The 143855-nt window shown below is 44.3% G+C and overlaps 5 protein-coding genes across 11 annotated transcripts; 2 read left to right on the forward strand and 3 right to left on the reverse strand.

Moving 5' to 3' along the window:
* Positions 1-17753: 17753 nt before the first annotated feature.
* On the reverse strand, positions 17754-18637 carry mrm2 (mitochondrial rRNA methyltransferase 2). Its single transcript, XM_048990302.1, has 2 exons — positions 18337-18637; positions 17754-18254 (listed from the first exon to the last, which is right to left on the reverse strand). Exons 1-2 carry the CDS (start codon positions 18635-18637, stop codon positions 17830-17832), a joined length of 726 nt encoding a protein of 241 aa, XP_048846259.1. The 3' UTR covers positions 17754-17829.
* nudt1 (nudix (nucleoside diphosphate linked moiety X)-type motif 1) lies at positions 18137-21606 on the forward strand. Of its 4 annotated transcripts, none has more exons than XM_048990304.1 (4): positions 18137-18266; positions 19215-19373; positions 19458-19603; positions 20307-21606. In XM_048990304.1, exons 2-4 carry the CDS (start codon positions 19222-19224, stop codon positions 20477-20479), a joined length of 471 nt encoding a protein of 156 aa, XP_048846261.1. In that variant the 5' UTR covers positions 18137-18266; positions 19215-19221; the 3' UTR covers positions 20480-21606. The 4 variants fall into 4 exon arrangements, with proteins under 4 accessions (XP_048846261.1, XP_048846262.1, XP_048846260.1 ...); XM_048990305.1 differs by lacking the exon at positions 18137-18266 and adding an exon at positions 18563-18696; XM_048990303.1 differs by lacking the exon at positions 18137-18266 and adding an exon at positions 18739-18900.
* Positions 21607-22126: 520 nt separating this feature from the next.
* Positions 22127-36735, reverse strand: snx8a (sorting nexin 8a). 3 transcript variants are annotated; one of them, XR_007384525.1, is made up of 15 exons: positions 36481-36735; positions 36230-36296; positions 34314-34441; positions 32624-32753; positions 30602-30792; positions 30180-30300; positions 29773-29909; positions 28733-28813; positions 28471-28631; positions 27683-27812; positions 27523-27591; positions 25924-26073; positions 24725-24874; positions 23086-24422; positions 22127-22938 (listed from the first exon to the last, which is right to left on the reverse strand). XR_007384525.1 is itself a non-coding variant. In XM_048990277.1 (14 exons), exons 2-14 carry the CDS (start codon positions 36264-36266, stop codon positions 24300-24302), a joined length of 1608 nt encoding a protein of 535 aa, XP_048846234.1. In that variant the 5' UTR covers positions 36267-36296; positions 36481-36735; the 3' UTR covers positions 22127-24299. The 3 variants fall into 3 exon arrangements, 1 of the variants encoding a protein (XP_048846234.1); XR_007384524.1 differs by having other exon boundaries at positions 22127-22987; XM_048990277.1 differs by having other exon boundaries at positions 22127-24422.
* A 5841-nt stretch (positions 36736-42576) lies between these two features.
* ttyh3a (tweety family member 3a) lies at positions 42577-95416 on the forward strand. Of its 2 annotated transcripts, XM_048990278.1 has the most exons (14): positions 42577-43867; positions 60703-60872; positions 74204-74315; positions 74954-75174; positions 76080-76175; positions 77967-78039; positions 80598-80673; positions 84466-84521; positions 85327-85419; positions 86330-86422; positions 87893-88029; positions 90648-90821; positions 91477-91552; positions 94351-95416. In XM_048990278.1, exons 1-14 carry the CDS (start codon positions 43742-43744, stop codon positions 94423-94425), a joined length of 1578 nt encoding a protein of 525 aa, XP_048846235.1. In that variant the 5' UTR covers positions 42577-43741; the 3' UTR covers positions 94426-95416. The 2 variants fall into 2 exon arrangements, with proteins under 2 accessions (XP_048846235.1, XP_048846236.1); XM_048990279.1 differs by lacking the exons at positions 42577-43867; positions 60703-60872 and adding an exon at positions 63775-63793.
* A 13309-nt stretch (positions 95417-108725) lies between these two features.
* On the reverse strand, positions 108726-118782 carry lfng (LFNG O-fucosylpeptide 3-beta-N-acetylglucosaminyltransferase). The gene is made up of 8 exons (XM_048990291.1): positions 118211-118782; positions 113057-113105; positions 112516-112618; positions 112162-112315; positions 111978-112063; positions 110845-111010; positions 110673-110758; positions 108726-110453 (listed from the first exon to the last, which is right to left on the reverse strand). The coding sequence occupies exons 1-8, from the start codon at positions 118625-118627 to the stop codon at positions 110387-110389; spliced, it is 1128 nt and encodes a 375-aa protein (XP_048846248.1). The 5' UTR covers positions 118628-118782; the 3' UTR covers positions 108726-110386.
* Between the last annotated feature and the right edge of the window lie 25073 nt (positions 118783-143855).

Raw genomic sequence — 143855 nt, forward strand, 5'->3', positions numbered from 1 at the left:
GCACGAATCACTCTAATTAGCAAACATAGCCAAGACAAAATCTTCCAAACAAAGCAAGAAACTGTTCAAATCAGCAAAAAGTGCAACATTAACATCATTCAGGGAACGTGGAGTGGCGTAGGGTACTGTGAGGGGGGGGGGGGGGGGGGGGGGTTCCTAGTCAGATGGATCTGGAGTTGTTTCTTAAAGGTCGAGAGAAGTGGTTTGTCACTCCACCATCGAAGAACTACCGATGAGAAATGTCTACAGTGACACTTCCCCGGGTTTCTTTGCATATAACAAGAGTTAGAATGTACAACAAAACATTTTGCTTTGGGTTATTTTTAAATATGCCATATGCTTAATTCAAAGTGAAAAAGCAAGTTTCTCACATCTTGCCGTTTCTTTCTCGAATTAAGTGTTAGGTGACTTGCTAACGCAGAGTACTGACTTACATCCCCCACTGACAGCACAAGACCCAGCACGGATGATAAGACCACACACCTAGCAAGGATGAAAGTGCATGTTTCAGAGTAAAAGACCAAAGCTTCTCTGTCATCTACAACCAGCTGCTTAAGCTAGCTTTAAAAACAGCCCTAATGAAGGGCACTGACTCTGCAAATGATTGGCAATCAGTCTGAAATGGCTTAGCAAGACCCATATCTAACAAACTGATGAAGACTCAATGCAACAGCTAGAATGCTACCAAGCTACCTGTTTCCATACATTACAATTACACACACTCCTCACTTAAGGCCCCACCTGTTTACCGACTGCCCGGACTTACGACCAGCCCTCCAACCAGCCAGTATTGTATGCTATACGAGATCTTTCACCGCAGCACAGCGTCTCGGTGTCATCATCTCATCTCCCATCACCTTTTCTCAGTCTCAGTTTTGTTCTCAGTCTTGTTCATGACACTCGCATTCGCAATCTCCAATTACAGTAAAACCTCGGATTGCGAGCATAATTTGTTCCGGAAACGTGCTTGTAATCCAAAGCACTCATATATGAAAGCGAATTTTCCCATTAGAAATAATGGAAACTCAGAAGATTCGTTCCACAACCCAAAAATATTCATATAAAAATGATTAATACAAAATATAAAGTAAAAATACATAAAACAAATTAACCTGCACTTTATCTTTGAAAAGAATCATGGATGGTGTGAGGGAGACAAGAGAGTGGAGAAGAGGAGGTTTATTTTTTTATTATTATTATTACTTTTACTATAACTAACGGAATCACTGTTATCTGTTGGCTCACTGGAATCTTTTTCTTTTTGTGACCTTTCCACATCTGATTTCACTGCGGCACAAGGAGCCTATCCAATGACAGCTGCTTTTACCTCCTTTTCGATTTTGCGGAAATGTGGAAATTGCATTGTCGTCAAACAGATTCATTGCTTGCACTGCTACGCCCTTATTCGGGTGGTGCTTTTCTACTAAATTTTGACTATACGAGTGAGGCATGATGACTGAGACTGGGCATGGGAAACAATTACCCACAATCCCACAGCGCGAGAGAGAAGAACCATCGACTGAGTTGTGATTACTGCACGTGACGCTAGAGACAAGCAAAGAGTATACATAATATGTACTGTATTGCTCATTTATCAAGTTAAAATTTATTTAGAAATTTTGCTCGTCTTGGAAAACAGTCGCAATCCGAGGTTTTACTGTACCTGTATTTACAGTATACAAACCTAATGTATATTAGTATATTACTAGTATTAGTATATTAATCTGTTTATTACAGCATACAGTATAGTACTGTTTAAACATTTATAAATATGCAAAATGTTATAAATGGTGCAAAGGTGACATTAAAACAATATCTAAAGATGGTTGACACAAACTCACTACCAGTACAGTATGCTTGAAAGCAATTGAATCGCTTATCGACCAGTTCAACCAATTCACTCAGTTTGAGTGAAATAAAATATTGTGTACTGCACAGTGAATACGATATCAGGTCCTATACAAATACTTTTCTCAAGGTTATTTTAACGTGATGGTGGTCTGGCTGATAGTACCCAGCCATACGCTGAAAAGAAAAGTCTATGAACAGTAAGCGTGCTCAAACGCACATACATTGCCAATTGAATGAGTTGCAATGGAAGGGTCTGCAACGCATGTTATGGTGAGTCATTGTACTTTTCCAGTTTCTAGGCTGTATTTCCGATTGGCTGAAGACTTGAGATTGGAAAGGCAGGATACTGACATATGCCAGGTGCAGTTGGTCTGCAAAAGGGGCCTCTGCTATTTTTGAACCCATTGGTAATGGTCTTGTGAAGATTGGCCAATGATATTGCAGCAAAAGGGATCAGATCTATACAGCGGGCATGTTGTTAGGCAGGGAAGGTTCTGTATCTGTCACAAAACCAATGAAAGGTATTTATTCAGCAAACTATAATGCAAATACAAACATTTGACTGATGTAAGAATTATTTAATAAATACCACCCAGTGACAGGAATAGAATTTGATCTCCCTATTCATGTACAGCAGCTCTAGACGCAGAACTTGCTGAAAAGTGTTCTTGGGGTCACTTGACTAGTTTCTACGTTTGTACCAGATGCTCATCCTTCACAAAGTGCCTGACGACTGCATGAATAGCTGGTTGCTGCACTAACCCTGGCCGCAGAATCGCCCCAGGCCCCCAGGATGAGAGCACAGGAGCACATGCCAGGTTCTGGAGTGTTTTTGGAGTGTTTTCGTGCCTGTACAAGTCACCAAGACCCTCAAGGAAATGGAGCTTGATAGCCAGCTTCCTATCTTCCTTTAACCATGCTTGGAAAGTGTGCTACAGCAATGTCAGTCAACAAAGAAGGACAAATACTCCAGGCATCTTCCTTCTCAAACCATACTCTTTATTTTCCCACTGTTTCCCTTGCTTTACATAGGTCCATCAATTTTTGACTGTCTCTTTGTTTCTGCATAATTTAAACAGTATTTCTGATCTGCTGCATTCCTATTTCATGCTATGATCTGCTCCTCTATGCAAAACGTTTGTCTTTCTCTTAAAGCAACAGAAACACTACTGTAGATAAATCTTAATATTACTAACAATAATAATAACAATATCGTTTTTGGTAAAATTAACTGAAATATTTGATTTATTAGTGCCTAGTTTGCAGTGTGTCCTTGATATATTTAAAAATAATACATATCTCCCATCACATTCACTGGTTGTATGAAGGCCTGATCCTACATTTTCAATATACTCACATAACCAAGAACTATACACATCCAAGAGTTAACAGCAATGTTGGGTTGCCATACCCATAGCAACTCCACTCTCTACAGCCCGCATGCCGTGAAACATCTTCCCCTTTTGAGGGACACCGCATCTGAGAACTGTTCGTTTTTTTCATTAGCACTTCAGATAAACACAACATTCTCTAATTTCAAAAAATGTGTGTTAGTGTTTATTGTTGTTTTTCAATAAATCAGATTTTATGCTTTATTCAAGCCTGACTGTGAAAAGGTTCGCTTTTAATGTTTATGTCTTAATGAGTACCACCATTTATTAAATCAATTTGGGATTAAAAAAAGCGAAAGAGTATTTTTCTTTTCATACGGTACCATTAATTATTGAAATGCTTTATCTGAGACAGAGGTTCCTGTTGTACATATTTGGCTTTAATGGATGTCAGGGCTACTGTCTACTTTATTTTACCTCCCTCCTTCATTCACGTGTTGCAAATCATCCTAACTATATGACAGGTAATGAATCTTATCAAATTAAAGCAGGTCTATTATGCTCATTTTCACTCTTCATAATTTTTTATATCAGTGAAGTAGAATTAATTTACATGCTTCATTGTTCCAAAAACACATTATTTTTCTCATACTGTACATCTCTATTCACTCTGTCCATAACTCAGTCTGAAACACTCTGTTGGAACCTTAAGCTTCATCCCAAAGATCCCATTGTGCTCTGGCTGGTCAGCTTGTCCATTCCACCCCTGTCTTGCAATCTGCATGCAGGTGGGCAGCCAGTAAGGAATGTGCTACGAGGTGATCTCACAATGTCACAGAAATAAGGGCTGGAATTCCAAATAGGTGATGCAGGCAGATTGGAAACAATGTTTTTTGTGGTGAAAGTTACTCCCTTTGGCATGTACTTTGGCCTTAAGATTTTGCAGACCATTTACATGCACATAAAGCTTTATATCACACTAAAGGAAAAATTATAAAGAAAAATAAGTCCCATTTAAATTATACTGTTTGTATATAAAGGCAGTAACAACGCACATAGATATAGCTCTGATTTTCTATATTTAGTTTTCTTTCATTTTCTCTCATAATCAGCCCTGCCTGTTAACTGGCAAAATACCACCAATACTACTACTACTACTACTACTAATAATGATAATAATAATAATAACAATAAATTCCTCTCTTCTAATAAGCAAATAAAATGGAAAAAGATCTATAAATCCAGTATCGGCCATCTTTTATTTGATTTTATTTGTTAGTCTTGCAAATTAATTACAGAATATTTGCACACGCCAGTGGAAAATGTTATTAAGCCACACAGTGAAATGGGAAATTATTGATTTTAAAATGATTTCGACTTTTACTTAAGGGCCACTAAGACAACCTTTTGGACTGATGTGGTTAAAGCTGATAGGAGCATCTACAGGAAAATGAGTTTCACATCCACAGAGCCCTTATACCAGATCTTCCAAGATACCCCTGCTTAATTGAATTGTGTCTAGACATTTAGGAAAGGTCAAATCAATGCAATAATACCATTTTTGTCTAATGAGAAAGTGTTACGTGTGTATTTCATCAGTTTTATTATGCATATAGACATGTTTCTGTTCCAAGAACATTATTATGAAACATTTATATCGAACTTTGCATGTCCAGACTTCTAACACCATTAGTTTATTGATTTGGAATTGTCGGCGGTACATTCGTCTGTCGGAAACACTGTTTCAGAGGAGTTAGTCCTGGGGAAGTGGGTGGGTAACTCTTTCTGTAATCTCTAGGTTAGAGAAAACACAGCAGTTACCAATTAGCTACACATCTTATTATCAAAAGTCATCAAATTACACTACCAGTCAAAAGTGTTTGCACACCACAGGTTGTTAACGTATCTTTTATTTCATAAACTGCAGATTTTTTATTCTTCTTAAGCACTGGCAAGTTAAGTAAACAACTATAAATGAAAATATAAGCCAAATAAAACAGTTTCCTTTATAACATGGAGAGCTTATGTAACAGTGCATGTCCGTTGTAGAAAGAATAACACACATTTTCTCTGCTGTTATAACTCTGATGAACCAAAAATATAACATTTTCTGGCTAATAAAGGTACTCATATGGTGAACATACTGTAAATGTATTTGTTAGCAAAGAATTCAGTGTATTTTTAGTAAAGGCTAAGTGAGTAACATGTAAATTGTAGAAAATCTTGTGTCAGTGCAAAAACCTTTGACTGGTAGTTTATGCATAAAATAATTGAAGGATCTATTCTGCCTTGTCTGCCTGTCCATAAGCTGTAAACATACAAAGTACCAACTGCAGCGTAAAAGTCATTAAAAGTTATATTCCAGACTGCAAATGCTAGTTTTAATTTCAGCCCAAACACAAACATCCACTTATACATCTTCCCACAGCTTATCCAGTAGATTGGCAGGGGACCACCAACGTCATAAACATTGTCCCCTTTACACATGCCCCTGGCCCAGATCTGTTTGTAGGGTAAATGCTGTTTTCATCCAACTCTCTGATGCTTCACACAGAGCTCAGGAATTGAATGTCATGTACTGGGTGCGTTTGGGAAACATGCAGGACATTTGCACACATTCGCACCTTGTAAAAAAAAAACAAAACACAGAAAGCTTTCAAAGGCAATATGTGCTGGTTATTTGGTTCCACTGGCAGTTCAGGTCAAGAAAGTAAAAATCCGGTTCAAGATTTTGTTTCAGCCAACCAGTTAAGTACTCCGTGACTGTGACTCTTTATACTCAACTGATTGGTTGAAACAAAACCTTGGTCTGGATTTTAACTTTCTGGACCCGAACTATCGTTCTGGTGAAAAACGAGTCTGAACAGCTTGATTTGCCATATATAGTGTGGAATGAGGACAGGGGGGAAGATAATTGCTACTGCTAATGATGTTTATTGTTCATAGTCCTTCACGGGAGAAAGCCAAGCCTTCAGCCTGGTACACTTCCCTCTCTACGGAGAAGCGGAATTAACATATTCACATACTGTTGAACAAATCTTCCCCTCCCAGTCGCCGACAGGAAAGTCGGCAGGTGAGAACTGAACTGAGGGATTTGCCGGGATTTATGTATCTGAACAAGTCCTTTCTGTATCTGAAATGTGTTTAAGGCGTTTAAACAACAGAAAAGCCTATAAAAATGCAAACGGGCGCCGACTCGCACGTTCTTCTTGGGAAAAGCCAGCGGTCGACATGGCTGCGGGAATCCGATTCTCACTGCATTCTGGGGTGATTTTATGCTAATAGCTTCCATCAAAAATCAGGTTTGATGTATGATTTGCAGAATACTTCATATTTTTTGGTCCATTGTAGCAGATGATGAGGAGACTTTTTCTAATAACATTTTTTGATGACCTACGATAAACTGATAAAATGTATGAGTGTGAGGTATATATTTTCTCAGACCATGGAATTTGAACACTTTGTTAAGCTAGGTAGTCCCTTTAAGTCCTGGATAGAGATTAATTAGGTGAAATATATGCAGGCTTATGGAAAAGATAGCGTTCGGTTAAATAATCTAACTAATGAATGTAACAAAAATGCAATTAGTGGAAAATTGCCTCTGGCAGGAAGAAGCACTTCATGTGAGAACGTTTTTGACATGGTTCTGCGGGCCATCATCGACGAATTCGCATGGAAAGTCCTCCACGTATTTGACAGACGGGGCTTCGCTCTGATAGCTGCGTGAACCAAGCTGTAGATAATGCAGCTAAATTTGCAACCAACTTTAAATGCATTCATAAGGAGCCCAGCCCTGACACCAGTGAAATTACATGCCCAGAGTTATATTTTAGTTTGTCGAACATTCTGCCATAAACAGACTTTCTTTCTGCTCCGTCACAGTTTACAGAAGCCCTAGCAAACTGAAATACTCCCGAAAGTTCTTCTGTGTGTATGAACTCTTAAATATCTCAGATCTATTTTAATCAAATTGCCTTAGGACAGTCAAGGATTGCTTCACTGCATCAATATCCACTTACACACACCTTAAGGCAGTCTAGCAACATGAACCCGTATAATACACAAATTTCTTCGTCCAATTTTCTGTCTCCCACCGTTTTTAGCGTGTTCAATAAAAAAATGGAGATATGGGAGCATTTGTTTAGGTGTGAAACCATAAGAGAGGAAAACTGGGTTCTTAAATGTATCACAAATATAACCTTTTCAAGCTAGAAGGGAAATAATCATATTAATAACAACCTCTGCAAAAGCACATACAGGCTGCCACAGATAGACGGGCCTTTGCTATCTTCATAAGATGCCCATAAAATCAGGAACAAGAGTGAGTACAATGCACACCTCTGGGTGAACCTGTCTCCCAGCTTAAGCGGCTTTCACTCGACACCCAAGTACATAGACACAGATCAGCCTGTGGGGACGCAGAAGCAGCTTCTCTGCCTCACACCTTCACAAAACCTCCCACAGAGCATATTGTTAATGCAGTTCTGTGACAGATATCTCTTCCATATCACATTCAATCAGTTTCTAATCACGTAGAATGAGTTATTCTGCCATAAAACCTCAAACACCTCTGAAGAGATGCTGCATCTCTCTGAGGCATTATATCCAGCTTTTTAAAACTCTGAGATCTCATACATGTCTGCTACCGTTCATTAAATGGCCTTTTAACAAAAACCAGCTAGTTCATTTGCAACAATAAATCCTGTCTATTTTCCAGCATGGCTTCTCTGACGAGACGACAAGAGGAGTTCCTCAAGAAACATTCAATATTTATCCACTTTCTCTACATCTTAAGAGATGTTCCTCCAGTCTCAGTTAGGGTACGGAATAGGTCACTGGAACACCTCTGAGGTCCTCCTTTCCCTCTCCATTAGTATCTCAGCTCCTTAGACCTTTGATGGCAATATCCAGATTTCTAGACCCAATTCACCACCAAGTGGTGACCAACTGACAGTTCAATGTTCAATATATAAAGATTTCAATTATCTAGTTGGCAAACATTCGTCTTCCTAAAATCCAGATACTAGTGCAATTCACTTTGTACTAAAATATCATGTTTTTAAAAATGCATTTAATGGATATAACCAAATTGCAGTTACAATTCACATCCCATAATGAACACACAGCAGCCCAACAATGCGCATGGTCATACTTATCATATATTATACTTCAGTGGGTAGAACTGTAACGTGTATACATTTCCGTATTTGTAAAAAAAAATATTTTTTTTTTAATTAAAAAGTTTGTTGTTTGATTTTCTGATTTTCACTTACATACTTGGTACTGTAAGCAAACTACAAACGTGACTCAACTCTCAAAGAAGTTTTGAGATTGCAGTAGTCATGAGATTGAAGGAGCGATTTAACATAGCTAGAATCAAATTAAAGCCACATTACAAATTGCTTGTCTTAACTGACTGGCATTTACATACGTTCTTCCAGCTAGCCCCGAAGACATGGAAAAGCTCACCCCAAAGTGTAAAATCCCAATACATAGCTGATACCATGTGTTTATTTTTGAGTTGGTCATTCTCAACATTACATAAACAGCAACTCTGTCAGTCAACGCTGCTTGGGAAATTCTTTACAGTAACTTCCAATTGACGTACTGCCAATAGGCTTCATGGCCAACAAATACAATGCATAAAAATAGGTCAATGTGTCCTGCAATTTCACACTTAAATCAATAAACTGCCTTCAAATGCAAATCTCTCTGCTGAACAGTGCATTAGCCCTTACTTTTTGAGTCCTTTGTTTCATTGTAGGAGAACACAATATACAATGATTGCAAGAAAGTATCGGTTATAAAGTAGCCCACTACCCCAAGGAAACAAAAAAGGGCTCATTAACAAATGTAAGTAAACCTTTCTTTTTTCAATGGCATCATAAATGTATGCAAATCCTGCAATAATTAGGTTTTAAAATTCCATTTCATGGAATAATCTGACTTCAAAAAGCTCAATTTTGGCTTTAAATCTGATTTAACAAGAATATTAACTATGTAGCCAATAATGTGAAGGGCATTTATTCACATAAACTGCATTCACCATAGGGCAGGGTATATTATTAATTAAATGAAATAGTAATTGTATTGGGAATTCTTTCATTGTAAATCTTGTTTTAAACATTGGGTTTAAACAGGTAAGAGCGGTACAATGGTACAAAAATATGGTAACACTTTACTTAAGGGCATCCATCCATCCATCCATTTTCCAAACCGCTTATCCTCCTGGGTTGCGGGGAGTCTGGAGCCTATTACTTAAGGACATGTTTTTAGTCATTTATAAACTCACTCATCATGCATCATAATGCATTCATAAAGCATTATGAATATGGCTATAAATATTTAGAAAAAGGCATAACACATTACAGGCATGTATATTGTGCATTATGACTGCCTTATAAAGCTCTCATCTATAATGTCCTATAGATACCTTTATAATACAGTACAAAGCATCCATAATTCTTGTGCTGATTATTATAATGCATTATGAAGGTATGTATAGTGCATTATACATGATGAATTATAGTGCATATAAGGTGCATTACAGCATTTCATAAGGCATTGGTGTTGATTATAATAATAATTAACTTCATAAGGTCCAATGAAGGTCTCATCTATAATTGTGGTTATAACCAGGTTCCCAGATTCAGAACGAGGTTTTTTCTTTTTTAGTCGTTCATAGTCCAAGTAACAAGAGTACTGAGCGAATAAATTCTGGACATTTCAGTTTTCATGGGTAATGAAGTCTGTAGCAGCCAATCATTACAAGTGGAGAATGAACGTCAGGGTATATATGTCATTAACTGCCCCATTATGGGTGTATTGGACAACTAACCTGAACTTACATACATGCTCAGTCTTTCACCTCACACTAAATCCAAAGCAGCTCTCAGCTTTCGACCTGTTAAACTACTGTGTACTGTACTGCTGCAGGTTGGGTCGACACCTTGTTCAGTGGCTATACAGCGAAGCCAGCAGTCCTTAGGTTAGCTGTCTTTATGTGTGGATACTTTTTTAGTATCGTTGGTCATTTTCAGCGTATCCTGTTTATGCTCACTAGCACAATGTCGTTTTTTCTTAAATTGTGTGTTAAACAATTATTTATTTAGCCACATAGACATCAAACACTGGCAAAAATAGACGATATTCTGCCGCATGCACAATGTTAGCAAGCGAAGTGCAGATAGTCCCATAACTGACCGCTACGCACTGCTTCGGAAATACTGTTTCAGACTTCAATTTCAAAAACAACACCGCTGACAGTTTAAATCATCTCAGCTATTAAAAGACAATATTTCACTTTCTTTATAACATTGCGCTGTACCACCACCAGCTTGCTCATTAATCATGGAGTCAGCGGTTAAATTATCAAGCCAGTTTTCCTTCCATAAATCCTTAATGAGAGAATAATTGCATATTTTCACATGACCTACAATGTGGATTATCGGCCTAAAATATGCCTCCCCCTTTTATTGTTTTGTTAAGGAAAACAAAACACGTGAGGAAGCAGAATTGTTTTTAACGGGCTTTCGTCTTACACACTCACAGGTCACGAGAAAACAAACGGGAAAAACTGGCTTCCAGCTACTGCTTACTAACACATACTTGGCACAACAGAGAAAACAGCATTTACAGATGTTGGTCCAGAAATTTAGCTGAACACATTAAAAAAAAATAAAAAACTATGGCAGAAATCGAAGAATGTAAAGTCACAGCTCAAGAGCTCCATCTAGTGTAACTCACGGTCATTAAAAATTCCCTCCATTTGAGGATATTCATCTGAATAAAATTACACTCTCTTGAATCTGAATTTCCCCGTGACTCCTGCAACGGACTGGCATCCCTTGCAGGGTGTCCCTGCCGTGCCTCTTCCAACTGCTTATCCAAACTTGGGCCAGAGACTAAACCCAAAGCTCACATATCTTACTAAGGCGAGTTAGCCAGACTGCATAGCTGTGGACAGCAGGATGACATCAAACCACCTGGTAGAATGCAACACAACACAGAAGGAGGTGGGACTAAAGCGTATAACCCTGGATGTGTGGGGGAGCAGTACAACCCCTGAGCCAGTGTGTCTCTCATAAATAACTCAACATACCATGAATGTGCTCAGTGTGTTGATGATTCAATTTAGTTAATTATGGCTTGATTTCCTTTGTTACCTGTATGAAATGGAAATGTTAAAAATAAGACTGGAGAGGTAATTATAGGTATTACCTTTCAAGTCTGCTTGTAGTCCATTAATCTAATACTCGTTACCAAAATTAAGTCCTGGAGCCTGACCCTTTAAATACATTAGCAACCATTTAGGTCAGGTAATGAAATATGTGTTGCTGTTTTGAAGTTACTTGTGACACCTGGTTATTTTCTATAGACGCAAGAATGAGACAAGTTTATTATTTGTATGTTAGTGCCTGCGACTGATCACACTTGATGTGCCATTGATGTATCTTACAGGACTATAGAGCACAGAGATCCTGCTGGGCCTTCTGTCCAGACCAAACCGCTTGCTTCAAGTTGCATGAATAATGAAACATTTTGCTATTATCTAACTGTGCAGATGTGATTTTCACTGAAACTTAAGCCTATTCATTCATGGGCCATATTCCGCAGTCTCAGTCGGCTGAAGTGGGTTAAGTCCTCCCAGGATAAAACTGACTAAAAATCCATCCATCCACTTTCCAAATGTTTCTCCAGTGCAGAGTCATGATGTGCCAGTCCATTATCGGGCACAAGGTAGGAGGACACCCTGGATGGGACGCTAGTCTAACACAGGACACAAGACAAGGGACCGTCTTTGACAGGATGCCGGTCCATTACAGGGCATTAGGCAGGGGACACCCTGAACAGGATGCCAGTCCAGGCAGGGGACATCCTCAACGGAATGCCAGACCATCATAGGAAACAGGGCTGGGGAAACCCTGGACAGGATACCTGAAATGAACCCTTAATTTCTGAAATCTATAAGGTTTTATCAAGGTCCTTATCCATCCATCCATTTTCCAAACCGCTTATCCTACTGGGTCGCGGGGGGTCCGGAGCCTATCCCAGAAGCAATGGGCACGAGGCAGGGAACAACCCAGAATGGGGGGCCAGCCCATCGCAGGGCACACTCACACAGAATTCACACACACATGCACACCTACGGGCAATTTAGCAACTCCAATTAGCCTCAGCATGTTTTTGGACTGTGGGGGGAAACCGGAGAACCGGGAGGAAACCCCTCGACAACATGGGGAGAACATGCAAACCCCACACACATGTAACCCAGGAGGAGACTCGAACCTGGGTCCCAGAGGTGTGAGGCAGAAGTGCTAACCACTGCACCACCATGCCACCCCTTCAAGGTCCTTATAATCCTGATTATTCTTTGTTTCTATTTGGTTTTGAGGAGTAAGAATTTATTTACTAGAAACAATAAATTTTATTTACTATGGTAAAATTCCAATGTATTGTGGCTTTTGTTTTGAATTTAGCTCATTCAAGGAGTTGATAAAAATACATTTGGCTTCAAAGCTGGTGATCATGTGATAAGTTCAAAGTATGACCCATTAGCTGACAATAAGTACAATTCTGAGAATTTGCTGCTCACCATGGCCTTTTGAAACACCACATCTTACAGGATGAGCTTTTTTACACCTGCCTGAAATAATTCGGGCCCCGAAGACAATATGAAAACTTATATCTCTTTCCATACCTGAGAACTAGATTAATGAAGTTTAATTCTGCCATCATTCCTTGAAAGCTGCAGGGAGGCGTCGATTTCATCCCAGCTGGGACTCGGAGCTGAGAAGTTAGAATGAGGAGGAACAAGACGGCCTCCTTGCCTCACAGGTACCAGACAATCAACCTCTTGGTTGTTCGATGGTTTCCCAGTGAGGGAAAGGCAAGCATTTGGTACAGCGTCTGTGGCCGCCTTGGCTTAGCGGGCTAATGGGATTCGTCATTAAGACACGTCTCTCGCTATGTCCCAGAATGTGTGAAAGACACCATATTTTCACAGCAGTGCTTCGGACGGCTGAAGACATCAGCGGATGGAGCAATCCCACTCATTACAAGAAAGGAGCGAGAAACTGCAGCCTAATGCCACTGTTTCCCAGTCACTCATTAATTTTCTCTCATCACCCTTTTCCATTACCGAGGCGGGATCAGTGATTGCGATACAAATTGAGAAAAATTACTATTATCATCACAGTGCCATCAGAATTTATTAAAACAGTTCCTCAAGCATCTCAAGTTTCTTCTATACACAAGAAGTTTTGTACCCTGTGGCAAACCTTAAATACATCCCTCTTGGACTAGGAACGGGGCATGAGGACAGAATAAGGCATGAAGACTCTTGATAAGTTGCTTAGCAGAAGTTTGTTCTTCCCAGACTGACATACAGAAGTTAATGGCACCCGCTGTACATATAAATCAGCAACTGAGAGGGATAATTACTGCTTCCTCTCCACTCAGCACTTACTTCCCTTCCACTAAAAAGGCAGAATCCCCACTTTCTTCACAGGGTGAGAGACATCAAACGTCAGTTAGGTACCTCATGCTCCCCCTGGCTGTTTTGAGATGGAAAGCTGAACATGCTGAGTTGACCAGGCTCTCTCCTCAAAAACAAAATGTGCCATAATGCCGAATTTGCAGATGTTTCATTGTTGTTGTTTTTTGCTTTTAATGAAGAAGAAGCTTCTGGAACAGATGGAGCTTCAGAGGGATGTTTTGTCACAGAAAATTTAATTAAAGAAACGACAAACAGATTTTGTATCTCCTGCCTTTTTTTTTTATCCAGAGGCCACTTTTTTGACTCTGTAGCGTTTTCATTTGCACGTTTTCTTAAGTACTTTTCTTGTAAACTTCTTTAAAACAGCAAGTTAGGAGAGGTTGGCGGGGTCCTCATAAGGCTTGACTTTCCAAACATACTTGGTCCTGATCTCTCCTAAAATTCCCTGCTGAATTAAAAATTCATTCAGTAAATAACAAAGGCCATTCAGCGCAGTGCCAGAGTTCTTCTTAAAACTCATAAGATGATAGTTGAAAGGGCACAGAAATCTGCTCACAGAACAGAGTGTAACATTAGGCACAGTATTACAGCATTATAACAACATTATAACAACTTTTCTTCTGAAAATAATTATATCCTTCGTCCAACCAAATAAAATACTGGAAATGGCTTAAATTATGTAATAACGGAGGTGTAGAAATACTGCATGATGAGCCGCTACCCTGCTGTGTGCAATGCCAGTCAACCAAAATAAATATATATTTTTACCTGATCTTATTTTGGAGCGGTTTAGCTCGCCGTCCCTTTAAGACAGGTGTCATCTTGAGTGAAGGTAGCCCACATGCTCCTCAGGCATCCACGCTGAAGTCGCCCTGCTGTCTTCCTGTGTGCTCGCTCTTTGCATCCTGCCCATCCACGAGCCTGTTGGTATGGACCCCCCATCACCCCCACGTCCACCCACCCTGGCTGTAGCCCCTCTGGAGCTGGAGTGAGCATGAATCCCAGGGAAGTGCAACTAATGAAGCATTAACACTCATTTCCAAGCTGTTCACCCCTCCGCCCAACCCCAGTTAAGATCATCTAGCTGCATAGCAAATCTTATCAAAGGGACAAGGACAGCATTTGATGAAACAGACCTTCAGCTGTCTATTAAGGGAGCCCTGGAGACCCTAAATTTAGTATAAAAGGTACTCTGTTATTGTTTAGCTGGCAGGGGCTCCAGATGCATGTAAGACACCAGAATAAGGTACAACAGACACTGACAGAAAATACAGCACATACCAAAGCAAGACAATGGAAGCAGACACTTGTGTACGGTACAGCAGACAGCAACAGACACCGGAGTAAAGTACAGCAGACACCAGCAGACACTGGAGTAAGGTACAGCAGACACCAGCAGACACCGGAGTAAAGTACAGCAGACACAAGCAGACACTGGAGTAAGGTACAGCAGACACCTGAGTAAAGTACAGCAGACACCAGCAGACACTGGAGTTAGGTACAGCAGACACCTGAGTAAAGTACAGCAGACACCAGCAGACACTGGAGTAAGGTACAGAAGACACCAGCAGACACTGGAGTAAGGTACAGCAGACACCTGAGTAAAGTACAGCAGACACCAGCAGACACTGGAGTAAAGTACAGCAGACACCAGCAGACACCGGAGTAAGGTACAGCAGACACCTGAGTAAAGTACAGCAGACACCAGCAGACACCGGAGTAAGGTACAGCAGACACCTGAGTAAAGTAAAGCAGACACCAGCTGACACTGGAGTTTGCAAAAATGCAAACAAAGCTGTTATCCATAACGTCACACTTCACATTAGCCAACAAAGGAGATTTGCCTGGATTTTCCTCTAACTGCTGCGACAAATCTGCTCTACACAGCAACAACTTCATTACGAGACGAGTAGAACATATGCGTTGTCCAAACTTGGGCACGGTCTGCCACCTGGCTGACGCAATTAGCCGCTAATTGCAATTTAAGGAGAAAATTAAGACGTGATTGGAAAGATAGTAGCAGGATGGATATAGGAAGCCTGAATTGCCTCACGTCAATGTAGATGTCTGGTCAGAAGCAGCAACGCTGTCCTGTAAGGAACTTTTTCAGTTGCACTGCTGACTTATTGGATGTGTATTTAAAATGCTTACTCTTTTGATTTTATTATTTCAGTGTGTATATCAGGTCAAGCTGTTTACTTCAGAGTGACAATGGGTGACAGGGTGGCTTATTGTGTAGTATGATCACATGAGATGCAGGTCTGGCCCAGGAGATGCAAGCCCAGGGTCTGCATCACGTCTCCATAGCTACCTGGACGTCTTCCCACAGTTCAGGGAAGTGCCATTCAGTTAAACTGACTCGTCTAAAAATGCCCTTTGTGTGTGTGTCCTGTGATGGACTAATTCTTCCTGCGGTAAGCTCTGGATCGCTGGACGAATACTGAAAATGGACTGATAAATTTTAAATTATCCGTTGGGCTGCATTTGAAAGGGAAAGAATTTCTGGAGACAGCATTATTTAAAAAGTAAAATACAGTTATGAACTGAACCGAAGGGCACAGTATAAGTGGCAGAGAAAAACCTTCACTGTCAACAGAACCGCATTTAAAGCTCAGGTTCAAATGAGTTAAAGTTTCAAAATGTTTACACTATCTTGAGTTCCCAGTACATCAGGCTTTTTGGGCACCAATACAATTCACTGTAGGCCGCCTGATTGAAATAGGTATGGGCTGTTGTTTTCGTGGACTGGCCAACACAACACAGCGGGTAACACCTCCTGCCTGGAACAGGCAATGAACAAATGACAATAAAACTAACTCAAGGCCCCAGTAAACCTTAGACATGGGAGATAGAGCATAATTTTACCCTTGTTCTCAGAAACTTGAACGTTTTGTCCTTCCGCTAGTCTTAATTTAAGCCTCTAAACATCCTCCCCGAAAACGGTTTGGTATCATGTACAAATTTCAGCAGTTTCTGAAGACAGACTTGTAAAGGCAGAGTTGATCTATCATGAGTGTAAACACATTTAGAACTAAACCGGTGGGAATATATTTTACTGCTAATTTAACTGTCAGCTCCAAAGCACTTTGAGATGTAATTTGGCGTGTCACAAGTAATGTATTCCACAGTATTGTCTCTAATTGCTCCATTCTGGCATTTTTCAAAATTTCAATAATATGGGTAATGAGGTATAGAAAGTAAACCGCATTAAATTACACTTTAAGGAGTAGCTCTGCTATCAAACTGCAAATGCATCTGTCCTTTTAAGATTATTTATGACTTGCCTCCATCTTCATTTTTTTCTGTTGTTGATCTGTAGCCTCTAATTACAGAAAACAGCTGGTGACTGTATAAGAATGAAGTGCTTAAAATGTGCTCCAAAAGACTTGGATATTAAACTGACCATTTAGTATAACGTTTATGACTGGGGCAGATGCAGGGTGGAATTTTAATAATAAAAAAAACAAACAAACAACATATTAATACACGTGTCTGAATATGAAGTCGAATGTACTTTTGTTGTAACATCCATCTACCTGTCTGTATACATACACACACACACACACACAAAGATTTCATAACGCACAAATACAGAATCAGTCAAAAGTTTGTACAAACTAGAAGATATAAATGGAATTATGGAGTGGCCAAAAATTGTATTAAACAAAATAATTTGTTAGGGGGTGTCTGTGGGTTGGGACTCAGAAGGTTGCCAGTTCAAATCCCGTGGTCGGCAGAGTGATCCCACCATTGGGCCCTTGAGCAAGGCCCTTAATTAACCCCAACTGCTCCAGGGACTGACGGACTCTGCTGTCTCCTCTCCATCAGAGGTGCCCCCCCTGGGATGCTTTTCCAGCTGTCCTGAAGGAGCTCCCACATATGCTAAGTACTTATTGCAGGATTTTCCTTCTGCATCTAAACTATTTCTACTGTGATTAGATCAGGTGGCCAGGTCATGTGTTCCTACAGCATCACCCTCCTTCAAAGGGTTAGAGTTAGGGTTAGGGTTTTGACAGATACTGTAAACACACACACACACACACACACTGAAATATCACATTTGGACAGCATCATCATAAATAATGAAATTTTAATACCTTTTGCGGCTTCATTTATTACATAGTTTGTGACTCAGCAGATTTTCGTTTTTCACCGTTTCTTGAAAAACCTCGCAACAAAAAACAGTTCTGATGACTCTTTCCTGCTGGATTTTGGCTTTACAATCTTTACTTCTTGGAAAATACTGGCAAGTCTGTTCTGAAGCTGCCCAGCTTTACTCCCGTCCCAGTACTTGCATACCAGGGCACCCTCTGATCGCAAAACCTTCTCGGCAAAGTCCACCACGCACAGACACATTGCGATCAGCTTTTCGTGGTCCATCTCCCTGAAGCCGCTGGCGTTGGGGGCCATGTCGCTTAGGATGACATCTGCCACCCCACCAGGAAGCAGGGATCGCAATTCTGTCTGCGTGGCTGAATCGGTGACATCGCAATTAGAGAGAAAGTGGGCTCCATCCAAAGGAGGGATGCGGAGAAGATCCACGCCCACCAAGAAGCCAACCGGTGATCCGGGATCTAAACAGAATGGTGAATGATAAGTTACGTATAAATGAATGCCACTCATCCAGATCCAAGTTAATATTTAAATCTTATTTACCTGTCCCTGCTGAATTGATTCTTTGAGCTGCGATCTGGCTCCACGCCCCTGGTGCGGCACCGCAGTCGATGACGCCGAAACCTGGTTTGAGGAGCCCGTACCGATCGTCGATTTCCAGCAACTTAAAGGCGCTCCTGCACCGATAGTTGTGTACATGAGCGGCCTTGACGAAAGGGTCGCTGAGCTGCCGAGCGATCCAGCGCTGCTCCGTGCTGCTCTTCCCTTTAAGATTCCGCGGCGTCTTTTTAAAAGTTCGCGCTGAAAGGTGCAGGTGCCTCTGCAGTAAAAGCAAGCTGTTCATCGCAACAGAGACTCAGTCCGACTAGTTTGTCACGTTTCTGTTTGACTTTGTTTTGTAAGGTTAGTACATATGAAACATGTTTCTTGTTTCCAGTCGAACATTTTTCACTGCAGGACAGCGAGACGCGGAGCACGTGATTCTGCTGAAAGTCGCGGGAAAAACTGTCACATTAAACCAGGGGATCGGCTGCATATCGCTTTGTTCTTTATCATCAGCTGTTGCATTTATCTGCTTTCTGCATTCATTCATCGCTACTCTTTTGGGTATTTCAATATAGTTTCAGAAGTGCTAGCTTGCAGCATATGCTAGTAGGATGCGATATTAATCATGCTCTTTATGGTACTTTGAGTACAGGTTTCTATATACTTGTTTATAAGTATATGCTTTACCATTACTGTACTTACCTACGTGTTTTTGTTGGGGGGTAATATGTTGAACAGCGTAACCTTAGCTTATAAAATAAGGTTTAATGATAAAATAATAATTGCCGGTACATGGCGTGCTATGCAGTTCATATTAACAATCCATTCAATTAGATGCACGATTAACGTACATAGGGTGTCTCTACCTCTTCCAGTGGAGCAATGCTGACGAACAAGCTTTTCACTTTGGTGCTGGTGCGTCGGCCCGGAATGGTTTTGCTTGGGATGAAGAAGAGGGGCTTCGGCGCAGGAAGGTGGAATGGCTTCGGAGGCAAAGTACAGCCCGGGGAAACCATTGAACATGCAGCTAAGCGGTATAAGAAAGATAATTAAGTGATGACAATGAGAACTTTTTTGTAGATCTGACACACAGTGACTTGAATTTCTTGCTTTTGCAGCGAGCTTTTGGAAGAAAGCGGCCTTACCGTGGACACGCTGGTAAAGATCGGAAACATAAAATTTGAGTTTGTGGGCGAAACGGAGATCATGGACGTTCACGTATTCAGGGCGGATTCTTTCAAGGGAATCCCTACCGAGACAGATGGTACCTGATTTCCGTTACCTTACATTTCCTACACGTGTTGATGGAAGTTACAAGAAAACTGTAAAATAGATATGCGAGAGAAACATGTGAAAGGCATGACTGCAGTCATGTACAGACTCTTCTGTGGAAGAACTTAAAAAGGAATAAGGGTAGTCTGTACTGCTGGTTTCCCAGAAGGAAAGTATTTGCATACTGTGTCACTGAAGTCTTTTTTTTCCAGAATACCAAGCATTTTTATATGCATATGTGCATATATTGTTTGGGCGAGTGAGTAAAGAAGGAGTGGTTCCTTTTCGGGTCGCCAGCATCATATTCCTGGCGCATCCATTAATTTACACGCAGTTTTATCTTTAGAGTGTATATTGAGGTGCTGTATTTGTAATAAATAAATGTATGTGTAGAACAATAAAGGATGTTTACCTCCAGAAAAAAATGGTCTCAATGAGGAGAAATAATCTACTGACTCGTTTAACTGTTGTTTTGTTAGTTTTGCACAATTTAGTTTAATATTACGCATAATTGACAAGTTTGTGTCTATGAAATGTATTTACATCTTGTATATGTATTTGTGACATTAAGACCCTTGTTACATTTTGGGGCCATATATGCATGCCAGCATAGCCGTTTGTGGTATTCTACCCCCGCCTTAAGTACAATCTCTCTCTCTCTCTCTCTCTCCCCCCCCCCTCCCTCCCTCTTGCAGAAATGAGGCCCAAATGGTTTGACTGCAGCAAAATCCCCTACGACCAGATGTGGCCCGACGACATCCTGTGGTACCCCCTCATGCTGCAGGGCAAGAAGTTCCTGGGCTACTTCAGGTTTCAGGGACACGACCTGATGCTCGAGCAGAAGCTGGAGGTGGTGCAGGAGCTCTGAGCGGGAGGGAGAGTACGGCCATTTAGCTGCCACCCGCCAGGAGGTGCGAGTGGGCGTGGCCACCCTGACCACTGTCTGCTGCTTTTCATACTCCGTCTAAAAGCGAGGAAGCGGGAGCATAAAAAGGAAGCAAAAAAATGTATCTGCCTGCTGTAAAGACTCAGTGGGAGTCAAAGCCACCCACAACATTCTTTCCTTGTAATCCATTTCAAATTTCAAATCCAGAGTAAACATTAGGGATTTCCCCCCTTTTACTTACTTATTTGTGATGCGTAGAGACTGCCACAGCTCTCTAAACCTATGTGGTATCTTGGTGCTTTCTTTTGCTTTAGAAGAGAGTCACAGTAGGGTGTAATATAGCTAAAAATATCGAAATCTGGAAGTATTTAGAAAGGACGTGGATATTTTACGGGTGGCACTGAGTTGTCTGCTGAAACCCACTGATCTGCAGCCCAGTCGCCTGTGAAATACTCTTCTGCCAAAGAGGGTGATTGATGTTTAAACATTAGCTTTGGATTAAGAATAGACCGTCAGTCAGTCTCAGTGATGATACACATACTTGCCATCTGATATTTTCAGAATGGTGCCTCATGATGGATGTGACCATAGCTGGGTATCTCCCTGTAATGTTTCTCATGTTTAAAAATATATATATATATTGGCATGTTGGACCTTATTTAAAAAAAAAAAAAAAAAAAACTTGGTGTAATGTTCTGAAATTTCCAACTTATGCTGGCAAATGGATGTCAGTATTCTCAGAATGGTTAAAGTTAATAGGAAGTGGAAACCAAGCTGTCAATTTAAACAGATGATTTTTTGTTTTCTAATTCATTTTAAACCTAGCTTGGGTTGTTTCCATTTCAGGACAAATACACAAGTGTGTTTCAAAAACATTTCAGGCACTGAAATTGACTGTCAGCCATCTGGAAATAATGTCCACACTTTGCATTTCTGTAGGACAAATGATTTATGTGCATTTCATTTCATGTCATAATTTAAACTGATTTGCTGTGATTATATCAAAGACAACTGAAAATACATAGTAACGATGTACGATGTTTTGCATTTGCCCAAATATGGGAATTATCTGTGATCAGTTATGAATAAATTTGGATCTTTGTTAAAAATGTCATTTTTATAGTTTTGTCTTTTTAACATGGAGTTTAATCTCGCAGCACAGTGTTGTCTAGCAAACAGCACAGATTAAGCGCATGGAAACGCATCAGGATGCTTCACAAGCGCAGGTAGAAGCGACGATGCTAATCGGTCATCTGGCCAGAGGCGGACATTTCAGATCCAGAAAGTAAAAATGCAATAAATCTCTTCCTTCATGGGGGCCTGCTGAAGCCATTACGAAAAGCAGGTTTAATAAGAGAAGACAGGTCACATGTAGGACAACATCAACATTTATGAGTAATAGCTGGATTAAGTCATGTAAATATGTGCTCCATTCACACTTAGTGTTTTCGCTTAGGACTAATTTCCTTCAGCCCATACAGCCTGCAGTGTGAAGGGCTGTAATCTGTACCAACCACTGTGTACACTGACATCTCCTGCCCAGCAGGTGGCAGTAAGCATTTAACTACTTTCTAAGAGGTTGTCGATTGCACACACATACATGTATATAAAATACAATAACGGATGAGAAAGACTGAAGTGAAAATTTTATTTTTTCGTTTCTAATTACAAATGAGAAGGTTAAGTGTCATGAAACAGTAGACACTTGTTAATACTGGCAAACAAAATCAGAAAATCTGTAGTTTGCTTTTCTTGCTAAGTTTCTCCATTTTATTAACAGTCATGATTACAAAGATATTTTTGAGCGACAAATACTAGAAGAATGTAATTATGAAGCTGCCTCCAGTTTCCTGTATAGCTCTGTAACTGCATGTAGCTCATGTATAAATGATTGGCAGGTGCTGTGAGCGTCATGGTTACCTTTAAATGGAGAGCAGAAACTTATCCTGAGACTAGTATTTTTTTTCTTGCCTACAACCAGTAGGAACTGAGAACAGCACACGCTTGTAGACGCATTCGTATTTCCGAGGTGACGACAATATGCTACCAGGACAGCAAACCTTGAACTTGCAAATGCAGGTCTATGGTTCAGACACTTGCTGATTTGGCTATTTATTGGCTACTATGGTGTGTGTGTGTGTGTTCGTGTGTATATAATATATATATATATCAGTGACATCACTAGGCAAGAATATAGAAATCCCTAAAATTAGAATGTCTTACAATGATGTCACCGACAATTATTGCCAGACCTTGTCTACAAGGTCACTTATTGTCCAAAGTGCATTTACTTAAAAAAAAAAAAGCAAGTATGACGAATTCAGCAAGCTGAGGGCTAGAAACCTTTAGCTTGAAATCAGGATAGAAATTCAGCAAGCTGAAGGCTAGAAACCTTTAGCTTGAAATCAGGATAGAAATTCAGCAAGCTGAGGGCTAGAAACCTTTAGCTTGAAATCAGGATAGAAATTCAGCAAGCTGAGGGCTAGAAACCTTTAGCTTGAAATCAGGATAGAAATTCAGCAAGCTGAGGGCTAGAAAATTTTAGCTTGAAATCAGGATAGAAATTCAGCAAGCTGAGGGCTAGAAACCTTCATCTTGAAATCAGGATAGAAATTCAGCAAGCTGAGGGCTAGAAACCTTCATCTTGAAGTCAGGATAGAAATTCAGCAGGCTGAGGGCTAGAGCACTTCACAATGCACACAAGCTATTTGCATGTTATCAAAAAAAAACTTCCAAAATCAAAAAACTGTGCAAACAGCCACATTTCGCAGATCTTAAGCTAAACCAGATACGTACTTCAACAGTCACAGAAGAAAACTTCCCTGGCTTTCATGCAGCGTCAGTGATACTCTGTCCCATTACGCTGGAGTCTAAGCATCTGCGGTCACGTTAGCTCACCTAAAACCACGCCGTTATACTCAAGGCTGACCTCCCCCGCCTGGTGAATGCGCAAATCAAAACATACAATAATCTGTGCCGACAACAGCAGCATCACTCTGTCTGTGGAGAAGAACCTGTATTTTGTGCCTGAACTGAAAACGATTTGGCCCAGGCTACACACAGAAAAGCAGATTTTCGGTCTGCAAGAGGAAACTGCTACGCGAATCAAATTGCAAAGAAAATGTTTAAGTAGTGTTTCAAAACAACGTAAAGCAGATGCTGACAGGCTTTAACGCTGACCAACAAAGTCAGACAATAAAGGTTTCAAATGAACTTACAAAACAATGTTACCAAAACAATCGGTCCATTTTATAGTGTGTGTTAAATTGAGTGTTTCTAGGGTAAGAATACATCTAACATTACTTTAACTATCAGAAAAATCTGGCCTAGAATCTTCCAAAATCCCTTTCTCAATCCAGGAACATTCCCCCTGTCCTGTGAGTAGAGGTTCATTGGCCAACAGTCATGTGACCATGCCCCTTTGACGCATCTACAATATAATGTAAAAAAAATTAAAAAAAAATAATCATATGACAAGTTCATCCCCCATCTACCAGAAGTACACCTCCAGTTTGGCACCAGTCCCTGATACATTCAGTAATCAAAATAACTCTTTTCAAAAATAAGCACTTCTATAAACAATACATTTTGCTCTTAAATTCTACTGTTGAATTATTTGTATAGATTTGCATAATTGTTCTCCTTCAGAGGTGACAGTCAGCAGTGCATAGTGCCTGTTTTCCTCTCAACTCTGACACTATGCATGTAACACTCAGAATGTCCGTCACCCTCCCCTTCCTGTACTGTGTAAATATGATTACGTCGTGTTTCTGCATGAGGCTGCATTTCCCAGTTGCTGTCACTAGGTGGCCAGGGGCATCTTCAGCGTCCCCTGTTGGGGGCTGAGGGGGGAAGAAGGAATGCTGTTGTTGTTCCCGAAGAGACAACTCAGCTTTGGGCGAAGATCGTTCCAGACCTCACCCATCTGGAAAGCAAGACATCAGGTCAGTCTGGGCCTGCACACCTTCTCAAAAGTGATTCACTAATTAAATATGTAAAGGGAAACGCATACAAATTTGTAACTACATTTTGTGACTTTATATATAAGGCTTAACAATAGGTGTTTTTTATAGCTCTCAGCAAAGTGAAATGGTTAAACTATGACTTTAACTGTCGCAATTTTGACCAAAATTAGCCGGTAATTCGGCAAAGTCGTCTGCAAGAATTTAAATGGGAGGCAATGAGTGGTCAAGGAGGCTGGGGGCAGGACCAGTGTCATCCAATCACCTCGTGGTGGCCCTGAATCTGGGAGGTGACGAAGGAGCCCAGGATGTGAGATGTCATGGGCAGGTACGTGAAGACCAGCTGTGTCTCCTGGTGCAGGCAGAACAGGGAGAAGTAGTTGCGGAGCTCCATGGTCTGGATGGCGTTCTCCTGCTGCAGGGGGTGCAGAGAAAAATGGGTGTTAGGGCGAGGCATGCACAAAGCCTGGCATCCATCCATGCATTTAACCCCATAATCCAGGATTTACAGACTGTACTCAAGCTCACTAAAATACTATTAATTGGGAGCTATGAACCTTACAAGAGTTACTGCCGGTGGTAAAACTCAGTGATTTAAAAAGACCTTACCCTTACCACCTGCCCAATAACCCCCCCCCCCCCCCCCAAAAAAAAATTATAAAATAACACGCCTCGGACTTGAGGAGGTCCCATTAGGCTCCAGTCGTTTTAATGGGATCTTCATCAGACAGCGTATGGTGGAGAGCAGACCCCAGCACATTTAATGAAGCCACTTGATGAGGAGTTTCTAATTTTAGTCAGAATCTCAAACCTTCGGCCCCTCCTGCACATTTGGGGTGGGGAAGGGGCTCTGATCAGCCCTGATACAAGTGTTACTGAGGCTGTTAGGGGTCCAGGTCATGTATCAGCATAACCCCTCCCATACCACCTTCTGAATTGTGATTGGCCAAATGTCGCGCAGGGGAAAAATTACGAAAAACAACTATTAAAAACAAAATTGCATTTTAAATGAGTGAAACCTGTATTGCCTGTTCACAGAAATCAGCCTGAGGCTATGACCTTGCCATAAGCTGCAATGCTCCCAGGAAGCGAAACCACAAAAACAGTGACGACCTTGGGCGCGTGGAAAGGCTGATCAACTCAAATGAATCATCAGGTGAATCACAGCGGTGGTCAGTGTAATGTCATCTGCATCCTGCTGCAGTAAGGGTTTTTGACCTCTCTGGCACTCTGAGGTATCCTGATATTTTCCAGTTTTGTGGAGTATAAACAGTGGAGTAGAGTGGAGTATAGTGCAGTGGAGTATAAACAGTGGAGTATAGTGGAGAGGAGTATAAACATAAGGAGTATAAACAGTGGAGTATAAACAACATCCCATTATAATGTGAATGAACAATCAATCAGGTTCTGTTGTTTCAGGGCACCCTTGAGATGCCGCCCCCCCCCCCCCCCCCCCAGAGGCACCTGCACGATGCGAGACTCCAGCTGCTCGACGGACACCTGCTCCTTGGGCTGGGCGGCGGCAGTCATGGCCTGCCTCTTCATCACGCTATACTTCTGCAGGGCACGCTGGTGCTCGTGGAGAACCCCCCTCTCATGCCGCTCACACAGGTCCTGCTCGCATACAGACACATCCACTCTGTGAGCATAGCCATTTAACGGGAGTGTTTGAGGAATCTGGGTACGTAGATAATAGATGGTCATGTGACATCTCTCGCTCCTCTGCCTCGTGGCAGTTACATACAACTGCCTTCCGTTTTCCTTTTCGACCCTAGGAAGCGAGCCCAAATATCTGAACCCAAACTCTGCTACAGTTCTTCCAAAGATTTTTCCTCCACAAGCTTTCGCTACTTGTACCCAAAGTCATTTTTCTTTCTGACCATCTCTGGGTCACTTGATCATGCCTACAGAAATTTAACTTAACAAAAAAACCATGCACTAAGACCGTGATCATTTGCCTGCATGACTAGATGAGACTGTTCAGTTATAATTAAGTCTAGTATATTTATCAAAATGCACTGAGCTGTGATATACAGCTCCAACCTGCAATTTAGGACCCTCAGGCATTCTCACGGGCAGCCTCTACATGCCCTGTTGAGAGTGCCAGTTATTTTGCATACAAGCATATCAAACGTCCTAAGAGAGTATACTGTCATCATTAGAGAGCTACAGTACTGTGCAAAAGTCTTAGGCAGCCAAAAAATAATTATGTTTAAATAACTGTCACGTTAGTGTAAAACTATGCTGTTACGCCTAACAAAGTGTGTCAGCTCAGCCATTTCAAAACCTCTGCTAAAATAACCCTGTTATTTCCAGCAACCATACAACACACTCGTGTGTTTTGTGACCTGACCACTAGCCCACCTCATATATCTATTCAATATCTCGTTCACTTTTTTAACTAATTAAGATAATTAATCAAGCGAGCTGGTGGTGAAATTTAATAAATACATAGAATGGTTCGGATGCCACTGAGGAGTTTGGGAGTTTGGGAACTGAAGTGGTGTTCATCTAGCTATCCAAGTAGATATCAGTAACTTTCTGGAGAACTGAAGACATTTTTACTAGTTTTTATTGTGTTACTCGTAATTTTCATATGTTCTTATGTTAAATTATAATTTTTGTTCTAAGAAAATGTGCACTTACTACCCAGATAAATAGCGTTAAACATCTCTTTTGAGTGCCTAAGACTTTTGCACAATACTGTATGTAACCTAAATATTCAAAATGGTAACGTTACACAACAGCTACCTGTATTTACGCTCTGTGCTACTCCTGTGTTCCTCAATCTCATTGCCCTCTCTTTCCTCTTTTGCAGGACCTACAGGCACATGCCTGGCCAGCCTTCAGCAGGCTCTCAGCCAGTTTCCTGTTATTGAGTCTCTGTAGGCACACAGAAGGACACACTGCTTCACTGCTCTCCTACACATCCCTCATTTATTCCTGCTCAGCAGAATTCCTTCCAAGCAGGCCTGCTCATGTTTTTCGCTTTGTTTGCATTATTCCCGGCAGTACATACAGTATCAGAAGGTGTACCCCCCCCTCCAAACTATAGTCACTCACTTTGTATGACTGCAACAAGTCCAAGAAAAGATTAAGTTTTTCCACGACATCGTCCTCTTCTCTTCTTCCCTTCAAAAATATATAAACAAAAAAAAAAACAAGACTATGTTGGTAAGCAGGCGGATTATCCTGAATCGCGGGTGTTGGCATGTGTTCTTACCTGCTGAGCCGCTTTGTCTGACAACAAGGCAAATTCCACAGACAGGACCTTCAGGGACTGCCGGACGGGGGCCCAGGTGGAGCTGGGAGAGGCCAGGGCGGGGAGGGCCGACGTATCCGAGCCCAGCGCGCTGCGTCGGAACAAGAGCCAGCCTCCTTTAACGTGCCACATTTCGAGCCACACAAAGGGAACTGAAAATAAAACTGTACATGGCTGTACGCTGCCTGTGCCGAATGTCTACATCCATCCCTCAGATGTGTGTGCCTCGTGTATATATTACAACGTGATAAGAACCTGCTATTTTGACATTGTGGGGACCACTTTTATAAAAATCTCTGATTTAAAAAAATAACTAAAAACTAAAAATGCCAGAAGTTAAAGTTAGGGTTGGTTCAGGGGCTACAGTTGTCATTGTTGGTATTTCAGAATTTCAGAAGTTAAAGGAGAGTCCCTGTTTTTCAGGTCCCCACAAAGATCTGTGAATACAATCAGAAAACTAAAAATGCATAAAGTCTCATATTTTGTTTGGTTACTTATGGTTAAGGTTAGGGCTGCGTAGGGGTTAAGGTCATCATGTTGGGATTGGAGTTTTCCCCATAGAAATGAATGGAGAGTCCCCACGAAGATGCAGTTACAACCCTGTGTGTGTATATGCATGTGTGTGTGTGCTTTTTGATAACTGGACCCACATGGCTATTTTACAGACAGGGAGGAACTCGTGATCAAAAACGGCAGCAGGACGGCCAAGACGCCATACTGAAACACTGCAGCTAGGTGGCGCACCGCACCTGAGCTCCCTGCCGAAAGCTAGCAGATCCACCGCGTTCTCCTTGGAGCGTTCCGCCATCTTCTCCGCCTTGTCCCGGATCTTGTGGAAGCTGTTGGAGATGTTCCTGATCAGCTCCTTGCTGGCTGCAAATTGGGCCTGGATGTCCACAGGCAGGTGCTCCTGTAGCCCAAAAAGATGGAGCGTGGCATTAGCTTCTCACAGGCCTCACCACCAGCGTCTCTCTATGCAGAAAAATAAGGGACAGACCTCCGGTGACTGACCTTGGCCTGTGTGGCAGAGCTGCACGACATAAACTCATCTCCGGTCCTCCGGAAGATCTCTCTCAGTTTGTTCTGCACGTCCTGAATAAGGACAAACAAGCATATTTCAAGTCACTTTGACAAGTCAACTTGCTGCTCTCTCTCATTTTCCCAGAATCCCAGTCATTCATTCTGGGACACACCCAGTATTTTGGGACACTTCCATTATGTGTATGCGGGGAAGGCGAGCCACTGTGTAACACAACAAAGAAAGAGAGTGGCGTATGGCTCACAAACAAGAGTGCGACTGCACGGCTCTCAGAGGATGGGCAACGTCAACCTTAACTGCATTTTCAGGACCTTCAGAGGCCAATGAGCCACCTGGAAGTTAGTGCAGCTGGGCTGTGCATAACCCAAACCCATTACACCCGCCCCCCCCCCCCCCCACTAAAGCGAATGGGCAACCCAACATTCATCGTCTACTTCCCATTCAGGGCTACCATCCCTTCACTAGCCACTCCTGGCCTACAAGGGACATTCTTAGACACACCACATGCACAACTCAATCTAGCTAGTCAATACATATTAAATGTAAAATTACAGCATAATTAGTTAGGCAGTTCAATCTGGATTTATAAGAATTGCTTATCCAGTACTACAGAATCTAGGCCGAGTCCCAAAACAAAATAAATTGAAACAAGGCTACCGGGACAGCAGAACATCTCAAACGATAATCAATTATGCATTATAACATCTGGTGAGCAACTACATTCTTCCGTGCAAAGAATCCATGCGACTAATACAGTAACTAATACAGAGTTAAAGGGAAAAGGGAGAGAAATCTGATTATATCCATATACATTATGATTATATACATAAGCAAAATATATCACTGTTCTGATCACGCCACCATAATCTTGGCCATGTGTAAACTGTAATTATTGCAGGGATTTTGGTATAAAAGATCTAAACAAATGACTACATTCTGATTGGCTGGAATGTCCACCACCAATCACATGGCCTGACCTGACCTGCCCCATTCCCCGCCCCCAGTCACATACCGAGCCACTGAAGGTCAGGAAAGTTTTCAACAGCTCATCCTCAGAAAAGAGGGGGTGTCGGGCCACCAGGTTGATGAAACGCCCCAGGGCCCGTCTCCGGCCCTCGATGAATTCCCTCTCTGATGTTGACGTCAGGACTGGGGGGGCATGGGCCAGAAATGGCAAGAGGGTGGGGTTAAAAGAGTAAATGGTGCCAGTGGAGTGTAACTGCCCAAAACAGTAGGGCCAACGTCTGACTGTGAATATCTGCTCAAGGAGACACTGAGATGGCTGAGGGGGAATTCCCTCCAGCGGTACCCACAGCAAAGGGGGAAATCCGAACTGCCAACGTATGCCTAGCATCCACCGCTCCATCCTTGCAGTGTTACTGTTCAACCCTCCACCCAAAATAAGCCCCTGGTCCATACCTCCCTTCAGCATCCGTTTGGGGGGGAGGGCCGGCACCATTCTGTACGCGAACCTCTGCAGCAGAAGCTCATGGAAAACATCAAAATCACTGTATCTGCGGTAGACCGACATCTTGAATCTCTGCGAGGGTACAAAGAGAGTGACCACGTGACCTAGGGGCCGGGGAGGGAATGACGCCCTTTTCATTAGTATTCCACAGCCAGAATATCTCACTCCAGGAGTGACGTAGCATAAATCCATCCATAAATCATCACAATCCAATACGTATCCCCCCCCCCGCCTATGGTGCCACTACAACACTAATTAAAACATACCGTCTGTAGTCTTCTGTCCAGGGTTGGGCTTGGCCGTCACATAAACACTCAACCACAGCTCTATTTCATTCCCTAATTAGCGTGGCTTAGCTTAGCGGCCACCTCACCTCGCTGGTCATCTGGTACTCCACGTGCTTGAGGAAGAGGCCCTTCTTCTCAGGAATGAGCTCCACCGTTACGGCGTCTCGTTTCAGCAGCTGCTCCAGTGTTTGCCGCACTGTCAGGGGGTCCTCCAGAGCCCGCTGCATCTTCAGGGCCTGCAGGTCACTCGGCTCACCCAGCTGAGGCTTGGGAAACCCTGGCGAAGTAGAGCGCCGAGCTCAGGGAGGGGCTGAACGCAGCTCACCAGCACGGTGCTTAGAAAAACGCGCAAGGGCCAAAACGGATCCAGCCCGAGTCCTGCTGTTGTACCTTTGAGCCTGATCCTGTCCACTTTGTTTGAAACTGGTCACTCTCTTATGTCACAACAACAACAACAACAACAACAATAATAATAATATGAAAATAACAATGATAAGTAAATGAAAAGATTATTCCAATTCAGGGTCACCTGTCGCCTGTGATTCTGCCTGAATATTGGCTGGATGGAAGAAGACTGAGAAGAGTGTGGCCCTTGTCAGGTTCCCGGCGGCTACGGAATCCCATATCACACAACCCCAGGCTACAAAAGGCGAGAGATCCTTCCGGCTAACGAGCATCACCGCACCCACAGTCAGTGAAAGTCTGATGATGTTACCTTTGCCGATTAAAGCAGCCTCACGATGTGGAAGAAGGTTAATCTCACCCAACAGGTCTTTAAAAGACGAAAGAACAGTGGATCCTATGAGAAAGACTTTGCAGCCGCGAGGAAACCCGACACCTTGACAGGTCTGGGGAGGGACCCAAGTACAGGTCTGACAGATTGGGAGCACCTCCCCCCTCTACCCAACACCAAAGAATGAGAACATACGAGCACCCTGGCAATATCTTCTGCGCAGTCATATAATTGATGAAGAAAAAGAAGAGAGTTCCTACATTGAACTGCTCGCCACGAAGTCTGTGGATTATCTTGACTAACCGGGTCATGATTTCCGGTAAGAGACATTGCTGTAGAGTTTGGCGCTTTAATCACCACAGAAAGAACGTCATACAGTCCCATTATTTTCGAGAGAAGACCAGCATTTCTACAGGCGGTATCTCCAAAAGCAGGCAACTCCAAGCAGAACAATAGCACTAAACAGATAGACGGCTCTAAAGCATCTAACTGCCCCTTCAACTCCATAACTCAGAGAGCTGACACTTCCCAGAATGAGTAGCAATGTCAAACTGTGTGTGACAAGGGGGGGGGGGGGGGGCAGTGATACCCAGATACCGCAAACAGTAGGCTGAGAATTCCAGGTTATCAGCCTGCTTTGGCTCTACCTGACCCGTGGCACGGTGGGTGAGCAGCCAGTAACACGGACGACTTAGCGATTGTCACTATAGTCACTGTACTTAAAGCTGCAGGAAATGGGCTTCATTCGCCAACCATTCTTAAAAAAATTCTTCTTAAAACCCACCTACGCAGTTTTCATGACACCCTGACATTCATCATTGTTTTCTTAATTGTGATTTGCTCTTAGGTAAGAACAGAATCTACGCATATTCGAATGCTGATAATGTTGTGAAGAATAATAGCTTACTGTGTTTTTTCCCCAATTCTAGTTATTATAGGAATTAAATTGCAATAATGCTTTTATTTCTAAATATTATAAAATATAATTACCGTGGTGACCCGAATATAACAGGTTTTTTCCCCTCAAAACAAAAAAAACTGAAAAAATGTTTTTAAACCCTAACAAGTGTCAGAATCTATATAAAAACAGCATAAGTGGGTTTTAAGATGAAATGTATTCTTAATAACAGTAGGTGAATGAGACCCAATGTTCTTAAAAACCTGCTATTTAAATTAAGATGACAGATGATTTTATCCAAAGCACAATACAATATTCATGAGTTTCTGCAGTTTTACTGGAACAGTTCAGGTTCAGCCAACTACAAGCCCACTGACCTACTAAAATGCAGAAACAGACGCTGGCTGGCCGAGGAATCGCCCATCGCCCAATGTTGCAAAGTAAAGACGAGGCTGGTGGGAAAGCTGGGCCGCTTACCTTGGATGCAGTTCTCCAGCAGTTTGGGAGTGGGCTGCTTTCCCTGCTGGGCGAAGGCGATCAGTGCCAGACCTCTGTACAGCGACAGTTTGGACAGGGATCCGTCTCCACAATCCACCTGCTCGCTGATCTGCAATGCGAGGGGTTCAGTCCACGGCTTTCCGGCTTGATCATTGTACTCAAAGTTGGCACGCTCACCAGAATCACACAGCCCACCTCTGCCCCCTCAGGACAACACGGATTTCTGTAGCCTGTTAGCAGTGTACAGGGACACCACTGGCTACTGCAAACCACAGACCAGAGTGGCACCGAGCGACCCCCAAGCAGTCGAGACGACACAAACGAAAACAATGTGCCTTCTTCAAAACCAATGCGGTTGGGATGAGTTTTTGAGAGTCCAGCATGCAAGGGAGTGCAGAATTCAGACCACGACATACCAGATATGAGCCCATCCATGCCAGAAAAAACAGCCAATCATTTGCTGATACGCCAACAAAGATTCACTCAACTCGGATACCTACTAAACCAAAGCTGATCCCACATCCAGCACTGCACCGTAGTTCCTAAAAGCTTCCCGGAAACATCTGCATGAGGACCAGGAGAGAAACCGTAGGGCCTGGGGATGAGCTGAGCAAAAAGCAGGAGGCCGCAGCGGCCTTGCTCTCGTTGGGACTTCGAAGACCAGCATCTCTTCCTCTTAGCATACCAGACCTTCTTATCTGCGGTTTTCGATGCATTACGTTTCCTGCCTCTGTCCCTCTGCAGCCCGGCAACCACGAGGTTGCCAACACACACGCATCTGGCGTGACACTCACGCTTTCTGACTGTCACGCTCACGCAAGAGATCTTACAGCGAATCTATGTTATTCCGTTACAAACCTAAAACTGGCTACATCAGAAGCATTGGGATAGTTCGCAAACTCTACAAACTATTTACAAGGTAATATACCTGTTACATACATGTGAATGGGTGTGCAGACTTGTCTCAAAATGAAAATCTCATGCTGGCAACCCTGCAACCAGTGGGGGACTTTTAAGCTGGTTGATGTGGGACTGATCTATCTGAAGCTATATGGGTAGCATTAGCAGGTATTTGTCTTGGAGAGGTTCACCCCCAGCCCCCCTCTGCTCACATTATAAATGCATCAGCGCCGTCAGCTCATGCACACTGACCACGGCCACTCAACGATTCTCCCTCTTCTGACTGAATTCTCATTCGCCCCGGAGTTACATCTTCATATTCTTTTGGTTCCTGTTCTTTTACCGGCCAATTTATTCATTTCCTCCTTCCTATTTTAACCTGGGAGGACATCCTGCCTTGTCATTCACTATAAATCAGTCCTATCTGAGAAGAATCTGAGCAAATAGGAAGTCAACCACGGAATGCATCTCTGATTCGGACAGTATGACAACTGGCAATTACACTGGCAAGAATTCAATGTTTAAAAGTCAATTTCACTAGTAAAAAAAATCATTATAATCCTTCCAGTTAGTTATCCAAAACAGACAGTTATAATTACCTTATAATAAGCTCAATGTTTATTCAAAATGAAAAAATTTCCTGTAATTATATAGACACAACTTATAACTAAACACTGAAAACAAATTAAAGTAAGGGGAGTGCAATAGTCATTAAAAACCATTTTAATACAACAGGTTATGAAAGCCATAACGCTGAGGTGTCTCTCACCTGGTTCTGCACAGCAACCGGAAGCTCTGCCTTTCTGAGTAACCTCTGGAAGACCTGGGCCTGGATCTTCTCATCCTTCTTGCTGCACAAAGCCTCATATACCTCTCTGTAATAGGGCGGCACAGACCCTGCGATTGCAGGAAAGCAGGAGACCTTAATTATTATTAGCTATATTTACAGATACAAAGACGACCTCAAAGTAGAGAGAGAATATCAATGCTGTGCATGATATAACAACTGCTGACAAAACCATGAACATCTGACCAAATTAGCTTAAACTGGCTGTCTGCATCCTTGTGCAGTACCACTGCGCATGCAGTGGCCAGTGGAGCAATTAAAGTGAAATTATAACATAATGTACCTGATTATAGGCCACGCTTCTGCGAAACAAAGAAACAAATCCACTTTGGATCCATGTCAACTAAACAACCAAATGCTTCAGTAATACAAGTTACTGCACTCTTCAGTCAAATCTAATCCATGTTATACAGCTGGAATATTTTGTCACTGACTCTCCCCCCCCCACTTCAGACGAAGTGCTTTGCTTACAGTATGTAGAGCAAGTGCCCGTGTGGGTCTTTAACCAGTAACCATGGCATTCTCAGCCCACAGACTTTGCCCGTTTACACCAGTAAAAGAGGAAAGAAGCAAGCAGAGTGGTCAAACGAGACAAAGTCTGCATGTAGATCATTACAAGCAATATAACCTGGAAAACAGCTCTGTAAAGTACTGTCACGGGGGGATTCTGCACACTGCCTAACTTCCACAAAAGCCACAAAGACTAACTTGTTTAATGCGCTCTCGGGTTTCCTTGTGGTTAATTGTGTTCCTCTTAAAAGGAGAACTCCAAATTTTTCAACCTTTCGGTGGAATCCAGCCTTTGTACTGTCTTCTCCGCAAACTGATATTCAGTTAATTTACACCTAAGACGTCTGTTTCGGTTATATAAACATATAAGGATGATTCCAATGGCCCGTCAGTGACAGGGGGACTAGAAAATCTGGAAAATAACTGGATTGGTCTGTACGGGGGGGGAGCAATATGACATGCTTTCATGGGGCCCAAAATCTCTAGCAATGCTCCTGAGCATACTTATAACCGGTTTGACCACGCTTAAAAACGTAAGACAGGAAGACTGCAACTATGTTTTTCCACTTGTACGCGTCTGTACATTTTATTGCCAACTGGAACATAAAGATCGTATGTTTTGCGAACTGTCGGAGATCCGATGGATTTACTTCGCTAATTTAAACGAGCTATTCTACTCGATTGCCTTTCTGCTTTTAAAACTGCAATGATTGCGGGGGTCGATGTAATGCATCCAGCCCATGCAAACTGTGTCCCAGCAGCCAGAAGGCCACGGTACGAGGAATTAAGGGGCCGGCGTACATATCACAGTGTGGACCATGATGGGGTATCAGTTACGCGTCAGTAATACAGAAACTCATTCGAGCACATTACACGACACAACACAGCCAGCGAAAACAGCAGAAAACTGAAGAAAAAAAATGACTCTTTAATTTTTTATTATTAATTTAAAGACACTATGTGACATATATGGTACACAAAACCGAGGTTTATGGACAATTTAATATACCAATTTGATATACAATATGTCAAATATGAACTGAATAAGAATGTATAACAAAATTCCAATAAATAATTCTCATTCTGGTTTTCATTATTGTGGTGCTGGATATTTCTGACTAGCTCGTTTTACAAAGCCAGCATGCTTTGCAACTGTTTTGGAGCTCATAAGTCAGAGTAAGGAGAAGTAAACAGAGCAGCGTTTTTATCCGAAACTAATCAAAATAAACACTGTAACACATCTGCTGGCCTTCGCTTACATCGCGTTTGAAATAAGCAAAGCGACATCCCGCACCCGCAGTACGTAAATGGGCTTAAAGGAGACTTACCTTCATTGATCTCACCGTCCATAGTGCTGCTTGTCATGTGAGAAGCACTGAGCCTCCATGTGATTTCCTGAAGGAGAAAAAAAATGTTTCCTTAGTCTTAAAGCCGTAGTGCGGTTCTAGGACCAAATTACGTAGAATTTCATTTACACTTCATTATAAAGATATATTAGTGCATTTTTCTTCCCCATCCAATAATAATGATAATGATTAATGATATTAATAATAATAACAAAGGAAACAATGATACATACAACTATAGCGATGACTATAATAATGATGATTACATCGTCATTTATTGCCTTTGTTCTTGTGGTTTTTAAAACGTAACATAATGTTCACAATTCTTTCCATATTTTAAGATATTTTTCCCTAACTGTAATACACTGAGTCGTTTCGACATGCGTCTTGTTACTGTCACTATTTGATTTCCAAATTAATTTTCTAGGGCCCGACGTCAATTCATTCATGATTCTCCTGTTCATAATCCCCACATGTTCTAAAAAGAAGCTGATCGAGCGCTCTTCGTTCTGTGCGCTGTAAGGCGTGTCCCATTTTAAACTGCAACTGTGATTTTTCAGTGAGTAATGGGTGATTACGACAACAGTGTCCTTTTATCCTTATTGTCCTTCTCGGTTTATATGTATGGATATTATTGTTAGATTTTTTTTAATCGGTGCTTTGTAATTTGCTTCTTTTCTTATAGGTCACGTACGTTGCTAAATATCGTGACAACATCGATTTTTTTTTTGTTCCAGAAACCTCAGTAGGTGAGGCTATTGTTTGCTTTTTGTTAGGTCACCTTAACTGCAAATAAACATATATAAGTTGGCAACATACCGTCCCACTTGATGTGTACGTAGATTTAATTTAAATATGGTGTTAAACTATAAGAACATTTAGGAGAAGTGAAAGCATAGACATTAACAGAATATGCTCGGACTGAATACCTTCACTCACGTTTTTTGGGCCAGTGATTTGTTAATACTGACGCTGAAGGATATGAATCAATAAATTCCATTTCTTTTCCGTTTAGTCCTTTCCAGCGCTACATTTCAGTTTATTTTGGGCTGATATATATCCATTGGTGTAAGAGCCCAGAATTCATTTTTATTCTTTGTGTGTATGTGTTTGTTTCCATTTTGGGAGTTTTTTTGGAATAGCCCTTGAAGTTTCAGTTCTTACTGGGAAAGACAAAATGCAAGTTTGGAGAATTGTAGTACCCACATTTCTCCACAAGATGGAGATAAATATGTACTGCAGTTGGTGAAGTGCTGTGGGAAAGGTGGGAACGTGTATCACCCAGAACCGGGGGTGTCGGAGGGGCAGGGAAACCATGACAAATGAAAGGAGACCAGCACTTTGGGGGCGGGGGGGGGGCTAAAAATCCTCCCTGCTTGGCAAAATCAACAGTGCGACTGAACACACCAACCGAAGCAGGGGGCTCAGGGTGACATTTTCTCAGGGGGGGGCTGCAATGTTTAGTCAGTTCCCTGCTCAGAACACACCTATAATAATAATAATAATAATAATAATAATAATAATAATAATAATTGCATGCACCTCAGGGACCAGGGTTCGAATTACATCCTCAGTTCTACATATGCGGAGTTTGAATGCTCTCCTTGGGGTTTCCACTGGGTATTCCAGTCCCCCCCCCCCCCCCCCCCCCACAGTCCAAAAAAATACTAAGGTGAATTACAATTTGAGAGAAGAATTGTACATATGTCACGCCCGGCTCGTCCAGTCCTCCTGTGTGCCTCGCCCTCCTGATCATCCACGTGTGCTTCCCTGATCGTACCCAGATGTTCCTTGTTATTTCGCCCCTGTCTTTTCTTTATCAGTCCATGTCTTGCCCTGCCTGGTCGTCCGTCATTGATGTCCGATGGTCCCGATCCCGTAATAAATCCCCAGTTTTCCCTGATTTTTGCCCCCTTGCCTGCTTCCTGCCAGCTTGCCTGCCCATTCGCTTACCCGATAACCCGCGATCCTGACAACATAGGTGTGACTGGTGTGTGAGTGTGCCCTGTGTTGGGTTGGTGCCCCATCTTGAGTTGTACCCTGCCTTGCACCTGTAGCCTCCAGGATAGGCTGCAGACCCCCAGCGACCCTGCATAGGACAAGTGGGTATAGAAGTTGAATGATAATAATGACAATAGTGTTTTTGCCTCTAGGGCTTAATGGCACGACAGGGCTGCTCCCATCCCTAACATTTCAGGCCTGTTCCTTTAGAAAGACTCTCCAGCTATTCCCCAAATTAGTCTTTTGAGCCCCTGAGCTCCTCACTGTGCAGCTGCCTTGGTTTCCCTAGTTACCAGATGTCTGTCTCTCGGAGCTCTGGATTCGCTACGCCTCTGGGGCACATGGCCAATCTGTCTGTTTGCCCTGGTACTCGTATCCTATTGGTCCATTCGAAACGAGGATTAGGCCAAGCTTACATCACAGACTGCTCCTGAAGGACCTGTATCTCATCTTCTGTCAGCATCACGCAAAACTGCACTCTGAGAAGTAAAAAGCAGCACTTCCCTTGAAGGTTTGAACGAAGTTGTTCTGAGATGCTTCAACACCTGGACATGTGATCTGGATGCTCTGGCCCTCAGCTTTGTAGATGAATGAAGGATGCAGCTGCAAGTTGCTTCTAATAAAACCTAAGCCACTCCTTAATGGGGTGGGGTATTAGGTTATGATTATGATTAATGTTGATGCCTGAATGTACTTCAGCAGTAAGAGAAAGCTTCCTCGTCATAGAATATTCTATAAGTAATATAGGCGATGGTGGTCTAACATTAAAATTCAATCAGTAACTTGATCTTAAATGGAGACACAGTTTGAAGTGGTCCCCTGGGGGGCATTAAAGGAAAGGTGGCTTATTTTATGAATATAAATTCTATACCTAAGAAGTGGTTATAGACGGGCGATATTATTATTTGATTATTTGTAACCAGTGTATTGTAATTTGCTTCTTTTCTTATAGTCCAAACCTGAATTTGGTGGCTTTTCTCAGAAACTTCACAGTGGGTGAGGGTATCGTGTGCTTTCTGCTATCCCGTATTCCCTTTCTAACCAGTTTCAGTTATCCTGTGCTTTCTGCTATCCTGTATTTCCTTTCTAACCAGCTTCAGTTATCATGTGCTTTCTGCTATCCTGTATTCCCTTTCTAACTAGCTCCAGTTATCCTGTGCTTTCTGCTATCCTGTATTCCCTTTCTAACCAGCTTCAGTTGTCCTGTGCTTTCTGCTATCCTGTATTCCCTTTCTAACCAGCTTCAGTTGTCCTGTGCTTTCTGCTATCCTGTATTCCCTAACTAGCTTCAGTTATCCTGTGCTTTCTGCTATCCTGTATCCCCTGTATAACTAGCTGCACTTTTTGGATATAAGGGCCAAACAGTGATGCGATTATTCAGCCACATGCATAGACCCACAACCAACCCTTAGTGCTGTGATGAAGGTGAGTTGCAATATCAAGCAAGGTTCCGTGCACCAGCAGGGGGCGATCAACATCAGACAGGCCAACAGTAACCATGGTTTCCTTGCCAGCAGCCAAAAGGAGTGTAAAGAGGGCCTGGTTGGTGGCTGATAATTGCAAGACTAAGCCGGGAATAATGTGCCAAGAAGCAGAAAAGGTAAGCATGTGTATTGGAGGTTGGCTGCCTGCAGGGCCTAGTGTCTCCTGCATGACTCTTTTTCTAGTAGCGTCTTAATTTCCCTCCTATAGAAACCTTCCTCCCTTTGGGGGTATTTCCTTGCATTCTTGTCTCTTCTGCCTCTTGTGACTTTTTGCATGTGGAGTGAGCAGTATGCCATTTGAGCTAATTCCCCCTCCTCACATTGGAGCTCCTCTTCAGGTGCTTACCCCAGGACCCGCAAATGAAGAAGATGAGGGAGTGGAAGGGGAAGATCATGCTGCTCGCCAGGGAACCAGCCGCATGGGCCCAGCGATGGGCCAGTACCTGACCTGCCCAATTCTGCCAATTCTTCCCAGGAAATTGAGTCCCCATCCCACATACCTCTCGGTAGGAACCAGTCATCATGGTAAAGGTGGGTGCTGTAAACTCGTAGGTCTAACATGTCAACCATCTCAGACCATACTTTGCCTGCCACAAGCTGCTTCATTTCATGGACTGACCAGCGGGGCCAAGATAATGCATAACAGTACAGTATTTATCAGTTAAAGTTATACTCGACATATTTAATGGTTTGCTTGTCTAGAAAGCAAGGTAGTTGAATTTCATTGAAATTCATTAACCTTTTGAACCAAAGCTGTATAACTATATGAGTATTATGTACTCTGAGTATTAGTGTGCTTTATTTGCCAGTTAGGGGTTTAATTAATTTAATTGATTAAGAAGTAGCTAGCACTGTTCCCTGATGAATCCTCCGTGTTCAGTATGGGGAGTAGGCTTGTTGCCCCTGCATTGTGGGGGTGCTCCCACCTATAACCCAGAAAAGGGTGACTGGCTGAAATGGTCACTTTAATCTGACCATGGTGGTAAACTATAACAGGTAAAAATGTATGGATTATTTGTTATTTTTAATTATTTGTGTAGTAATGTTTTGAGTAACTGGATACTACTTAATTCTACTTATAACTTAGAAAAAAAAACTTTGAGGATGTCAAAAAGTGATATTAATTATCTTTAATGCGGCATCTTAAACATTATAAATCATTTGCCAGGAAACTGAACATCATGGGGAGAATTTGAATTTAAGATTACCTCAGACAACAAGGCTGCTTTAATGATGCTGATTTGTGAGTATAATTGGAAAGACAGAGTTTTTTTCCCCCATCCGTCTTGCACAGTGCCTTTCCAGAACTGGATCATTATAAGCCTTCGAAACTACGAAGAAAACACAATAGCATAACGCACAGTACGATTTCCCTTTCAAAACTGTTACATTCCTTATGTGGTCTGTGAGAATGTGCGTTATACACTAATGTGTGGTAAAACTCATTGTTACATGACTATGTGCCTCTGGGCTGAGTCCAGCATGATTTAAATAACATCCATCCATCCATCCATTTTCCAAACCGCTTATCCTATTCGGTCGCGGGGGGTCCGGAGCCTATCCCGGAAGCAATGGGCACGAGGCAGGGAACAACCCAGGACGGGGGTCCAGCCCATCGCAGGGCACACTCACACACCATTCACTCACACATGCACACCTATGGGCAATTTAGCCTCAGCATGTTTTTGGACTGTGGGGGGAAACCGGAGTACCCGTAGGAAACCCCACGACGACATGGGGAGAACATGCAAACTCCACACACATGTGACCCAGGCGGAGACTCGAATCCGGGTCCCAGAGGTGTGAGGCAACAGTGCTAACCACTGCACCACCATGCCGACCCATAACATCTGTAACGTATTTAAATTGCAGAACAAAACTTACTAAGTTTTTATGACATTCATTTATATTTAATTACTTTGTTAATGCTTGAGTTTAAGTCATTCATATACTGTAGCAATTACAATTGATTTTAAACATACGGTTCAATGGTTCAGTAGGTGTCGCTGTCAGGGACGGATTATGGGTTGTGTGGGCCCCTGGGAAAAACATTCGCGAGGGCCCCCCCACCAGCACCACCACCACCACAATTCAAGGGCCCTTGGCAGCCAAACGCCCTCCCTATAGGGTTAGGGGCCCTTGTAGGCAGAGGATCAAAGAATGTAGGCCCTCTAATATAGACAAACGAAAATACATTGTTGATAAGCCTTGCAAATTGTTTTGGGCTAGGGGCCCCACGGGCCCCCTGCACCCCAAGGGCCCCTGGGCAGCGTCCCTGGTCGCTGTTGCAACACACCTCCAGGGGTTGGGGTTTTCATTATGGAGGCTGAATGTGCTCGCTGTTCACATGTTGTACCTCTAGGTACCCTGCTTTCCTTCCAAAGTTCAAAGAAATGCAGTCAATTAAATTATTGTCTTAAAGTTTCCCATATCTTGTACTTATGCTTAGTGTGCGGTTTAAGTTTTTCCTCACAGTCACACAATCCATCCATGCATTTTTCGTTAACACTTACTTGTGGTACTGGGGGGAAATAAATGCAACGTAATCTTAAAGCAACACTAAAGCAAACGCGACCAGAAGCTCAAACCTGTATATGCCGCAATACCAGCCTATAGTCCCGCACATTTCGTTAGGGAAAATTTCGTCTTTAAATTTCAATTCATGACTGTAGAATATACAGTAGGCCCAAGCAACAGCCCAAAGGGGGATTTTGACTAACACAGAAGGGGCATGTATAATTCCTTCACCCACACATCTTTTTCTCGCTCGAAGCCCACGTTTGCCCACCAGAGGTCAGTGCCCACACATTATTTGCTTCAGACATTATCAGCTTCCTCCTCAGTGGCTGTCTCTGTGTAGGTGGGGAACTAGTGCAGCACCAAGCTGTGGCTGCCCCATAATGTTCCCGTCGTCCTTTCCATTGTTCTTCTGGATTATGGCTGATCTGCACTAAGAGGCTCCGCTTTGAGAAATGAGGGCGCTTTCGGGCCGGGTGTGAATTTTCGAAGGTCCTAGTTTGCTGACCACCGGTGAAATCTTGGACGAGAAAGAGGCGATGTTGACAACAAAGAGGCACCGTGCAGCCCTCTATGCCCGAGTGGAGTCCGAGGCATAGGGGATGGCTGGATAAAGATCAAAACGCCTCCACGCTTCGGAAATCTTCATAAATTCAAGCGTGGATGAAGTCTAACACGTAAAGGTTTCCCGGTACGGCTCTGGATTTTATTGCCCGCCAATGCAAATCGTATATTGATGAAACATTTGAAAGGACGCGCAGTTAATTGAGCTGGACTCCAAATGCCTCGCTAGATTATTTAATTGACTAGAGGGTGGATCGCATTGCACATCAGCCGAGGCGACAGGATTCCGGTTTTTTGTTTTATTTCTACTGATTGTGTTTTTAATCGCATCTGCAGTGTGTTTATGTTAAACTAACAGGCTCTGAACATTATCGCTGGAAATTTGTGTGGTGGAAAAAAGGCGAATCGACGCAATATTTGCTGGGAGGAAATGAAAATATGCGTTGAAGGAGGCGTACGATGATTTTGGGGGTTAAACCCAAAGGGAAAGACGACGCAGTGAATTACAGCTGTATAAGGATCCCCTTGGAAAGAAAAAGGAACCGTTGTAATTTTTTTTGTTTTCTTTGGTTCTGTTAGATCAGTTAGACGTCTTAAGGGAACCATCAAATACCAAAGGCTATCTAAGGCTGGTTTTTAAATCGTTGCAAGGTGGTTAGCTTACAGTAGGATAAACACGGTGTTTTATATTGACATCGAATGTGTGTCGTTAAATAACAATACCAGTATAAACTGGTTGTCTTGAAGCTGGAGTTTCACAAAGCAGCTGATGCGATTCTATTGCACTGACCGACTAGTAAGACACCTTGGTTGAGTTACATAACTGGAGTAATTGCGTTTGAACTTTTTGAACTTCTTGGATCCGGATTAACGCCCTCGGTTCCGATCCCGATCCCGATCCACCGAGCCGGAGCTCAGCACCCAGACCATGGCAGCGGTGGTGAGCTACTCCCCGCCGTGGTGGGTCAACCTCCTCCACCGGCTCCCGCACTTCAACTTCCAGTTCGAGCGGACCAGCAATGAATTTCGTCCGCAGGATGCGGATTACCAGCAGGTAATTTCAATAGTCCTTTAACTGCAACCTTGTTGCAATATCAAGGTATAAGTAAATATCAACAATACTCAACATAAACAAGATCCCTTAAATGAATATCCGTCATTTTCAAACTGTAGAAATCGATACTTAGATATATTCCAGTTTTGAGAAGGTTGCCCGTTTCGATTGAGTGACCCATATAAGATACAGGTCAGGTGGATGTTCCGTGACTGAGACTTGTCGTCATTTTGATGTGATATTTCAAGTCTCCCATCCTTATTAATGTACATGCGTGATGAGAATTGGATTTTAAATTAAATTTCCCTTCTGTGGGTCCCAATATGTGTCGTGTGTGCTGAGAATGAAATTTAGTCTCCTTGACACTCTATCTGTAGAACCCCCATCCCCTTAAAAAGGGTGTAACTTTGGATTGGATAAACATTGGGCTGGTTGAGGTCTCCACCCATTCATCATGACAACGTGATTATTATTTATTTATTTTTATTTTATTTTATTTTTTTGGGGGGGAAGGGGGCTTGTATTGGCCGGTTCTGTTCCTTATGGGAGTTACAACCCCTCCATCCCCCCATAATTTATGCCCATGCTCCCGTTTGTTGCTTAGTTGTACTTAAGATATTGACGTGAACAGGAGCTAGGTAACGTTTTATAAAGCCCACCCCAACCTGACTGCGTTAGCTCCAGCAGAGGGGGGGGCCCCCTGTTCGACATAGTGAAGGAAGCAGATGGCTCGCAGTCGAGCGAATGCGTGAGCGGTGACCGCGTGAGTCAGCCGGACATCCCATTTGCATACATCCGCGCTGCTGCTGCCGTTTCCGTGTTTCCCTTTATGAAAACCGGCGAGGGGATGTCGCTCGAGTTCACAGGAGAGCTTCGCAGAGCTGTAAGGACGAGTGGGTGCCAAAGGCATCATCCACGCCATCTCCAGTCACAGACGGTGACCCTTCCTGGCCCCTTATGTACCCTGCAGGGAATGGGAGATTCCCTTTTGGTCGCTGTTTATTTGCACCTCCTGACCCTGTTCTCCTGACTAACCCATAGTGCTCCTTCGAGGAGGCCATCCTCGCTGCATTGCCCCGGCCAGCGTGAGCTGTTACTTCTCCATGGTTTCTGTCTGCTTTGTTGTATCCTTTGGTTCATGAAATATTGGACTTAAAAAAAGATGGAGGTCCTTCAGAGATTATCGAAGTATTTTTAGGTCTGAGAAGTCATCCAGTAGCTCATGTAAGGTGTTGGTGTGACTGGGATGAAATGTATTGGCTTTGAGATTCAACCATCCACCCTAAATAGCAGCTCATCTCATTAGGGTGATTGTGATCTCAGCAGGACCATCAGGAGCGAGGCAGGGTATGGCCTACAGACACACAGACACACACACAGACACCCCTCTATCATTGTGTGGACTCTCCATGCATTTCAATGGTTAAAACTCTGATCCCAACAATGACGATCCCTACCCAGCCAAAACCTTAACCATAAGTATCAAAACACAAGATTTTTTGGCTATTTTACCGTTTTGATTGCAGTCACATTTTTATGTAAGACTGAGATTTCCCTTGTGTGGACTGGAAAAATGTGCTCACAAGGTCAAAATAATATGTCTTTATAACCTTATGGGGACATTTGGTTCACCTGAGCTGCAGGTCTGTGGAAAGTGTGTGAAAACCGGTGCCTAGATGTTAAACATCCCAATCTCTCACACCTCTACCTGTGACACTTTCAAACTGCATTCGCTGTGCTGCTTGGCCACCTTCAGCCCTTGGTATCAAACTGCACCAATGCTGACACACACTGGTGAAGCAGTTAATCTCCAACTAATATCTTTCCCCCCCATATTGATATTTAGATTAAAAGTTTGTGCAAAGCGCTTGAAAAGCGATTCTTTATTGATTGGGTCTTTTGAAGAACGTTTTACAAGCGCTCAGGCTGTGTCTACAGGCTGTGTTATTTTAATGTAATTTGACATCACACTTTGGATAGAAATTAAGAGAAACTGTTGCTTATGTAATTGGGTCGTGTTTTGATTGTGTTTTGCGTCTGATAGACTTTTCCCTGCAGTTTTGACGCAGAAGCCCCTTTCAGTTTGTGTACGTCCCTTAGACTGTGTGGTCCTTTTATCTTTGAATGGATTTCTACTAAACGGGAAAACCTGTTAAATATCTAGAAATTGATTTAATCTTCTGCTCCTTTACTTGCTTCTACTTAACTACATTATTAACCCGAAACAGATGTTAATAGCAAAGTTGTATAGGCAGCCAGTGGCATTAATATGGATTTTAGTGTCTAATTCATAAGCACTGCTATAAAACTGTCATTACGTGATCTCATATTTTTCCATGATTCTAGTCTTATCCATGTTATTTCCATGGCAGATACTCAGTAACCTTTTTTTAGTACCTCATTTAAATGTGCAACTCAAAATTCCACTGAACTGACAGTATGCTTTGCACTGATTTGGTCTGTATGTGTCTGTGTAATATCAGAATTGTTTATTGCCTGGTACTTTTACATCTAAAGGTGTCGTGCAAATCAAGACAATATAATAGAGCACATGTATTTTAGGGTTGGTCTATCACATGGTCCTTTCCGTCTTTTCCGTCTTGCCTTGTCGTTATTTTAAATAAGTTGGTCATGTTTGCTCATTTCAAGTTCATCTTGAGTTTGAGGCGGTTCGCTCTTTTTACTGAGAGGCTCTGGTAGGGATGTCAGAAGCAGTCTTAGCAATGTGTCGTCCTCCTCTGCAAGATCTTTCCAAATCTGATAATCGGATCAGCTTATGACGTCTTGTTTTTGCATGTAGTGTCCTCAAGCAGCCATGCTTTGGGTGCAATCTTCAGTGATGGTCTTCTCGCTTATTGTGACAGTCCCCAAATGATTATCATTTCTGTTCTCAGTTCCTCTGTCAAATTTTATTTAAGTAGTATAAAGCCCATATGAGCAAATTCACTGTAAATGTTGCTCTAATTTTGGTTGTAATATCACTTGGCTAGGTTCCGCTATACACGATGGCCCTTATTCTTCATTTGTTGGTTTCTCCAACTGTGCTTGACCCCGAGAGGAAATCATTCAGGACTGTGTTGCTCCTCTGCTAGGGGCAAACTCCAAAGTCCACATTAATGAACTTGGGAATCCCAGTTCACACAAACAGTAATTGTAGCGGAGTGCTAACCTTGCCTGGTGTGTTGACCCTCTAGCTACCCACCTAAATATTGGATCTTCTGTTGCAGAGATATTTTGAGGGGATGGCTTTTTGTGTTGTGTTTTTCAATGTTTCTTTTAATGTCATCATCACACACTGAACACGTCAACTCTTTGTTCTTTAATGCTAGAAATTTTGTAGCTGAAGATTTAAGATTGTCAAAGTATTGCTTAACTTTCGCTCAACATCTCAAGCAATTCTGGGTGGGGTCCTTCAGTCACTAACCTGTCCAGGTGGGGCTTGCTCTTATCTTGTGTGAGAAACGCTAACCTTTTGCCACAGAGTGACACCCGTCGCTAACTTGTTCTTTATAGGCAGGTTTGATGAAGATGGCTGGTTTGTCAAGAAACCTGCATTACATAACGTGTGTGAAATAATTATCCGCTTTGCTGGTGCTTGTCAGGCGCCGACTCTTCGCATATGAGCTCAGAGATGTTTGAAGTCATGCGGTTGCGCATCCAGCTGTGAATTTGCTACTGTTCCGGTGTCACTAATTAAATCTGTATTCATTTTAGCATTTGTTGTTCCGATGCCGATGCTACCAGTCGGCTTGTGGCAAGATGATCAAGTCGGAGCTACTTTCAGAGCAACTTCGGAATCACTGGTGCACCATTTGACTTCTTGAATACTGGAGACCATTTGTTGGGGCTGGTGCCAAGTTCAATGGAGGGCTGCCCTTACAGGTGTGCTAGGGAGCACAAAGGCTGTCTTCTGCAGTTGCCCTTGATGCTGATCAGTCAATGAACAAACGGAGAAACCCCCCTTATGGTACACTGCTAATATGCCCCCACCCCCCAAGCCGCCTCGGCAGCCTGTCCACTGTCAGCCTGTCAGTGTCTCTGGTATATGTCAGGTGTGTCAGCTGAGCTCACTGTCCAGGAAATGCTGTCATTCGACACTTGGTCATTTCAGGGAATGCGTGATTTCTGAAATGTGTAAGGTGATTGTGGTGGGGGCCTAGGATATGGATTACATTGATTGTGCCCATCATTTGAGACACTAGATAAACTGTTAGTGTCACATCACACCTAAATAAATGCATGCAGAAATGTTGGCTTTGTTTTAGGTCACGCCCCTGTCTTCCATTTTATGATGATCAGTAATCTTCTGCTCAGCATGCAAGAGCTAAAGGTAACTTCACACAGGTTTATGCATTTGACCTATATTTCACAACTTATATTTTATAGCACAGTACCTGTAGGGTATGTGCATTGGAGATTGTCAGGAAACATATTTGTAAAAAAAAAATCTTATTTTGCACTCAAACACTGGCCAGAAATTGTATAAATGAGGCAAAACATATGATGCATTTCGTATTTGCTCAAAACAATCACTCTTGAATAGTGATTGAATCACTATTGAAAATTATTTGAAGAAGAGTTTTGCAACTGTTAGTGAATTATGCCACTTTGGAAGCTTTTACTTTTGTTGTCCGTCTGTGTTTTCTGACGATTTCTGACCCGAATTCAAGTAACTTGGGATAAGTAACACGGGCAAAAGGTGCGGGAAATAGCCTGCAGTGCTCCTCATTTCTGACAGTTATGTGCGTCAGGTTAGATTTTGAAGTCTGCTGAAGTGATCCACTCGCATCTCTGATGGATGGATTTTTCTGATCTTTTTATTTTCACTTGTACTGAATAAAGTTTGCCAGTGTAGAGCTTTTGTTTTTCAAAGTAGTGTGTGACTCATTAAAGTTGGACTAGGTTATAAATATGACTGGGGTAGCTGGGCAAAGCCCCTTCTTCCTTTTAACCAAGCGCCTCCACCCCCACTAGCCCCATTGACCGTCTGTCCTTCAAACCACTGTCATTGAAATTTTGGCCATGGTCCCTATTTCCACACTGACTTGTGCTACTTTGCATCCCCCTCCTCCCCCCCCCCTGTCTTTTTTTTTTTATTTATTTTTTAAACCAGTCCGGTTCACAGGAGCCAGGACAGAACACAAGGTTCTGCATGGCATGGGATGATAGACCCATGGTTCTGATGATGAATTATTGACCCTCCTAGCTGCACCCTTCTTCCGTATAATACAGCTGGGCATTTTTTTAAGGGTTGCATTGAGCACGGTATCAGAGCCACCTCTTTGGATCAGTCCCTGCAGCGAGTTTCTGTGGGAAACTTGACCGCTATGCAAGCTGCCAAAGGGTGTTGGGGATTAGCGAGGCGCTCAGTTGGACCAAAGTCAGCAGTGACTAGACTTGTTGACCTGAATGCATTTGCTGTGCGCAGCCAGTTTCTGGTGGTGTGGGGCGTGAACCACTGACAATCTTCACACAGCTGACAAGCAACTCCCAAAGTGATTAGGATAAGTCACCCCTCACTAGGGACACGCAAACGGCGATCTAAATATTTCGGAAAACTTTTAATTAATGAGCTCCTTAGCGCTTCCAAATAAACGGTCCGCAGTTCTGAACCTGCGTGGGTGGATGCTTTGTTGTCATGTGTTTCACGTGGTCTAACCACTGGCATCCTTACAGATATGAGAAAACGGAAAGATCTTGCACCATCTGTGATTTCAGGTAGGAACTAAAGTCATTCCTACCAATTAGAAAGCTTCGACAGATTCGTGAATCCCATGGCACTCATGAGAAGGTAAGTGTCCACTGCTTATTGACTGAAAGGAGGACAAATACTCGCTTCCAGTTAGCAAGGCAATTCCGTAAGTGGGAAATCAGTGAGTGCCGTGAAGAGGAGATTGCTGTGCCGAGGCTCCTTACTGCAGTAGACAGAGACAAAGTGACACACCAACACACTAAATCCAGTAGTTCATGGCTACTGATCTCACCTAGGTTATGAGTCATTTTCACATCTCCACAAGATCAGTGGCTCTCCTGTGATAATGGACTACATTTTTTCCTATTTTTTGATTTCTGTTGTTCCTTTTCCATCACTGTTGCTCCTTGAAACTCACAATATAAGATCTGTCTATGTCACCCCTGTAGTAAGAAGGTATGTCTCGTTCTATTTAGGATGATGAACAGAATCACGTGACGTGAGGTGGTTTGACGAAATGGAGACTGAATTCCCAGCCTGGGTTTAATGAAATGGCAGTGAGTGACGGGAAGATAAACATGGCTGGGGGGGGGCTTCAGCAGGGTATGGGGTGGTGCATTATGGTCTAATGCAGCGTTTCTCAACCTGGTCCTCGGGGGACCCCAAGACGGCTCGTGTGTTTGCTTCATCCCAGCTCCCTGCAGGACACATTTTTGCTACCTGGGAGGGAGTAGAAATATGGACCCTCTGGTGGTCGTTGAGGACCTTGTTAGGAAACGATGGTCTGATGTTTGTAACCTGGGGCTGAGAGAGGAAACGGAAAAGCCTTGGATTTAAAAAGCCTCTTATATTTTTAGTAACTAGTCACATGACTGGCTGGGCTCTTCACCCGTCTTCACCTCACCGTTGGTTGTCCACCCTATTTATTCCAGCCCCAAAGCATTTCTTGCTGAACTGCAGTTAGTGCTCATATTGCGGGGTAACATTATAATGACACAGCATTAATCTCAAAGGCAGGTTGTAGCTTATGGAATAAATTGTGGGTGAGCAAATAATTTAAAGATGGAGGCGGGACAGCTGATGGAGCCCCTCTCGGTCTTATTAGCTGGCTGTAGGCTTTAAATCGGGGGCTTGCTGAAAAGGGAATCTGTTCAGCATTATGTAACATGTTCGTTAAGCTGCTGTCGAGTTGCGAGCCGGCCCTGTCCTACGCTCGTTCTTGCTGAAGGTGTACGGCAAGCTTATGTCTGCCAGTGATTTCCATCCGCCGCCTCCCTGGTGACATGCTGAGCTCCTTGGAGGTGTAGGACATGTCCTGTGGTAACTGGCAATGATAGATGATGCCACTCAAAGTCAGCGAGATCGTGAGAATCCAATGGACATCTTTGAGTCGTTTTTGGGCACGTTTTTGTAACGGGCGGATAATCATCTCAGCACATAAGTCCCTGGGTGAAAACTTGTCAGATTTGCAAGTTAGTGCAATGGTGAGAGCTCCCCCTTGGGACTGAATTTAGCGACGCAGTTTGCCGTAAGGCCCGGTAGCTGGTCTGTGTTGCTCACTGGGGTCTCTCCCTCTGGCCTACTGGAATTTTAGGGTTTCCATACTCGTTTAATTTGATCCCTTAGCCCACGCGATTAGCTGGAGCGTCTTTCCCATTTGCTCCCAGGTTTAGCCAGATCTACTGAAATGTAGCATAGCAGTGCTGAGGTAATGGCTCCCTAACCAGCCTCTCTTGAATGTGGAAATGTCCTAAGCAGACTCGGAGACCCCCACGCATTCGCCCGCGCCTCCCCCAGAGCTCTCCGTAATAGACGCTCGGAGGTGGTATTTAATCATCACATCCTGTGTCCCACGGCATTTGACTCGCCCCCCCCCTCCCCTGCTGATCAAGCTATCAAGTCGTAGAGCTGCTCAGACATGTGTGAGCGAGTGTCGGTGCGTAATGCGTGGGAGACGCTGGCATCCACCCCCTTCGCGTTACTCACGGCTACGACGGACTCTGCGGTCTCCTTCCTGTCAGGCTGTTCTCCGCGTGGTTCATGCCTCCTCTCTCTCACTGCCGCGGTTCTGGGAGGGGTGGAGCATGCGTGTGGACACTGCTGTGCCGGATCCTCAAGGCCGTGCGTGGTGTTGGCTGCCCTGGGGGGCATCTTGGCCACACGGGGCCTGCTGTGTCGCTTTCGCTGGTGTATTTTTGTCCAAGCCGGCCGTGTGGCCGACGCCTTCCCTGCACTAGCAAGCCAGCCAGCGGCGGTCGTGTCGTCGTCCTTGTGGGATACTTTTATGTCCCAAAAAACAAAAGAAAATTGTTTTATTAGGATCTCCCTACTTCCCAAACATTAGTTTCACAAGCCAGGTTTAGCACTTAAAATAGCAAATAAGCCATGCTAGTGTTACATAATGTTAAGTATCACAGCATCCTATTTTTAATTTGTGTGTGTGTGTGTGTGTGTGTGTGTGTGTGTGTGTGTGTGTGTGTGTGTGTGTGTGTGTGTGTGTGTGTGTGTGTGTGTGTGTGTGTGTGTGTGTGATTAAAAACCTGTTAATTTTGGTCTTCGCAAGGGCAAACTCAATTTTATAAAAATGTGTGACTGTGATCGAAAAAGTAAAAGTGCCAAAAGTCTTGTACTTTTTCTTGGTTACTTATGGATAAGGTTAGGGCTGGGTGGGGGTTAATGATGTCATAGCTGGGATTAGGGTTTTCCCCCATACAAACAAATGATATGGGTACCTCATGTTTGTATTAGTGTGTCTTTCTGACTCTCAGCTGCTCAGAGCCCTTTCTTGTCGACTTGTGAGTGACATAACCGTGCATATGGATATTCCTACTAGAAACATTCACACTAAACAGTAATTTCGGCTGGCAGAGGGGTAGGTCACTCATCAGATATACACCCCAGATCAGAGAGAGCTCCTCCCAGCTCCTGGGGTCGAATGCCCTGCAGCCTTTAGTCTTAACCTTTCTACATTATTTGCATTGAGTAACATCCCTTATGTATCCAAAGAATGTGCTTTAGTCTCCATTACCCTGCTTTTCTGATCGCCTCTGAGAAGCAGGATTGTCCCTCTGGAGGCTGTTTCTTCCACATTTCTGCTCCTCCTCCCCATACATATTTGTTGCATTAGGAAAAGGGGGCTCAAATGCAACTGTAAGCCCATGCGGGAGCCTCACTTTAAGGTTTTAATTGAAAATGGCACCCCGAGGGCATTGACAGAGCAAGAGGGGGTCACAAAATGCCACCCAGGGACCTACTTTGTGTGACGGGGGCGGACGCTACTTCTGGAGTGGCCGAGATTAGGCTAATTCGGACGCTCTGGGCGGTGTGTGAGTATGGGGGAGCTGGGGGGGGCGGCAGCTTTTGCAAGCGCTTGGTCCTTCTGCAGAACAAAGCAGCTGGATGTGGTTAAAAATTCGGCCTGGAAGCTCTCCAGCGAGGGGCTTGACGGTTTGACAGCGCTGCTCTATTCTCATACTATCTCAACTCGTACGCCATCTGCCCCCCCCCCAGAGGGGTGCGTTAATCGGCCGGTGCCGTGGTGTCTGTCCTCGCCCACTGCCGTTAGGCTACACGTCCATCAGGAGAACGACCCTCTTCATTTATAGTGTAGAGCCCTCGTGTCTCTTCGTGCAGAACTTTCACCGAAAAAAGAAAGAAACAGAAAGAAATGCAGAATCTTTCATTACTGCTTAAGTGCCTAGGATGATAAATGCCATTTGACTGCATTTTCTTTATTCTCATTTTCAGGTTGGAAGTAACTTTTTGCATATTGGTTTGTTTTTAGGATAAGTGTAATTAAAGTTGAATTTATCGATGGACGGTTTGTTGAACCTCCTTGTGCTCCAAGGACAAAAGAACCTCGTTTTGCGTGCCCCCCTCCCCCCCCCCAGCCCCACCCCGTTGCCTCTTGTGTCATATTAGTTAATATTAGTTTATAGGTGTGTTCTTCGTGTGCTATAACTAAACCTGTCTTTATGTGTCCTGTGTATCACAAGTCCATCCTGGCCGAAGCTAACTCTTCATGTTACACACAAACTGATTCTGACTCCTGATAGCTATTTATCAGATGTTTGTTTTGCTAAAATTAGTTGTTTTTAGCTTTAAGGCACCTCTGTCATTAACCTTTAATTTGTGACCTGTGTCTGTTTCTAAAAGTGTCTCCGCTCAATGCATTATGGGAAATGACATGATGTCATTTACCAATGTTTTTAATGGTCAGGAATTGTGCCTTGCAGAAGCCTAATGTACAGAAGCATAATCTTTATCTATTTACGAGCTGTTGTTTTTGGATATCATTATACTGTGTCGGTCTGTCTGGAGGCTTCAGGGGCCAAGAAGGATTTGACTTATCTTTGATTTTTCCATTGAATTGCAGATAAGGACATAAGAACATAAATTTACAAACGAAAGGAGGCCATTCAACTCATCAAGCTCGTTTGAGCTGTTTGGTTAAGTTCTTCTCAGAGTTGTTAAAGTCTTATCTAGCTTTGATTTAAAGGAACCCAGGGTTTTAGCTTGTGCTACACTAACAGGAAGACTATTCCATACTCTGACTACACCCTGTGTAAAGAAGTGCTTTCTCAAATCCTGTTTAAAATGTTCTCCTGCTAATTTCCACCTATTTCCACAAGATCTTGTATTTGAACTAATATTGAAGAAACTATTTGGTTGAACAGCATCCATACCTGTTAGAATCTTATATACATGGATCATGTCCCCCCTTAGTCTCCTTTGCTCGAGGCTGAACAGATTCAGCTCAGCTAACTTCTCCTCATAAGACGTTCCTCTAAGACCAGGAATCATTCTCGTAGCCCTACGTTGAACCTCTTCCAAGGCAGCAATGTTCTTTTTAAAGTATGGTGAGCAAACCTGCACACAATATTTTAGGTGGGGTCTTACTAATGACTTATAATCTCAGCATCACCTCCCTTGACTTTTTATAACCTCATTTCCAAAAGCAACTCCGCACACCTAGAGATGTAACCCAACATCCTATTGGCCTTTTTAGTTGCTTCCTCACACTGACAGAAGTTGGACATGGAAGCATCAACATGCAACAAAGGTTTTCCCTCATAATCAGCTACCTTCATCTCAGTGGAACCTGTAAAATATCTGTACTTTACATTTCTGCTCCCTGCATGGATTACCGTACATTTGTCTACCTTAAATTTCATCTGCCAGGTATCAGCTCAATCACTAATTAAATCAAGATCAGGTTGTAGCCTCTGCGCTGCTAGTTCAGTATCTGCTACACCACCCACCTTGGTGTCGTCTGAAAATTTAACCTGTTTAACGATATTGACACCAATATATACAGTAATGTAGATTAGGAATTACAGTGGCCCTAAAATTGAACCCTGCGGTACCCCACTGTGAACGCAGGCCCACTGTGACATTGTGCCTCTAATAACTACCCGCTGCTTCCTGTCTCTTAACCAGTTTTTGATCCAAGCTGGTACAGTTCCAGCTTCCTCAAAGAACTCAAGTATATTAGTTAAACAGGACCTACCTCTCCTAAATCCATGTTGGCTATCCCTCAGAATGTTATTTGAATCCAGGTAATCTACCATTTTTCTTGGGTTATAGCTTCCATTATTTTCTTGTTATGCAAATTAAACTAATTGGCCTGTAATTTGCTGAATTACTTCCATCTCCTTTTTTGAATATGGGTGTTATGTTGGTATGGCTCCCATCAAGAGGTACCACACCAGCAGGTAAGGATTTTTGAAATAGTTGAAGGTCAGCAAATAATGTCCCTTTTAATCTTAGCTAGACTTTGTAGCACATCTGTTTTCAGTTATATAAATCATAGACGACGCAGGATTAGTAATGAGTGGGTATGTTACTCGTGTCCTCTACACTGTGCAAAACATCATTAAACTCCATTAGCTATATCAATTTCATTTTCAATTATAAGACACTGACTATCCTGCAGATTAGTGATTAGCTTTTAGATCTCTTTTGGAGTTAACATTAAAATTTCTTCCAATATTGTATCTTTAGCCTTTAATGCAACCTTCCTTTCGACATTCCTCTTAGAGAGTCTAACATTATTTTTTTTTTACTCGGTCTGTAGACTTAAATACTCCTGTTTTATTACAACATCCTTAGTTATTTTCCATTTGTGGAACAGAGACCTTTTCCTCCTGACTTTCTTCTTAATTTCTGTAGTAGTTGGTTGCAGTTTCCTAGGTTTAGTTTTGCTGGAATGATAAGGCTTTGCTTCATGAGAGCCCATAAAATTCTTCCAGGATAAGAAGTGTTTGGTTCACTACAAACTGCGATAAGGTTCTTGAGATGAGGTTAAGTCATCCTTTTTCTAAGGCAGTGTTTCCCGATCCAGTCCTCGGAGACCTGCAGACAGTTCACATTTTTGCTTCCTCCCATACAGTGCCAGCAGGGAGATGGGAGGGAGCAAAAACCCGGACTGTGCGGATTCTCACGAACAAGATTGGGAAACACTGCTATAGGGGCTACAGTATCTCATGCCAACATAGGTCCCGCTCTGCACTCAACGGAGGGATAAAGTTCATTAAGATAATACCCAGCCATTATGCTAAATTTTAACATCTGGGCCTATCCCTTTCCTGTTTAACAATGGAACTCTCGAACAGCCCCATCCTCCAACTGTGGGATGAGTGAGGGTACAGCCACAAAAAAAGAAAGAAATCGGCATCTTTGCATATGGATTAAGATCTGTATGTATGTAAACAGCCAACCCCCCCCCCCCCCCCCCCCACACACACACACACACACACACACACACACACACACACACACACACACTCTCTCACACTCCCACACTCCCTAAAGCTGATGTTACCTCCATTTCCTTCAGGGAATCTTTCGCTCAGTCACACAAAATATCTGAAGTTCTACCGCTCTGGGCTCCCGGTGTCTTCTAAAACAAGAAGGCTGGTCAGGAGGTCAGGTCGTGGACAGGATCAGCCTTCAGGGTGTGGCTGCTTGCTCTCAAGCACGCATAGGTCTGCAGGCTAACCGCTTGGTAGACATGATGCAAATAGAAGTAAAATCTCTGCAGAGACACAGGTGAGAGATTGATTTGCCTGTGGATAATTTCTCGATGGGTGACGCAAACTGGAACCATCTGTTTTCTCTGCCCCAGTGTCGTCCATCCTGGGCCAAAGCACTTCCTCAGCAGCCGACCAGAACAAGGGTTTTAAGGCGTCAAAATGTCTCTCGCCTATAATCGGTGTCGGAGCAGAATCGGAAACCTAATTTGTTTTCAGAACTGCTATTTTTGCCTCGGTGTGTTGAGGTGGTAGCGGTCCCTTTGGAGTTTGGTAGAAGGGCTCCCATGGGGCCATGCTGAAGTAGTGGCAGCTTAGTGGGCTTATTTTTCAGCGATTTTCAGCTGCATGTAAAGGAAGGAGTCGCCGGAAGGGTACATCAGGTGGGGGCGGTGTTGCTTTTGGAAATGAGGTTATTAAAACAAGAGTAGTGAATCATTTTTCTTGTACTTGAGACCTTCCTGTATTATCATAAGCTCAGTACAGGTGCATTGTTGAACAAATCTCTTTCCTGTATTATGATAATTTATAAATTCAAACGATGCCACTTTGGAGGTAGAATCCTTTGCCAAGCACTCTGAAACTTTTCTGTTACCTCTTCCCTGGTTCGTGGGTTATTGGGATTAATTCCCATTCCTCCTCACCTCCACGGCCTCGTCACTTTCCAGTCCGGGACGGTTTGGCTCTGGTGCAGGAAATGCCACTGGCTTCAGCGGCCCGATCCCTCTCTGTCGCTAGATGCTGGGGCTAGAAGTCACCTTCACCAGATAAGCCCTTTGTAAGTCTTTATTTTCTGGTTTCTGCTCTGTCTACAGAGATACGTCACCTCCTTGGTTACCGTAAAAGCCAGGCGGAGACTCTAATTCATTTCTAATTCATTTCCAAATGTACTCAAAGACAAGGTAGATCTCCTACAGCTGAATACTCAAGCTGGCCCTTCTAACTCTGGTAACGCTTGTTTATTAGCTACTGTCAAGTGGGCTTGCAGTGGTCTACAACAACGGGGAAACAAAGATGAGGACAGGCATCAGTACCGGCCCTAGTTGTTGTTGCACTTTAGGTGAGACTCCCTGCCTAAGCCCCTCCCCCCCCAGCTGTTCGAGGCAAAGTGAAATTGGCTGGCAAGTCAACGCCCCTCAGAAGCTGGTGCCCTGTGTCGCCTATCGGACTGACCAGCCCTAACGGGCACGTTAATCAAGAACCATTGTAGGAATTTGAGATTCAGCAGTTTTAAGTTGTCCTTTGATATGTAGTGCTGGAATTGCACCTTAGTTCTGATGAAAGACTTATTTAGCCACCTCTTCAAAATTGAAAACAATGTAAGCTACAATGTCGTCTTTTCCCTGTAGTCAAACAGTATGGCAGCGTGTGGGGTTCGTGATTAGATTCAGTAAGTAGGATTGTGAGTGATTTCTTCTGTAGTCTTTGCTATGGTATATTAGCTCATCCCCAGAGCTTATAAATTAAGTCGAGTGTGGTTTGTTAAAGGTTATCATGCAGTTCCCCAAGCGGCTTCCCGTCCGCCTCAGTTTTACATCGTTGGTTGGAGGAGATTTTGTTGTTCATTAGTTTTTAACACAGACTGCAGTCTGCCTTCTAAAATTAGCTGGAGGCTGAGCAGCATCAGCAAGCGGGAATTGTGCCATCCTGCGTTTCATTTTTATTCCATGTATCCTAGCAATTTTTCTGCACGTCTGGTACAAAGGGAGAGGGTTGGGGGAAGATCGGGTACAGAATTCATCAGTACTGGGTTGTTCCCTTAATGAATAGTAAACAAAGTAGTATATTTTGTCTGGCTTATTGGCAAAAAGCAAAGGCTCTAATTGTAACTGTTAATGTACAGTATCATCCAGAAAGCATAGTTGTGTGGTTCAAAATGCTGTGTTGCTGTTGATCATCGCTAGGGCTGGATTAATGCTTAGGCTAGCCCAGGCCATTTGCCCGGGGCCTTGGCAAATGTCGGTTAAATCGATGACACCTGAGTGTCCATGCCAATGCTAGCCTAGGGAACTTAATCCGGCCTTGACCATTACATTGTGTCAGTTGAAAGGAGGTGGTTTCAGAGGTGACTAAATGTGCCCGAGAAAGGTCAAAGGAACAAACAGTGGAACGGGCCGCTTGGGCGTCGCAGGTTGGGGCAGGGTCAGGTGACCTGCTTGTTCTCTCAGCTGGACCTTATTACACATTCCTTATTGGGTATCATTGTGTCTCTCGGCCCAGGAGCATGCGTCCGACCCCCTTGTCTGAACCTGCACCCCGCGGCAATCCTTTCTGCGACTCGTTTGTTTTCTTTGCCTGCATGTTTGCCTTGGGCTCAAGTTAAATCATCTGTTTTGTATGTTTGTTCCTCTCCAGCACATAAAGCCCCTGATCCAGCTGTGCCGTCCCTCTGACGCATGGCTCTGCTGTCCATCTTACCCAGAGCAGTCGTCCATAGACGTGTTGTGCATTTTAATCTTTATGTGTAGAACCATGTATTGCCCCAGGCTGGCAATAGGGCAGAGGCGTCCTGGCTGTCAGTGTCATGAGACTCTGGACTGTCGTCGTGAATGTAGATGGATAGTCCTTACCCAAAACCGCTGTCTTAATAGTTCCATGTAGTCGACTTTTCGAAAAATGTCGAAGTTAATTAATAAATAATTAATATGCTGCTCAATAAAAGCTTGTGACATCAAAATTTGCTAAATGAATCTGTTAATTACTTTTTTTCCCAAAAAAGGACGTTGAAAATGTTTTGCAGAGAGAAATCAGACTGATTCATAGTACCTTTTGCTTCCCAACTAAAAGGTCTGTTAAGGGAAATGAAACGGTGGGTCATTTTTAAGACATGGACTGTGAGAAACATCAAAAAGGTCGTACAGGGAAGCAAATGTAGGGGGGGGTCTCCACCTCCAGCACATCAAAGAATCTTGAGTTCAGAATCACTGTTCTCTCTTATGTTCTGTGTACAAATTTAATAGGTGTAATGGTAGTCTGCAGACTCTCATCATTCAGTTGGAACTGCTCAGTCTGTGGGTTCTTGCTCAGTGTAGAGACTCTCATTAGGACAGGAAGATGCTCCAGTATGCTCGTCTTCCTGAGAGCCCTCTGTAGATTGACATGGCCAACACAATGAAAGGCTTTGTTGCAATCCTTATATCCTTATAACACATGTTGACTTCCTGGTGTCCAATTATCCACTGTGTGCTGGCATTCCAAGGTTGGTCTTGGATTCTGCTTGTACAGCAGGTAGTTCCCTTTCTCTGTGGGTCTAGTCTGGGTTTATTGTTTGTAAGTTCCCTGGCATATGATGTTTGTAATGTGCTATGTGCCTCATTTTAGATCTTGATGGACAAAAAAATCTGCTGAATAAAGTGCACGTATAGAATATGATGGAAACACGCACCCTGATGAAAATCACCTCGTTTGCCGAATTAATTGGTTATTCTGAAGGTTTAGTCATCGGTCCTTGTGATCAATTTTAGATTTTAATTATCAGCCAATGACAGTCGCTTAACACCTTCTCAGCACTAAGGGGGGGGTCTGAACAAACACATCTGCCGTCTTCATCTTATTGTTTGGTCCACTGTGCTTTGACATCTACAACGACACGCTCTGGCCTGAAAATGAACGGCAAGGCTGAACTACGAGCATCGCTCAGAACTGGCATTCGGGCCTGTTTTGTACCACAGACTTTCTGCTAAATGTGAGCACTGAGGCGTGCTGGGGGGTCCTAAAAGGAGCAGTTAAATTTACAAAAACTCCTTTCAACTAATTATAGATGTGAAACATGGTTGGAAGCAAGGTTTAATGGGATAGTAAAACTTAACTGCTGTTAAAGCAAATGTGCAGTACTGCTACTAGCAAGTCAAAGTACTGTGGTCAACCCGGACAAACCATATATTTCAACGAGGCAATGACTAGCAACAGTGAATATGGTATCTGTTGCTATTCCCTTTACAACCAGTAAAAAAGTTTTTTTTGTAGTAATTGTTCTCAAGAAAAGTGCTATGAATCCATGCACCCCCTAGGGGCGCTGGTGGTTGCAGTCGAAATCCTTGTTCTGCTCTATTGTGCAACCTGCTTATAGAAGGTGTTGGGATTCCATTGTGATGTCACTTCCTGTCTCCCAGTCACTCCTGCTGCTGGGTGGCGTGGTGCTGGCCTGCCTGGCCCTCGACCTCCTCTTCCTGCTGTTCTACTCCTTCTGGCTCTGCTGCCGGCGCCAGAAGAATGAAGATCAGCCCAGCGCCGACTGCTGCTGCACAGCCTGGTGTGTCATCATCGCCACCCTGGTCTGCAGGTAACTCTTCTCCGGCCCCCTGTGGACTCCCACCAAGAGGTTGCCGTTAGCAGAATAGCTTGCGTTTGCCTTCAGCTGTCTGATCCTTTCAAGGAGCAAAAGCCCACTGGCCGTAATGTTATTGCAAACTGCATCCATTTTACCAGGTTTGTCTTCCTTGTATAAACCGTCCATCTATCCATCCATTTTCTGCAACCGCTTGTCCTGTTCAGGTTCGCTCGGAGGCTATAGGTGCAAGGCAGGGAACAGTCCAGTATGGGGTGTCAACCCATCGCAGGGCACACTCACACACCACTCACAAACACACACACCTATGGGTTACCTGGTAACTCAAATCAGCCTCAGCGTGTTTTTGGACTGGGGGGAACCCTATGATATAATCCATTGATGGGGTGATGATATAACCCCTGTATGAACCATTAAGCATCTATCAATTTTATCCATAATGCACGAACCCCAGGGTGCAAGACGAGGTTAATCTAGACTGGGTGTGAATCCGACGCAAGGTTTTTGCTTGCTCACTATGGCTGCTTTAGGAATTCCAATTCAGCTCGCCGCATATATGAACGTCGGACGTCAGAGAAAACACACGCAGGTAATTCACAGAGAAATGTCCACAGACATGCGATTGGGGCAGGAATTGAAGCTCCCAGCCCTGAGTCAGGGTGCAGTGCTAACCCAGTGAGCCGTCATTCCATCCCAAAACTAGACTTGTTATGGGAGGGACTGCAAATTGATATCTGTGCTACATTAAGTTGTTATATCATCAAAACGAATTTCCCACAGCCCGGGCAGGGAGCTCATCCAGTGAGTTTTTGCAGTGATTTTCTCAGGAAGCGTGCAGTCTGTGTTTAGTAGTGGTTTCGCAGGCTTCGGCAGTGTGCATAAGTGGGGCACAAGGAAACTGTGAGATTAAGGGGCTTAAAAACCAAGCTTTCTCCTTCAGGGCGTCAACAGAAGGTCTATGTGGGTTACGCTGCCTTCAGGCAGACGCGGGACACAAGGTACGTCTGGGCATAAGCCTCGGTACTCGCTGGAGTGCTGAGCCCTCGTAGCAGAATCGTGCAGATTCACAGGGGGACGATCAGCTGTTTATTGTCCTGCTTTACAGCGAGGGAGGTGTTTACAGGAAATGATCATGGGTGAATTGCACATGCCTGCATAGCCATTCACTCGTAATGGGACTTCATGGACTTGTGCAGTCGCGACATGTTGGGCCTGAGTGTGGAGTGTCTTCTTGCTCCATCATTCTCGAGTTTAGTGGATACTTTATGATTTCCTCTGCAGGTATTATCAGTCTTCCAACTGCATTTCCTTGTCAGGTCATGAGGAGCCTGGAGCTTTACCAGGCATTGGAGGCTGCAGGACTGGGGTTCACCCTGCTTGGGACGGCAATCTGTCACAGCCACAGGAAATCTAGAAACACCAAATATCCTAACTGTGTGTCTTTGGATTGTGGGTGTAAGCCCAGGTGATTCAAGGAAAGCATGAAAACACATAAATTGCTGCTAGCTTCAGAAACCTCTCATTCATTTTTTATTACGCTTCTGTTCAAAAGGTCCAAAAACACACACACACATATTTTGTGTGTTAGGTCATGATTTCCAATAACAGTGTTTGGTGGGAATGCTCAACAGTGAAGATTCTGGAGAGGAATTCGAGTGCCTGTGCTTTGCTAAGTTAGCACCATACAGCTCCGTTAATGTTGTTGGTCGTTTCGTCCTCACTGACGTCTGGGATAAAGCGTTCTCGCGTGATGCACATACTGTGCTCCGAGTGTAATCTGCTTCTCTGTGCTTCTCAGAAGCTTCTCTGTCAGATCTGCATTGACTGATTTTCGTGCCTCAGCTGTTGATGTCATAGCGGGGGCTTGGTCTATGGTGTCGGCAAACGGTCGTAAAATAGATGGATGAATCATGACGACCCGAAGCAGATGGCTGGTCTTTCACCAAATTGGCTTCAAAGAAAGTTTAGAGAACTTTGCTTATTGTAGTAAGGGAAGACCAGGTAAGATTTCATGCTGTGTGCTATTTGTCTCGGTGTGGATTTCACTAGGGGTGCCATGAATTTCCCCAGAAGAAATAATAACTATCTACTTTGCTACAAAAGTAATTATCCTGCCTTTTCTTTGTTGAAATGTTGCACCACATTAGTTTAATAAAAGACGTTTAAAGTGCTGTAAGTGGCCTTTTAAAGAAGAATTATGAAATTGTTACGTTTGGTTGTTTTGTCTTGGGCTTATTGTCTTGGGGATGAGGGAGTGCAACAGTTTACACTCCGTGATCGACTTGTACGCGTGTCCCTTTCGTAAAACGGGGAGCATACGGTGGATGGGGTCAAGGGAGTTCCCGAGTGTGATGGAAATGGATCAGAGGCTCAGCGAATGACGGAATAATTCAGTGCTTATCCTACTGGAATGCAAATATCTGTTTGGGAGAAGCAGGCCTGCACTATCAGCAGTGGTGATTACACCCACACCTAGCTTTAATAACCCTCTGCGGGATAAGCCATCTGCCTTGGGCTCTGCTATCGGCACCTCCCTCTGCCTGTGCGGATCCACGTGTCCCACAGTCCGCCCGTGCCAGAGACGGATAGATGAGAGCCTATAAAGTGATATCCGGCGATTACGGTACGGGTGGCCAGTTTTTACAAGGGATACTTGACGTCCGTAATGTTTTATAAAAGCTCAGCGTGGTGCTGCAGCCTTGGCAGCATGTCAAAAGATTTCATAATTTACAGTAGCTGTCGACAAGCCAAGAGTGTGTGGAAACCAGCCAAATGAGGTCTATGATATGGCCTGCCCTCTGCGCATATTGTAACTGTCTGGAGGTCTGAGGAAGGAAGTCTAGTGTGAGTCTGAGTTGAGTTATTTCTGCTGGCTTCTTACAGGAATGGTAGGTTGATCTCGATGACATGCAAAGGTACGTTGTTCTGCTCCCTTCTGTTTGAAACCTACGTTCTGGTTCTTTGTAGCTCTGACACATGGGTGTGCCATGCTATCAAACTGAAATTTTGGCCAACTCCAGCTGTTAAGTTTTACGACTTCTGTAAATACCTGATGAGTAAAAGATCAGGCCTATCTTCACCATAAGGCCAGCTGTCTTTTGACAGTAATGGCGCTTTTCCAGTGGCATGCAGGAACCAGGCCGAACCCTAGCCGTATTACGAAGAGAAACTAGTCCCAGCACGGTTCCTGCTCACTTCGATTTTCCACTGCCCAAGGGTTGGCTCGGTAAAGGCGTTGCTGGATTGGGAAAGCAAAAATAACAAAAAACTGAAGACGTTTGTTTACTGTTCACTTGGTGTACATCATGATTTACTATGTGCTAATTTCCGCTAGCACGTCTGAGAATTGCTGTGTTATGTTATCAGCGTCGAACACCAACAGAATTATCATTAGCTTGCATAAATTAGCATTGAAAATCCGTTCCTTTAAGCTATTCTATGGTACTTTTTCGTAGGAGGTTGGAAATTCTCAAGTTCTGCTCAATCGCAATGTGTGATACTACTAATAATGAATAATGTGTAGATATGCCCTTTTTCCCCATAAAAGCTAATTTAGTCATGCTTTCGGCCATATCAGAGTGCATAAGAGAAGTACCATAAGAGTCTCCCCCTGAAGACACTGTTGCCTTTTGAACCCATAATTGACTTTGGGCCTTTGTCATCCACATGAAAGTCCGTCTCCCTTAATTGTTTAGGAAGTAATGGTACTGTTTCGCTCTATCGTTAAGATAAGGTCAGTTCACTTGCGTTATCCCCCCGCCTCGCTATCTCTTCTCCTGGATCTTGGGAAGTATCCGTCAGCAGTTTTTGAAGCGCCTGGGGAATTCTTCAGAATTGCTGGCCCCAATTTGAAGGGGAAAGGAAGGCACTTCTGCACATGACCATCCAGCTACAAGTAAACCAACAGGCTCCAGTGGAGGCCAGATGACATTGGCACGCCCTTCCGTTTGGGTCTGGCAAACTGCGAAGGACGTTGAGGCTTTGGAATGATGTTGGTGATTAGTTAGGAGTAACAGCTACAGGGCCCCATAGTTCTGTAGGAAGATATGAATTCTCCTGCTGTTAGTTTTGGTCCCTGCTGCCTGCTGTATAGCGCACGCTGCTGTGTGCTAAAGCAGGGAACTGTTGGGCTATAATAGATAGTGGTGCCTGGTTTCTGTGTTTGTGATGACAATGTCCAGCAAAATAAAGATGCTGGTTCTGCTACCAGAAACTGTCCTTCCCCCCAGTTTTGTCTCATTAGGGCAGTGGTTCTCAAAGTCGGTCCTCGGGCCCCACTGCCCTGCTTGTTTTCCTGCTATCCCTGCCACACGCACAAGTCCCAGCTGCCTTTCAGCTTCTGGTTGACAGAACATACCTGATCTAGGTAATCAGCAGTGTGTGGGGCAGGGATTAGCTGGAAAACAAGCAGGGCAGTGGGTCCCGAGGACCGACTTTGAGTACCACTGCATTAGGGGATTAGCTATTGGACTGTACTTAGCAGTGAAATATCCAGCTATTTATAAGTGTATAACCATAAAAATAAAGGTAATGGTTGGGCAATAAGGTAACCATTATCCTGATAGGCCCCCCACATATCTTCCAAGTTGCTTGAGGCTTATATATATGTTTTGTCTCATTTGAACAGCAGTCTACCCCCCCCCCCCCCCCAAAAAAAAAAAAAAAAAACAGAAACAAAAAAACTTCTAAAATCTTGCTGTGATGTTTCCTCTGTCTGCGCTCCTGTGATTACGGCGTTATTATCTGTAGACACAGCAGGGAATTGGGTCTTTAAGATAACCCCCCCCCCCCACTCCCCTCCCCTGCTGCTCCTTTGAAGTGGAACAGTGTTATGGAGATCACCCGAGCAGAGTGGAGAATCTGTTCATTTCCGACAGCTTATAACATGATAAAGATGGACGGGAATTAAATGATTGATAGGCTGACAGACACATTTTTCAAAGAAAGGTATAGTCGCTTGGTTGCATGGGGAATAGGATGCCTTAGCTGAAGGAAGTGCCAGGAGTTAAATAGAAGTTTATTACATGTCACACACCATTCATTCATTCATTCATTCATTCATTCATTCATTCATTCATTGACCATTGATTCTATCAGTCCTTCATTCACTTACTCACACCACCTTCTGCAGTAATATTGTGTTTTGGTACATTCCAGCCAAGAGACTTATTGATTGGACTTGTACAGCTGCTGTGTACTTATGAACCACTTTGCTTTTACAGTGGTTTTGGGGGCTGTCTCAGGGGCCACCTTTGTTGCTCGCATGTGCTATGTGTGCGTCTGGCTCGCCTGCTAATTACCCCGTTTATGGGACGGTTCAAAGGGAGACTGTCTGAGTCGACACGTGGCGGTCAGATTCCTGGGCGCCAAGATGGCGTCTATCCCGTCTGTGTGCGTATTATGCTATATTATATAATGTGTGCATGCATGCATATATGTACAATAAGATAAGGTGAACTTTATTGATCCCAATGTCCTGAAAACAGAATATTATGGAAATTAATGTGAATATTAACGGGTAGAGTAATATAATCAGTTATGTATAAAATTCAGTATATGGTGTATTATACAGTACCAGTCAAAACCTTGATACTTGCTGGAAGCTACGTTTTGCACAATGTTGTGTTTTTATATTAATTTTATGTTTTGGTTTAAAAGCTTAAATGAAAGCACGCTGCAAAAGAAGAACATCAAAAACAAAACCATCAAAAGTGTTCAAGAAAATTGTAAATTTACCTCAAATTCTTAAATTCCACGAAATAGCTGCCACTTGTCTTTGGTAGCAGCATCAGAGACCGGCTAACGGCTCTCAGCCGGGTATCACCTGCCCAGTCTTCCCAGCTGCCCTGCAGCGGCTCCCAGGGATTTTGATCGCTTGTGGGTTGCGACGCTTCGACTTTTCTGAGACTGGGCCGGCGCGCCCATAGCTCTGAGTTGACCATCACTTCTATGGCAGGTAGTTGCATAGTTGTGAGGTGCCTTGGGGTCTCACTGCCCAGCCAGCTGCACTGCAGTCCTGATGGAATGGCATGCCTTTGTGTGCTATGGCAGCCGCGCTGCTTTGATATCGCTTGTGCTTATACACAATATAAAAAAAGTTATATATGCTAGTCATTGTTTCTGCGGCTCCTAATAATGATGCTTGACTGACTGGAGGCTGCTGTTAATATGTCTGGCATCACAGTGTCTATTACCACACATCATCCATCTTCTCACTGCTTATTCTGGCCAGCATTGGCATATTCTTTCTTGTGCTAATGCTTATGGCAAACAAGTAATTGCTACAAGACTACACTGGAAGCCCAACCCCCCCCCCCCCCCATTGAATTAGTCTGTGCAGGTTAATTTTATTTGTGTTGTATAGCTTTATGTGCATGTAAACAGTCTCCAAAGTGCATACCAAAGGGGCTCTCTTCACAGAAACTACTCTTCTCTAACCTCCCAGAAACACCTTGTTGGAGTTCCATCCCTTACTTCTGTGACATGGTGAGGTCACCTTGTAACACAATTCTTATTGGCTGTCTGCCTGCGAGGATCTGTCTGCAGACTGCAACACAGCTGGAATGTGTAGTGCAACCTGACCAATCGGTGCACTGCTGAGCATGCCTGACCAATCGGTGCACTGCTGACCACGCTGGGCTCACCAGCGCTGACAAACGTTAATAGACTGTACTTTATGAGAAATAATGTGTTTCCAGAAAATTGAAGAAGATAAATCTCTTCTAGTAAAGCCCATAAATAAAATTATGAACAGTGAAAATTAGCATAATGGTACCTTTTAAACGTGTAATCTAGCCTACAAACCGAACCTCAGTGCTGATTGTGTTGCAAGAATTATTTTCAGCAACGTATACATTAATATTTCCTTTGAAACCCGCATAAATGCATAAAAGATTCATTTCCTGCCTATGGAAGGGTCTTGTATGCTTTGTCTGAATAGACGGAAGCTTATTGGTGAATGTTCAGATTTTTTTTTCTTTTCTTTTCTAATTTTGTCGAAACCCAGAGTGGCCGTTTATCATTTTGCATGTCATCTTTAGCCATCGGCATTTGTAAATATTGTAAAGTCGTCGTTATTGAGTTTTGAGTTTCATCATTTAATTTTCAATTTCAAGACTACTTTGGTAGTTGGCTTGCTAACTAAGCTGTGTGTCTTCAAACTGAGCAAGAAGCCTTGGAGCCACATAGCAGACACTGCAGCTAATGTCGACTTCATTCTAAAGAAGTCCTATGATGAAGGAGAACAGAATTTTACCCATAAATAGCTGACCTGCTAAAAAAAGAAAAGATCAGTTTTCTTGGTCATGCTGCCAACTGTCCACAATGTGCTTCTGTTGTGTTAAAATCAGCAGCCGCCATTGATCAGTAGTATGGTGTCTGTTTCCTCTACCGCCATATTCTGTATGATATTTCTCCTGGGCGGTCAGCAGCCTTTGTGACACAGTGGAGTTCTAGCTAAATGTGATCTCCTAGCGACTGATTGGCTGTTTGCTCCAGTGGAGAGGTGAGGGTGTTTGTAACTGACCGCAAATTGGCAATGTTTTGTTGTGCTGTTCCTTTGATTTATGTCTTCTGCTGGGGGCGGGGGGGGGTCATAAACAAGTTTGTCACAGTGTGCCTTCCTCCGCCGGCCGCGGGCCCAGCAGATGGTGTCTCCGGTAGATTCTAAAGCCTTGTTTTGTCATAATTTATTCTCCTCCTCCGTGCTGCTGGGTGTCGGCCATCACAGGACCGGCTCGCGCCGTGGAATTCTGCCATTTTTGTTTTCGTTCCCTTTGCGACGACGTGCCTGTCTCACTCTGCTCCTTTGTGTCCAGAGGTCTTTGGGGTGGGGGGTTGTGTCTTGGCAGAGAGCACAGAAGTGCTGGGGTGGGGTTGAGACCATAAGCTGCATTTCAATTGGGCTGGGGGGTGGGTGGGCTGGGGTTATGAGAGAGGGACACAGGGAGGGTTCGGTTTATCTGGTGACGTGAGGGTGTCTGGGGGGGGGAGGGGAGGAGTGAGGCAGCTCTGCATATGGGGGGGTGTGACTAGCCTGTTGGGGCAGGACGCCGCCCCTAGCAATGGCGAAACCCCCTCCTTTTGTTTCTTGATTTCCATCTGCAATTTTCCCATCTCGATGTGCAGGCCTCCCGGGTCCTGCATATTAAAGCCAAAAGGGGGGAGCCCAGCGTTCCCCTTGAGTTGTGGGGGAGGCGGAGTACACCATTTAAATCTGAAAAGAGGGGTCCGCAGGGCGTTGGCCTTTACAAATGGCTGTTTTGCATATCAAACTCTCTTAGCCAAATTAGCCCATTAATCTAGCCTGGTGCATATAATAAGACCTTCATATTACTGCCTTATTATATAACCACAGCATGCTAATGATCTCTAATGATTTATCCTGATCTGTGATGGCCTCTCGCCTAAAACACTGTGCTGCAGCCCTTCATTAAAATCACTTGGTCCACATGTTAATTATTAGTTTATTTTAGTAACAGTGACGTTTTTAAGCTTAGATTTTCATACAGCCATTTTAAGGTTTATGTCCCCTGTATGACGTTCCTGCAGTTCTGCTGCTGCCTGATGAAACGGCGCAGGTTTGGTAACCAAAGGCGAAATGTAACTGGATTTACGGAGCTACTGGATCCAACGTGATAACACTGCAGTGCCCCGCCAGGATCCAGAGCTTCAGTCTGCGGCTGGTGAGGGTAATTAAGTGCAGGCACTGCTAATTGAATGCCGAGCAGAAAATGATATCTTTGACTATCAGTGAGGACACCGACTACCTTTCCTCTCGTCTGTCCATCCCTGACAATAAATAAAAAGTAACAAATGAATCCTGCATGCCAGCCTGGACGGGCCGTGCGGATTTATACCCTTTTCTGTTTCCTAGGAACACAGAAGCTCGCTGTCAAAATACATGGATGAGTTCTCTGAACTCTGAAAGGTGGACCAAGCACGATATCCTACAGTGCTGCAAATCCAGGGCATCTCTGCTCCCATCGGTCCTGTGATCTGCGTAGGGAATGGAGGAAAAAAAAAATAAAAAAAAAAAAAAAATATATATATATATATATATATATATATATATATATATATATATATATATATATATATATATATATATATATATATATATATATATATATATATATATATATAATATCCATCCATTTTCCAAACCGCTTATCCTACTGGGTCGCGGGGGGTCCGGAGCCTATCCCGGAAGCAATGGGCACGAGGCAGGGAATATCCCAGAATGGGGGGGCCCAATGTGTATGAGTAATGACCCCTGACCTCACTCTGTCCGTGAAGCATCCAAATCCTCCCCAACTTTCTGAGATCATCATCCATTAACTTCCAGATACTGGAGAATTTGTTTTCCCAAAGCTTTTCTCACAGTTGAGAAAATTGCAGTGCTGTTTAAAAAAGTGACAAGATCAGCATGTAAATGACAAATACGCATTTGTTTGTAAAACAAGGATTCTGCATTAGTTATGCTTTGATTAAAAATTGGGCTTTTTCTCATGCAGGCTTTTCATCTTGGCGAAAATCAAGCAGAACCAAAGTTCAATGGTCTCCATTGTCTGTCTGTGCTCTTGTTCAGTGTTTGTAGCGGACGTGCATCGAGAAATCCGGCCGGTCCCAGACGTGCCTTCATTTCGAAGCAGCGTGGCTGCCAGGGGGTCAGGGTGTGGGCGGGATGCCGCTCTGCCAGCAGCGTGTCCGATGAGAGCGTCGAGCTCACCCTCCAACGTAAATCGACTGTAGCTTCTGAACTGTAAGAACAGACAGAGGAGAGAGGCTCGGTTTTATCATGTTACACCATCTTACTCATCTCCCATAGTATCTGCTGGTGTGTGGCACTGTGATCGGAAGGTCATCAGCTCAAACCCTCCCGGTCAGCAGAGTGATGTCACCCTTAAACCCCTATTGATCCAGGAACTGGCTGACTTCGCTTTCCCTAAAATGTATGCCATTGCGGCTGGAAGTGTATGCTAAATAAATGTGAATATCTTTTAATAGTCAGCGAAATTGACAAATAAGGGAGGAAATCACTTTGGAATAATTATTTCAGTAATAAACACAGAGCTCTATGCCGCACTGCAATCTAGCAAAACGTACTGCTGATTTTAAGACATTATATTATCATCAATCGGTGTGGCCTGTAAATATAGGGAGGCTTTTTTTTTTATAGAAACCTTGCAGTTGCTTTTCAAGGACATCGAGCACCAGCGACTGCATGTGGCGCTGCAGTAAATCTGGTCACAGCACGCTCGGTCCAGCCACCGCCTCTTAGGAGTGTATCGGCCCACAGTCTTCCGCTCGTTGGAGCGACGTAGGCGCAGTATCCGTCAGATAAGCCGCCCGAGTTCATTCCGCTTCAGCCGGAAATCCACGTGACTGACAGCCTGATCAGCTTGTCTCCATTTTGCTCTCCTTTTGTTTTCCTGCATCAACTGTGCTTTTCTTAAAATACCCCCCGGTCCGCGGTCTATATCCCGTAATACGTTATCGCGTGTAATCAGACACAAAAGCACTTGCCTTTTCTGTGTAAGCTCCGCTTGCAGTTTTTTTATTAAATTTTTTTTTTTTTGAATGGTTGCTATGGTGATGACGTTTGACTGTGGAACAGGAGGGATCGTTCTGATGCTGTTTTCCTAAAAAGCTTAGCATACTGGGCTCTTCCCAGAGTGACCAGTTTCCACGGCAGGTGCCGCTAAACATGCTTTGGACTGTCTGCTGTGCTGGATGAATGCTGACCTGAACACGGGCTTTAAAAGAAAAAAACAAGGTTTTTCACTCCAGATTTTTGCTTGATACAGATGAATAATTGTTACTTTTGCTGTTACCAGGATATGGCTCTGTCTTCATTACTGGTGTAGTACTGGGATTAGACTCAGGAAAAGCCTGCAAACCATCGGTGGTTCTCTTGTGTCCATATCAGCGCCTTGATGTGAGCATTCCTCTTTGTCTTCAGGCGAAGTTAGTGGTAAATGTTCTTCATGCAGTGATATCAACCTTTAAAAGGCAGAGCCTTCTGTCCCGGATTCCCATAAGCCCCTGGGGCTATGAAGATCTGAAGAGTCCTTTTTTATTTTTTTTTTACACATAAAAATTGATCTAGATTTCAGTTGCAGTCACAGTGAAGTATCTCGACCGCTGTATTTGTAATTCCTACTTAAAGGTGGATATGCATTCTATACCAGTTTTTTTTTTTTTTTTTTTAAAGAACTTTTTATACAACCTCTTCACATAATTTATCTCGAGCACCTTGAATCTTGAAGTGCTGAATTGCGTGATCATGACAACCTGTGTGAGGGCGGCTGTGAAGTTAGAAACACTGTAATGTGACGCACTATTGAATGTTATCGCTCTGTGTCGAGTGAAACGATGGAGCGGGCGTTGGAATCCATGTGACTGTCGGTCATGTGGGATTAAGGTGGGAGGCAAGCAGATCTAGTCTTTACACTAAAATGTGGCGCAAACCATATCAACAAGCGTTACTTAACTTAATTTAGCAGACGCTTATGTGCAAAGCGGTGTATATAAGTGAGACAAATAGCACATTGCAAACACGTAGCAAACAAAAATGCAGCTAGGCTGAGCTTCCAGTGAATGCCCTATTAGAAGGGTAAGCATTGTTCAGGCAAGAGCTGCACGTCGTCTTTCGAACACAGAAAACCGAACGATTATTCAAATCTGCAAACAAACACAGTGTGAGGCTTACAAACGTCTCTGAGTTTGACATTCGCTTCGGCCACCATGTTGGTTGGGTTTGGCGAATGAAACACCCCATTTCTAACAGTGTTTGCATCCATCCATCCATTTTCCAAACCGCTTATCCTATTGGGTCGCGGGGGGTCCGGTGCCTATCCCGGAAGCAATGGGCACGAGGCAGGGAACTACCCAGGATGGGGGGCCAGCCCATCGCAGGGCACACTCACACACCATTCACTCACACATTCACACCTATGGGCAATTTAGCGACTCCAATTAGCCTCAGCATGTTTTTGGACTGTGGGGGGAAACCGGAGTACCCGGAGGAAACCCCACGACGACATGGGGAGAACATGCAAACTCCGCACACATGTGACCCAGGCAGAGACTCGAACCCGGGTCCCAGAGGTGTGAGGCAACAGTGCTAACCACTGCACCACCATGCCGCCCCACAGTGTTTGCATTTTCATTATTATTATTATTTTTTTTAAGTGGGACGGGCTTTATTCTCCTGTATGAGGAGAAATTTGGGGAATGTCAAGTTTTGTAGGTTTGTGTGGGTCTTGGTTATGTGTTGCCTTGAGTAGAGCGTGTAAGTGTGGTAGAGAGCTCGCTGCAGTGCCCTCTTTGTAGGAGATGTAAGGATGATGATGAAGTAAAGGCAGCTCTCACCTCTTCCTCACAGAGTCCTGAACCCATGTCTCAGGTTTTGGAGAGAAGGACGTTGATAGTCCCCCCCCCCCAAAGCCCGGGCAGTTCAACCCTGGGAATTTTTAGCTGGACCATGCTGACTGTTCAATGGGCCATTGTTCAGCTGTTTATTCGGGCCTCAATTTGGCTTGGATATTAGGGGGTAGAACATAGGGTGTGTGGAGCGGGGGTTTGCGTCTAATAATGGATTGGCCTTGCTCAGAGGTCACATGCGCCCCCTACTGGCGGTAGGTGGAATTGACTGCACTAAAGACAACAGAATACTGTAAAGAAATGGTGAATAAAAGCAGGAATACAGAGAGGAGGAAACAACTCCACAGCTAGAAGGGGGGAAATGGCAGCCGCTGGATGGTTTGGAGATCTGTTTTGAAAAATGTGATTTTGCTTTCCTTGCCAGCTCTGAAATTTTTTAAATCATCCATCAAACTGGGTTTACAGTAAGTTGTTTACTGGCAGTAATGGCAGTGGTCTATACCATTTGGGAGGGGGTGGAAATAGTTAATTCCGCATTAAGGAGTGGCGATGTATTTAAATGTTTTTTTTTGTTAAAAATTTGAACTTTTGAGAAGCTTTTCCCAAAAATTGTTGTTTTAAAGTACCCTGTTCCCTCTTGCCCTTGGCGTCCAATCCCCCCCTACATGGTGACCTGTTGGTTTTCCCCCCAGTGGTTCCCAGTCTCTCTAGATGACTTTCCTTTAATCTTCCAGGCCCCTTGCTCCACCCCACGGTTGCTGCTGCTGTTTGGTTCACTGCAAAGTTCCCCCCTCCCCCCCAGGCTGTAACCATGCCTCGCTTTCACAGAGGCTGCTGGGTCCCTTCCATTTGGCCTGGGGGAGCCTGTGGGTCACCTCGTTTTTTGTCTCCCCCCCCCGCTCACCATCATCTCAATCTCTGCCTTTGTCTGTCTCCAGTGCTGGCATTGCTGTTGGTTTCTATGGGAACGGCGAGACGTGCGATGGAGTTAACCGGCTGACATACTCCCTGCGACACGCCAACCGCACAGTGGCAGGAGTGCAGAAGCTGGTAATGACCCCTGTGCCCCCCCCCCCCCCCCCCCCACAAGCACGCACACACTCTTAGGGTTATGGTGTGTTTGGCTAGATCAGTATAGTTTCTATCATTCAAACAGCTTCAAAATATAATTATTTATTTGTGTGTGTGTGTAGTATAGTGTTTATCCTTTTTTAGTGCAGGAGATGGTATCGATTTGCTCCTGACTGACGCTGACCCAAATAGAAAGCAGAGCTGCAGATAAACTGCACAGCGATGTCTCTGTTCGTAAGGCCTGAGGCAGCGGGCAGCCTATCTCTGTCTTCTCCGCTTACTTAGGAAACCCCCTTTGTGCTGCCGCTGGGTCCTTTGCAGCAAAAGAAACATATAAATGAAATCTATACATAAAAATTAAAATGCCGTCTTCACCATGTTGTTGTGCGTTCCCAAGCCGGTCTTCCTCTGCCCATGTGCCCGTCTTCCTCTGCCCGCGTGCCCATGTGCCCGTCTTCCTCTGCCCGCGTGCCCATGTGCCCGTCTTCCTCTGCCCGCGTGCCCATGTGCCCGTCTTCCTCTGCCCGCGTGCCCATGTGCCCGTCTTCCTCTGCCCGCGTGCGTGTGACCATGCCTGTGTTCCTCTGCCGCCCTCACATCCACATGTATGTGTACAGGTGTCGGACAGCACCGCCTTGCTGAACCAGACGGTGGGCGAGAGCCTTCAGCAGCTGGACGGAGAGTACGCCAAGCAGGCGGACTATGTGTCCATCGTGCAGAAGCTGCAAGGTCAGCTGGATGAGCTGGTGCGTCAGGAGGCCGAAATTCCCTTCTGGAGGAACACCGACGTCTCCCTGGAGGACCTGGCCAGCAGAGCGGAGTTCTACGACTGGTACCGGTGAGGCTCGTGTCACCGCCGTCAGCTCCAGACAGAACTCGAGACCCGGCCGATTTTTCAGGTGGTTGTTGCTCTGCTGGCTGAGGTCTGGCTGTTGGAGAATAGCATCTTGGGTGTGGGTGGCTGCCTCGCTCGCGGCCCCGTCGGAGAGCCGCGTCAACTGACATCCCCGGCCCTGATCTGCTCCATTCTACGAAAGCTAGGTTCCCCTTACGCTCTACAATCAGCATTTAAGGTTTGCGGTTCACCTCGGGGATCAATGAGGAAAAATTAGGTGGCGTAAGAAGCGAGTCTCAGTGGCGTAGATGTAAGCGATAACTGGAAATTACTGTTTAGTGTTTTTAGGTCTGAAATCTCTGCATGACAATCCTACAAAACATGTCATTTCCCCCCTTAGAGTCTTAGAATTTGACAGATTTTCCGCAATAAATGCATAACATTATTGTTTCTTAGTCCATAAAATGAGAGCCACGGGAGTGTGGTACCAATATCTACATTCCTGGAGAAATAATGTGTATCTCTGAACTGAGTGTCTTCTTTGAGTGGGTACGGCTTCCACTTGCTGCTGCACTTCAGTCCTGCTCCTATAATCCAGGGTCCAATGATTACAGGTTCTTTTCTTCTCAAATCGCTGTGCTGATCACTTGCACTCAACGCTCGTGTTCCTTCAGAGCCTCAAGGAACCGAAAGCACGCAGGCGACAGTGTCGGATCGATTACGAGTCCCCGGGGAGGCTGCCCTCGTTGGCTGTGGGGGCCATGCGGTCAGGTTGGGCCCCCATGTGCCTGCGGTCAGCGTCTGGCGAGGCTGCCGCCTGATCCTATAACCGGTGGTGTTCTGTCCCAACGTTGGCAGCGAGGGAACCTTCTGGGGTGACATGACGCTGTCGCTTGCTTCTCTTCCAGGTGGCTGGCTTATCTGGGCTTGCTGCTGTTCGATGTCATCATCTGCCTGCTGGTGCTGTTCGGCCTCATTCGCAACTCTAAGGGAACGCTCATTGGGTAAGTCGGGTCACCTGACCGAAGAGGGGGAGGTCCCAGCTCGATTCCCTAAATCCATAGACAGCTGGTGAGGACGTTTGCCTTGCTGGTTTGGGGTTTTCAGAGCCCGGCAGCCAGTGAGAAAATCCAAAACCCACAACGCCTCAGGGTTTATTTATTTTCACCCGTGTGTCTTGATTGCTTATGCATCTGTCATATGAAATATGGCCCTAATCAGTCGCCCTTCAAGGCGAGTCCTGGGTTTTGATTACCTTTTGTCTGCACTTCCTGCTTGATTATTTACTGTTCATTATGGGTGTCTGACACAAAACACAGAATTTAAATCTCTTTAGTACCTTGTACTCACAGATTATTATATGGTGAATTATGAGTTGTGGGTAATGATCTGCGTAGTCATCGCCTTTGAAGGACGGATCGTAAAATCCTCGGCTTATTAGCTGCTGTTAATTCTGTTTTATTTATTTGTCTATTTTGCCCTGAGCATATTCTGAATTTCCGCGTGTTCCGTTTTTGGCATTGGGTCTGGTCTCTTTCCCCGGAGCGTGGGGGTGGCCCGCGACCTCCTACGGCCGTGACGGGGGCCGACAGCAGGCACAGGATGCTCTGCGGTTCTTTGCTTCGCCTTGAGTTGCCGGTTGTTTTGTCCGTAGCTCGCTGGGTACTCGGTCGTGGGCGGTGGATGCCTTTTTTCGGCACGGGTCCCTCTGCCTCCCAGATTCGCATTTCCATGCTGTTCACAAGAACTGCAGTCAATGATGGAACCCCCGGAGCAGATCCAAAACGTGTAGTCATGCCTGGGGAGGGACGTGCCGGGATCAGGGCCAGGTCGGCTAAAGAGAGTGTTAGCAGTTCGGACCCAACGCTTCCTGCTCACTGACCAGGCCTTAAAGCCCTTTTCAGTCTGTCCTACTTCGGATTAGGACGGAATTCAGTGGATGCGACCATCTAAGACTGGTGAGAAGCACCTCTGATTGCCAAGCAGTTGATCCAGCTGTCGGCTGAGCCGCTTCGGGGAAAGATTTTGACGTCGAGCCTGGCGGTTTGGAAAGGTGGAATCTGAAATGTAAGCAGCTTCCCCGAGAGAAAACGTAAGCGGAGCGGCCGAACTGATACCTGCTCCCGCCAGCACTGTCTGGTCAGCCTGGTGCTTCCCTCGGGGAACCTGGCCAGTCCGGCCAGTTTCCTTTTGGGTCATTACGCCATTTACGGTTATTTACTGATCTGCCACATACATGTAGTATCTCACAACCCCTCCCCCCACCCCCCATTTCAGATCTGGGTATAAAAATACTTCTGAAATGTGTCTGTTTTGCTATCTGCCAGCAGCTATAGTCGGTCTCATGTTTCCACAGTCAGAATCAATCTGGCAGGAAGCACCCTGAGCCACACCCAGCCCGTGGAAATGTGAAAATTAGTTTTATTGACAAAGCCACCCATAAAGCCACCCTTTATGATATTTTTAAATGTCTATCTCCTTTCAGCAAATATCTGGCTTCACTTTCAGATAGCTGTCATCTTTCGGGAAGATTCACCCTCTCTCAGCTGCCCTTTTTACTCCCTGTTAAGTTCTTTCTCAGTGTTGTTGCTCATGCTACCATCTCTGTAAATGTTTGTCCTTTTAGATTATAAAAGGATGCCTCCGTTACAGCCTATCAGTTATATATACACTACGCATTGCAGTAAGTGTTGTCCTAGATAGTGTTATTCTCTCTTTCTCTCTCACACACACACACACACACACACACAGCTGCCTTCTGACCGTGCCTCTTCTCCCTCCTCCACTCTTCACAGCGTCTGCTTGCTGGGCGTGCTGACGCTCATTATCAGCTGGGGATCTCTGGGCCTGGAGCTGGCCGTCTCCGCGGTGAGTATTTCCATGGGAACAGTGGCGCAGACCTCACACACTCTCTCGCTTCCATCGCGCCACTGATGGCGGTAGCCAGGTTTCATAAGTTAGTCACTCGAATTGAGCAACTGTGACATTCTTCTCTGAATCCTTTTCACAGACCCTCCAGGGGTGTGTCTGTAAAACATAAATAATGAAATAAAATCCTTCGAATCTCACGTAATAAACCCAGATTTGATCTACCTTGTTATTTGAATAGTGTTTATTTACTGCAATTTTGATGGCAGTAGAGAAAGTTCTGGAACTATTGGTACATCTGGGTCTCCTTGAGCATAAACAGTCTTTCATATCATTCAGGATGACAGATCCACCACTCATAAGATGCAAATTACGCTGTTTCCTGACTCTGTGAATCCATTTATTGGTCGGATGTTGACAAAACAGTTTGAGCGTTCATGCCGTGTAGTGCGCCGATCTCCTCTCCGCCCTGGTGTTGAGCCTATGAATTTCACAGAATGCCCAATTATCACATCCTCCACTAAATATAGTACCATATGCGGCATGAGGGAAACGGAGCATGCAGTGGAAATGGCCGACAGCCGGGGGGAGCGACGGGGCGAGAAAAACAGAAAAGGGTGTAGGTGGAGCCGAAATGGCGGACGTAACTCGACAGGGATCACGCATCAGAGATGAAATCACTTTCAAATTTATTTATTCAGTAGATGCTTGTGTCCAAACTGTATTGGCAGGTCAACCAGGGTCCAGTGCCCTGGACAGGATAAGGTTAAGAGCTCAAGTTCCCAACAGTAATATTATTTCGATGCCAGACATGGGATTTGAACCCACAACCTTCTGTACATGGCATGAATCTCTATCCTGCAGAGCTAGCTGCGTCGGCCCAGTGCGCAGCGTCGGCCCAGTGCGCAGCGTCGGCCCAGTGCGCAGCGTCGGCCCAGGCTGTCTCTCTTCCCGATTTGAGGCTGACACACAAATACGCCCCCAGTCCCCTTTAGCGGCACACGGGACGGCTGTACTTTCCACTGACTAGGCTACTCCTACACAATGACAATCGGGGCAGCGTAGCTCTTCGTGCTCCGCGTCCGTTAACTTCTCAGGAACGACGTTCACCTGTGTGCTTCATGTGGCTGAAGGTAAAACGACAGGGTTAGCAGTGGGTTATAAAAGATGTGCAGCATCTGTAACCACAGAGCCGGGAAAAAGCCAGACCCGTAAGAAAGAGGGCGCTCAAGCGAGCTGCCATTCAGAGAGTGTTTGGTTAGTAACCTGATCACATGATTCCCGTTGTAAGACTGCCTTATCGTTCACTGGCTCTGCATTTTCATCCAGGCTTTCAGCCACCTACTGGAAGTCAGCTCGTCTGACCGGTCCCCGACATGTCCGTCATCGTTTTTGTGAATGATATTTAGTAGCTAAGCGTTGCTAACGCGGTGGGTACAGCCCCTCTCGGTCGGCCATCTTGGCATCCGCTCGCTTGGCGGCAGAGCGAGTGTGCAGTCTGGCTGGCAATTTATGGGCGCGTTCGCCCGCCTGCTCCGTCTGTTTGAATGTGAGCATGAGCCAAACGTGAGTGCAGTTCACTTGTGTCTCCCGGGGCACAGTACAGTCGATAAAGCTGTAACCAGAAGGACCCCACACCCCCTCCCAAACAAGAAGATTGCTTCCATTATTTAGAGAGTTGATTGGCTCTGATGTGGAGATAGATATTTAAAATAAATATTTCAGTTTGCGCCCCCCGTTAAGGTTCTCTCTCTACCTGAATATCCACAAAAGCACTGGACTTTAGTTCTAATGAGAAAGTCACCAACAAATAATGCTAGTTTTAAAAGAATGGGACACTTTTGACTTCTAGGTCTTACCGAATCACAGTTTGCTGTAAGAGGTTTAGATCACTGCTGTTTTATCCATGGAAGTGGACTCATAGAGGTGCTGAGTGTCTTGCCACAGCTGACCCCATTGCTGGCGGCGGTGGGGGGGGGGGGGGGGGATGCTGTTCAGCTAAGACACTTTCTAGGCCGTCATCAGTAAAGCTGATTGACCGAGATCTTTAACTGGACCCAACCTCGTGTGTCGTTTGTGTTTGGGTGTGAATCTGAAGCAGCAGAGATGTTGATATAACACGCACAGCCTCTCCCGGCAAACAGCCTTCCACACTGCTCTTGTCGGTCTCTTGTTTTCCGTCCTCCCCTAACATAACATCCATAAACATGAAGCAGTCTCCTTCTCTGTTTTGTGTTTTTTACCTCTCTGCCAGCTCTCCCCCTCGAATTTGTGTTCACCCCCTTCCCTTTTGAACTCGCTCTCACGCTGCCCGCATTTAAATTGCAAATGCCCCCCTCATACCAGCGCTCCCCTACGTGGGCTCCCCCAAGTGCTTTGCCTCGTGACCTCAGCACTCTGAAGCTGCCAAGTTTTTATTTTTTATATATATTCGACAGAACCCAGTTGTCCATTTCTGTCGACGCTGTTCTCTCCGGCTGCTTGTGTGCTTTGTGGTGTATGGGGTTTAAAGCTGTTCTGCTGAACCTCTCTCTCCCCCCCCCCCCTTCCTCCTTCAGAGTGCCAGTGACTTTTGTGCAGCCCCTGACAAGTTCGTCACCAAAGTAACGGAAGAGAATGCTGTGGTCGGCAAAGGTAAGACCAAAAATTGCACTTCTCTCTCTCTCTTTACCAGCTGGTCTGACATTCACCGCAAATGTTTTTCTTTTGGGGTTGGGCGCCAGATTCTGAGGATTAAATGTCTGCTGTGGGGGTCCTTGCTTCTCTCCGCTGTTATATAAGCAGTGCGGCGGGGGGCTGATAAAGGGCCACTCTAATTCTCCTCTGCAAATCTCCCTCTGTGTGCCTTTTGCACTGACATCAGGGAAAGGGCAGTGGGCTCGCGGATTTCAATGGGCCACTCGCGTTTTTGGGCCTGAACTTGGATACTACACTGCGGTACAGGGCCTAATCATGTTCGGGGAGCCCTGTCTCTCTCTAGTTCCAAAAATATATACAATAGCGATGTCCAAATATATAATTAAAATAGATTTTGGGTGACCATAGGAGCATGTAATGTATTCTGTATCCTGGGATGGTAAATTTAACGTTCTGGAGAGACTCCAGAGGGGTCACGCCTGGGTCATAGCAAAACGTCAGGTCCTGCAAGACTGGGTCTCCTGCCTGCCTGTCGGGGGGGGGAGAAGAGATAGGAGATTTTGAGATCCACAGGCTGCCAGGTGAGGGGTGAAATGATGGAGCTCAGGCCACAAATCCTAATAAACGGAAGCCAGCGGATATGGAAATGGAACGTACCATTATGATGCATTGGCAGGGGGTATTGGTTGGCTCTTGTGTGGCTACGCAATAGTTTGTAAGTACTCTTTCCTGTGTTCTGAGGTCATGGATCAGTTTCTCTGAACTTTCCTCCTTCTGCTGTGCACGAGTTATGAGTTGTAGTCCTGGATTTTTTATATTTGTTTTTCAGAGGGAACCGTTTGCTGTCCGCAAACTCCGTATGGTAGAAAAGCAAATACTTGGCCCAAAACTTTATAGCGTCTTGTTACTGTGTGTCGTTACTGTGAGTAATTTGACATTTCATTAGAGCGTTGAGTCAGGGATAAGAACTGTGGCGGTTCTGTGAGTCATTTGCCTGTGCCCTCGTGCGCATTTTTAATTCGCATAAATAATGTTTTATCTGGGGCACAAAGCTTCAGCAGTTGTCATTTGATAGATGGCTGAGGGTCATGGGTCACTCACGTGCACTGGGCAGACGCCTAACCAGTTCCAACGAGGCCCCAGCTAATAATCCAGGATGAATAATCCTAAAGGGTTAGGGGAGTGGAAGTAGGAGGGAACAGAAGTGATGAGAGGAGGAGTGTTCTCTGTCGGCCTGTGTGATCGCGGCGTTAATCTCGGCGTGCTGAATCACATGCACCAGGAGGACAATGTCAAACGTGACACTGGGCGTGTGGAATGAAGACTGCGGCTTCATCACGCTGTTCAGGCGGCAAGTTTGCGGGTTTGAGCAAAAGGACATTTTTAAGTAAGAAAATCAGGCCGGACGTTAATCCATCCTTCTGCCATGCTTCCGTTGTTCATAAGCACTTATCCAGCACAGCGCTAAGTTAGTCCTGCAGCCTATCCCAGGAAGCACAGCTCACACACGCTGATAATCGTGCATAATCGTGTTCAATTTAGACACCAATCTATCCTTATTATTAGATGGTTTCGGACTATAGGGAAGCATGAGGAAACGGACATTAAATCCAAACTCCACAAACAGAGGTACTGATTAGGCACTTAATGGGTTCCCAGTCCTTCCGATATTCTTCACTCGGAGCTGCGGGAATATTACGGGACCCCGGACTGAGGACGTTGAGCGGGATACACTGCTTCTGTTAGTCAGTCTCTGTCCGTTTGGGCCCCAGTGTTACACCTCTGAGCCAATTTTAGAAACAGCATTTGCAAAATCAGCAAGTAAGCGACCCGTGGCCTTTCGGTCTCATCTTTTACTGCTGTCTGTGTATGTGCCCTCGCTTCTCCTGGCAGGCATCTCTCTCACATTTTAGAGTCTGTGCCCAAAGTGCTGTCACCGGTAGGTTAATCATTTCAGACGCTCTCGCCATAACTGCTCCATTTGTCTCTAACCTCTCGTAAGTCATCGGCGTTATTTTGTTAGGACGGATTTAATGTATTGGATTTAGTTCTCGGGCCACTGCTTTGCCCGTGGTTTACGACTGGCCCATTGTGTGTGTGTGTGTGTGTGTGTGTGTGTGTGTGTGTGTGTGTGTGTGTGTGTGTGTGTGTGTGTGTGTGTGTGTGTTTTTGTGCACGCGTGCACGTTTGGTGCTGGGATCCCCACAAAAAGTACTGCTAATTAGACTCAATTTGACTCAGCACTGGTACGACCTGTAAACATCCGTCAGTTCCGTCCTCCTCACACGTGTCTAATTGTGTGTGTTTATTTGCCCCCTCCCACCCCCCCCCGTACCATTTATCATGCAACCTCGGGATGCCTGGTTCAGCCCTGTGAGTGGATATCTCTTAGAATCAGGTCAGACAGGAGCAGAATCGATCTGCCTTTTCATTCTCCACAGGGGGGGAAAAAAATCAACCTGTGTGTCAAGTAATCGAGCTGCCCCCACGAGTGACCCCCCCCCCCCCACCTCCACAGCCACCGGGCATGAAGCCAGCATGTGGCTGTGCTGGGGGTGACGCATCAGCGGATCTCTGGGCACCGATAAAGGGCCCCCTGGGGGTCGTCTAACTGCCCACATTGTTCAGTCCATCTCAGATTCTTATTCTTATTCGAGAATCTCGATTTAAACTTACAGTTGGGAATCCTCTAATTGTGTACAGGGGGGGCCTGGGATCTGTCCAGACAAGGCTGTAAGGCTGGAGTATGTTCTGGATGGGCTGCTGATCTATCACAGGGCACAAAGACACACACACACACACACACGCACACACACACACGCACACACACACACACACACAGTTATACATTACAGGCAATTTAAAGATGTCTGTGGACTGCTGCTGGACCCCCATGTGACAGGGAGGGTATGACATACAGGGCAGAGACTAACTTAACAAACATCAAACAGTAAGAGTTGATCCTCCTCCTTATCGTCTCTGGCTTGCCGAGTGTGTCGGAGTGGATGAGTCCTCTCATGGTGTTCTGCCCCTAACCGCCTGTTCCATAGTTTCTCATTAGCGTGCTAATTGCATCATCAGATTCCTTAATGATCAGTGTAGGTTCTAATGATCATTGCTGGTACTGATTATTTGTCGCCCTACAGTACCAATGATACGGGGACACTGACCTGACTGGGGGTGGCGACCAGTTCACCGGTGACCTCGACCCTTGTGATCTCTCCCTTCCTGGAGCTCCTTTTAGGAATCCCAAACCGCATTGCCCCCTCCTTCCCTTCATCTGCCTCCTTACTTTAACTGCTGCGACGGCTAATTTAAGGAGAGCAGTGTGTTTTTACATCAGATTAGCATAATTGCTGCAGGATTCCTGCATGACCAATAATACGTAGTTCAACTAGGTGAACTGTAAATGATGGCAAGTTGCATTATTAATGAGATTAACACACTGTGGAGGAGCACCAGGAGTTCAGCCGTCTGCGACAGGAGATGGGGCATCTGCTAGATGGGAAAATGAGACGGGGGAGGGTGTGGCCTTGACGGTGGAGGGTGTGGCCTTGATGGGGGAGGGTGTGGCCTTGATGGGGGAGGGTGTGGCTTTGATGGGGGAGGGTGTGGCTTTGACGGGGGAGGGTGTGGCTTTGACGGGGGAGGGTGTGGCTTCAGTACCTCAGGTCTGACTGGAAGTGGCATGAAAGAGCAGAGCTGCCACAGACGGAGGCGAATGCCTCTCTTCCCGGAAGTCGCATTTGTGCTGTTTCTCTAACCATTTCGATCACCTTTTCTTCACAGATATCCTCCAGTACTACCTGGTATGCAGTGTGGGTCACGCAAACCCCTTCCAGCAGGTACACCGTCATTTATTTATCATCTTTTCTTCCTCGCTGTCCTGTTCCATGTGCTGTGTGCCTTCCTACTTCCTGGTGACTAGTAGTCCACATGAATGCATAATGAGAACCAAATCATTTTAATAAATGATGTAATGCAGGAATCACAGCATGGTTCATTGTTTTAATCCCGCTGTTACGTTTTGCTGTAATCGTCCGAACGTACTGTAGCAGAAAATGCCCGACCTGTAGGATGAATGCATGTTTCCCGCCATTGCCCAACCATCAGTGTGTCATCTGCTTCTTTGTCATTTCGGGGAGCAGCTCTCCATGGGATCGTTCAGATGCAGTGTGGCGAATTTGTAATACGCACCTCTTGGTTGGTGGTGAAGGGGTTTATATTGGCAACCAGTGCTTGAGCTGTGCTCCCAGCATACACAGGGTGCTGAGGTTAACTCGCTGTCACCAAGACAAAAACATCCTTGCCTTGGCTTGGAGACTTTCAGAAATGGGTCAAAGGTAACAAGAAGGTTCTACTTGTATTTGGGTTGGAGAGGGGCGATTTTATTTCCTCATACGGAACAATTCTGTGAATAATAAAACGATGACAGGCATGTTGGGAGTCAGTGTGGCATTTGGTGTGATTCCACAGCGATGGGCCATGTCTGTGTTACCCTTGCAGTTTCAATAAACTTGCCCAGTCCCAAGTTTCTCAAACTTTAACTGGGAGGCTCCATATACCCCCCCCCCATGTTTATTGGGATTTTGTTTTTAATGAGCCTTTTCCTGCGATATGTGACAGGCTGAGCTGTGACTGTTTTTTTAGAAGCTGTCAGGAAGCCACAAAGCTCTGGTGGAGATGCAGGATGACATTTCGGAGCTGCTGCGCTCAGCTGTGCGGGAATTTCCGAAGACCAAGGTAAGCATGTGCGTCTGCGTCGCTGGGAAAGGCCAGCGAACGTCAATATAAATCTGCTACAAATGGAGAAAATTTCAGACTCTTGGCCATCTATCGAGAGCAGATCGTCCCACCAGATGTGGCGTTGTTCAGTGGGAGAGCTGAGGAACGCCGTTTCGGAAAGTCTCCATGAACCCAAAAGTGTCATCGAGGGGATGTTCTGCCAGCTCGATCGATGTCAACATGCATGAGTCAATCTTCAGAAAGAGACAAATCTGTCCTACATGGCAGGTCAAGAAGGAAGAAGACTACTGGATCAGTGCTATTTGGAAGGATGAAGCAAAAGTGGAGTTGGTGACGATGCCAGTCGTCGCATTGGGCTGTAAAGAAAAAGTAAAACTGTCTGAGTAAAAGACCCTTATGGTAGCTGGAAAGCTCGGTCATAGAGGCTTTATGGCCTGGGGCTGCTTTGCTGCCTCAGGGTCCAGCCATTTGTCCATCAGCGCGTCATCCATGAATTACTCAGAGAATGCGAGGCCATCTGTCAAAAATCTGAAGCTGAACTGCAAGTGGACAATGGCACTAAACATGAGAACGGCTCAGTTAAGAAGAAACAAATGCTTAGGGAAAGTCAAACCTCAGATCATAACCCTACAGAAATAACGCAAAAGGCGGTACTTTAAAGAAAGCCCCTTAAAGCTGGCAGAAGGGGATCTGTAAGGAAAAGTGGGCCAAGATTTCTCCAAGTAGATGTGCGAGTTATGAGTCACAAAAATGGATTTCTACCCAAGGATTTCAAAAATATACGATTACTAAGCATAATATTCAGCGTAATTTCAGACCACCTTTCCGTACCAATGTTGTTGAACTGAATTATCCATGCATCCAAATATGCCCCCATCCCTGACACTCCATTGCCTTTCTTCCACAGGGGAGTCTGGAGATGATCCAGGGCGTCCTGAACACCACAGAGATCGGCCTTCACCAGCTCACCGCCCTGATTGACTGCCGCAGCCTGCACATGGTGAGCAGGCCTCACGCCCTCTGCCAGTTGTTCTATTTCATGTGCTGCAAGACGCTTTGACATCCGGCTCCTGTTTCTCATTGAGGAGGCCTGCTGTGCTTTTCCAGGTGATGTAATGATTCTGAAGCTTATCGATTGGAATGTTTCCTGGTCTATGGGGTTTTCCGGTGCCTTCGGAAGTCGGAAGGGTATCATGCTAATGTGGAGTGCTGATGGATTGTACGTGCTTTTGTGCGATTCTGTGTGTGCTTAGTGAACAGGTCTGGGTCATCGTTTTCGAATTTAGCAGAGAATCTGGAGGGCGGTGGTGATGTCTGCGTACCTACACTCTGTGATGGACAGGAGCTCCTATCACACTGTACCACACATGCCCCACCCCCCACCCCCAGTCCTCTTGAAGCTTCTTCCTGATCTGTTTTTCTGGTGCGCAGCTGGGAGCATCTGTGTTCGTTTGAGTGAGCCTCACGTCACAGCAGCTCATCCGCTCTGTATTCGTTTGATCTCGTCTGCGTCTCGACCCGTCTGCCTGCATCTGTTCGGTCGCTCAGTCTGTGCGCTGCCGGCAGTGCCAGAGGACATTAGCGTTAGCTGTGATCCAAAAGAGACACCCCCCCTCCCTTAAGGGAACAGGAGATATCCATCGCACTTTGTTGCAGAGGGCTGTGCCCTTTGTGCATTGAGGTAGGGGCACTGGAAGACCCATTACGTCATATTCCTAGCTAATACCTCTGCCATCTAGCATAGTGTGAAATCCTTTTCATCCAGAAGAGCTGGTGGACGTACTTTTGTGGCATGCTGTTTAATTTTTGTCAGGCAAGCTGATCGGAAAGTGGCTAACATTTTAATATTGCAAGTGGGGAAAATTCCAGATATGCGGAATATTTCAGTTATATATTTTGGGCGTCCGCATTGAAGTAAAATTGATGAATTAGTACTTTGTTATATAAATCACATCTGGTGGATTGGCGGTGAGAAAAGCCAAGCAGGCAGTTGTATTTATATAAAAACTGACTTTGTTTGGTGCAAACAAATTCAGAGTAAAGGCTGGGTTGTGATGACGTTCTCCCAGGGGCTTCTGACCAGCATTAAATGCCATAGTCAGTAGCTCTTATCTCTGCAAAAACGAGCCGTGATTTCCTGCAACGTGCGAACAAATCGGCTTCCTTCACACGGTGACATGTTGATGAAGATTTAAGGAAGTCTGTCTGATCTACATTGGTAATGCGCCAAGCTCCAGGTCTACCTACCTGATACAGGAGAGCCTGGCAGAGGATGCTGGCTTTGTGTCCTTCACCAATCCACTTACCTTGACCTGGAAAAAAATTGTAAGCTATTTTAGGGTCTTCCGTGTATGTGAATGTCTTTAAAGATCTGTAGGAAAGTGCATAAAAAATGAAATAGACGTGTCCCATGCCTCTGCTGGAATGTGTTGGATGCTGGATGCAGGGTTTAGGTCTTTTCTGTTGGCAGGATTACGTCCAAGCTGTAACAGGCCTGTGCTATGATGGTCTGGAGGGCCTCATCTACCTGGTGCTCTTCTCCTTCGTCACGGCTCTCATGTTCAGCTCCATCGTGTGCAGCGTACCGCACACCTGGCAGACCAAGAGGTAAGGCCCCCTTCCCCAGTTTCGTCAGCTTCCTGCTGCCTTATGTCAAGCCCCCCGCCCCCCTCGCCCCCACCCACTCAAATGCCTTTCCCTTGTGCGAGGTTTTGGCCACAGAGTCCGGCAGACGATCCAGGAGTTTTCTGAGGTTTAATTAGATCGCCATGGGCTCTTCCTGATCAGAGCATCACTGTAACACTCCTCTGTACCCATATCACGAATGCAGTGCGCGAAGAGGTCACGGCTTGAATCGCTTTCATAAAATACCCTTTTTTACCTCAGACACCTTTCAGCTACAGTAATCCCTCTATTTGCTTTTCAGTCTTTCATCCTCGATAGAGTTGCAGGGAAGCGTGTGGTGGGGGGCTGGAGCCTCTCCCAGGCAACATAAGGCACAAGGCAGGGGTACATCCTGAATGTTATGCCCCTCCATTACAGGGCACAGGCATGCACACACGCGCATCGTCACACACACCGGACAATTTGGATATGTCAGGTCACCTAAGGGCATTTGGGAGGAAGTCTGTATGACATGGGGGGGGGGGGTGGTGGCTACAAGCTGCACGCATAGTGGGGGCTTCGAAGGTGCAAGACTACCGTGCTACCCAATGGGCCATCATTCAGTGTCTGTTTTATTTTGTTGTTTTGTGTTCTTTTTGTCTGGTTGATTGCTTTGTTGATTGATTATCCTCATTACCAGACTCTTACAAGCAACTATAATCAAAGTGAGCAGGTTTCTTGCCTCTTAAGATGCACCAGAGAACATGTGGGAGGAAGTCTGTATGGCGGGGCGGGGGGGGGGGGGGGGGGGGCATGCAAACTGCACGCAAACTGGGGGGGTTGAAAGTGCAAGACAACAGTGCTTCCCAGTGAACCACCATTCACTGCTTGTTTTGTTTTGCTGTTTTGTTTAGTTTCGTTTGCTTGATTGCTTTATTGATTGATTATCCTCATTACCAGACACAAGCAACTGGAAGCACAATGAATGGATTTCCTGCTTCTTAAGACACTCCAGATCAGTATCACCGGTGATCCTTTCTGTTCAGAAAGGCCTTTACTCACTTTTGTAAGATACAGTTTGTTTCAAGCTGCCTGCCCACTGCCACCCCTGAGTTCAGCATAAGTGTTCGACCGTGACCGTGGAGATAAAGCCATTTCTGAAGGCTGTGAGTGCTGTTCGTGAACGGACCTGTGGTCTGCCCCTCTTCTCTCCAAATCCCCATCTAGAAGATTACATTATGCTCTTAAAACGTGACTCCGTCCTCTTTAAATTCTCAAAAAGGTGATGCCGCCCTCTGCAGGCGCACGGGGGTACTGCGCTCATAGCGTCGCCGCCGCACTGCCAGGCTCTGCTTAGCTTAACGATGGGGCTGCCCTGTTAACATTCTGCATTTCCGCACTGCGGTGCGCAAGGCGGGGTAATGATGGGCTCTGTCACTGACTGCGTGTCAATTACAGAATGTGAAGACGCAACATGTTTACGAAGCTGCTTAAAAATAATTAAATTACCTCTGATTGCCACAATGTGCTCCGAGGCTTGAATTACTCATTAGTGTTAAGGTACATATTGTTTTTACAGTTAAGACGGAAGCATTTTTTGCTACTTGGTAATAATTGACCCCAGTGTAATTGCACTGCTACGAAGGGTTTTATTTAGATCTTCAGCTGCTAATCGGATATCGTGACCATTTCCCTTTTCGGAATGATGACTCTAGTGTGAACATTGTGAACCCCGTGGCTATCAATCTGACATACACATTCCCCACCCCCCCCCCCCCCCCCCCCCCCAACAGCCGACATCAAGATGGGCCCCATCTGTACCCCAGAGCCCCTCTATTTATGAATGCAACGTATTCTTAGCCCAATGATAAACTCGCTAATCCTAATTAATGCCAGTGTGTCAGCGGTCAATATGCACTTTAATCTATAACAACATGTAAATAAATAGCGCTGCAGAGCCGTGGTAATCTCCGACATGCTGTATTGCAGTATAGTTTTATTGATACCCTAATTTAAGTAATTGAGATGAAAGGCTGTTGAATGCTGTTAGAGGAACAGGGTTGAATAAATCGTAGGAGGAACGTCTCATCCAGGAAGCCAGTAATCACGTCATGACAGTCACGACAGCGTGGCAAAGCGTGACTGCTGCTACTGCGGAGTTTGGCAGCCGTCCCCACTGCTTGGCTTTCCCAGTATGACCACATGTAGATAATCCCAGCCAGTTTGTCTATTTATGTCTGGCAAGGGCGGAGGATGGACCTCCTGAAGGAAGCTGTAATACCTATCGTGACCACTAGGTGCAGACAAACTTCACTATGAATGATTGCGATTTGTGTTGTATTTCATTTTGAATCTCTTTTTTTTGGCAAAGAAAATTGAAAGCATTTCCAGGTCACAAAGCATGACCAGGAGTTGTAATTTAAGCCTGAGATAACAGGATTATTTTTTGATGGAAAGCTGCAATTAGTGATATGTTCCTGTTTATTTTCCTTTTCTGTAACCCCTCCATTAAAACGGGATTTAGTATATACAAAAATCTAAAAGAAATATTTTAAGTTTGCGTCTGGTGTAGAGTGTGTCGCGGTCACTTTAATTTTTTTCACTCATTTTTTGGCCTGAAGGAACGACGATGAAGGAGAGGAGGAGTCGATGGGCCGCGGTAACAGGCCGCCACATGATAACCTGTACCGCGTGCACATGCCCAGCCTGTACAGCTGCGGGAGCAGCTACGGCAGCGAGACCAGCATCCCGGCCGCAGCCCACACCGTCAGCAACGCGCCCGTCACTGAGTACATGTGAGTCTTCCACAGCGCCCCCACCTGGCAGAATAAGCCCTCTAGTCCAGCCTTTTCCAACCCGGTACTTGGGGACCTGCAGATGGTCTACGTTTTTTCTCCTCCCTCCCAGGTCCCTACTTGGAGCAGAAATGTGGACTTTCTGCAAGTCCCTGAAGACCGGGTTAAGAAACACTGCTGTAGTCTGTTCTCATGTTCAGACAGACCTTTCCTCTTTGGGTCCATCTCATACCTCGTCCTTACCGTTTTTACCTGGTGCTGGCTAAGGATTAACTTTGGTGTCCTACATGGTGCAGAATCTGCTCTTGTCGTGTTGTCTTAGTGGGCACAATTAGTATAAACAGATATCAAAATTTATGTATAGCTGTCAGTTTATGGTTCCGGAATCCCTTTGACTGAAATGCAATCATTATAATGCACCGTGCATGTGAAATATGTTTTTAGAGCATGTTAACTTTTTGTGTGTTCCAGTGGCACGTATATAACTTTGTATATCACAGATCAGATGTTTGTAAACACATCAGTGTGAATTTCCTTCCCCAGTTTCTGATATTCACTACTTGTGCATCCAATGGATAAGTCATTGAGGATTTAACTGCAGCGCCCCCTACAGGTTGAACTTGACATTGCGACTCCTTTCTGTATTGTGACGCAGGACCCAGAACGCAAACTTTCAGAACCCCCGGTGTGAGAACACGCCGCTGATTGGCAGGGAGTCTCCCCCACCCTCTGTAAGTGTGGCCGCTTTGTCCCCCTCCATCACGGCAGGTATTTGGGCAGCCATCTTAGCTTAAATACGCTTCCCAGGTCTCTGCACGTTTATTCATCGCGGTTATATACACAGTTCTGTGCAAAAATGTTAGGCATTCAAATGAGCTTCATGTTGGTGTAAATCCATGATGTCATGTCTGTCAATATGTGTCAGCTCGCCTATTTCAAACCCTCTCCTGAAGTCACCCCAGCATTTGAAATATCAATGCAGTACATTGATGTGTATTCGGATCGACCACTCGCACCTTGTATGACTAAGTAGTACCTCATTGACTTAATTAGATTTAGAATTAATTTAGCTAATTAAATGAGCTGGTGGTGAAATTTGCGAGAGACAGAATAGCTGAGGTGCCCCTGAGGAGATGTTTGGGCACCAAAGTGGTGTTCATCTAGCCATCCAACTAGATATCAGTACGTTCTTGAAGAATACGAGAAATTCCTTTTTTTGTTACTGTTAATTTACATATATTCTAATGTTTTATATTGTTTTTTTTCCCCCCTGAGCACATATACACTTATTACGGAGATAAACAGCTTTACACATTATTCTTTGACTGCCTAAGACTTTTGCAATGCTGAATGTAACATTCTCGCTAATTATTTCCCATTAATACACTGAAGTTTTGCTCTAGTTTAAGTCTGGCTTCTGCTTTAAGCTTTTCCTAAATGCACTTAAATTTATTTAAAGTGCCTGACAGTGCTGCAGCAGTCATAATTTAATGCTTCTTTGCAGCTTACGTATGTTTTATGCAGCTGAAGTTCAAAAGTCTGTGTGTGAATCCATCCGTATGGCATCTCAGCCTTGAAGCTAAAGAGAATGGAATTGAGAGCCTGTCTTTTATCCCTGAATCCAGTTTGGTTCTGTTAGCTGGAGGTGTTCAAGTCGTGCAGTGCGGATGTCAAAGCCCAACCTTCACTGTTTAATTGTGATCCCATTTTCCAGAAGCACCCAAGTGACCAAGCAAATGTAATGGGCCTCTGATGCAACAGAGATTAAGGGCCTTAATCAAACTTAGCCAGTTATGGGCCTCGGAGCCAGTGTCCATTTTGCAGAGCTAAATGGGCTGTTTTAGCGTTTGGGTCACTCACCGGTAGCTTTAATTATCGATTAGATGGTAATTACCTAATCCCCGGTAATTTGTGAAATAAGCAGGCCTCGCCCATACTGAGAAATCTTTGAGGAATTCAGCTGTGCAGATGTAATCAAGAAAAATAGATGAAATGTCTTCTACCGCAGTAATAGTGCCATATTATGTACTCTGTGTAATTGTAGATTAGCTGAGTTCCTGTGTGTTCAGTACAGATAAAGACCCCTCCCCCCTGCCCCCCCCCCTCCCCAAACTCTCCAGCCTCCACTTGTCAGGTAACCAAGCCAACCTGGCTCCCCCTGCCTCGCCTTCACACTTTAGTCATCCTGCATCCCCACACACCCACACCCTCCACCACCAGCTCTACCTTGTTTGGGCAGCACGTGACCTGTCACCCTCGGTGTTGCAGCGGAAGGTGCCCCATATGTCTGTGCCGTATCTGTCTATCTTCATGCCATTAAGATGGCCGCCCTTCTTCGTTTCATTCGTTCACTGTGAGAATTGAGCATTTCCATGAGAATCCCAGCGTGAAGCGCTTGCGATGGGTACTGACGTAAACCTCACCCCCTGCCAGATTGCAGCTTTTCTTACACTCAGCTTGGGGACGGCTGATCCACCTAAATGGCTCCATCAGGCTCTACGGCATGTAAAATGGGACAGTTTTCGTCCCGGTCCCATCAGAATTAAGGGTTTGCATTTACGGTGGCTGAACATGCATCTTCAGGTTCTGCTCATATTTCGCATACGTAATTCTGATTTGTGCATTTTGTGTCTTTTTTTTTTTAACTGTACCAAAAGCATAGCTTAAACGCTGAGGTGAGCACTAACAGAACTCCGGAAGGAATTGCTGCCGCCGTTAATAGAGGCTCAGTGTAGGACTCTTGCAGGCGGACAGACTGACCGTGAAACTAGGAAGGAACGTTACCCTGGTACTTATGGAGCCGAAGGTTGCCTCGTATCCACAGCAGGCTGTCCAGATGACCCAGAGTGTGTGTTTTTCCGCGCCTGTCTATGTAATCTGTGGAGTTTACACTCCGTTCAGCACCCTCCGCCGGCCCGACCTTATTCTGCTGCCCTCTACTGGCATTCCACTATAAGCACTATTTTTAAGCTGCATAAATTAATGCTCTGAAATCCGAACGTCACAGCATTTACCTCTCTCCAGACCCCTGCATAATAAAGAAAATGATTATTAGTTGGTTATTACTGCAGTTACAAAAAGATGCTATCATATCTTCAGTATAATACTTGAAGTAGCTAAATAAGATTTTTGGCTTAATGGTTAAGGAAGTGCACTTATCAGAAGATTGCTGGTTCAAATCCCCGACCAGCAAGGTACCCTGATTAAGGTACCGCCCCCAAGCTACTGCTCCCCAGGCACTGAATTAGCTGCTCCCCTGCTATGTCACATATGTGTTAAATGCAGAGGACACATTTCGTCGTCGTGTGCTGTGGCGTGTCAACAATGACCACTGATCAATAAATTCTAAAGTCTTATTTGTTTCTAACCAAAAAAAAAATGATACACCTTTCTCTTTGCTTCACTACAATTTCGATTTCATCATCACATGCAGAAGGCCGACTCTCATCTGTATATCAAGACAAAATCTAGAGTAGTAAGTAGTGTAAACCTGTTCTCACTGTTCCTCTCTCTCTGGCCTGCTCTGCAGTACACGTCAAGCATGAGGGCGAAGTACCTGGCCACCAGCCGTCCCGAGCCCACCGCCAGCTCCGCCTCCCACTAAAGCGGCCTGTTCCCGATCACCGGCCCCCCCAGCTTCCTCATCCCAGCCGCTCCTCCAAACGCATAGGCACGCGCGCCCCCCCCCCCCTCCATCACTGCCGTCGCCGTCGATGCAGTGCAGCTTTGCGCTACTCCGTCTGCTTTTATTTTTGAAGTTTTTTGACCTGAAATCCATCAGCTGTTTTAAACGCCGTTTTCCATCTCGGATGTGAGCTTGAAATAACAAACCAAGTGAAATGTGTAGTGTAAATAATGCTCTTGAAACGATAATGTCGTAACCTCATCGTGACGTCCACCCCCCCCACTTCAGGAACAGACCCAAGCCGTTCCCACCATTACAGCGGTTTGCCTTCTTTTTTTTTTATTTGCTTTTTTTGTATTTTTTGTAAATCCAGGTGTGGGGGGGGCTCCCAGGTCACCTCTGAGTCAGCAGTGTGTCTCCAAGGAGTATGGTGCTAAGGCCTTTTTTTGACCATGTATACCTTTTCCCCTCATGTTTTCCCTCATTTCTTTCATACATCGTGCAAGAAAATTCTAGATTTTTTTTTTTTTTAGTCTCCTGACTTATTCAGCCCAATCACCACACACTATTTCCCAGAGTCAGCAACTTTCTGTCTATAAACCCGAAGACAGTTTTTTTCTGAATATCTTAATTGGGGGGTCGCGGACCCCCATTTGCAGACAGTCGTAGAGTGGCGCGCTCCCAGCGGCCAGCCTTCTAGCTTCATGTGGGTTGCATTTTTAGATATTAGCATGAATCTGAAGCTCACAGCTGGGCACAGTTCACGTTTTTTTAAACAACTGAGGGGCAATTTAATCCAATTTTGCGATTCCTGCAGGCGGTGCCGTTCTGTCTCTTGGATTTCTGTGTCGTCGGCTTGTTCTTTTCAGCTGATCCGTGTCGTGTTTATGCTGCCAAATGGGTTCCATTCAATGTGAAGTTTCAGCTGTCTACAGACAGGTGGCGGGCTGTAAGCCTGATAAGACCTCAGGATGGGTGGGTGGGAGGGGGGGCTGCTTAGCCACAGCCTGCTGAGCCATTGTTGACTGTCTGATGGGTACGATTAAAGGGTGTGGCTTTCTGGGGTCATTCTGCATGAACGCTTCAAGACAACAGGAAGTGCTAATGTCAGAAGCCTGGGAGCTGGAAGACAAGGATGTGCTTTTGTCCCTTTGTTGTAAACGGGACTCCAGGTCGACTCTCTGGACTCTGGCGTCTCCTCCTACCCACCAGCCCACATATGCATCCTTGACAAGCGTACGCTGCCACAGTGGTGTTTCCGGATCGCTGATCATTGGCCTGCTCTATCCTGCCCCCTTGAGGTGGACTTGTGTAACTGCAGCCTTGTGTTTTGGTGGGTTTCAGTGCCCTCCGACTCCACCTGAGCTGCGGGGAGTGTGAACTGCATTTGGGCAAATCCTTGGCCTTTTTCCATCGTTGCACACTTAAGTACGTGGAGAAAAATGGAATCACCTTTGTTTCATTTAACATCACCCCCCAGAACCCCCTATGAAGTTCATTCTGGTGCTTTATACATGAAATGTAACAAAACATTTTTTTTTACGTGTTGTTTTTAGATTTTAATTTGTCTGTTTTTATATCGTGTGTGTGTGTGTGTGTGTGTGTGTGTGTGTGTGTGTGTGTGTGTGTGTGTGTGTGTGTGTGTGTGTGTGTGTATACACACAGACATCAGTTTCTGTACCCCGCATCACTACACACAAGCCTATCGCATGACCGAAGATCGTCTTGTAGTTTTGTTTTAATATTACTGTTCACATTAGCTTGAATTAACTGTTCACTTCCCAGTTTCCCTAGCAACCTCATCCATAGCCCCTCCCCACGACTCCCTGCCCTCAGCATCTCCAACCCGATTGGATCCCATTATGCCCCACCCTCGTGTTTTAGCCCCGCACTTCCTTAAGAGTCCCGACACATGGCCTAGGTCTGGTGATCTTTCATGGGTGTATTAGAGCGAATGGAGGGAGGCGAGATGCCAGCAGTGCTGTGCTGATTGGTCACTCTCCCACTAGAGTGCAGTTGATTGGACAATCCAGCAGGTAAGGACTGCACTGCAGCACAGCATCACAACTGTGTGTCACTCGTTTAACTGCCCTTCCTGATGGACGTTTTTATTTTTATTTTTTTTGTACTTTTTAAGCAGAAATGTTCACTCTCCAGACTCTCGAAAGGGGAGCTGAATTGTCATAGTGATCAGAGAAGCAGGGTTTGAGTACTGGAGGACCGTTTGGGTTTGTTTGTCCGCAAGCAAGGGAGAGAATCCTAAAAACTGTGCCAATCGCCAAAAATGACGACTCCTCATTCTCCTTGAAGTGTCTTATACCTTTCTTTTGTATATGTACATAACCAAAACAGGCCCCTGCAGTCTCTCGCCCCCGTTTTAAATGCAGTGTTTTATTTTCTGTGTGAAAGAACAATTTCTCCTTAGAGTTTTAAGACCGTCGTATTGCAGTACTAACGTTTTTTTTTCCCATTCATATCTACAAAGTATCTACAGTGTAATGTCTGCACGACGAAGTAATGAATTCCATAAAAATAAATCAAAAAGCCTTTGTAAAATTTGTTTTTAAACAGGTACCTTTTCATTGTTTTAATCTTTTTTTTTCCCCCTCAAACCTCATGTACCCCACTGCCTGTTTAGTTTTAGGCGATCAACTTTTTTCGTTTCTTACTTGTGAATAAATACATTCTGGTCTTGCATCACTGTTTTGATAAACAATATATATATTGCTGTAGATTTTTTTTTTCTGTTATTCCTATATAATTACTAAAATATTGTACATGTTAAACCTGTGGTTTATTGAGCTTGAATTCAGTGTTTTAAAATGGAATTAAAGTTGCCCTTCATAGATGAGTATCCCCGGGCCCCTTAGTGTGTTGTGCATACTTTGATGCTTTTTTTCTTGACTTTCAGCTTCTAAATGGCTTTATAAATGCTTTTGTTTCTATTTATGGTATATAAAAAAAAACTAGTCTAGGTTTTACCCTTTTTATTCTTTGTATTCATCATGCATATATGGAGTTTGTGGTAAAATGTGTCATGAAGATATAAAATGCAAGGTTTTATATCACGTATGAACAACATAATCTGCTATTTACTTTTAAATGCAAAACTTTTAAGCAAAGAAATTTAAAATTGTATATTCTTATTTAACTACTGAAATTAAGGTAACTTGGAGGACACAAGTACTTAGTAAATTAGTTGCTACCAAAGGACAAATCATGAACAAATATGGTCTCTACTTGAGATGTCGCAATTAATGAGCAAACATGACATCAGTATTTCACTTATTATTCATTACCTGTTCCTTCAGTAGATCACAGATGTTTTCAGAATTAACAGATATAGTAACAAATAGTAAATGCTTGAGGTAAGAGACATCATTAATGATGAATGGACATGAGATCAGTATATAACTAGGACTTACTTTTTGGATAATTAATACAAAAATAATGGCATAATACTATATTTGTACTCCCTCGGGTAAAGTGGTAATAATCATAAGGCAAATTTACAGTGTGCTTTTTTTTATTAAATATTGCTTTTAATAGAGTAATAAAAGTGTTTTCCCTCTCCCTCACACATCAGAAAGCCAAAGCAGCTGACTGGCGTAATTAAATTCTACAGAAATCTTACGTTTAGACGAGTTTGTCAAACACATCCGTGAAAAAAATTGGTCTTGCTGCTAAATAACCACTAGATGGCGATATTGCCGCGAATTTCGCACGCAGTATCTGCTTCCCCGTTTCACGATGAAGTGATGATTCCTGAAACATGCCCAGACCCCTTATGAGACCCCCCCCCCCCCCCCCCCGCCCAGTGCTGCAGTGCTGCCAGGCAGTGAAGGTGTGGTGGTGTTTCTCAGGGTTTCCTTCATAGTTGTTGAAATGTCCCCCAAATACTGAGAGACTGCAGTGTCCAGGGGTCCGCAGAGGCCGAAGGTCACTAAGCAGTTTGTACCCCAACGCCCCCAAGCCTCGCTTGCTAGTTTGTTTTAAAAAAAAGCAAATTTAAATGTGCGTCAACTGGTTGGTTACTTCTCCGTAAGGCTTTATGAAAACGCGAAATAGCGTTTGATAGTCTGGACGGGAATGCTATTATTCCATGACTTGGATGTTACGTTTGACACTTAGGGTGGTCCGGTCTCCTCACCGCTCTTTCTGAGCAGCTCCACCCTTGGTGGTATAACTACATGCATTATGTGACGGAATTGTTTTTTTTTTTCCTTTTCACTGTTGATGCTGAAATAACTGGTGCAAATTCTTTTAGGATTCCAACTTGTACCAACCTGTGTAAAAGTTTTAATTTACCACCAAACTACTTATGCTGGTCAGTGTAACCTAGACCTTATGGCAACTTAGGGTACAATGTTGGCACACACCCTAGACCACATGGCACTTACGGTACATAAATGCTTAATCGAACCCCATAGGCTATATATACAGTAGATGCCAGTTAGCTACATACGATGCAATAGCATGATTCAAATCCTCAGCCCTGTAGATGGGAGCCAATAGCAGAAGCCATTGAGCCCGCATGCTAGCCCTAGGTGAATGCATGTTGTTTTCTAATTGGGAATCATATGGCTGCTGGTTCCTTTTGCAGACCACGTATCTGCCTGGTTGTCCAACCCCACAGGAAGTGAGTGGAGCTTGTGGGCTTTGAATTCGTTGGCCGCCTTTGTTCCCGTCGCTCAGGAAGAAACAGCTGCCAGATGGGCAGCGTCCGAGGAGCCTTGAGAGCGAGCTTGATGGGTGCCAGGAGACGGGCGGCATCTTGATGTCCGATTTGAGCTGCACCGCGGAATCCAGGCCACAAAGGTAGTTACTATGAAGGACTTTGGCTTTGAAGGATCCCTTAGATAGATCCACTTCCTCAGACCTTGGCCACAGTATGGGATGGGATGGGGGGGGGCAATGCACAGCATTTACAGCCTGAGTATCAGAATCTGGTTCCTCCAGTTTTAGGCTCCAGAAAGTCATTGCTTTGTGTTTTTTTTTTTTTTTTTGTGAACTTCTTAAAAAGCACCGGGTACCGACGCTTCTTCCCCACAATGTGTATCCATGGCTAGCTCTGTATTTTTTATTTTTTTAACCACGCTAAAGAAAGTCAACAGAAGATTCCTGATCAGACAAACCGCTTTCCCATGTAGTCTGGCCATTGAGAGTGGCTGGTTTCCATGAGCAAGCAGAACAACAACTGTAAAAAGCGTTTACCACTAGACTGCTTCCCACAATGGACAGACTGGCCTGTAAATGACAGAGCCTGGTCATACAGGCTCTTTTTCCCTCCATGCTGCCTCGTCCACATCCCACATCCCGCAGAGACTCCAGAGCAAACCTCGCATGACTTATGGCGCAGTGAGCCGCAGCTCTCTTGTTTACCTCGTAGTTGCCTCGCTTCAGTATCAGTTACATGATTCCTAACTGAACCTCACTGCTGTTGTTTGAGTCTGTATGTGGCTGGACAGATTTTGAACTAACTAACATCCAGTTGAGGTGGTTCGGGCATCTGTGTGGGGACCCCCCCCCCCCCCCCGTCCAACCAGGAGGAGACCCCGGGACACACTGGAGAGATTATGTCTAGGCCGGCCTGGGAACCCCTTGAGATTCTCCTGGAAGAGCTGGCTGGGGAGAGGGAGGTCTGCGCATTCCTGTTTAGATTTCTGCCCCCACGACCTGACCCCAGATGAGTGGGGATGGATGGATGGATGGATGAAGCTCACATCTGGATGACCACAGATAGTACCTTCCTATTGCTGGCAAACTAATCCCGATGCGCCAAACCATGCGCTAATCGTATCACGTGACCCTGTATTTCCATGACCCTCTGATTTTTTTTGGACCGTACTTGGGGATACATTCTCCAACAGCAGCAAGTGGGTTCTGTAGAAAGATTACTTGGTGAAATGCCAAAGCAGGATCCCAGAACTTCAGGGTAGGAGGTGGATTGCTTACAGCCTCTCCATAAGCGCTGTGAAGTGTCATGTATGCAGTCCGACATTCAGTTAGAGCTGGATGTTCTTCTCCTGGGTTTATAAGCCACCTGGATGGATGAGGATAATACGTAAAGACGTTTGTGCAGACCTATGCCTGAAAGATGACGGTCGGACTTTAATCAGCGTAGGTGCCAAGAAGATCTGACCTGGAGCAGAAGTTAAGGGTGCATGCAATTCCAGGTGAGATTTTTCTGGCTGGCTGTGCAGTTTCTGTAAGACTCAATGAATAGATGTTGATGCCTCCCCACAGCATGTCATCTCCAGGCATCCGCCCTGCCATTGGCATCTCCAGGCACTAACCCATTAAGGTCCTGCCCAGACTGGTGAACCAGGCCTGTGAAAACATGACAGTGTGAAAAAGCGGAAGAGTAACCGGCAACATGGGAGGCAGCTGTCGCGGTCACACGGGGAGCCGAGGCTGCGTCCGTCTGCCTCCAGGATTCAGGCCGCCTGCTCTGTCCACGTACCAAAGGACCCAGGAGTTGGATAAGGACGAATGCGAGATGGTAGGAATAATAATCGGTCCTGAGCCTGGGGAAGCGTGGTTGGCATGTTAGCTTGGAGCTGTTCCTTAGAAAACCACACCCCTTGTTAACTGGTTAAAGCACAGAGCCGTATAACTCTGTAGGCTGCTCCTTAAAATCCCCCCAAAGGAAGTCGGGGGTAAGAGTGGAAAAAATGAAGGGCTAGATGGAGAATTGCGCTGTAGGGGAAAATCATAAATGTAGTGCTTTTGTAGATTTTAATCTTGGTCTTATGAACATGAGGCAGTGGAGTGTTTAACAAATGACATACCCCAACCCCAACCCTAACTCCCTCCCTCCAAATAACTCAACAAGCACCGCCTCAGACTGACGAATGCTACCGTTAAACCAAGGCCATCGATGCGTGATTAACATGAAGGACCTGATGATGTGTGACCTGCGAAAGGTGAGGCGGCTCTCAGCCAACCCAACACGGTGACCCCCATGACCCATGCGAATGTGGCCGCCTCCGGAACAGTCAGTTCAAGCACTGAAGGCTTGATTTTGCATCTGCTTTGCATCTCCTGAAAATGTGACATTGACTACTTGATTTTTGTTTTTTTTTTTCCTGGTTCTTGAAATCATTTGTGAGTCATGTGTTATGGTCCGTGTTCACCAGTCAGTCTGATATTTGTCATTCGATATTCCCAAAAATTGCACAGGGCTTATATATGGGAACAGAGCCCTTTTAAGCGGCGATTCAGAGCATCCGTCTTGGCCAGCAAATCTCCTGGTCCCACTTAAAGGCCTCCCACAATTCTTTTCAGCGGTGACTTGTCATTCTGGGTATACTCCGTGCATTATTTTTTGCTCCTTGAAGTATTTCCCATTTCCCCACATTCTCTTATATGTGGTTTCACATTCGGAAGGTGCAGAAGTGCATGAACTACCAGGCGAAGGTTCCAAACAAACGTAAAACATAGGCAGCTGTTACTCCACCGCTGGGATTTATTGTATGGCTAAGATAAAGATAAACATCTTGCATAGCTTGTTAGATGAAAATATTTATTTTCCTTTGTTAAAAATAAGTGTATTTAATTGCCTGCATTTTGTACTCAAACAGTGTTTTTTGTTTTTTTGTTTAATGCACAAATATTTATGAGCACAAGACATGATTGTGTTAAACAGGCTTCCTACTTATGTATATGAGCTGCTCGAAAGCTGAGATCACTAAAACTAGATAGACACTAGTCCTGCTGCCCGTTTAATAGATTTAGAATCAGGATGCATGAAAGGCAGTTCACAAATACGTCATAAAGTAGTGAAGACAGTAGCATGTAGAAATGTAGACCCCACACATCTCGCATCATATTAATGTAGCGGCGAGTCATCTGGGAAATTTTTGTCGTTGAAGTGGACTTTGGTGTACTGGGCTTAAAATGAGCAAAAATAGACATTTGGCTTTAATGCTTTAAAAATCCTTCTGTGGCCCAAAACCGGATGGACCTCAGAAATGCTGCTTACATCACAGGCTCATCTAATTCGTTTTGGTTGCAATTAAATTTCCGCTTTGCTTGGTTTTATTTCATGTTGTTTCTGGAGCACGTTTTATTGTGGGTTTTCGTCTCCCCCCCCATGGGAAGACGCACAGAGTGATATTTGTGTAGATATTTTGCGGCTTAATCAGCAGCAGGGTGTGTTTCTTGGGAATAGCAAAATAAACGCATAACTGCGACCAAGCTTCTGCTCTCCATCACGGAGGGTGTGAGGAGGAATTCAGGGCTGTTCAGTTGTTGAAGAGCAATTGTTTGACTCTTCACTGGCGTATGCATACAAGGAGCCTCCTCCTAGTCCGATACGGAATCCCTTTTCCTTCTGGGCGTTATCCTGTACCCGGCTGTCAGGAAATTCAATTTGCATGGGCATCGTTACAAAACCACTGCAGCTCCTCAAAGCAGGGTCCCTGCTGCCTTCACTAATGCTCTGATTTCCACAGAGAGCTCTAAATCCACTGAAGCCCGTTCTTTGAAGTCTGTAAAGCTCTGGGGACCCGGCGCTAGGAGCACGAGTCCCTGAGATGTCAGTCGTCACGCCTTGGCCTGTGAGGAGGGACAGACAGCTGCTTCTCCCAGCCACGGACCGTCACCTCACGCACAGCTCGCCCCGCCCCCAACCTCACATGGGCACCGCTGTGCTGTGAGAAGTGAGACCCTGGATTTCATGGATGGTCATGCTCGAATCGCGTCAACGAGAACCGCCGAAGTTTTTCCCAGTGAACTTCAGAAGACAACCTTCTGCAGTCCTGAGACTGGCAAGGACAATCACCAGGGATTATTGATGCTGCTACAATGTCGACGAGATTATTGCAAATACCCAGACACTTCCTTCATAGCCTGGTCATTGCTTCATAGCCTGGACCCGGGTTATCCAAGACCTTGCTTATAGGGCGCCCTGTCCAACACTGTAGCAGCGGTGTGGAATTGACTTGGAACTGCTTGTTAGAAATTTCCTACCGAAAGAAACTGGCTGAGTTTTAGTGAAGAGCTGAAGCCTGTGCGCAGTCTCTGTTGACTTTGCCGGTAGATGAGCATTATGGGTAATCGCCCAACACCACTCCCCGCGACGGCTCCTTCCAGCTGCACTTTTGCTACAACGTGCAACTTGTTCCTGCTACTTGCGTCATTCTAAGCCTGTCTTGACAGCGGCTGGTTTGCACTTTGGTCCATATACTGACACAGAAGTCGACGCCTGCTCGAGGACGGTGTCTTTTTGCCGACAGGAAGTTCTCCAGTTGCACTTTCAGTAGTGTCACTGCCTCCTCTTCTTTGAGACCTAAAAATGCCTAAAATGTAATTTCACTTTGTTTCATGCTGACATTTGCTTTCTACAGTCAGAATATGTTCTGCATTAATATGTGCGTTTCTTCAACACCTTTCTTTGCATCCTGCCCCCTGCACCCTCTACTTTTTCAAGACATGGTCACCCTACTTGGAGTAAATTCTCCACGGCTGGCTTTTTGCTTTATTAAAACACTGAGATACTCGGTAATAATAAAGCACACTGAGAGTTCACTTGGGATCAGAAAAACGCTAGAGGGCCCTTTTAATCTGTAGTTCATCTTATTTCTTAGAAATGTATAATAATCAGGTGAGTCATACGCAGACACGCACAACATGTACGCTTCTGTCAATGATTCCCTTTTATCAGCTTCTTCAGTGCAGCCTGATAGGTCACCTTAACCACTGCTTTCCAAACTCTCCGCGGAGGTTTAACCCTGAGTCATATTGCTGTAGCGTTAGCTTAGCATTTTCAGATTTTTTTTTTTGTGCTTTAAAATATGTCTTTTATTCAGGAGTACGTTTGATCATCATTGGACCTTTTCGTTTCCTAATAGCTCTCAGTTTTGCTTTCTAATGTAAAAAAATATTTAGATGCCTAGTAGTACAAGAGAAGGTGGAGCAGTACTGTGGTTAGAAATTTCTCTAATTCATATATTTCAGCGTTAAAGCCAAATCCGTATTATTCAGAAATGATTGTGCACAGAAGCTCATAAATGCTGGGTTTTGAGAGGAGAGAGCGGAGTGGATTGTCAGGTATGCCCAGTGTTTACTGCATGTGCCTTTCTGTGGAGAGTTAGGAGCAGAATATGTTTCAGGCAATCGATTCCCTCAAGGCTGGTGGTTTTATAAGGCCTGAAGCAGAATAAACCGAAAGGGACGCCTACCTCGAGTTTCAGAAACGCTGGGGAAGTTTGTGTTTCAAGTGATTGTTATTACATACCGCAGATGGAGTGTGTATGTCTGTAAATAGAAGGAAATATTAATATGCAAATTCTTATGTATTGAGACCTAATGCCTACTTTTGGGCGGTTCGGTGAACAGTTGTAATCGGCGTATGTGACTGTACTCAGTTGACGCCGCTGAGCGAAATCAGGGTGGATAGAAGAGTTTTGTGGCTTTGCATGCAAATAAGGCATGATGAGGTGGGAAGGCCTGCTCTTCTGAACAGGAACAGAAAAATAACCGATTCTTCCCCACATTTAGAGAAGTTAAAACGGCAAAGTCGGGTGGCTAGATACTCCAAAACATTACCCACCCACCCCAAAATATCCACCTGCTAAACAAACGATTGTGACACATTAAATATCTTCAGTAATAATACGTCCGTGGGACTAAAAGCTGTCAGGAGCCATAGGAAGCATCTGCATGGTGAGGTTTTTATGGGGAGATTAACAGGCATATCTGACCAATGGACTTAACCAGGACATTTATATTGAATTTGTTTGTATGTTTGTTTTTGTTTTGCATTTGTACTATTTTATCATCCATTGTTTTTGACAGGAAGTCTGTCAGCATCCACAGTTGACTGGCATTACATTGGGGAGAACCCCTGTGCTGTGCTGTGCTGTGCTGTGCTGTGCTGTGCTGTGCTGCGTAGGGCAGGATTTGTGCCCCCCCCCCCCCCACACCCCACCCATCATGCTCCAGATCAGAATATGAGGTTAGAAGACGGATAGATGAATAGATCAATTGTGATGCAGCTATATACTCTTCTCTCTCTCTCTCTCTCCCTCCGTCCCTCCCTCTCCTTTTACTGATGAAATATAACCAAAGGGAACTTACATTTCTCTTTACAGACATTAACCAAGAAGAATGTTGGCACTTGTTAACAGACCTCACAAGCTCGAGCGGGAAATGTTCTCAAAATCCGGTGAGGTGTTTTGACAGATCCAGGACACCTTCTCAATGCAAAAGGATATAGATGTTTTAACCCTGCGCCAAATGTTAAATGGGTCCATTTAAGCGAAACTCAGAGGTCTTTACAGACAGAATTTCAGAATTTCAACTAAGCAAAGCCTGACTTTCAGGAATCTCAAGCTAAATAGCAGAAACCTATAGCGCTGCATTGTATAGTCTACCAAAAGATACCAGTTTAAAAATAAAAAATGAATCAACTAAGTAATTATAATGGGAAGTTCTCCTCCTGTAATAAAATAATTCAGCGATAGCTACCTTTTTATGGGATGTGTAACCTTATGCACACCCTGGTAACACTTTTCACTAGAGGGGGCAAAAATAATGTACTATTATGTTATTACTTATGTATTAATTAACCACAAACTAAGTCTTAGTTACATCTCATGTTCATTCATTATTAATGAATTGTGACACATCCTTTATTTATTTATCTTGTATTTATTTCATTTGTTACTATATCTGTTACTGCTGTAAACCTGTGTGAACTGCTGACGATCAAATAATGAGTAACGTGTGAAATGCTGATCTCATGCTCGTTCATTAATGAATCACGATGCATCTTTTATTTCAAGTAGCCGCTATATTTGTTTATGAATAGTATTGCAGCAATAACTCAGTTACTATTACGTGTTTTTGCCCCCTGAAGTAGTGCTATGCACACGCCCAGTCTTCTGCATGTAATGACTATATTATCTCAGACATATGGAACACACAGTAATATCTTCAGGGGCGATTGTGGTGTGCCAGGGCTGAATAACGCTAAATCCTATAGGCATGATAAATGCGAGTGTCCTGCCTCTGAGAGCAGAACAGGATACAGTACAGTATCTTGGCCTGTTTTTTTTACCTGCTCCAGCTTAAATGCTGGGTGCTTGCAGGAGTGTGTGCTGTTATTTTCAGCTACACAGCAATATGAAAGATTGCAGGTTCCATCCCGAATAACAGGGAAATATCAGCTGAATGGTCTCCTGGCTTTATAATAAAAGAATAACAATTAAACAGGCCCAGAAGCTAGTGTGTTATTAAATTACCTATGTGTCAGTCTTGTTATAAAGATTACTATTGTGCTGTAACAATAATTGCTATTATGTAATCACTTATATTTTCTGTGACAACTTGACCTCAACAGTATCCAGTTCGGTCTTCCTCAGCCACACATTCGCTGTGCAACAAAAAAGTAGCTTCATGTCCCAGGGCGTTCAATGAAGAAATAATTAGACTGCGTCGGGCCGAGGATATTAGCCCTGGGGCTGCACTTTGCATTTTCCCTGCTGTTGTCAGCCGCTCACTTTCCTCGTTTGCATCTACGCTTTTCTGACTAATGCAGGAGGGGCCAGTCTTATCCGCAAAGGGCCGGTGTGGATGCAGGTTTTTGGGATAACCTATAGGTCAGCTGTTCAAACCCAGGTGTGAGGACCCTTCAGCCAATCAGTCCTGTAATTAGTAATCTAATTAGGGAATTGCAGCGAAAGCCTGCATACACAATGGCCCTTTCTGGGTAAGACTACCCACCCCTAGACTAATGGATCGTTCTTTTATTCCTCTGCTTGTGTATCCCGAAGCACTATTCACTGACTCTATCCTATGCAGACTTAACCCACAGTCCAGTCCCAAAGGCATCGCACGGTGTGTTTGATTGCGTTTAATCCCATCCATTTTAATTTGCTGTAACATAGCTGAATTGCTTTGGCAACTGCCTGTGAGTAAAGCAATTTCTGTATTTTCCTCTCAAAAGTTTGATTCAGTTCCAGGCTAAATATTATACCTGAAAGATCTCATTATAAACTACAATTCATTATGTATTTTAAAATATATATATATATACACTCAGTGGCTGCTTAATTAGGTAGACCTGCTTCTTAATGCAGACTGTCTGCTCCTTTGAATTATATGCCTGCAACAGAATATATGCAGCATGAAAACAGGGTCAAGCATTAGAAGAAGTTATTTTTAACATGGTGTGATTGTTTGTGCCAGATATGATGCTTCTAGAATCTTAGGAACTCAGAAACAGCCACCCAGGTTAAAGGTTTAGAGCATCTTGTTACATGTGTTGTTCAATTGGCGCAGGTTTGGTAACCTGGCACTTCCTGTTGTAGAAGCAACACCTTACGTGCCCAGCAGTGATGTGACGCAGCAGCTCCTTGGTTTCGCGTCTCGCTCGGGGCTCACTGTAACATGAGTCCCATTAAAACTCCACAAGTGCTCTTTAATGGGGCACTAATCCCGTAGCCGCGATATGCATCTGTCAGTCGGCATTCCCACTTACTCACAGGCACAGCTGGCCGCCTCCTCTTCCAGACCTCTGCGACCAGCTTCCTGTTTGGAGAAACATGCCAGATTAGAGAGATTTCCCACTCAATGGTGGTGGAAAACGAAGACCTCGCCGGGCGAGACGACGAGGACCACCGGCCAGCTGTTCCATCCTTGGAGGTGCAAAGCAGGCTGTCCTAAACTGCCTGCCTTTGACGTGTGTCTGCCTGATATTAGACATGCAATCGCTTTGAGATCAGCAGATTATCTTAACATTGAATCATGTGGCCTACATCAGTGTTTCTCATTTTCCCTGGATGGCGGAGTGTGTGGTTTTTAAAAAGTAACTTTTACTCTCGTCCCCCAAGCAATTTTTATCCCCTGTACCCAGGCAGACAGATTTTTTAGGTCAGGACTTCTGTCCTGAGTCAGTCAATTGAGAACCACTGATCTGTGAACCTTGTTGAATCTGACATTTGTATCTCACCCTTGCTACTTTTGTAATCCAACCCTCAGGTTGTGGGATTTTGTGGAGGTCAGATCCAGTTACCTATAAAAAAAAAGATCAATTTTTTTGCTTGATATTGGTAATATTTTCATGATTCTGCATTACTATGATCACCGAAGGTTTACCATTAACTCACTCAAGCTGCAGTTCAGCTGTAGCCTCAGAAGTAATGGGTGCAGCTTTGCAGTTACCCTGTTCTGTACGGATGAAGACCACCGGATTGAAGCATGCTGGTTGGATGACCGGAGATCATGTGATCAAAAACGGGGAGGAGACTAAAGAAAGTGAGAAGGCCAGCAGACTCGGCAAGTATGCTCTTTATTGAAAGCGAAGGAATGGCGCCCAAAGCAATTGCCATGGCAACGGCATCAAGGTCACGGTCCCTGAGAAGCAATTCTTTCCCATCACACATCTGAGTTAAACATTCCAGATACTGGAGCATAATTTACAGATACAGATGCAAGTAGAAGCGATACACAGTCCTCTGATAGTCACCAGAAGCATTCTGATCCACAAAAAGCAAACAAAATATACAACACAAACAGTCTTATACATTTATGTACACACACAATCATCCGAAGGGGCAAAAGAAGGACAGTACAGAAATACTGCTTTCAATAGTGATTTACATTCACACCCATTGTGGGTCATTTACACGGGATCTTCTGCATACATGGACGACCGGAGCTGCTTCAGAATGGCTCCGTTTCACAATGGCAGCCGTGTCACTTCACAGTTTCACAAAACCGAACGCATCACCACCCCCGCCCTGCTTTAAGGACGAGCGATCGAGATCCTGCCGTCAACACAGAGTGAGACGCTTTCGGCAGAAATTGAACAAACAGAAAGTCTGAGAGCTTGTTAACGGGATCTGAGAATCGGATGTCGGCGTTTTCAGCTGCCATTGATTTGAACGATTAGTCACTGGTGTGATGGCTCCAGTTACGAACAGGCTGCAGGGCTGTTCAGTTTATGTTAATTAGCTGAGGCTCATTCAGTCCAACATGAGATCATTTACAGGGGAAATACCACAGTTTTGTACCACAGTCTAATGAGGCCACAAGGCCACGTATAAACCTTTGAATAATATGTATATATACTTTTTTATGTAAAACACCACTTTTTATATATTTTAAACTTTTTTACATGTATAATACAGTTTTCTTTTGCCATGATTGTTTTCGAAGCAACATAATAAATGGCATTATTATAAGACATTTTCTTCTGGCCCTATGAAATTTTAACATTTCAGCCTCATAATTCATTAACCGACATAAACTCGGTAAAGAGCAAAAGTGCTTTACAGCGACGTACCTCAGATCAAGCCATAAACAACCCAAGGTTACATCTACAGAACTGGCAGCTAGCAAGAACAACACTAATAATTGCAAAAGGAAACAGATCTTCACGTAAATGGGTTTTGTCCGGAGTCTACTGAACATCAAGGGCAAGTTTCCCTGGTTTGTGGACACAAGAACAAATGGAATAACCTCAAAAAGACTTCAAGAACACCCAATACAAAAAGTAATATAGGGACTATAATGTGTGTAGCCATGGGAACCAGAATTAGGACATATAAACACATAATAGCTGGCAAATGACACTGGGATATATATAAATATAAATATATATATGCATTCTATGAGAATAGCAAGTAGATCGGCAACATTTACAACATAGGAAGTGCATTCGATTGCCTATGTGATGCTGAATCCGTTTTCCTGCCGGTTCCCCTTGCTCGTCTCCTTGGTGGAGCGGGCATTGGGGAGACCGGCGAGGAAGGAAATGTCCAAAGCTGAAAAAAGTGGGCCGCACAGCAGCCCAATAAAATTAATGCAGGCCGCATGCCGCCGCAACCAAAACGACAGCAGGCACGCTAGCCCTGCACTGAACAGGTCCCGTTGGCCTTTCAGATACCGAGGCCTTCCGGGACGAGGATACCAACGAGGTGGGTCATCACCACTAGTAGGTAACGCGGGAGGGGCACCAGGGGGTGTCTGGGTACAACAAACAGTGGACAGATTTGAACCTAGGGGAGGGAAGAAGGAAAATGAAATGAATAGGGTTCTAAAACATCTCCATAGCTTCCAAGCCCTCAATCACAGAATGCCTACAGCATGGACGCTGATGGGGAGGCCCCAAAGTGAAAGTCGGCTTTAGCCCACCACAGTCTCCAGGGTCAGCAATCCTTGCTTTGCTAAATTCAGTGTCGTCAGTTGAGAAGAACAAATGCCAACGGGTCTCTTACCTTGATGGGTCCTCCTCCACTGAAAAATCCCCGTTGACGTTAATGATATTCTTCTTGTTCTCAAACATCCCATAACTCAGTGTAACCTTGAGAAAACAGAACGATATTTTAGAACTTATGCCAATAATTCCGCAAGGTCCTCCGTGCTTGCCTCGCTACAGCGAGTCCTTACCTGTTTATGCAGCTCCGACTTGGGCACCTGTTGCAGGTTTTCCAGGTGGGAGTGGAACAAGCTGCTACGGATGAGACCCACACGCAGCACGGACTCGACGATGTAGCCCACGGTGCAGTCGTCCGGCAGCCGGATCTTCTCGGCTGTGTTCATGAAGTGGCCGCCACTAAGAAAGCATGTCAGCCAACGGAAGCACATTTCATGATCTTCCTTAAACCTTTTACCGTGCAAGTAGGTCATGTCAACATCATGAAGACATTTTCGTGCTCAGCCGTAAGAATCAGGTCAGTACTTCATCCATAATGAAAAGTTTTACTTGTATCAAACACATTGTCCTCTGATATCCCACTGCCTAAAGTCCCAAAAGAGTAAGAATGAACAGTAACGCCTTCATACCACATTCATAATTCATTCACAACATATGATGCACCTTCATAAGGCATTTATATGCTTTCATAGAACATTCATAAGCAGCATGGGTCTTAAAGCACGTTTTAAAGCAGGGGTGGGCGATCTTATCCGCAGAGGGCTGCTGTGTCTGCGGCTTTTTGCTGTAGCTCCCTAATTAGCTTACTTGGCTGAAGAGTCCTCACACCTGGGTTTGAACAGCTGAGCTAAAGGTTATCCAACAAACCTGCACCCACACCGGCCCTCTGCGGATAAGATCGCCCACCCCTGTCTTAAAGTAAGTATTCATAATACTTTCAATGAAGAAGACAAGCCAAGTTTAATGTACGTTAATAGCAAACATTTTATGGTTATACAATTATAATGATCGCTTTATGTACACTAAAAAAATATATATTTTGTTCATTGAAAGTGTTATGAATGGAATGCTTTAAGACGTTAAGGTATACTGACATGCTGCTTATGAATGTTTTATGAATGCATTGTGAATGCATTATAAATGCATTATGAAGGTGCAGTTAATGTTCTATGATGCATTATGAAGCCATTATGAAGGTGCCATTGATAGTGTTACCAAGTCATCTAGTCATGTTTCATTACGATATAATAATCCTATCAAAACTAGCACGATGCCTATGCAGTTTGCAGTGTTCTTTTGCTAATGAATGGTCACTGAGGACTGTACCTGATGATCCCTTGACATTTTGATGGGATCGTTGACTCACCTTGCCCAGGGGCTCATCTTCAGTGCTAAGCCCTTACTCAGGCAGAAACCCGCTCCACCAGTTGCAAACCAAAAGCTCACTGGCCTCTGTAATTTAGAGAAAACGGACCTTGAGCCCTCAGTGGTTTCTTTCCTCTTTTCAGATGTCATACAAATCAGCGATTGCTGCGATGGCGTCCACCTACCATCTTGCTGTCGGCGAGTCTCTCGGTGGCCTCGATGGGCCGGTCCAGGCTGGGCTTGCCAATGTAGATGTCCTGAGTGTGAGGGTAGTGGGAGAGCAGCTTCACCAGGGTCCGCGTGTTCACATAGTTGTCGTCGTCCACGTGACAGAACCATCTGAATGATGGGATCACAGTTACTGACCAACCTACTCTGGAATATAGTCACCTTTTAAACAAGCTAGCGAGCCTTTTCACTGCACAGTGTGTCCACAGACAGCTTCCTGACTCAGGTATGTGGGAATCCTCCAAAATCCCTTCAGGCTTGGAGAGTACATGTATCCCTCGTGTTAGAGAGCAGATTAAGAAACAACATACTTTTTGCCAGACTCTATGAACTTGTCGTACTCCACCGCCATCTTGCAGGACAAGGCTTGCCGGCTGTGAGCGGCAGAGCAGTTCGTGTTGATGGCATGCTCTCCTGTGTTGGAGGGAGGTTATTCTGAAAGTTAATGTGCATCAGAAGTAACATTGCCTCCTAATGTTCACTATTAGTGTCTATTGGTATCACCCAATAGACACCGAAATCAATGGTGATATCAATGCTGGGATTTGTATAAGAATTTTTGTGCAGCAACATGGATGAACAGGCTGTTGATGCTACCAAGAGTAATCTGTGCAATTAGCTCATTTACATAAAAATGTTCTGTGGGTAGAACCAAACCTGTTTGGTTCAAAGAGTTGCTTGGACCCACCTCCTCCAATCTGATTGGTTATCTCTCTGAACCAATCATTTTCCATTCTGTTCTCTGAACATTTTTGGTTAACTAAAGCCACCACGTGTGTAATTAGTTAACATTTCTCTAAAGTGTGATCACTTGCACTCAAATTCCAGCCTTAAAAAGTGAAATTATCTCACCTATTTTCTTCTTCAGCTCTTCATCCTCCCCGTCTGTAAATATGTACGTCTGCAGGACACAAGTGAAGAAGGACCCTTCAAAACGCTACTCATTGTTCTCATTCTCTGTCGTGCTTAGTGAGTTAAACAAGCCAGACAGGCACTGAAAGATTTCAGCAAAGAATAAAAGCTGCTTGTGCTTGGCTTCACACTCTCCATGGCAACTGCACCAATGCTCCCACAGCATCCCAGACTCAACAAAGAGGTAGAGAGCAGCAATCCCCCCCCCCAACCCCAAATGTCCCATTGCCCACTAACGAGTTTTCACAGGAATCTCTGCATGAGTAATTCAATGAATCTCCTCTGAATATTACTCACTGCTGTACCACTTTCAGGTCTTAACATGCATTAAACGTGCAAAAATATGCCAAGAATTCAATAAATAAAGAAAAACAATAAATAAAACAGAGTGAACGAGCAGGTGAGGGATCGAGTGAACCAGCAGCCGCTCCTCCGGTTTAAAGAATAGCCAGTGCTAAAGGCTGGCAGCCCTTTGTCTGATAAGCCTCGACAGGTGTGGGGAGCACTGGTGGGGGCGCTCGTGTCGGGGGCGGGGGGTGTTAACACGCACGCCAGAAACGAGCGGATCAAAGGGAGTTGAGAGTCGGCCTCATGCCAATCTTTGTTTGTCTGGTGTTCCAGCTCAGGTGAGGTGGCAGCTGACACACGAGACCAGCCCCCCCTGCCCCCACATATCGGGACGTGCCGATGTTACCCCCCCCCCCCCCTTTTGCTTGCAGGTTTTCCTTTCCTGCTAACCGGCCTGATGTGGATGCCATTGATCGTCTCCCCGGCACCCTATCATCCGTGTCCCCCGCGATAAGTACAATACATTCGTCCCACCAAAAATCAAACTCTCTCCTAGGCCACCACTGCCTGGAGGGAACTTAAAGCCGCGGGACGCTGCGTCGATGCAGCGGCAGATGTGCCGCAGTCTGCCCGACCTGACGTCTCTGTTTGCTTAGCGGAGGGCAGTGGTCGCGCCTCTGCAGAAGAGCCCAGACAGCCGTGTTTGCTTTGAGCCGCGCTGAAAGGGAGGCTAATCGGCGCAGGGCAGGTGGCGACCGCGATCCTGGGTGTTGATGGAGGGGCCGAGCACACATTGCTAACTCCCAGTCCTGTGCCCCCGCACGGTGCTGCCCCCCGTACACACATTATCTCTCTTTAATGGAACAATGGGGTGTGTTTTCCAGCTGGGTTAAACCTCCTGGTGAGTAAATTTTCAAAATGCTCTGGCTGATTAGCATACAGCTGCCGTGGTTAACTAGAGAGGGCTCCCCAGGGATAAGGGGAAGCGAGGTGGGGGGATGGAGGGACATGGGTACGTGCTTTTGTTTCTCTTCTTGTGTCCCTCTGAAGTCCCTGCAGTAAAGCCCCGGTCCCAGGGGCCAGGGGACCCGGAGTTATTTAAGGAATACGCAGACTTCAGGAATGCGCTCCGCGGACTGTAGGAAAACGTGTATGTGTGAATTTATGGGACAGCTTGTCCAAGCCCCCCCCCCCCCCCCCCAGTTTCCAATCCACTACATTAAATCCTCAACCTCATAAGTGCAATATTATGTTTAATACCCAAACATTTTACTGGTCTAACTGCAGTCTATTAATGGCATGTCAAGCCAGCTGTGTGTATCTCTGTTACCCTGGCTTGTTTTCGGATGAGAGTAACGGATGAAAGCTGAAAATGAAAGAGATGCCAGTCGTTGCGGCGATGCCATAGCGAGGTGAGGGCTGGGGGGTGCAGACTGGCTGCCGGCCAGCCCCATCTCTGTAGGAAGTCAGGGCAAAGCCTGCGAGCTGCCCCTCCCCACCTTCTCCTCACTCACACCCTCAACTTCCCGTCTCCCAGCCAGGAACTGCAGCCGCTCTCTTCATTCACTGACTTCCCTTGAAGTCTTTCATGGGATTTCTTTTTCGTCAAAGTCATGTGACATCGTGCCGACCTCCCTACGCACCCCGCTCCTGGAATTGGGAAACGCCTTTCCTGCGACCGTGGTCTCCCCATCAGCCCGGGTGCGACATCTGTCTGCTCCGAGTTCGTCTGAATTCTTTATCTTACATCCTGGACTCGTCTGACTGGCTAAATCGAGCCAATGACCTCCCAGAGTGTGACGACTATGCTAATTGTGAGCGCTAATTAGCCACACGCCATCGAAGGGCAGCACCTCAACACTGACCCAGACACAACAGGCTGCAGGCTGAGGGTTTGCTCACGGATACAGCCAGCGTCAGCTGCAGACATTCATTGTTCACACCCCCTCACGCTGCGGGAAGCACATTGTTCCAGAGGGGAAGCATAAAAGAACAGGAGGAGCTATAAAAGAACAATCCAGATTTACAAAAATAATTAATAAAATGCTTTTATTATTTATTACAATTAATAAATTGCAGTTTGGAGACATGGATCCTCGATCAAGCACGGGGCCCACAGCAAAAACATCCTTCCGAGGTTCCTGCCATGTGTTCCATCATGTTTCTTTGAAACGCTGCACGTCCCTGTTAAGTGTCACCAAACTTGCCTGTAATAGTAAGCATTGCTAACCGCTAAGTTTGCAACTGAGTTTGCATTTGTTAGTTCTGCGACAGGACAAAAGGGGCGTATTCATGCTGTCGTTGTAACTATTTCCTTGACAAAGCCGGTGGTTAACTTGGAACTCGGATACTACGACTTAGTAGTTACTACTCATGTACAAATCATGAACAATTATAGTAAAAGCATGAAATATATGAATCATTATGATTGATTAATGATTAATGAACATGGAGCCAATATGTAACTAACCCTTAATTTCTAGTTAATTAATGCATTACGTAAGTGTACTAATACATTATTTGTGCCACCTCAAGTAAGGTGTTACCTGTTGGTCTGTACCAGAATGTCACTGTGTTACATTTACAGCATTTAGCAGACACTCTTATCCAGAGCAACTTCCATTTTTCAGAATTCAGGGATAGTCCCCCTGCAGCAATTTGGGGTTAAGGGTCTTGGTTATGGACCCAATGGTGGTAGTGCTAGAGGTGGGACTCAAACCACGATCTCTTGGTCTAGGGGCAAGCATCCTAACCACTATACCACCAACACCCATGTATGCGTTATGTTACCAGGTGGTCTGTACCAGATGAGCTGTGATACCAATGAAGCTTAATTAACGCAGAGAGAATATCAGGTGTCTAAAAGGGGGCTTCTGCATGCTGGCATACGCCATGCCTCTTTCCGTCTGTAAACACAGTGCAAGGTTGGCATCGTCCCTGAGCAGGAACTGCCCACAGTGTGCCAACGGCACCAGCCCAGGCCGGGCCCTCTACGAGACTCAGAAACCAGCAAGGAGGAGGCCTTTGTGCTCCCCGCTGTGCTTGGATTTCCTGACCGCGGTGCCACATCAAACATGGGGCAGCTGAGGCTCCATCTGCATAGTTCGCTTCGGCCCCCGGTTTGGTTTACAGGCGGTGAAACACTGTAGGAGAGCAAAGGTCGCGTCCTGAAAGCAAACTTTAACGCTCATGTGTGCATATAACCGTAAGTCAGGGCGCCACATTCTTTTCTGTTGAACACCAACTGCCCACTTCTTTGTGGGTAAATGCATCTCTATATTCAGAAAGCAAAGAGATTTGCATGATGGGAATCGAATGTCCTTTGTTTGTTGCCGCATGGCCACCTGGCACCCCCCCCCCGCCCAGCCCTCAATCTCCCAGTTGTACCCTAGGCAATTGTGTCTTTCTTATTTGCTTTGTTCCCTAGCCAGCTGCCGCACCCCCCCCCCCCATGCATCCATTAACTCCCCTCAAGTCCCTCACACACTAGAGTAAGTAAATTCAACGCACATGTACACTGCTACTTGGGACGCCTATTCAGGTAACTGCCAACAGGGGGTATGAGTCTGGGTCAGACCCCGGCTAAGCGATCACACTAACTGACCCATACCAGGCTGGCTGACATCACTCTAGGTGGGATGGATTGCGTAAAGCAGCCAGCTGAGGCTCAGGTGCGAAGGCGGTTGTGCTCCATGCTGGTGGGCTCGCATTACAGGCTGCAGCGTGACTGACTAGCTAATAAAATGTTTTAAATCTGCATTTGTGCACTGTGTGTCAGTGCCACAAGTGCAGCTGTTAGATTGGATTACATTTATATTATATTACACAGAGCACATATTATTTCTGGGGGGGGGGCTTTTTCACCTATGAGCTACACGGGCATGGGGATGCTGACGCCCCCCAGCCAGCCGAATACCCCTGTCCGGAAGCATCCGCGAGCCGCTCCGCTTGGAGCTCAGCATGCGCAGCAGATGCTCTGCTTTGTGGGACACATCCGGCGGGCGAAGCCCCCCATTCCTGCTGTCGCCCGGGTCCTAGACCGACACACAGCTGGGGCCCCCTGCTTCTCCACAAACAAAACAGAAGGCGGCATGGACTCCCACGTTCCCAAAGAGGGGGGGCGGGGGGGGGTGACACTAGGAGCGAGGACAGCTTTTCTTTGCCCCTCAAATAGGGGGCTTTTGTTTCACTCGGCAAGGGGATGGAATGAACCCGACGCTGCAGAGCAAACCCAGTATTCCTATGAGCCCCCCCCAGAATAAAAAGGAGACTGGGGGCGAAGGGAGGGGTGGGGGTAGTGTGAGGTCCCCTGGGAACTGGTCCCTATGTTCTCAAGGGATGCTGTTTGAGGTAGCAGAGGGTCTGATTTTGTGTGTTGGGGGGGGGGGGGGGGGGGGGGGGGGGATTCTGTCACACAGTCTTTTCAGTGCAATGAGAAAAAAAAGATTTAATATGCCTACCTATGGTATTTTTTTACGATACCATATGGAAGCCCCATGCGTAAGTTATTTCAGAGAATCAAACGACAATAGACAATTTTCTTTCCCCTCTCCGTATTTTATAATAAATATCCAAATGAATAAACCCGAACAACGAAACCAAAATACAAATATGTAGCTCAGCACTTTTTAATATTAAAATTGCTTCCCTAAATTTGTCAGACATATAGCTAGGTTACTTGTTTATTACTACACAGTGACTTATCTTGCTTTCTTGTAATAGTCATGGGTACTGTAGTTTGCCGTATGCGACTTCAGTCTCGAATACAATGCTTTCGATATAGAATCCAGCTTCCTCTCTCCTTACCTGTTGCATGTTTCTGGAAATCCAGGTGTCAAGCAGGAGATCCAGTCTACTCTGATGAAACTTCTTAGTGGTCTTGACTGCTATGAAGATATCATTCGGGGTTATGTGCTCCGCTGGGGGCGTCTCGGTTACCGGGTTCATCTGCGGTTCGGGTTTCTCCACTTCTCTCCTTTCCCGAGTTAACTTGGAAAAATAGGCAGAGAAACCATTCCTACGTCCCGACCGAGGACTGTCCTGCGACTGTGTCTGCACCGAGCTCTCCAAACTCTGCAGCGATCGCATTCCCAGATCTCTTTCGCTTTGCATCCCATCCGTCCTGATGCCTCGATGCCCTACGGCGACTAACAGCAATAACAGACAGGTTGCAGTAGTTCCCACGATGGGAATGACGAATTTCTTCCCGGAATTTTTGAGCATTTTCACACTTTTTATCAAAAAGCATAAATGAACGACGAGAATATATGAAACGGCAGCATATATATATGTATATATATTTTTTTTTCCTTTACAGATTTATAGCCTATTTCGAAGCTATACTGATGGCTATTCTACCTGAAACGGCTGCCTAACTACACTATGTAGTATATACAGATGGAGAACGATGTCTATAAACTTCCCAGCAGCGAAGCCACGCCAGCTGGGCGGAGCTATAAGGATATATATCTGAAAGTTACGCGAACTGCCCGTGGGTGGGCGTGGTCTTTGTGGGTAACTACGCCCACAAGGGCGTATCATTAGTCATAGTGGTCGTCATTGTTGTTTCAATGCACGTGTTTTTTTTTATTATATATATACATACATATATATAATAAACAGTCAATTGTAACGGTTGTTGCTGTTATCACGGACTTTTATCATCGGCGACAATAATAATAATAATAATAATAAAAACAAATAATCATCCATCCATTTATTTTCCAAACCGCTTATCCTACTGGGTCGCGGGGGGTCCGGAGCCTCTCCCGGAAGCAATGGGCACGAGGCAGGGAACAACCCAGGACAGGGGGCCAGCCCATCGCAGGGCACACTCACACACCATTCACTCACACAGGCTCATTTAGTAACTCCAATTAGCCTCGGCATGTTTTTGGAATAATAATAATAATAATAATAATAATAATAATAATAACAAGGCACCACCCCAGTATCGTTAATTATTATTGCCGGATTTTCCAGGACATGTGTTACAGGTTGTCAGAAAACCTAGCTGGCTGTCATCTACTTCTAAATGGCATTAAGTATTTGTTGATGCAATATCTCGGGCTTGTTACCCAACAGTTCCAAACAGGTGGTGAAGATGGTATCCGATAAGAGATGTGACTTTGCTCCAGGAAAACAGTGAAGCAGGTGGACGAGCAGATAGCGCAGCTAAAATATTCAGACTGCAAGCGACAGTTGGGTAACAACGAACGAACGTCTGCCGGGTGTCCCGCAGATTTACGAGCGGCGCAAGTGTCAGGCCGTTGTTTGTTTTTCGCTTTCCCTTTTTTTAAGAGCAGGTGTTCTCTTTGAGAATTCTCGAAAAAGACCGAGCGGTTTGCACTAACTGATTTCCTGCTTTTCATTTTATTATTTATGCACTGTATTCGTGTTACACTCGATACCTGTGCACATTAAATTAAATATCTTTATTTAATACTCACATTCCTCAATCGAAAGCAGAATTCATAATGTCATAAGTGGTTTTAAATTGACATTTTCTAACGGTACAGCTCCCTCATAACACTGGCTCCATCTTTACTGCATGTCATCCCTGCCCTGACCTATGATCAATATGCCACGAATAAGCCTGTTACGCTTACATTTATTTTATATACTTCTTTACCGCTCCAAACGCTGAATTGTCCTTGTGTGTTTGTCAGCGACAGAAGCATTAAAAAAAAAAAAAACCCAGCCTTAACCCCCCCACCCCTCCAGGGGCCTTTGTTATTGAAATTCCAGCTCCTCCACAGAGAAGACGCACCAATATGGAGGGGGGGGGGGGGGGCATGACCCTGACCGCCTATGCCAGCATTCCTCTTGGCCTGCAGACAGCCACACAGCTGGTAGCCACCAGGCCCCCAACCCCCCCCCCCCCCCACACACACATATGCACACGCAGTCCAGTGCAGTCAATGAATCCATCAAAGCCCGATCAGCAGTTGCAAGGTCACTGTTAACATAAGAAGTGTATTCCCACTTCTTACCATCTGTATGTTCACGTTTCGGAATGCTGGTATGTTTCCTTCCTGTCAGAGTCGACATTTATCAGCATATTACACATTATAGGAAGATTAATCAATAAAAGGTATTTTGTTTTGTTTTTGGACCGTTAGCGGAATTAACCTCCTGGCCATAGGACTCTTTTTTTGAGGGGCTTCCCACAGGGCACCTCAAACCTCCTGGAACTGTTTCCCCTCACAGCTTAAACACCACTAGCTGCCACACAAATGAGCACGTGAGACGCGCGTACCTACTGTGGTTCTCCACCTCTCCCATCGCCTTCGCCTGACTCACCCAGCTCACAAGAGGAATGCCACAATCCCACATATGTTATAATTTTAATTCCCCGCTGGGTTCTTAGTGACCACTGAATGGCGTAATGAAGTGGGTTTAGCCCACAAGATTCTAGACGCACATTCCTAATACATCCCAGCAACACTTTACTTCTTCCAGACGTCGTCAACATTTCTGGCAATCTGACCGCTTTTCTTTGCCCCAGAGACAGCATAATTTGTGACGAAGCTGCTTTTTAACGGCCCAGCTGAATGTCTGATGCCTCAGGTGTCGCGTTCAGTTCCGTCACTTCTGCCATCCAGTAGGGAAACTGCGAGGCCACTGGCCCTACCTTTGCAAATACCTGCATTGCTCGAGCACAGAGGCATTCCTGCAAGTTGTTTTTTCGTGTTTTAATTGTCAAGCATTACAATCACATGATCCAGGCTGTAATATGACTGTCAAAGATATATTTATCAAGAATTATATTCTTAAATCTAACTTTAGAGTGAATTACCTACAGGTTCTGCGCACTGAATAATAATAGGTCATAGGTAAATTTTATACAGGATATACATTATGGTAACTTTTCATTATTTTTGATAACTGTTGTTTTTTTTTTGTTTTCCTGTAAAATATTGGGTTGCAGTTAATTCTTTATGAGATGCAGTGCTCACTGCTTTGATTTACATCGGACATAAAAGAATCCGAACTTGACTTCACACACGTACAAATACAATCATGTCAATCACAACCCAAAACGCACATCAGCAGAACGACAACCCTGTCATTTACAATGGAGCTGCTTTGGGCTCGTCTGTGTTGTATAATTTAGCAATTCAGCATCTGACATGCAATCACTTGCAAGTTTTTCGGCTTTCAGCAAGCTTTTGGTAATGTCAACAATTAAATTTTGTTTGTTTATGAGCGGAATTAGTAAACACTTCGGAACACACCAGAAAAACTGTGCGCATTTGTATTGAGTCACTGTGCCAAATTTTTTTTTTTTACCAATGCACAAGTGTTTTTTTTACTGTTGAATGCAACAGTGCTGTTCCAGAAAGGCTTTTGCGGTTGCCTTTCATTGAAGGTGCTGTGTGCTTCATGTTTATTCAGAGGATAACATAAATGCAGAGTCGGGAAGGAATCTGGTGATGTCTGGGCAACAAATGATCCACTTACCAGTTTATTACCATTATACTGCATGGTCAGAGAGGACCGTCTGTCCTCAAGGACAGCACCCATTTAACATTCTCTCTGTCTATACGTCTTTCTGTGATTTTTTCTACCCCGGTTCCTCAGCAGAGCTCTTTATAGTCTCTTCAAAACCATGTTGGTGTGTTGTTTGAACAGAACATGAACCCAACATGAGGGTGCTAATCCCTCCACTCCCAGAGAAATCTTCCCAGCTCCTGAATACGATTACAGTCTCTGAGGACCTTCAAGGTCCCTGGGCTCCCGCTTCCAGTATGACCTCCAATCCTGTTGACACCCTGGGTCTGTTGACCCTATCCCTTCTTATGGACCAATTACCACAGAGACAAGCACATACCTCACTATCCTACACCCAGGATAGCATGTATCCATGCCTGTGTCTTTAGGATCAACATTCTCTTAATACATGTATATCTCATTCTTATTTTTTTGCTCCATCAAAAAGAAAGCCCAGTCACATCTCCATTCTACTGAAAAAGGCTTGCTTCTCCACTGCTATCCTCACCACGGTCTATTGAGGGACCATCAAGAGCGCCCGCTACTGTTGCATCACCGTCTGGTTCCGGTACTGCAGCGTTACTGGCCGTATGACCCTGCACTGGATAATGAGGACAGCAGAGAGGATCATGGGGGCTCCTCTCCCACCCGTGACTGTACTGTACAGGAAACATGCCATTTACTGTACAAACAGCATGGTGACAGACCCCTCTCACCTATCCCACGAACTTCTCACCCTCCTCCCATCTGGCAGAAGGTTCTGGAGCATCTGAACCCTCACTGCCAAATGCTGCAACAGCTTCTTCCCCCAGGTAAGCAGACTCCTCAATACCCTGCTGTCTTCTAAGGTCTGACTTGGACTCCACTTGTTACACCCCCCACCTCAAAGAATGCCACTACCTTCTTCAGACCCCCCACCCCAGCTACCCTCTGCTGATGCTAATACTTGTTGTATTTTTTAATAACTAAAGCATTTTCTTTAGTTGTACTACTCTGCACATTAATGTCCCAGAAAGATTTTATTGACGGGACTGTGCACTGTAGATATGCACAAAATCAAGCATAGTTTCCTACTGCATTTGAGTCATATTGTATTTTTGTGTAGCCCTGTAGGGGCCCAGGGAGAATGGTATTGGACCTGCACTGTGTACTTGTACATGGCTGTGTTGACAATAAAACACCTCTTGAGTCTTGAATCATGGTGGTAGACTCTCTTGGTACTAGTTTTTGCAAGTCCAGCAGAGTAAAAACAGACCTTCCAGTACACCGGATTCTGTCAACTTTGACTTTACATACCACAGTCTCTTTTTCTACCTGCAGTACTACTTATACATTTGCTGCATGTGCTTACAATTACGGAAAATAGATGGTTAGGAGATTCACAGTGTGATGAAAACGCCATAAATCAAATATGTCTCAGGAGATGGGATGCAGTTACATGTTACTGAGCCAGAGACATTTATTTCAAAAACATACACAGCGCCTGTCCTCTGAATTCCCACATCTGAAGAAATCGCACAAGACTTGTTCAATGATTTACCATATTAGCATTGTCCCTGATTACTGTATGATCATACGGTGTTAGGTAATTCAGTTCATGTTATCAGGTTAGTCAGAGAGTCTGGCGTAAACTTTGAATAATATAATTATTGTTATAGGACGTTCAGTGATGAATTTGATAGCTAATTTGTGTAGCTTGAACTTCTGAGCCCTTTCAGATTCCTCCATTTTGCAGTTTAACACGTATACAAGACAAATTTGGTTGTTATTATTTTAATAAGATGTTATCAAACAACCCACCATGGCTCTTTTACTTAGTTTGTTTCCGTTAGGTTAGACCAGGCTGTGATTGACAGGCATTAATAATCTCACCCACGGTAGGATTCAAAACCCCATTTTGAACCTCTGTAACTATCCATAACCAAGTGTTGTTGCGGCTTTGCATTCCATCTTTTGTCATTTCTTAAGGGAGCCAGAATTGTGCAGCTATTGCGGATCTCAGTCGCGACTTATGATCAGAGATGTGGTCACAGGTTGAATGTGGTTCGGTAGCTCGTTCCAATATCGAGGGACTGCATATGATAAACATCTGGAGTGAGACTTTTTGTGGAGGAGTCTGACCATAGAAAGTGAGACCGAATCTAGGTTTTGACAGGCAGTTTGACGGAAACTGGTGCTGCATAAATGACTTTGAGGGTCAGCACCAAAGACTTGATATTAATTGGGGTATCTATTCCACCGTACAAAGGCAAAACATAGGAATTATGTTGAGACTGTGGCTGAAAAGGGGGGAATCTTTTTTTTTTGACTATTCACTCTGTAGTTGGTTGGTAAATGATATGGAGCTAATTCAGAACCATGTATCCTTCAACTACAATATTTTGTTAGCAGTTAAAACAGAGTCATAAAGACCTGATTTTGCTCATAAGCCGATTCTGATAACATTTCGCGGTTACAGAGTTTTGCCTGCGTGTGACAGTATAAGGAGCTAATGAAGTAAGAGAAGGAAGAATGTAGCATTTTAGCTAACTGACGCATGCTACTGTCTTTTCAATTATCTGCAGCAGTGTGACAGCACATGCTGGTAGTCCTGTCAGTAAGGAGTAGCCTTAGTCTTGTCATGAGATGACAACTGTCTGGACTAAAAGCTGAGCTATATACTAAGACAAATAAGGCCTGATCTTTCTGATTTTACAAAAGGGTGAATTTACAAGACTGGTAAAGACCAGCAAAGGAAAACTGGTCATCTATCATTACCCATAGGTTTCTGGCAGACTTTGATAAAGATAATGTCGATGATCCAATTCCGATCCTGGAGGGCCAGAATCCAACTCAATCACATCTTAATCAGCTAATTATTAGGTTTAGTTAGTGTGTTTGAGCAGGGAAATCTGCAAATCTGGCCCTCCAGGACTGAAATTGGGAAACCCTGCTGTACAGCTATGTCATGGGAGATCGTAGACAAGAAGCCAAGTCTTGGAGAGATTCTGCCGAAGGTGATTATTCCTTATCCAGGCTATTGCCATGGCATTTGGAGATCCCATCAGAGACCATGATCATTGGAATAGCTAAGTAGAGCAAGACGTTACCAGTCTAATGAAGCCATATGAATGTATTGTATAGATAGAAGAGGATGAGACCAAAGACTGAGCCTTGGGGGACGTTTTTATTATGTGATGTGTCATAGACACAACTTCACCCCGAGAAACTTTAACCGATGTGCCTGATATATAAGGGTTAAACCATCTCAGAGCAGTCCCCATGATGCCTGGTTCAGAGAGGGTACCCAGAAGGATCTGACGCTAATTTGTGTGAAAATCTGCAGAAAGATCTACCAGACTCCTGACAGATGATTGTGAAGCAGCTTTTACAGCTGTAGATAGAAGGCATGTGTTAGAGGAGATGAAAGGGGATAGGTCGGTTGATGAGAAGATTAGTAAACAGACTTGGTGAGAGGAGTGAATGGAGGGATCTTTCATGGGGGATCTTCATTTCGGAATCCTTGGTAACAAGAATCATATACTCTTCAGCAGTCTGAGGTTGTGTATTTATTACAGGGGTGTGTGGTCTACATCAGTGCTGTACCATTGAATAACTGGCATTATCTCCACTTTATTCTGGCCAAACAGAGAAAATTCATAAAGCAAAGCTCTACACTAACCTTAATTTACACAACTAATACAACTTACTCCAAATCTGAGAGAGTGAAGACTGGAAGATGGCCCTCCACGCAACCACTGAGCATTATGAGTATGTGGCTATGCCCTTTGGGCATGGAAGTGTACCTGCTCGTTTTCAGACACATTATTTATGATTATTTATGATGAACATGGCTTGTTAAGTTGCTGTTGCATATCTGAAATATATCCTTGTATAAAGACCTAGTTGGGTTTTCCAGGTATTTTCTCATTAACTTAGATTTATGTATGTAATACTGTGTGAGATCTGTCATGACAGTATTAGGTACATTCTTACTCCGTGTTCTGCACAGAAAGCCTGCATGAAGTTGTGGGTTATTGTCAAGTGGCGATAGCTGACGTCTACTCATATTTAATCAGTTAATGACTGTTTAAACTTACTCTCTGGTGATATACTCTCCATGGACTAATGGTTCAAGCAAAGTAGCAAGGTCTGGAATCAAACCCATCACCAGATCTGTTAGTACATCTGGTTATAAAAACAGAAAGTGACTCATCTGTAAAAATCTGCAGCCAATTACCGTCTTGGGTATCCGCTTGCAAGTCCCACAAGTTTTTTGTTTTTGCCTCTATACTTCTAGAGAAAAATGCTGAAGGTCAAAGTTGACTTTTATTGATCATTCATGCATGAATATGAGTTTCTTCTTGTTTGAATGATCATGCACTACAGCACATGATTTCAGCCTTTTTCAGCCACTCCTTTACACAAACTGATTTCCCTAAATGTTTGTATGAAATCCAGGCATATTTTAGTGTTGATTTAAAAGGATGTTTACCATCTTTTTCAATACCACACGGAATGGCCTCTTTACATTTAGAATAAAATGCAAACACATGTCGCAGGAGGGCTGGGGTCTCCCATGAGGGTGGGGAGTACAGATACTTTCAGTGGTGCTGGGGGGGTTCTGAAGTGTTCTGACTAACAGAAGAGCAGTGGAGACATTCTCCACGATTCTCTTTGTTAGGCTGAATAGGTTTCAGGGAGAGTCTTGTAATCCGTGTGCTGTGGTGGGTTGGGACCCATTTCATTAGCGCAGGAAGACCTGCATCCATCTCTCAGCACACAGATATCTGGTTTTCCATACAGTACTTTTTTCCTTTGATGCACTGAGAACGACAACAACCAATCAGGGCACAGAAACATGAAAATATAACCGCACAATTGCTAGTAACCTAATAACATTAAGCAGTATAATAAATAAAAGATATAAAGACTAGTTTGGTCGAAATGGGCTGAATTGTATGGAATGAGCATATGAGTGTGTCTGAAAGACAACGTTCCATGTTGATGATGTGGAGCAGGGTGATAAATCATGATGGCTTCTGAGCTGAGAAGTGTGGAAGACCAGCATCATAAAACGGCTGTGGGGCCACCAGTGCCACACAGACATTCGGTGTGAACGGTGACACCTCTTTGAAAGAGTCATTAAATGTCTTAAATTAGGCTTCCGGCTTTCATTTAAAAAGGGCATCCTGACCGTGAATTACGTGGTGCTGCCGAATGACACTGGGAGAACCTGCGTTGTTCCCGCGTTTGGGAGAAGTTCGAGAACAGAAACAGGGCTCCTGAAAGACATCGGCTGATTTCCTGGACAGAGTTTCGTTGCAGCCCCTGGTTAACAAATATTAGCTGGATTCTGTCAGCCAGCGTCCAGTTCCATTTCTGAATAAAAAGGGGGTAAGTGCATGAAAAATGAAACAATATATGTATGCGAAAAAGTAAGGCATAATTTTACTGGTCGCTGTTGTAAATATAAAACAGGCAACCCTCAAACGTTGCCCGAAACCCTGAAAAAGAAGTCGAAATGCTAGCGGTCACAGGAATACATGGTCCGCCTTCCTTTATAACTGGCTTTCTTTTGGCTGCCTTGGCTGCGGTTTGCCCTCACTTTCACTTAAAGTCTTCCACGCTGCCTGGTCTCTCTTCACCGCATCCTCACGTTATCTCAGAGGCGCCAATGAAAGGCCATTTCTTTTAGTGTTCACAGCAGACATTGTGGAGGATATTTCTCTTAATCTAAATGGGTAGAGAGACTTCTGAGGCAGAGAGACGGGGCCAAGCCGTGGGAACAGCGTCCCTTTGGATGGTACAGTATCAATCAAAGGTGCTGGAAGCACAATTGATTCCTTATGTGTTTTTTCCGCATGGAGTCACTATGTGGCCCTAAGGCCGATCATGTTTTGCTTTTCCGCATTCGCTTTCGGTCCATGCACTGGGTGCGTGATGTAAATTTCATCATCAGGGATTTGCGATGCATGCAGGCTGAAGAGGAGTGGACAAAGGGTCAAGCGACCTGGCCAGGTAGCAGTGCCATTGTCTCTGGAACTGGTCACTGTGCTCAGGACCTGGGCACTAAAGTTTGACTTTCTGTAACTTTGTCTTGTGGCTGTGGCACTGATAGACAATGATACTCTTCAAGGAAAACAGCATGAAAGTGAATGTATGGATTATTATTTATAGAAGTTTTACTACTAGTCATGCTTTTACTTAGTTAATACTTCCATTTAAAGACTTATAATTTATCTGGTTCACAAACTTAGATTTTCTTACTGCAACAGTTTAGGAATGCAGTTTAGGAATCTCAAAAGTACAACCAGACTCAATATTTTTTATTAGTTTTTTTCTACGCCAGTGCCTAGGATCTTATCTGGCACCATCCAGTCAGTAGAATGTAGCAGTAATAAACAGCACGACAGTGTTATGAATTATAATGACTAAGACTGCAGTAGGAGAAGCATCTTGGGACTTACGTCAATACAATGTTTGGACATAAATGGCCATTCAGCGGGGGTAGCTGGCTGAGGCTCTCTGTTAGGTAATAGTAGCGCAGCATTCGGACTTGGCTGATTGAAGTCACTCCCATTGTGAACATGCTGCGTCTGCCTGCCGTAACAATGAAATATCTCCCTTGCATTCTGTCATGCTTTGCTGTGGAAGCATTTTGTATCCCAGGGGCTTTAGATCAGCGTTCCTCCATTCAGGCTTATCTCCGCTGTGCTTTTGTTGTGGAATGGATGCTTCTGGCTCTCCTATTCCCAGCAGAGTGCACATGCGTCCCCCCCCCCCCGTCCCCCAGCCACAGCTGCCCAAGCCCATCTCCATTATGCTCCATCATGAGATGTTACCCTGTCGAGCAAAAGCCAACACGAACACCAGCCTGTGCATTACAATGCAGCCTTGACTGCTGCCTGCACACCTACCTACCAGCCTGCCTACCTACCCCCACCACTATCCCACCCTCCACCTCTACAGTACATCCCGACAGACTGTGACGCCTCCGCAAACGACAGTCCACCTCCAGTGAGCCTCTGACCTTTCATCACGGCTCTCAGCTAGAGACAATGCGTGCCTTCCATTCATCCTCCATGGCATCCCTGCCTGTCAGAAGCCTCCAAGCTCAATAGTGACCGCATCGGTCAGGAACAGCACGCCCAGGCTGTCACTGCACTAGCCACCTGCTGATTTTTACATAACTTACGCAACAGGTTCTGGTACAGGAGTTCCACATTATTTTACCGGTCTATACTCCAAGAACGAGGTTATACATATAAATAGAAGTGCTGCTTCACATTTTTACTCCAGATTCAACAATGATCATCTTTTTTAAATTCATGTAAAAGTTAAGACATTTTACCGCAGGATGCTTGCTTTTTCTGATAAAAACCGTATCGTTTTCTTGTTAGTAAAACTACCTTAAGGTAAACACATTGTTTTTGTTTTTTTTTTTTCTGTAAAAGTATGCAAAATGGTTTGCCATTGGTTAGTTTTATTATCTGTGTTTTATGCAAATGTATGCAGAAAGAAAGTAATTCCTTCAGGACTGAATCTGAGGATCCCGGGAGAAGTGACATCAATGCTGTGCTAAAAAACACCCTAAAACGCGCTAAAACGCGCTAAAACACGCTAAAACATGCTAAAACGCTAAATAAGACTAAAAACTAACAACATATCAACAACAGAACTACTTTAACTAACAGACTGACATATGATCACTATGCCCCCCCCTCCCCCATCTCTTTGATTTCTATGTAGATCCTTATATTAATACTGCTATCTTTTTAAAATCATTTAAAGCTCGATTTTCATTTAAAAGAAAAAAACGATTTTTGGTGTACTCTGGTTTTCCAAGAAATGGCAAATTAATTCACAACTTTTTTGGCAATTTTGTCATTTTACAATAGAAATATCAAAGCAAGAACCTGCAGTCATAGAATCTGAGAGATTGCACCTCGAATTCGTCAATAAACATCCGTAGTATTGCATCCGACTTCCATTTGTAATGACAAGAAAAGTACAATTCAGCTTATGTGGATAACCACATGCTCATTTCTTATCATTTTGTCATATGTATGCATAGGAGCAAAAAAATCAATTGACATGAATCACAATTAAATGAGTCTGGGTACCAATTTAAGCTTATAAGACTATAAAATGTAATTCACTGGTAAGTCATATTACACATCCATTTCTCTTTCATGATACTCTTTACTTATAAATTCAAGTGGGCAGCAGATTAAATTCCTATCTGCAGTTCTTATGAAATATTCAAATGAGTCACATGGTTGAATGGCAGAGGTCTACCTGTATGCTCGACTGCAGAGGCATGGGTGACAGAAGCAGAGTGGGCGGGGCTGGGGGGTGGCCACCTGTTCCTTAGTGATGGGGCCGTCTGGCTGCTAGCATTTGACAGCAGGGCCCCCTCCTTCGGAGACACCCCCAAGCCCAGCAGACTGGGTGTCGGGGTCAGACAGGATGGAGTCTTCCGCTCCATTTACCCATCATGTAACTCAGCCCTAACCCCCCACCCTATACACCGCCAGCCCTCGTCTGACCCCCTATGCCCCCCCTACACATGCAGGCACCGGCCCTGTTAAAAATGCAAAGCTTGCTCCATGCACCCATCAAGGGGTTCTGAGCAATGGGTGTTGCTGCACTGAAGCCCCGCAAAAGCTTTAAATGACCCCCCCCACGCCAAAAAAATCCCTCATAAAGAACAGAAGGTAGCCAAGCATGATCCAGCCACTTGTTTAACCAGAAAGCCTTTTGCTTTGGCTCTAAACAGACACCATCGGCTGTTTTTAGAAGCTGACAGTAAAGCTGTTCAGAAGTACATCACGACGACATCATGGACGGAGAGAATCTTATGCTCTCAGACGGCCTTTGTTGTCTATTAAAGACCCTCTCTGGGCAAGGATGATTGAAATCGTAATGTTGGGGTAACCGTGGGTTGATTTTCAGGTGAGAGGAAACGTCTGGCTCCCCGCAGCTGTGGGAAAATGCATCGGCGTGAGTTTCATGGCAGTTTGATTACCCACGGGAAGACTCAAAGAAAAGCAGCTTCATTTTCGCCCCCTTTCAGTCGTAACACCTGGTGTGCTGTGGTGGTAGCTGCTTAATGAGCACGTAGGGTAGATGAGATTACCTATTTAAGATGGAGTCCAGTACCCATAACAGCTGCTCAGAACTGACATTTATTTTCTCTGAACACACTATTCCGCAACATGCGTCTGATCACACACAGGTATCAGCAAGGATGCTTTAGCATCTGTGTCTTTGTCGCAGTTCAGGCATCTTGCAAGCCACCCCATTCTGAAGGTAGACAGTTTGGGTTATTGAATACTCTTCTTGGGTGAAAGCCCTGCTGTGGGAGGGTTTGGGTCAGCAGCAGGTGCCCCCCCCCAGACAGAAAGCCCATGATAATCCTTCCCAGAGTGAGACCTCCGGTGGGTGCTGCTAGCTCTCTGTGGCTCTCTCCCCTCACGCAGCCCTGCTGGCTTTAATATTTATTTCTTGAAGACATTCGTTCACAGCTGAGTGAATGTTTTTAGTTTGGCAAAATGTGAGCTTTCAGAAGCTGTATTTCTTCCTGACTGGGGGCCGAGACACAAAAAAAGATGCTGCAAATGTTGTCCCATAAATCTTTCCGAACGACTGAAATTGTGTTGCAAAATCATTCGGACCACATTCTTACTTGTCTTGCACGCTGTCTTACTTCTTTGTGTACGGCCTGTTGATGGCATACATTAAAGACTGCACACGTCTACCACTTGGCCATTGGTGATCTCCTCACTAATTAACCCTGTGATATAACTGATGGTGAAGAGGACTGCTGAATCCTTAAAGCAGTGTTTCATAATCCGGTCTTCGGGACCCACAGATGGTCCATGTTTTTGCTCCCGTCCAGCTATCTACCAGATAGTCCACATTTTCGCTGGGAGGGATATAAAACATGGACCGTCTGTGGGTCCCTGAGGACCGGACTGGGGAACACTGCCTTAGGTTATGTACTTCCCTCCCATACGCTGACAACCAAACCACTACATTTTCCCATGTCCTGTTAACTGTAAACAATAGAGGATGTTACAAATAGAAGATTAAATATTAAAGGGATTAAATGTCAGGGTTGCTGTTGCATCAGTCATTAATTTTAGGATGACTGTAACACAATGGAAAAAAGTTTCCCACACACTATGGCTAACAGATTTTAATTTGTGTTCTGCATGATTGTACTGGATTTGGCCCAGTGTCTCTTGAGAGTATTTTGCTTTCTTGTCCTACTGGGGATAGATTTACAAATAACTGCTTTTCGCAAAGGAATGGAGGGATGCCATTGTTGTACCTGGAACTTTGGTCATGTATAAAAAGGCGCCCACCATAGCTAGGATGAATAGATGTCCTGTCCAGCTTCTTTCCCCCAACATCTGAAGGGTTTAATATTAGAAACAGTTCATCCAACACAATGGGCTTTTGGCCTTAGCATCGCTTGCTGATATTGCTACTGTATGTCTATGTTTTGGTGCTTTTCAGCTTGTGAGCTATATGCTACTGGCATGAATTTATCGGCATAACAATGAGCTTTTCATACTGATTAGACTGATCATATCGATTGGCATTGATCACTTCTGCATCACACCTACGATTTAGTTGGAAGAGAGTGCTAATCGGCTGAGTCATTGAATTAATTAATTGAACGATCGCTCAATCAATTGATCGATCAATCAATCAGTCAATGAATAGTCCCCAGCATTTAATAGAAAGTAGAGAATTCTGGTTTGGAGTGTTTCCTGAACATCACTACATTGTGATTAATATTGTTCACTACCATGTTAATTGTGGAAAAGCATGAAGAATTTCTGTCAGGTTTTGATATGATGAAAAGTATGTCTTCACAATTCAAGTAAGATAGTAAAGTTTCTCCCTTAAGTGTTTACAAATCTAGGAAAAGTTTTATTTACCTGGGAATATCTGAAGTGATTTGTTGAAAAACTTTGCAAACAAGTTAAATACACAAGAGTCATTTGCGTTTCTAGATTAACAAATAAAAATGAAAATTGCTAAGGAACCCAATGTGATCCAGTCAGAAATATAAAGGCTATTTCCTGAATGCATATAGGAAGCTGTAACCTTTTTCCAGGGTATGAAAAAGCTCGATTTGTATCAGGATGAAAAGAAGCAGAGACCGAATAGGTTACTTTGTCAATATACTTGTATCTTTCTCATGATAATTCTCATATAGAAATTAAATCCCCTAAACACCTAGAGTACCCAGAGACTAGTATAGCCTGAAATGCCAGAAGTGATTCATTATTGTAGCCAAACTAATTAGCCTGCCTGTTCACAATTGGTGGTATAACTCATTTCTTTTCCTTAATCATTTAAAAAAATAATTGGTTGGCTTGAAATTCTTGGAACTGATTTAGTTTAGAATTTCAGACATTACACATCTGTTACCTGACCATATCAAGAATTTCTTTAATTATCCATGCAGCCAAATGAACCTGCACTCTTACTAAAATATGTCATGTTTAATATACATAAAAAGAAATCACAACCTGTGTTCACATTATGCTCATATTTCTGCAGGAGCTACAGGGAAACGCATTGTTATCACTGTATTTCTGGTTACTGTTTTCATTGCACCGGATTTTTACTGCATTATGTGCAATAACAGCTGTTTGAATTTTAATTCAACATTGAATTTAAAGCAACTCGGTTGATTATCGTATGATCTCATATAGCACTATAATAACATTATTTCGTTACATGCATGTTTAAATGCCAGTTGGATCCCATGTAAAGTCAAGGAAGTAAACTGATATTAATGCTCATCACTGTGCATAAATCTTCCCGCTGATGTACGAAACTCACCATCTTAATTGTTCATGTAAAGCTCACGGCACGAAGTTGTGACCATTTCAATTTTTCCCTTTTTGTGTCCCGTGTGACACTTATCTTATGATGAGTGGATTGCTCCACCATATCAGGCCCAATGGTCGGTCATTAAGCTTCAGTTTTGTAAGAATACATTCAGAGATGTTAAACAGGGGGCGGCATGGTGGTGCAGTGGTTAGCACTGTTGCCTCACACCTCTGGGACCCGGGTTCAAGTCTCCGCCTGGGTCACATGTGTGGGGAGTTTGCATGTTCTCCCCATGTCGTCGTGGGGTTTCCTCCAGGTACTCTGCTTTCCCCCCCACAGTCCAAAAACATGCTGTGTGTGAGTGTGCCCTGCGATGGGCTGGCCCCCCATCCTGGGTTGTTCCCTGCCTCGTGCTCATTGCTTCCAGGATAGGCTCTGGACCCAGTAGGATAAGAGCTTTGGACAATGGATGGATGGAAGTTAAACAGAGGAGCAGACGGCTTTCGTATTTGTAGCTGTGTTGTCGCCACAATGACTCATCCTCTCCATTTCTGCTTGTCTGACGGAATCAACCTGTCAAATGTATTCTGTAATATTTCCTTTGCTGGGAGCCGCGGGTTTATGCCGTCTTTCAAGCAGGAGGCCAAACAGCTGAATTGTTTTTCCTTTTTTTCGCTTTCGTCCTGCATATGTGCACCCTTTCAATGGCGGCATTGTTTATTGAACAGTTTTATGTTGAAGACCAGTTTCTGTCACCGAAAACATAGTCAGGATGTCTGTCTATTCAAATGTGAACAATTAGTCTCTTTTTAAGGCTTTGAAAAGTACCTTGTTAGGAGAATACGGCGGGAGCTCGAGGGTTCGGACTGAAGGCTGGCTGTTTTTCTGGTCTACAGTTGGCCATTTTAATGTAAATAAAGCAAACCTGTCACTGGCTTGTAAAGTGTCTTTCAGGGCTGAAGATAAAGAAGCCTGTTAGGGGTCTCGGTCTACTGGGCATGGAGAGCAGGATAAAGTAGAGCTTTTCTAATAGAAGCTCCAATGAGCTCACAAAGGGGGCAGCTTCAGGCAAATGAACGGAGGGGTTTCTTTTCATTTTTGTGACAAACAGCTCAATGTTTATAAGCATCTGTTAGCTCCTGAGTTTGCGCTGAGGCCTACCAACTCGTTAAGTTCACACTGCACGACTTTTAAAGTTGTCAGATTGCTGTACTGGTCACACTGCCTGACTTGCCTTCTTGTAATCAATAGTCTTGAAGTCGTTGTGGTGATGGATGCATCACTGATCAGCGACAGGGGGGGGTCACACGCTACAAGATCCTTACCTAGGAGAAATTGCATCATCAGGCTGTTCTCTAAACTACATTTTGTCACCAAATTACACGTGTGGATGACACCTGAAAATCACAATTGTAGTGTCAGCGTGCTACAAATTGTTGAAACGCTTTAATCAAATGACAACATACATACTCGACATTTACAAACTTGTGTCAAATTAATCCTCATAAACATGGACCTTTCAGGGGACAGTATCATATACCTTGGGACTTCAGTGACCCAGCATAACTTTTTCAATTCCTCCCTCAGGTTTTGCCCCCTGTCGCGTCTTGTGCTTTCATAGCCTGTGGCTCACGCTGCCCTCATTGCCAGTTGCAACAATTCTCATTACAGGATTTGGAGTCGCTGAAAAGTCTAGATATTTAGGCTGCTAATTCTCTGGCGGCTGTCGCTAACTCATCAGCAATTCCGGCAGGTTGGCTCATGGCTCCCACATAGCGATCGAACTCCGATTAGTCTCCGATCTGGGGGGGTTTTGTCATCGACCCCCAAAAAACAGCGGGTAGAAAACTGGGGCTAAAATTGTGTAGCGTGAACAGATCACAGTGTTGTTGAGGTGTTGAGCTTGGCACCTGGTTAACTGCTAACTTGTAGGTGAGAGATTTGGTGTTAGCGCAAACAAGTGAAATGTGTCACAGTAGCTAAAAGCCCGGCTCAGCCCACACACACTGACGTCGGCACACTTGGCACCTCCTCTCTTTCCACAGGAAGCTCACGTCCTGGGGAGAGTGGACGACGTCATACTGGGAATGGCACCTGCCTGTTTATCCGGTGCTTTACGGTTCACCTGCTGCCGGGGAGTGAGCCGAAATCACCTTCAGAACTCCCCCATTTCCATTACCTATGCCGGCACTCGGGGTCCGTCCCCTGGCTGAACTCCTGAAAGTTATCAGCAGCATATTCTCTACACAATAAATATGATTGGCCAGTTCTGTCACTGGATCAATGCACTGCAGCATATCACCTCATGTTTCACACAAATACTAATTAACACAGTTACTAGTTAGTACAAACACGCTTTGGCCAATACATTTACACACTGCACAACATAATGCATATATAACACAAAGCTACCTTGTCACATAAACATGATTCATACATCATACATTCATTTACCTTTTCTTGTGCTTAATGAACTGTTTCTGTGCCCAGTAAGAAGTAATCGTCCGTCCATCCATCCGCTTTTAATAATGTGTTATTCTTTAATACTGTCACAGTGTCATTGTTTTATGAAAGTGTTTACATTACATTATCTAGTATATAATACATACATAACACAAACACACTGGCAGATTTAAGTACGGGCGACTTGAGCAGCCGACCAGGGTGGGCTCTTGTTGGAGGTGGCACAGGGCGCCCCCACGCAAAAAAGAAAAAAAAAACTTGAAGTCCACGGTAGGGGGAGCGGGGGAATCTATCAAATAACGCATCTCTAACTTTGTACAGTACTGATGTAATTAGTAAAATCAGTCCCACTACAAAATGCTACCAAATAAACCACAATTCATAAACCTGTGAATATATAGTTTAACAGACATGAACAGGGTGAACTGGTTCAGCCTCGACTCTTGTTTGACGGTATTGGGGGATGGAAGAGGAGACGTGGGAAAAAGACGCAGCTATTTCATCTCTTTCTGAGTATAATATCATGCATAATAATATCATAACTCGGGTAATATCACTGAATGGGCACAGAGATTAGATTTATTTTGGAATTCCTCCCAACAACGGACTGTTTTAACGGGCCTGGATTTTTTCAAATGCATTTAAGAGGTGGTTGACCAAAACCTTGACGAGGCTTGGCGTAGGAATTCATCATCGGTTAACTGGGGCTAGAGGATGTGTGTGCCGATTAAGGTCAGACTCACTCTTCACACACTAGGGACGGGGTGCTGAAGAGGCTTGGGTTAGGAGAAACAGTCTGACTAATGCAGAAACGCTGTGATTAAACTCCAGATGTATTTCAAAATGAAGCCGGTTATAATTTATTCATGTCTTAACCCTCAGATTAATGTGGCGATGGCTGTTTCCCTACAATTACTTGCTCTCCCACAGGAATAAGCCTAGAATAATATAATAACAATATGTATATATATATATATATATATATATATATATATATATATATATATATATATAAAGATATTTGCTTCGAAGTGAAGCAAAGCATATTATTTTTCGCCTGTAGCAAATTAGCATGGGAATTGGATAAATAGCATCTCCTAATCCTCCTGTAAACTGTGAAGAATGGTACTTGGACACAAGGCGTCCGTCTCAGTAAGTTTGTATTCAGCTTGTTAAGTCGTCCAAGGAATCCAAAGGGGAGATGGGAGCCGTAAAGCGGAGAACAAAGGTCCTCTAAGAGCTAACACCTAGTGATGTTTCCGTACCATTAAAACGGACAAAGGGGCTTGAATGGATTACACGTTGGTGGTTTCTCAAAGAGCGGCATCAGCGTGACAGGGCTCGCTCAAGCCGTCGGACTCTGCCCTGCACTCCAGTGTGATGCATGGGGTGTATTACAATCTCCTTTAAACATAGATCAAAGGCAAGGAATGAAAACATCTGGGCCCCTTTCTCGCACGTCTTAAACTTTGGACAGCGATTCGAGTTCAGAAATCTGTTCAGAGCTGGACAAATGCAAAGGAAAAATTGGCGCGAATGATAATGATATAGTTTATGAAGGTAGTACGTCATTTATCACAGTAAGAAGAAATGCATCCAAATATACTGCCTTTGTAGCAACATGCCTTTGTGTGAGAAACATAAATAAAATGTCATTACCAAAAGTTTTGTGACTGGTAAAGATTAGTTACATTTAAAGAAACAGAGCACATTTCAGATGTTCTAGTGTGTTCATATGCCAGTGTTTGTGCACTGACATGATGCAATTAAACAAGACTAAGCACAGTCTTTAATTTAGCTGTATGATTTGTAAATAACGTTTGTCTAACGTTGTCTTTACCAGTCACAAACAATGTCGTTTCTATGCTTCTGATGATTTGTCTGGAAAAGGAGACGGATGTTTCATAAACGTATAAAAGTTAACAGAAGGAACAGGCTTTTTTTTTTTCATGGGAAGAACCACAGAGAAAAGATGTGGTTGGGTACTTCCTTTAAAACAAGGGGGGGGTGGTCTTCTGTCTGAGAAAATTTCCATCCCGTCGTAATTTAGACTGGCTGGCAAAACTAAATAATGTGTTTTTTGATTCATTTTTTGCCCCCATGTTGGCCTGATAATTGAATCTAACGCCTGCTGGATTTTTCTTGTGAGGTAGTTGCGGGGGGGGGGGGGGGGGGGGGGGGAGAGTTATGAGGTTTCTGGATTTGCATGAAACAAGAGATCAAAGGGAGTGTCTCGCAGTGCTGGATTGACCCTTTCAACAAAACGTTTTCACTGGGGATGAAGATGGTGAGATGGGCAGCCACACACACATCTGCTATCCCTACCAGACCTGGTATCTCACAAAGCCCACATGGTCTGTGAAAATATGCCATTACATCACTCTGTAGAATCTCATGTAGGGGGGAATCCGGACCAGATCATACCCCCGTCTCAACAGGGACATCATCACAATAAAGGCCTGCATGAAACTCCTCTGTCGAGCTCTGAGCTTTGAAAAAATGATGTCCTCCTTGGTCTGGCAAGTCCAAACAACCTCTCCACCCCCCAGCGGACACTCAAAAACACTCAGCTATAGGATTCGTAGCTATGTGGCTCCTTTATCTAATGATTATTCACATGAATTCCTGTGTATCATGCATCGATTTTCGACGTGAATTGCTGTGTATCGCTCCTCTTTTCCTGTTCGTGCAGGTATGTTGAAGCTGGTTACTGTGCAGATGAGATTAATTATCACTTTCTGCTGGTTAATCATCCACAAACCACGTAAAACCGAAGCTTCAGAATGACCCCAAATGACTGAGGGTGTCTCTTTGTCTCTTTGCTGATATACATATTGATGCTGTTATGCTTACAGCACTGTTTCTAGTTGTGACACGTTCTCCATTTCCTTCAGTGTTTATCTAGACTTGAGAAATGTGTCGTTTTGGATAAAAGCTTCTAATAAGCGATGACATGATAATATTTCTCTCCATGAATGGTCAGGATCCCTCGCTGACTTTTTTATGCCTTTGAGAGGGTCCTTTACAAATGATAAACATGCTGTTGTCTATGTGCAAAGTCCCCTGCTCACTTCACACTTACGTCGTGGCCCTGAATGTATTTCAAGCATGATCCAACTCGGCTCTGATTGGGTATTTCTTTTACAATTTCACATGTGGCACAAATGAAAACAAGGGGTTACCAAAGTTAATAGAACTAAAAGTAACCAAATGACTGGCATTTTAAGCTGTTTTATATGGTTTATGGGTAATCGTACATCCCCTGACGAAACGTCTCTTGGTGGCATAAGCAGTATGACACATAAACCCAGGTTCACCCGCCCTGAAAGTGAATTCCTTAATTATTCATAGCTTTGACTGTAAATGCAGGAAACATTGCTATCCACGTTAATCTCGGCTGCTTTTCTTTCGGGCCAGGTCTATTAAAGAGGGCAACAACATCCGTGTGTGAATGTCCCAGCTGGGGGGGGGGATCACTTTTCTGCTAACAAGTGTCCCAGTGGAGCCAGAGCTGATGGGGAAGACAAAAATCCATATAGCCACCTGTCTGTCTGGCCGTGGGAAGAGGCTGTTTGCTAGGGGCTCAGGTTAGTGTGTGACCACCTTCCACACTCACACACCACCTTACCACCACCCATGTGTGCTACTCAACTTCATAACTGCTGGAAGTCCCCTGATCGAGATACTGTTGAACTCTGTGCACCAACTCCACACCCCCGTGGAAAGATTCTCTTTCCTTGAATCATAATATGTTTTTTAATATACCACTCTGGCAATTAAAGATAAAACGATGTGGATGGTGACTGGTGACTTTTCAGAAGTGCAAACGCTAATTGTCAGTCTGTTGATGTTTTCCTTCACAGCTAGCTATGAAAAGTAGTTGCATCTTCTGGAACTCTTCATGGTTCTTATTTATTGTAAGTTTTCAGTCCTGGCCTGAATGGAAGAGCCTCCTTAATCTGTTTGGATGATTTGGAAAAAAGCTGATGTTGCTGATGTGGTTCACAGCTGTTGAAGGGAAATTATTGTTTGGTGTTTATTATGTGGATTTGAACTGCATGGAGTTGTTTAGTCTTGATATGATTTACTATCTGAGAATCACTACTTAAAAAAACAGCAGGACAGCCTTTATACAAATTATGTCTTTGGCGAATATAACCACTGATTTTTCACTGTTATGTTATTTTAACTTCTTCTTTGTTAATTTACAATTAAATTACTTAATTACACTTCACAAAAAGCTTCATCAACATGCACCACTACAACTTTCAGACAACCATTGTATAAACTCATTTTATATGAGTCACATGTGAAATCATCTGCTTTCTGTCCTAAAATTTAAAAGGAAACACTTGTATGTATTTGTGTCGCTGCAGAGCATTACAGTCAGTGGTATTAAGACACACACATGAGCTTCCGCGGGATGTTTTCTTTCTTGGTAGAGATGGTGGCTATTCTAAACCCTCGTGGTTTAGAAGAATCACCCCTTGGGGGCGTTTGGGTCTCAAGTCTTCAGCTCAAAAAAACAAAAGAACCATTTGGCAAAATTAGAACAAACTTCTGCCAGATGAATTAACAGACTGTGCAGACAAGCCTGTGTTTTTCTCTCTTAACAGCTGCACTACATTACGGCAGTTAAACGCTAAAACAACTGAAAAACGTGTCAATACAATTTGAAGGGACTTCAACCTTTATCAGTCCTTTCATTTTCTAATCGTTTATCCTGGTCAGTATTGCAGGGCCCTTAATAGGGCAACACGGCTGATGAACTCCATTGTATGAGCGTGATGTTAAAAAGGATAGATTACACTAGGATGTTGATGGCTTCAAGACGTCTTTGGTCTGAAACTGCAGAACCAGAATTATGGACAGTGTCTATAACGGTTCCAGTTCCTGGGTGGTCTAGAGCTGTAACTTATATGAAGAACATTGCGGCATCTTGCTTACAACAGTTGAGAAGCAGCCAAAATAGAGCCATGACAATTAAGGAATAGATGCAGCCTGGGACCGTTTTATTGTCTGACCACAAACACTTTGATCAAAACGTTTTTTAATCAAAAGTTAAGATTTACAATTAAAATGTGCAAGATTTACAATTACAATTAATACATTTTTAGCAGGAGGATCAGAAAGAGTAACTCTAGCATAACTTTGTTCATTAATGTCATTTACTTATTGGAATTAATCTCAGTAATTTTAGGATGTGATTATTTCTGTTTGAAAGAGGACCCCCCCCCCAAACCAGAACTCAGTTGGGTGACAGAGAATGAATGGAATGCCCCCAGCTCTTGTAATGTGGATGCAAGAACAGACGTTCTGCTGCCACTTTGACTTATTCCAAAGACTATGGTCATTTGTAAGAGGGTAAGGACAGCAGGACCACTAAAGAGGTAGGAGAAGGTCGACCCCCCAGTCAGGTGATCCCCGGTCCCACCCCCAATGCCTAGGGGCTGGGCGTTTCCCACCCCGGCTGGAAACTGGCAGGGAGGTTGCAGTAATTGTTCCCCGTCCTCATGGGCCGTGAACTCTGGTTCCTTTGGGCCAAGGTGTCATTTGCTTCTGCATTGTTTGGGACCCCAGTGATAACATCTCTCCTTTGGCTGAGAGAACTGGACAACGCTGCTGGATGTTTGTGTCAGTTGGGCCAGAGCCACAGCAAACCTAATCTAAGTGAAAACATTAACAAAAAAAAGATTTGTTGGGTTTGGAGGATAATGAATTGACTCTATTGCAAAGAAACCTGAAAACATCACACAACCTTTTCCCATAACCCTGGAAAGGCGATTAACTTTTAGGCAAGGAGAACCTGAATTAATGTTGTAAATATAGTGGAAGATTTTCTTGCAGAACCCTCTCTAAAACAGGAATATAAGGACTTGCTGAGCTTTGTCTATGACACAATTTACAGTAAGATTGCAGGAAGTTTGCAAATAGCTGCCCTCTGAACCATTCTGAGGAACCAGGATCTCTCAGACAGATGGTGGGTGGTAGGATGGGGAAATGAACAACTCTGAGGACGCAAGTTTGTGTTTTCAGTCATAGTACTGAATGTTCTCAGTCTTTATGAACATGTGTAAGGGACCTGTTTCTGAACAGGCCAAACATAAGCTTCACATACAGGTTGTTCTAAAGGAGTGAAGGGGATGTGTTAGTGTAAAAATAACACGAATGAGCTCTACTGAGATGTGGATTCACAGAATGGGAACCTCCAGGGAAAGAGAGGTTGTCAGGCAAGGACGAGCAAAATGGATGTGTACAGAGAACAGAGTAACTCTAGGAACGAAACTCATAGTGGAGCCACCAGGCTGAAGAGGCCAAGCTAATCGCATCCATATCATTTGCAGTTATTAGCGTTTGCTGTAGAAGTGCCTTAAAAGGGTCCGTAACAGCATCTGCAAGCTTTGGATGTCACTGAATGAGTAAAATTTTCCACTTGCTAACTACAAAGCAAACAGACCGAATCATGTTCCAGAGGGATTCTTGAAATGTGAGGGATTTTTGTGATGGGTTCAAGTTTTCTGCTGGGAATGACCAGCCCTCCTCACATTAGCCAAATATGCCTAAAACCTAAAGAGAAATGTGATTTGGCTGCTGTTGGGAATCTCTATAAATGGTTAGCTTTGTTCCTCAAAGGTTTCTAGATGTTCGTTGTAGATTTTTATTTTTTTTTAAAAAGTATAATTTCCAAATTCTGATTCTGAAGATGGTGTGGGTAGTTTTGTGGCCTCACACTTCTTAGTTTATGGGTGCTTTACCACTGCACTAGGTACCATAGTTTGGTACAAAAAATCTGTCCCGTTTCCACTGATTTTGGTCAGGTACCAGTACCAAAAGTACCAACACAGCTGGAGTACCTTTTCAGTACTTGGGGCAGGAATTGCAAATGTTTATTGTCAATTGGTTATGCAAGATAGCCAGCCTCGCAAACAGAAATACATCCATAATCCTAAAAAACAACAATGAACAAAATAAGAAAGCTTTGAACAATTAAGTAAACAATTTTAAACTTTTAAACAATTGAGTAATAATAATGGATGCATGGACAAAAGAGGAGATCTGTTACATCACGCTTATCATGTCCGTCTAAACCTTCAGTTTCCTCTCTTACGAGGCCCTGCTGATGTTTGTTACCCTCGTTAGTCTCTCTATTTAAGCACCCGTTTGTCTCGTCAGCCGCAGTCCGGTCAATGACGTTGGTATTAATGTCGCATGTCACCCAGCCCTGTATACTATACCCCTTCAAGTGCACAAATTCAATAAAAATACCCAACTCTGCCTTGTGATGATGCCTTTCATGTCGGTACCAGTTTTTACACCAATTGAAAAACCAATACAACAAGTATGGTACTTTTGGTACTTTTTTGCAGTATCAAAAGTACGGTGCCTGGCGCAGTGGAAACTCACCCCATGTATTCACAAATGTTTGAATGTTTCTTTGGATCCTCTGGGTTCCACTTAGGTCAAACACACTTAGGTCAACTCGTACCTCTAAATCGCCCATAATGTGTGAGTGTGAGGCCTGCAAAAGGGCTGGCAGGTCATCCAGGGTTTATGGAAAATGGATAGATTGGGGTCATGAATTTGGTGCACTGGAGTCATGATTTTTTTTTCTTACTTTGGTAAGAAGCATATTTTTAAAATATATATATATTTAAAT

Source organism: Brienomyrus brachyistius, chromosome 22, assembly GCF_023856365.1.
Source record: "Brienomyrus brachyistius isolate T26 chromosome 22, BBRACH_0.4, whole genome shotgun sequence".
NCBI lineage: Eukaryota > Metazoa > Chordata > Actinopteri > Osteoglossiformes > Mormyridae > Brienomyrus > Brienomyrus brachyistius.

Coding starts and splice junctions, on each gene's coding strand:
- mrm2 (XM_048990302.1), bottom strand. CDS start 18,637: ATGAACAGCTTGCTTTTACTGCAGAGGCACCTGCACCTTTCAGCGCGA. Junction 18,255..18,336: donor AATCAATTCAGCAGGGACAG/GTAAATAAGATT, acceptor CATTCTGTTTAG/ATCCCGGATCACCGGTTGGC.
- nudt1 (XM_048990304.1), top strand. CDS start 19,222: ATGCTGACGAACAAGCTTTTCACTTTGGTGCTGGTGCGTCGGCCCGGA. Junction 19,374..19,457: donor ATTGAACATGCAGCTAAGCG/GTATAAGAAAGA, acceptor TTGCTTTTGCAG/CGAGCTTTTGGAAGAAAGCG. Junction 19,604..20,306: donor AATCCCTACCGAGACAGATG/GTACCTGATTTC, acceptor TCCCTCTTGCAG/AAATGAGGCCCAAATGGTTT.
- snx8a (XM_048990277.1), bottom strand. CDS start 36,266: ATGACAAGCAGCACTATGGACGGTGAGATCAATGAAG. Junction 32,754..34,313: donor CGGTTGCTGTGCAGAACCAG/GTGAGAGACACC, acceptor CTCGCATTGCAG/ATCAGCGAGCAGGTGGATTG. Junction 27,592..27,682: donor CAGACAAAGCGGCTCAGCAG/GTAAGAACACAT, acceptor ATATTTTTGAAG/GGAAGAAGAGAAGAGGACGA.
- ttyh3a (XM_048990278.1), top strand. CDS start 43,742: ATGGCAGCGGTGGTGAGCTACTCCCCGCCGTGGTGGGTCAACCTCCTC. Junction 74,316..74,953: donor TGGCAGGAGTGCAGAAGCTG/GTAATGACCCCT, acceptor GTATGTGTACAG/GTGTCGGACAGCACCGCCTT. Junction 86,423..87,892: donor ACTGCCGCAGCCTGCACATG/GTGAGCAGGCCT, acceptor TTCTGTTGGCAG/GATTACGTCCAAGCTGTAAC.
- lfng (XM_048990291.1), bottom strand. CDS start 118,627: ATGCTCAAAAATTCCGGGAAGAAATTCGTCATTCCCATCGTGGGAACT. Junction 113,106..118,210: donor TTTCCAGAAACATGCAACAG/GTAAGGAGAGAG, acceptor TGTGTCCTGCAG/ACGTACATATTTACAGACGG. Junction 112,316..112,515: donor TTCATAGAGTCTGGCAAAAA/GTATGTTGTTTC, acceptor CCCATCATTCAG/ATGGTTCTGTCACGTGGACG.